Source organism: Opisthocomus hoazin, chromosome 9, assembly GCF_030867145.1.
Source record: "Opisthocomus hoazin isolate bOpiHoa1 chromosome 9, bOpiHoa1.hap1, whole genome shotgun sequence".
Taxonomy (NCBI): domain Eukaryota; kingdom Metazoa; phylum Chordata; class Aves; order Opisthocomiformes; family Opisthocomidae; genus Opisthocomus; species Opisthocomus hoazin.
In genome coordinates, this window is record NC_134422.1 from 21073020 (window position 1) to 21194915 (window position 121896).

The window sequence follows — 121896 nt, forward strand, 5'->3', positions numbered from 1 at the left end:
TAAAAGCATCTGACTTACCTAGAGCGCTCAGTAGACTGGAGCAAGGTGGAGATGCATTAATTAGCAGGAAGTTTTTGTTCCGGCCAAGAAGTTGCAGCATAGGATCCATTTGGACTTTGGGAGTAAACAGGATACCAGGTAGGATTATTCAGAAAGTTATTACTTCCACTTTAAAAAAAAAAATTAAAAACAAAAAACAGAGCTTAAAAATATGCATAGATCGAAATGGTTTAGTTCTCTTTTATACAATAAAAAACATTTATAATTCTGTGTACTGTGGAAAACCAATTAATAAATATAATATAATCTTCAATTTATATTAAAAATGGCATTCATATCTTTTGTTTCAATTTGAAATATTTAAATGAACTTCTCCATTAAAAGACAGAATTGTGAACTTCATATCTCAAGACAGCTTCGCGTATCAAGAGGAGCTAACACTTTTCAGTAAGTCTAGCAACATACATATTGTCTGTAATTTGGCATGGCTATGCATTTCAAAAGCATTTCATGTCAGAGACAGACCAGGTAGAGATATCTGACAGTGGTGGGGGAGGGGGGACTGCGTGTAAATTTTCTAAGACTGTATTTTCAGAAACCTCACTATCATAAAATCTGTTTGTGTTGAAACAAAACAGCAAGAAGGCACCCACACAGAAAGAGGAAAAAAGCCAGCCACCCCAAACTTACAACTTTAGAGAAAGAAAAATAGTTTTAATCCAGAATATATATTTATATATATTTTTTGAATCCTAGAATAAAAATGGTTGTTTTTTAAACTTCAAGTAAGGTTGAGAAACTGACTGCAGATCATGTATACAATGTAGGGTCAATGCTGTATTGAATTTCTAGACCATTTTCAGACTACCTTCTGGCAATGGAAGCATTTTGACCACTGACACTCCCTATGGGTATATCTGACTATCCTGGTACAATGCACCGTTCCCCATTATTGAATCTACAACAAACTGCTGTAGGTTATTCATTGATTGAGTGTTTAAGTGTATTCTTTGGGAGCAAATGGAGAACGAAATCTGTAAACAATCACACACACAAAATCAGCAGAATTCTTCACTCAGAGATGGTTTTCAGTTTCAGCACTTAATTATCTGTATTCTTTGATAACAACTCTGTCACTTTAAATAAAGATGCACAGGAATTTTGCTTTTAAAAGACAGACCAAGCCACAACGTGGAGCTGCACATTTTATCTCAAAGAAAAATTAAGCCATCATTGGCCAATATGACTACATAGGGACACAAGATTTAAGCACATCTGCCATACTTTATGCTAACATCTTTATCTAGATCAATTACAATATGCACTATCACTGTTAAACAACCAATATAGATGCAGACTGCAGCTCTGTAATATTCCTAATGGAGGTTAGAACAGATATTAAGAGCTACATTTTCATAAGCTCAAGCAGTAATTGTGTGTGCTTGTATGCTGTGCATATCTTCAATCAAGCTGTATTTTGATATCAGAGGAAATTGATCCTTTTTCCACTTTAACCAGTGCGAAAACCTCTTTCTTTCTCATATATACATAGTTCTAAGTTCATTTGTACAGTTTGTCTGCCGCTATGTATTTATAGCTATTGCCTGAATGAATGGTTCATACAGCACTAGGGAGCTAAAAAAAACACAAATAAGACATTTGAAGCCTACTTCATCATAATTTCCACCTTTTACGTAACAAAAAACAAGAAAACAGGCCATCCTGAGAATATATACAAATGATATGATTTCAGCTTGAGAAAACCTCATTTGTACCTATCACTGCAGTACAACAGTATAATAAAAAGTTTACATTTCTTAGAGTTAAATCTTTAACGTTCATTTTACCATAAATCTACAATGCAGCTTTATTGTTACTTCCCATTCTCACTGAAAAAGTGTAACTACAATATCATTACTTTCCATTTAAAATAGCACCTAAACCCCAGGGATATAGAAGCCTCAGCCATGTGGAGTTCTTTCCATATATGTAGCAAAGATTTCAATGTGCTCCAAAGAGCTTAAAACTGAGTAGCTTGGAGCAAAACACAAAACAATCTGTTGAAAATAATTTTTTTTTGCTCTATGAGCTGAACTCCAAACTACATTATGCTTCTGTTACACTAAAGCATTGAAGAAGGACAAGAACTACATGCTCTGTGCATAAAGACATTGAAATGTAAATTGAGCATAGACTAAGTTACAAAAATAAAGTGTCCGATCTGTCCGTAAACCTCCTAGGTATGCATATTCACAGACAAGAAAATATTCGGGTGCAGCACAGCAGGACTCCACAGGTATCGTAAGTCAAACATTTTAGCCGCACACATGGTGCAAAACAATGCTCCCCTCTGCCTGCTGGCACCCAGACACATGTGCGGCTGTGTTGAGACTGAAGGTTGAAGTGAGGTCTTTAGCAGGGTCCCCTTGTAAATTCTCTCTGAGGGGACCTCTGCATTCACAGTCAATCCAGAAGGATTCAGTTTAGACATTCAGGGAGTAAGACTGCAAGTTGCACCACGGAGAGCATCTGTTCTGCAACTCAGACACTCCCAATAGGCGGTTTTGAGCGGACACTCAAGTGTGTTATTAAATTGTGGTAAGGTATCAATTTCCTCTGCTGTCTGACAAGGTTCAAATCCATACCTCCTACCTCCCCAGAGGGCAGCTCAGCCATCTGCCAGTAACCCCAGCCTATGCTTTCCCTTCCACTTTAGTAGAATCATGCACACATACTTCATGGGCTAGTGTGGGACTAGGTAGATTCATGTTCGGAAATCCAGCAGTACCAGCTGCTTCCCTAATTCCACAGGTGTCCAAAGCTGTGCCCAGGAACAGGATTCAGTTGCATCTCATTACAAATACTTTTGTACGAACCCTAGAGTATTTTGTCTGGTCTGCAGCTGCCACTTCAGAAACATGGAGATTTTCCATAGTACATCTTCTGACCACATGCAGATAAGCTGAATCCTCCAAGACTGTCTGAACCAGCACAAAGCATCTACACTTTGACACAGCCGATACTTAAGCCAACAATAGCCCATAAGGTTCCCAGGGCAGCTCAGATACCAGAAGCAGTCTAACCATATTAGCTTTGCTGAGATGCGACGATTAGGACAGCCAGGGCAGCCACAGCTAAGATGGTTTCAATTTTTGGCCTATAGTTCAGGTATCTCTTTCACAACACTCACTGGACTATGTAGACTTACTCTCTTGTTCTGCTTCTAAATAGACTCAGACACATCTTATTCTTGAGCACTGAATAACTGTGTAGTCATATAGCCCATTGGCAAGCTGATTTTATGGATGAGATTTCATGAACTTGTATGAAACAGTTAATGGGTAAAACACAAACAGTCACTGGAGCAGGAAGCAGAGCACAGATTTGCTGTTCCTAGCAGAGTGCTCCAGCCAGGAGTCTTGCTTGTTCCCTTCAGGCCAACACATCTTTTCTACAAAGGAGGAGAAGAGCAACACAGATATAGCATAAGATAGTGAGGCATTTCACTAAAAAAGGAGATATGGGTTTGAACCTGATATACGTTCGAGTCTCCACCAGTTTGACCAGTACTCTTTCTGCTGAAGGCATCACACCAGTGGACAGAAACACCTTTCAGGAAAGGAATATCCTGTTTTGCTTTTTGTAAAGAATCAGCTCCAAGGATCAAACACAAAGAGATAACTTAAGGTTATAAATATCACATAGAGGTAGACGTTCAAGCTCTGAAAAAATAATGCAGTGCTTCAATACTGCTTGTAATCATGATTTCTTATTGACTAATTCAGATGGTTGCCTTAAAAGTGTCTTTGCATAAGACAGATCAGTAATTCTGATGGTTTATGCTATCAGCAAATCTCTACCAGTCAGAGAAGCCAAAGCAGAGGTTTAATGTTGCAAATGAGGCCCCTAAACATCAGGTATGGCTACATGCAGTGTCACAACTGGACTGTGACCCTTTAAGGGCATGCATACCTGCAGGTCCAAACACACAACTAACTGTGTAGGCTATACAGAGGACTTGAAAACACTTTAAACCTCACTTTGAATCTCTTGCGGCTGACTAACTTCATGTTAATTCTGTTATGTCACAGGGCTTCCTTTGGAAACCTTTAGAAATGAGGGCTTATGTCATCATGGGAATTTTCATAATGCTTCAAAGCAAAGCAATCATAAAAACAGATATAGCAACAAGTCAAGGGTTTTGTTTGGTTGGGTTTTTTATGATCAATAAAGTTCTATGGCACTGGTAACTATGCTTTCTTTGCAAACTTGTAAGGCTGGGTATATCTAATAACAGCAGTATTAAAAAAAAAAAAGTCGTCATTCTTTTATTTTAGCTGGTAGGTGAAGAAGAGAAAAAGGAATTTCTTCCTCTGCATACTAAACACATACAACAAAGCAAACTTTCTTCATAAAGAATTTTTCCTTTGGGACAGTTCTCTGCATATAGCTAGCTTTATATCAACACGGAAAAACTATGGCATTCAGCACCTTTCTGCACAAAAATCTATTATGTTATATTTCAAATCCAGAGGAACACATCAGGGCTGCATGTAATCACCTTGTCACTGTTCCAGTTTAAGTGTGGTCAGAATCATAGAACCATAGGTTGGAAAAGACCTCTAAGATCATCAAGTCCAACCACCCACCCAACACCACCATGCCTACTAAACCATGTCCTGAAGTGCCACATCTACACATTTTTTGAATACTTCCAGGGACGGGGACTCAACCACTTCCCTGGGCAGCCTGTTCCAATGCCTGACCACTCTTTCAGTAAATAAATTTTTCCTAATATCTACTCTAAACCTCCCCTGATGCAACTTGAGGCCATTTCCCCTTGTCCTATCACTTGTTACTTGTGAGAAGAGACCAACACCCACCTCACTACAACCTCCTTTCAGGTAGCTGCAGAGAGCAATAAGGTCCCCCCCTCAGCCTCCTCTTCTCCAGACTGAACAGCCCCAGTTCCCTCAGCCACTATTCATAAGACTTGTGCTCTAGACCCTTCACCAGCCTTGTCGCCCTGCTTTGAACATGTTCCAACAACTCAATGTCTTTCTTGTAGTGAGGGCCCCAAAACTGAATGCAGTATTCGAGGTGCGGCCTCACCAGTGCCGAGTACAGGGGCACGATCACTTCCCTACTCCTGCTGGCCACATTATTCCTGATACAAGCCAGGATGCCGTTGGCCTTCTTGGCCACCTGGGCACACTGCTACCTCATGTTCAGCCGGCTGTCCACCAACACCCCCAGGTCCTTTTCTGCTGGGCAGCTTTCCAGCCACTCCTCCCCAAACCTGTAGTGTTGCATGGGGTTGTGGTGACCCAAGTGCAGGACCTGGCATTTGGCCCTTTTGAACCTCATGCAGCTGGCCTCGACCCATCAATCCAGTCTGTCCAGATCCTTCCACAGAGCCTTCCTACCCTCAAGCAGACTGACACTCGCACCCAGCTCCCAAAAGTGGGGCTTAATCATTTGACAACAGACTTTTCACACCCCCGCAAGTCAAATTTGTAGATTTGTTGAAAGCAGCTGGCTCTGCTGAAATTTTCTTTGCAAAGTTGTTTTATTTTAAATGTAGGGATCATCTTATGTGTGATTACATCAAAAGGGCCGCGTGAAAGAAGCCTGAGCCCATTTGGGTGAGCAACTTGAAATCTGGCTGGGATGCAGCACTTGCCTTTAAAGCTGTGCTGGGAAGAACTCACAATTAGGAAGGACAAGGCTTGAGTCTGCACACACTGCATTAGCTCTGCTCCATGATGTGCACGTATTACAATGCAGTCTTCCTTTTTCAGTCATAATACATACTATCTATAGGTAAACGCACGTAGCATCCTACATTACATCTTCCAGGCAGAGAAAGTCTTCTAGAACATCCACAATACACTCGTATAGTAAGGAATACCATTCTAGAATATAGCAAACAAAGTGCGAACAACTGGTTTATGCTTTCATTTTGCCAAATGCCTAGTTATCTCTCCCACCTTTTTTGTCTCACCTAAGGAAGTCCTCACTGATGGCCAAAAAAAACACATTTGTACCGTGGCTGCTACTTAAGTACATAAGCTTGTCACGGAGCAGAAGAACTTAATCTCTATGGCGTACCACTGCCACAGCTGAGAACATGTTACTAGGATCATCCCAGGTTTTACCAAGCATGCGCTAGTGGGTACTGTTTTAGGAACTATGGAGTATAGGAAAAACAGATGAAGCTTGCGTTTCACAAATAGTCATAGTCAAGAGGAAGAACAATTATTATTTTGCTGTCCTTTTTTTCGGATGAAAAGTATGCATGATACGCAGAAAACTCTCTGAAGATTATTTAGGCAGGAGTCCAGCTTGACTTCCTAGTGCTGGGAAGTTATCCCCCACCTTCTCTTTCTCATCAAGGAAAGCTTTTTCAGTTCCGATTGTCATGACTTGAATTCTATCTATTCTGTAAAATTCTGTAGTACGAAAGGCTGAAGGAACAAATTTTTTTAATAAAGTTGCATTACTGCTTCTACTTAAGGGGGAATCGCAGAAGCAGGCTGGGCAACTCACAAGCACCCCGGTGAATCACAGAATCATTTAGGTTGGAAAAGACCCTTAAGATCATCAAGTCAAACTGTTAACCTAATACTGTCAAGTTCACCACTAAAAACAGTGATATATGAATAATCTGATTCTCTACCTAGACAACTATTGAAGTCTCACATTTGGGAGATAAGACCTGAGAATTAAGTAAAAGTAAGAATAACCTCAGAATCCTCTACCAGGAATCTGAAGAGCAGAACACATCAGAAACAGCCTTTTGAAAGGACTGAGCTCTGATTCACCCCAATAAAAACAATTTCCTTCTTTCTATCTGAAGAGAAAAAACTAACAGTTAAAAAGGGAAGACTTCTATATTTGTGAAACTTTATGACTTGCAATATGTAGATTTTCTGCGTACAAGATAGTCTCTTAATAATCTAAGACTCTTTTCTATGTTAAAGGTTTGTCGCTCTTGCACCTTGACAAATTCAAAAGGCCCAAAATAGAAGCAGTACAAGCATATATCATACATCTTTAAGTGTTATGTGATACTAAAAGAGAAAAGTAGTTTTAGAAGCTAGACTACGACACCTGAATGCAATTGAGTTCTGAAGGCGCTACATTTTGTTTGTATAGAGTGCATTTTTTTACATCATAGCTCAGAAAATAACTGTTGATCTAGAACAGCTGGAAAAAATTAGTTATTGACACATCAGTTTAGAAAAGACTTAATACAGAAGGACAAGAAAGGGTTGCATGTTTAACATTAGCATAACAGAGTGACACTTAGTGCAAATTTAATTACCTAATATGCATATTTGAAAGTTGTCTGAAAATAATCACTGATAACTTATTGCAGTTACTGAAAAATTAGCAGCTCCAACTGCTAAGGATTCTAGAGGCTGGCAGAGGCAGTGCTTGTTGCTGTCAGAATGAGGGGAGAAGCTGGTGGGAACACAGGCACATTTTAGTTAACTAAGGTAGGATTACTGCTAAGATGTCTGATGTAGTTGGTGGATAAATAGTTCTGAGGGTGGATGACAGCTAGTAATAGTATCTGTTAGACCCCGAAGAACTTTCTTTTCTTTCTTCTTATAATTTTGCTACTTCCAAGTTAGAAAGAAAAAGCCAAGTATGTCTAATGTGATGGGGAACACAGAAAGGAAATGTAAGGCCACCTGATGGTTGCTCACAAAATTGACCCTTTACCAACCTATGAGAAACTAGTCGAAATAAACAGACTTTGCCTGTAGCCAGCTGAATGCACGAGGTGAGCAGGGATGCCTATGACTGATAAAACAAACAACACTTGGAAGCCCCGGAGCAGTGAGACTAATCCATGAAACACAAACCTGAAGGGGGAGGGGCGGCGAAGCAAGCATCTCCCAGACCAGACTGCAAGCTCCTCCCAAGCATGAGAGCTGTAGAAATGTCCCGTGCCTTTTGATGAGAAATGGCTCTGATGACGTACCTACTTTCTTGTCACAGAGGTACCAGACAAATAAGCACTACCAGCCACCAAATTAACTTGGTCAAGGCCAAAAAGCAACGTAAAACTCAGCAAGAGTTATTGTAGTCTCCACAAAAATACTTGCGTACTTTTGTATTGATGTCAGATGAAAATCACTGAAAATAAAACATAAATGTGAAATTACACACAAGCTACTAAGCAACAGAAGCCAAGTTTAATTGTGTCTGGCTGCTGGGTTCAAATAGTGCTTCAAGACATCAGATAGCACAATTCAGAAACTGGGAAGTTTAGACTGCGATTATATTTACCCCTTGCAAATAGTTGCAAAGATTTCACTAGGACTATTTAAATGGAAGCATGATTGCTGTTACAATAATTCATTCTTACCTATTGCTTTCACTGTCTAAACAATCTGCAAATGCTGAGGCATAAGATGACACCCACAGTTATTAAACAGAGTTGTCTTGCCCTCCTTTCCATTGATTAGGATATGTATTTCTCCATATTAGTATTACAGAAATGAACAAGTGTTGCATGACACAATCTTACCTGGCCTTTTTTTTTTTTCCCCCCCCAACTGTGGCATAAATAAGGTCACGTCCTCAGTAACACAGGGTCTGAGCCTGGAGAAGAGCCCATTTAAGAGCTTTCCTGAACTCAGGAAATTAAATTGGGGCCCTTTCTATCCCACCACTCCTCAGCAAAATGGAGCCCAGAAGGGAAGAAGAATAGTAAATTCGCCAATCAGATTAAAAATGTGTTTGATTTCTTAGGGTTCTGAGCTAGACGTTGGCACTTAGAAGAAAAAAAATTGCTTATGAGTGATCTACTGCACAGCAGATCTTTGGTTGTGGTTACTTGCAACCTGCTCCCTGATAGCTACTCATCCATTCTGTGCTCAGTGAGTCTCAGAGCAGAAGGAAATGCTATCCTGAATGCTTGCTGCTAAAATTCAACTGCTTTTAACAAAACAAGCAGCTGTCAAGCATCCAGCCCCACTAAAACATGCAAGAGAATCACCTGGCTCCTTCAAGTGCTGTTTAGAGTATGCTGATTTCTGACCAACAGAAGATTGTTTTTCTTCATACAGGCACAACTGCAAAGGGAGCATTTCTTTGAAATTGATCTCTACAGCACAAGTTTTAATGTGTTGTTAAACTCAGCCATTTAAATCAGAACTAGTGAAATAAAACTCTGATGACTCTTAAAGAATTTAAGATTAATGCAGGAGGAAATTACCTTGCCTAGTCATGCTTACTTTTATTAGTACCCTGCAGTTGTGTTTCATTTTAGATGTGGCAAAAGTATGATTTGAAAGTCAAGAAGGCAACTTCTTGCATTTTGTATTTAATTATTGAACACGGAACAATGCTAAAGCTGCATTTCCAAAGTTTGTGGTGTTGTGTTTTTCAAGTTTTACTTAGCAAAACTGCAGTCATTGCAGTAAGAAATTATGTCTTCCCGTGATCGTGCTGAGAAATGGCATGTGTATTTTTGAATACATATGTCCAGTAATCATCATACCAGCATTGCAGAATTTAACAATTTGCTTTTTCTTTTTTTATTTTTAGATTGGGTTGTGGGGGTTTTTTTGTTGTTTTTTTGGGGAGTTGTTTGCTTTTTTAAGTACAGTGAAACAGATGCAGTCTTCAAACAGTTCAGCAGGTTCCACTGATTACACACACAAAGTACAAACTTTGAGATTATTTCTGGTGTATTACTTTCAATTTTTATTGTAGTATGTGGTTTTAAGGAGAGCTAGTTTCAGCTTATGGTGAAGTTGGTTTTATTTATAAGGCCACGGTGTACAGGGAATTCATTAGCAAAACGGCAAAACAAACTAGACCAACTAGGTTAGAGAAGTTCTAAAACATTTATCGAGTTCTTCAGATGAACTGTACTCCCCTTGGCATATGCCAGTACACCATGTGGACTTCCCCCCAACTCTCTGCGCATGAAAGCTACAGAGCTGCCCTCTTGTGCAAATGTTTCTGTGCCTAATCATTAACTACATATATTGAGCATCTTTTGAGCTATGCACTAATTTTAAATTAATACGATCTGCTGTTTACTTGGGCCTGCCTTTAACTGCAAAGCTGAACAGAATGAAGCAATTTTATCCCCTCCCTTACATTCTCATCCTTTCCCTAACCACAAAAATAAGCCTTCAGAAAATGCCTTATCAAAATACACATATATTAAATAGCAGCAGGCTGGTGGAAAGCAGTACACTGGTTGAGAAACACTGAAAAAAAAAAAAACAATTTTTATTTTAGCATACAAGAATGGAATTTGGCTGTTTGTGATTATATTTTGATGGTTGTTGATATGACCAAGAACTGGAGGAAACCAAGTAGCAGTATTAGATTTCTAAATATTTCCTAAATATTCTGTTCTTCCTTTTCTGTGTATAAAAAAAAAGGGAGAGAAACTTTTAAGAATGTTTACTACTCTTCTCTGTAAAGTAGTTTGAACTCTTCATAAAGAATCATGAGACAAATAGCAAAAGTCCTCTGAGGTATGAAATGTTTTCATCATGAAAACAGCCACTACATGCTGAGATTCAAACTTCAACTATGAATTATGAAGAACCCCATTTAGCTACTTGCATGCATGCGTTTAGCACAGGGTCAACAGCTCTATAGAGAGCTAAGCAAGTGGTAAACACCTGAGTCTATGCTTAAGCCTGTCTGGTCCACACAGGTCTTTGTAGCACTCAGCCAGCATCATGAGGCAGTATTTTGGGAAAGAAAATGAAGAATAGATTTTCCATTTGAAAACCGCAAAGAAATTTGTAGAAAGGGAGAACGTAATTACTGAGGCTGGAATTTGGCCAGGTCTTTGGCCTTAACTTTCCTCCTCTTGCAAAAAGAGAGTGCCATGAAGTCTTTAATGACCACAGGTGGTCAGGACCTTGAATTTGCATCTTGTCTGAAAGACCTGAAGTGTGTTATGCAACTTTACATGGAAAAAAGTCTTGACCTGTCAAAAGGGTAATTCTTCTAGTTACATGTAAATGTCAAGAAAGACTTAAAAATCTAACATAATCTGATCCCTAAACCCCTAAACTCAGTGAGCACTGTTCATTAAGTCACTAAAAGGACCAGACAACAAATTTTAGAAGATTTAATTTTATGTCCTGGAAATTTTAGAAGTCTTCACTGCAGATTGGACCTTTATTTGAGCAAAGGAAGCAAGAACACCAGCAATTTAGTAAATCCAGAGTCTTGGGGGCAGGGAAGAGGAAGAAAAAAAAGAAACAGACAGAATTAGAGAAAAAGAGAGAAAACACTACAACACTTGAGCATGCACTACAAGGGCCGAAGAGGAAGGCAGTTGATGTACTAACAATAACTTATTTTTGTGTTCCGAGCCATTTACATGGAGGCAGGGGGAGGGAGAAGCTGTGTAATTTTTCAGTTGTTTGGTTTAAAAAAATCACAACAAGATGTAACTAGCTATAAATCACATGCCATTGCAATGCTCAGTCAACCTCTAAACAATAAACAAATCCAGCTGACCAATGGGCACTTGGCTCAGGACAGGGAGAGGGGATCCAAACTCTTGAAAAAAAGACCTTGAAACAAGAGCAACACTGATCCTTCATCTTTTTTTCCTGCCTCACCTGGAAGACAGATTCATGGATATTCACCATTTTCTAGTACACCAGAGTCCTGAGCCCAAAAAGGCCATTAGATCAGTAACTAGCATTCATACTTTAGCAAGGGATCTGTCACATCAGAACTTCCTGAAAACAGCAGAGGTATCGAGTAGCTGGTCACCACAATCCACTCACATCCTATTTGTGCTGGAGAAGACAACAGTCAGCAATTCCAGGTCACTCCAGGACAGTCATCATCTCTTGTTCTGACCAAGAGAGGGAACTGAACATACACTGGAGTCTTCACCTCTAGAAGCAGTTGTCACACAGCAAAGCAATTTCTGCCCCCAAACTCTGGCAACAGCAGGGACAAGAAAGTTTTCTACCCCACACCTGCCTTTGGGATCAGCCCTTCCTCTCCCTTATAATAAGGGCCAGCACTTCCCATCTTCTCAGCCATGCAGCAAAGTGCCAGAGCTTGTGCTCACAAAGAGAATGTAGGAGTGGAGGTAAGCAGGTGTCTGGTGGAAAAATAATTAACACGCATTCTAAGGAAATGGTGAGGGATGGATTCAGATATCCTGGGAGGATGAAAGTAAAGAAAAAAGAAACCTGGTCCCCTAACAACTGTATCAATCTCAGGACCTCCCAGCTCTCCTCCTCCACTCTTCCTCAAAACCAGTTCCTACCACCTCCAAAATTATTTCAGTTCTGCTTATACCACAAAGAAGTCTATGGCAGCTGAATATCAGTAGCATCACTCTTCAGCAGGACTTAAAAATTGTGTATGATTAATTACACATGAAATTTCACCTTTATTGTGTAATACTTTCAGAAACATTTGCTCCAATTCTCCATTTGCCTGATTTCAGCCTTTTGCTGATACTGAAGATTCTTCTTCTTGCTGCTTGCTCATAAGCCCTTCTCAGGTCTAACGTGTCATCTGCCTAGCCAAACTATATGTGACTACAATAGATTGTTTTTTTCAACTCGCCTTCAAAAATCAGTTTCTCCCACACACATATCACTGACAAGAGTGGTTTGTTTGGGTTTTTTTTTTGATCCATACTCCTCTTGGTTTGTTACTGTAAATAACTAGGATTGGATGGCAAGAACGGCTAGGTTTTGTCACTACTTCGGCCTAGGTAATTAGATAGTTCCTAGGTTCTTGAAGTTAACTTCTTCACTTGTCTTTCTGAGGATTTCTGGTCATATTTTTTTTTTCTTAGCAGTCAGTCTTATTATACAGAACATAATCCCATCTCTTTGAACACAGTAGGAGGAAATCAGACAAGGAAAGTTTATTTCTTCGTAGTGGAAGACTTTCTAGTCACACCTAAAAAAAAATTTGTCCCTGTTTAGCTGACAGAAACAGGCTATACTGTTGCATCTGTAAGTTTGGGGGTTTTCCCCTCCTATATTTATACACTACTGCATATATCTGCAATTAAACTGAATTTGCACTGCTTACCTATGGCATAAGAAAACCTCTCTACACCACAGTTCACATGCAGTTCTGGACAGCAGCTGATTTACTTGGCCAATATTTACATCTCCATTCAGACATCATCAAACAAGGATTTAAACACTCATTCTTGCAGCCTGTCAAAAGGCAGCTTGCACAACCAATAACTCTGGGGAGATGATGTGATTGTACTGCCAAGGGTTGGGCAACGCTTATTGATGTGAAACTGTGCTAAACTTTGTGGTGTTTCTGCTTATCTGTGTGATAGCTAAGTATTTCTAGGGTTCCTGACATTACAACATGTAAGCCTATACTTAAAAGCTTCTCTCTGTACTCTGAAAAATAATGTTCACTCTACAATGAGCAGGAAACAGCCAAAAGCACTGAAAGCACAGCAGGACAGGGTTGGGGACATCAAAGGAGCAACAGTTGTGTCACCAGCCAGGTTAGCAGAGCCAGCAGGGAAGCTGCACAGAGGATAGAGGACATTAGATGTAATGAATTTCAAATTTTGAAAAGTGCTATGAAAATTCTAAATCAGACAGAAATAGTACAGTTTGAGCAAAACTAAAAAAAAACCCAAATATGTCACAGAGAGGAGGGACAAGTATTTCAGAAGAAGAAAATAGAGTTAAACAACAAACGTGGTGAACAAAGTAACAAAGAACAGCATGCAGCATTTCTCCAAGCATGCTAATGGTATCACAGTATTACCAGTTACAGTCAGGATGTCCAGAAGCAAGATTCCCCTGAGCTCACACACAAGACTAAACACTCAGGAGAAGATCCAAGTCTCCAAACATGCTTCTGCACCTCTGTTCACTAACAGTGGTGATGATGTACTCAATGTTCTACAGTTGAAAGTGGAAGAGATGACCCTTCCTTGGAAACTTAGCTTTAATCAAACTACATGAAATTGGATTTTTAATAACGATGAGAAGATAGACAAGTTTCCGAGCACAGAAACCCTTCTTCGGGTGTTTTGACTTGCTTGTAAATTGAGAACTATTGCACCAAGTTTCATTGGATTCATTTGGAATCAGAGATTAGCTATCCCTTTAACAGTTTCTCCTCAATAACAGTTTTAAAAAAAAAAAAAAAAAAAAAAAAATCAGTCTATCCAAGCTGCAAAAACATAAAAAACCTGCATACGTACTCCACAAAAGCCCCAGGCCTCCAAACACAACAAAAATTGCCAAAGGACAAAGAGAGGCTCTCAAACAGTACCTCACTTGCTCTTGGAACACCTTGAGCAACCCAAAGACACCTTGCAGATACTCCTTTAATCCAGACTCTTAGGACTTTCCTAACTCCTTTAGGAGACATGTGGCTCCTTCAAATACGTACTATATACATACTCAAGATAAAGAAGCACCCAATACATCTATATCCTAGATTGTCATCTACCAGCCTTCCCTGAAACCTCATTATGCCATTACAACTTATACTGGGAGAAGATCACACTTCAGAAGAAATTCACTCACAGTGGAAGATTCTGCTTTTAGTTTTCAGACCTTGTAAATTCTAAAGCAAAGTCCATCACCGGAATCAAATACCCCACAAGCCATCTTTTACCTAACGGAAGCAGGCAATCACAGATCAGTCAAGAAAAAAGATGGCCATTAACTGCCGTAACTACACCATCCTAAAGTTATTTATGCCTCTTACAAAGCTATCCATGGTTTCAGCCAACTAATTCTTAACAACCATTGTGAACCCAAATATGAACACAGAACTGATAAAAGAGACAGAAATAGTGATAATCAGTGCAGAATATTTTTCACAAAAGAACCGTTCCATATCCAACATCTGAGCCCTGAAGTAAGGGAGAGACAAAGAAACAAGTAAGAGACAAGACCAGCATGAACATCCATAGCTCCGCAGTGGCAACTGTAGTGACAAAATACAGTGACAATGTCCATTTGGAATATTACAGTTTATTCACCAACCTTCTATCCCCAAATACTGCGTTAATATTCCACAAATGACAATTATTTTTCTCTTTCTCTGTGTCACAGAGGTTAGTGACCTTGTCATCCCTCTCCTTGTTAATACTTCCCCTTTGCTTCACGGGTCCAACCACCTTTTCTTTCAAATTGCCTAATTGATGAATGTAATCAAGTTAAGCTCAGAGCAATTGTTCTCAACCTATATTTAGTTTTGAATGTTTTTACTTCTATTTCAGACACTAAAAATAGCTTTGTGCTCAAAAGCATGTTTGTCCCTCCCCTTCAACCCTGCAGGTATATCAGTTGTTTTCTTACCAAAGAGCTTGAGATAGGGAAAAAAAATCTGTTCAAACTAACCAAAAAGCTGAAAACCATACCATTATTACCTTACTTGAGCCTTCAGATACGTGGAAACTTTATACCTAAAGAGTCAATTTATATCTGTAACCTGAAATTCTGGAATAAGAAATAGGAGAGCACTACATAGTTGTCTGGAGTTTTTTTTCCTAGATCAATAAAAACACAAGCTAAGAACAAGATGTACCTAATGCAATGATAATAGCCCTAAGTCTGATGCAGAATCCCATGTTAAGACAATTCGCCCCCCCATCTATAAACCAAACTTATCATGGCTGCAGCAGCAGGCTTTATTGCCAACCAAAACACAGAATTTTCCAAGTGTCAGTGGTACACAACTATGGCTTTAAAGAAAAGAGGAGGGAACTGATACCAACCTATGTTAAGTGTCCCTCAACTGTATATTGTTCCTGTGTTGGGCATCAGACACCTAGGGACAGGATGATTCAGTGATGGGGTCCAAAGAATCAAGCTGAACTTTGGAAGTCCTAATACACACTACTGTCTGCTGGAAAGATGCACGTGCTCTGTAATATTAGTGACTCCTTGGTAATAAAAACACTGAAGCCTAACTATCATTTTGAAGTTAATCATTGCATCAGCTGCTCATTTTGGAGCTTTATTTTTTCCTCCAAACTGGCACTTATGTTTAAAGTCCTTTCCCCATACAAAGTGACTCAAGTTATAAATTTGTCATACTTTACCATTATGTACTTAAACCATATATATTTAATGGTTAGTCCAACATTAAGAACAAGCCACTCCACTTCTGCAGCTTTCAATTTCAAATGTCCTGGAAAGAAAACCAGCTATTTTACACCTGAGGCAAAACTAATATATTCCTTCCCCCCTTCCTCAATACTTTGGGGTTATTTTATTTCTGCTGGAAGCAACTATCGATTTATGTTTGTCAGCTTGCTTGTCACTGGATAGACATCCTCACATAAGTACACCAAGCTATCCGAGAGCTGTAGTATCCCTGCTTTCCAGCTCTCAATATGCTTATAATTGAAGCTGCCAATAGTACTGAAATTTATGGTTTTCGATGGCAGCTATACCAGCAGCAAGAAAGAAACTGTCAAATTCTGTTCAACATCTCCAATATCAATAAGATCTGAACTTGGGTCTCCTGAGGCAAAAGGAGAGTGTATCAAGCCCACCATGCCACCTAGCCCTCAGCATATTAAGATATTAATTAGTCACTTCCCTTATTATTCAGTCAAAATATGGTGGATTGAAACAAATTAGATTTTTAGCACATATTTCACACATTGGATCAAGTCTTGCAAGGGTTTTCTTTTATTATTTATAAGATCATGTGCTGTCTTCCTGCTGAAAATGAGATGGTCTGCATGAGCAAAAAGGTAGAAGAAAAGCAGAGAAATGAAAATCAGATATTCCCTAATGATATTTTAAAATAGAAATTTTGCTACTGTTACATACAGCATGTTCCATCTTTTGAGATTTAATGGCTCTCTTGTGGTTTAATGGAGAATTACTTTCAGTAATTGATTATTAAAATTTAAAATTGCTAACCATCTTCATTATTAGATGACCGAACATGTTATCCTTGTAATTAAAAAAGCTTGAGATTCACTTTCATCCTGTTGACAGAATGGCAGATAAGCTCAGCACTCCAGTGCGATGGTTTCAGGGTTCTTGTTTGACAAAAATAGCCAGCAAGTTATTTGATGATGAAAATACAGAACATCCACAGAGACTGAGCAGAAAATAATGAACAAAGATAAAATAATAATAAAAAGCCCTACAAACAAAAGTTTTCAGTCCAAACTATCATAGGCAGAATACATATTTTCCAATTAATTTCAGTTGAGTTTAGAAAAAATAAAATAAAAATATATGAATATTGTCTCTGTTATAAATATATCTTATGTGACACATTGGAATTTTTTTTCCAAGATGCAGAGCTATTTTCACCTCTTGGAATTCAGTGCTGGACTTCCTACCTGCAGTAATACAGAAACAGGTCTGGGATGAGTCCTCGGACTCATCCCATCTTCCCCCCTAAGAAAGCCTTACATCTGAATGGAGGTAGGTAGATGAACCTGGTACATTCAGTCATCCTAGATTGTAAGGAGGGAGAACCGATTTTAATATAACTTCCTAAGTACAATCCTGAGGGTTTGCACAATAAAAGAAATTACTTAGCCTTTCTGTTGAGATTACCAACAACATTTTAGGTCCTAATTTTAATATGATAGGCAGAATACAAGAAAATTTGAAAAAAGAAATATTAAACATATAATTGTAAAGTTAAAAAGCATACTACTTTTCTGGAGCTGTCTGCATTATACTGTCAGTTCCCACACTTGCAAAATTTTACAGAACCATCAAAAGTTAAAGACTGTTATACAGTAGTGGAGTTTTAACCAGCCTAAAAACCATCTTTTCATCCTATAGTTTTAATAGTAGTTTCTTTGACAAAGACATAGCTTGCATGAATCTATTGGTAGATTTTCTCCAGTTTCTTCAGTGAGATGAAAAAATGATCACCTACATCGCTTCACCTGAAAAGCGCAAAGAAGTTTCCAAAATACATGGCATAGATGTTGAAGAACAACTTTCCCATTATAATTAGAGTAGGAAATATGCTTTTTGCTATTATATTGTGTGATCTTTCCAACCAAATGGTAGTTTACAGAGATTTGACACTGATATTGCATCAGGAGCACAGCCCATAAGCCCTGCAGTATTTATAAACACATTTTCCTGGCTATTCCAGGTTCTGTTTTCTTCCACTCCATGCTTGCCCAAGACAGCTCTTTTCACCTCCTCCAAAAGCACAGGAATGCTACTTACTGTATGTATATGTCAGCATAGGTTGCACTGTCTCAGCACAACGCAACAGCAGACTGAGTGTAATTCAGGGCAGGCATTGACACATCGTTCACCAGTAACACCCTGGAACACAATGTCAATAATACTTTCAAAGTATGCCATGGAGGGAAATCCCAGATCCTTAGCGGAGTATGCTCCAATACATAACATATAAAGTAGTACCAGTTTTCCTCCATATACCTACCAGCAAATGAAGAACAGCAAGTACATTATCTGTAAAATATATGCTGTATTACTTTCCAGTGTTAAAAATGTGCGTGTCCATTACTGTATCTTGAGTGGCTTACCCAGAAACAGTCTTTCTAAGTACTATTGTTGCCTTTGTATTAGTGCTTAAAGGTGCACTATATCACCACATTCCCAGTTTAACGCTACAAGAATTATGCAAGAGGTGCATTAAACTATAGTTTGAATCACAGAGCAGGACCAAATAAACAAAACTAACTTCAGTGCATCTACAAATCTTTTAGCTAAAGTGTATCAGTAAAATACAAAATACAGAGCTGTCAATATCTGGTGACAGAGACCATGAGCAGAACAAGAGAAATGTGCTTTAAGGATCCATTCTTCTCCTTACATTATGCCAGTGAGATAAGAGACTTAAAAGAATTTTCCTATTTCAAAAGAAAAATGAGTATGGTTTTCCTATCTAACAGGATGCAAGATGCACATAGCCGTTCAAAAAAAAAAAAAACACCCCATGGTTTGTTTTTAAATACAGACAAGCTAGAGTTTAAAGTGTGATGGGTTATGATTTCATGTGGCTTGTTACATGTATAGCTCTAAAAATTACCTGCATTTTACACCGATCCGAGATTCTTTTCATCCTCCAAACTGCAAAAGTATTGCCATCAGAAATTAGAGTATCACAGAACAAATTAGAATGGATTGCACCAAAGGAAGAGTTCACTACTTCAAACTTTCCCATGTGAATCATTTGCCATTTTATGCATCCCTTACTGGAACACTAAACACCTTCAGACTCACTGGCAGATAAAAAAAATTCCCAAGTTAAATTATTTCCGAGTGTGAGCACTGCAGGGTTAGTATTAGGGAATTACAAACTGAGATGGTGGTAGGATTATTTACAGGGATAGAACCAGAACAACTGTCTATATTTAATTATAAAAATCAAGTTCTCTCTGTGGTTTCAAAAATTTTGTGAAAGTTGTTTGCACATACCTGTGTTAGTTCATGACATTAACAACCCCATTGTCCATTTTACTTCATTGTGCCTGCACTTCACACCAGGTATTTAATGCCTCAGTACTGCAAGGATAAGAACCAGGTTTCACCCTCTCTGGTCACAGGCAAATTCATGTCACAGAGGTATCCTAATGCTAAAAACACAGATGGGGTGGGAAAAATTGGAAAAAAAACAAAACCAAAACCACACCCATAACTGGAGAGCTCTGCTTACAGCTTCATCCTGTGAGGCAGAGACCGAGCAGAATACTGGCAGACATCAGCACAGTCTTAAGAGATACAGCTACTTTTGCTTACTCAAAACGTCAGCAGATTACCTGTTAGGCTTGGTTTACAGCTGAAATTAAAGAGAATGATGTGAAAAATTAGATTTGTTGATTCATTTGAGCTGGCTTTCATGGACAGCTGTAAGTATTTTGTAGACATTCAATGATTATGCTTCCTTTTGGTCCTATACTGTTCAGTTATGAAGGCTTGGAGAAATGGCTGTTAAATGGACTACACCTTACTGTGGTCTTTAGTACTTAAAGTGATGTTATAAGAAAGATGGGGACCAACTTCTTGGCAAGGCCTTTTGCAACAGAAAAAGGGGTAACGGTTTTAAACTAAAAGAGGGTAGATTTGGACTGGCTATAAGGAAGACTTTTTTTACAATGAGGGTGGTGAAACACTGCAACAGATTGCCCAGGGAGATGGTAGGTGCCCCATCCCTGAAAACATTCAAGGTCAGGTTGGACGGGGCTCCGAGAAACCTGATCTAGTTGAAGATGTCCCTGCTCATTGCAGGGGGGTTGGACTAGATGACCTTTAAAAGTCCCTTCCAACCCAAATTATTCTATGATTTGATAATCTCCAAATAGTTCCACAACTACAAGTACTTTGAGGGTAGGGGGTGGAGGGAAGCAGGAAAGGGCCAGATGAAAACAAGTCTCAAAAGTTTTATATAAATAGTAATCCCAGTATAGTCCACAGAAGCTACAAGATCAGTCAAAGATGATGGGGGAAGAAAAGGCAGTTTACATTTGCTGTAATCTGCCCTTTCCTTTAAGGGCACTGAATTCCTGGTAAGCAAACTCTACCGTAAGCAGTGCCAGCATGAAGCATCTTTTCAGACATCTACATGTAAAGGTAGCAACTCTAAGGTGCGTTTTGGAAGAAGATGGGGGGCAGGGGAGATGAGAACCATGCCAGGAGATGAATGGTCCAAAGAGGTACAAATATAGCTTGGCAAAAGAACCTCAAAACCCAACTACCCATGATATGCAATCACACAAAGCTAGTGCAAACATCCGTACAATCACACAACTATATACAGCACATGTAAAAATGAAAACCCTGCGCATGCTTGTGCTTTTCTTACGTAACTCATCATATTCTCCTGTATGAAAACACTAAATCCCTTGAACCTCACCAAAGGATCTATTTCTATAAGACACTTATTAAAATTACAGATTGCTCTAATTCAGTATGTCATTAACTAATGTTGTTGTGGCTGGATTACAAACCCATTGTCACCCCTACATGTGATATGCTGGATATCAGTTGGATGTTTGGCTCCGTGCCTGGTTACAGCATGGGAGACCCAAACCTTCAAAGCTGGCCTTGTGTCCTCCTTCCCTCCCAAGAGGGTTTTTCCTTGTCCTTACATGGCTCTGCTGTGCTATTATTACAGCAACAGAATACCAAAAACCTAGTGCAAAGACAAATAAATCTCTATCAGCAAGAACAGAGGAGAAATGTACTAATTGGGCAATATATTTTTTCCAGAAGTCTATTAAACTCGCATCTTGCGGCACTTACGTTATGTAAGGCACATGCATTGCTTATGCATGCAGGAAATGCTTTGTCCTCTCCTGATTTTGGTAACTGCAAGCTCAGTCTTGGGTCCAATACGCATCACCCTGCCCAAGCTGATTTCAATTCCACTAATAGTCTAAATGACTAGCTTATAGTAAGAAATTTCTTGGATTTTATAGTTTTACATACAATGAGAATGCAAAAAGAACTAATTGTTTTCCTTTTCAAGTGAACCAGCTGAAATTATGTGTAATTTAACATGGATGTTTCTTTAACCAAGATGCAGAGAAAAAAATTAGCTTCTTAAACTTACTTAGAAGGAGTATCAGAAGTCTACTTGTATTGGCTACAAAAAGTTGGGTTTATATTTTAAAAAACACTTTAAAAAACACAGTATAGAAGCATTTACAATGGAAAAATCCACCTTGATTCACAGAGAGAACGAAAAGTATAAAACCAGGAAACTTACTATGAGCTCTAATTAGAATCTCCGAGATCTGAGACAATACTCAAAAAACACCCACCGCACAAAAACACCCACAGATCATCTTTTTTGTTTCTTCTGGATGCAGAGGAAATGTGATGTCACACTTGTACTATTATTATACACTGTTAAATATTACCATTATATTTTTTCATTTGTATCTACATTAATTCAGGTAGTGAAAGAATCTATCACATGGCGATTAACACTTCATTTACAAATGGATGCACAAGTGCTTAGGTAGTACATTTGGAAGGGGCAATTTAAGAAATTAGTATGTTTTTCAATAGCTTAACCATCAAGACATCAAATTAACAACATTACAACTGAAATATCAGTTTGAATGTCATCCCAAAAAGATAAAGGGGAAAGGTGGAGTACCTTTGAAGACTTTTTCCAGACAGTGCCAGTGACACAGATATGATACAATCTTATTCTACTGACACCTTTCAAATTAGCCTGAAAAACAGCATTCAGATTGAATTGATAGTTTTGTTAAAACCTAATAAACTTCAGCTGATAATTACAAGCCACCACAGAACATTTTTCTCCCTATCAAGCTATAGTCTGTGCTCTAAATTTAGAGGCCTATGCCACAACCTGTGCAAGTACACTAAAGCAGAGTATCACCAACTGAAAATAAGACGTCATTAAAGACAGGCTTGCTTTAGTTTTATAATAAACAGCATAAAATATCAATCACTTATTAGTTATCTTCACCCAAAAAGTTTCTGATGGGCTTTTTCTTTCTGTTGTTGTAGCCATGACAATTGCTAATATAGGTATCCATTTAAAAATGTCTTTATTAACATAAACAGTATCAACTTCACTCAGATTTGATTGAGGAGATTGATAACTGTATCAGCTAACTAAATTTTCATGCCATAGCAAACCAAACAATTGGTTTACTGATGCATTCAGCGAACAGGATTTATGAAACTCCCCTCAGTCAGGGTTTTTCCCATTGCTTTAAATCTATACCCGCTCAACTTGTAGGATCTGCTTTAGCTTGCTAAACTCCTGCAAATCCAGTTCTGTAACAGTGCCAGAGGTATTTGTATGCAGTTTTGCTTTTATAAACCGCAGGCTGAAGACAAGCAATGTTTGACACCTCTGAGAAAGCAACCCAGTTTGGCACAGGAATGACCATGAATCAGAAGCAGGCAGATTTACTGACAGACACTGGGAGCCTTCTCAGGGTACACTGAGTTACAGTCAGTCACCAGCTCCCACCACCTCCAGGGAACTCAAAGCTCCACAACAGCAGTCCCACAGCACTCACATGCCCTGGAGCAGGGGACAAGTGAAGCCTCTGAACCCAAAGATCAGCTCTGGAAGCTCCTGACTTCCTGCTACCACTGCACAAGTGGCTCTGCTCAGCCCCACCAAGGGTATCTATGAGGATCAGGCCCTCTCCAAACCATTACTGAGCTGCAATTTTAGCTTGGTAGTTTTAGCAGAAGAAAGAAGTGGAAAATAAAAATAATAAAAAATAAATGCACACAGGTAAGTCCAGAAACAAAGAATATCAAGTACACTCATATCAATGCTTTGCTAATTAAGCAATAAATCCACCAACTGTACAGTAATTAACGGTAGCATCTAGCCCACAAGTTTTAAACAAGTTTTTGCCCTTAAAACAAACAGAAAACCTGACGCACATGGACACACAAAGTTTTCTAAGCTCTTTACAAAAATCATACAACGTACTATCAGAAAGTGTGCAAACGAGGACCAAGTTCTAGTTTGATAGCGTGCCCAAAGCATAGCATTTGCCTCCATGGGAAGCAAGGTGATGGGTGTACAGATGTGCAGAATCTGACTAACATAGCATAATATCAGATCTCAATTCAGGGGAGACACAGTGAAAGCAACAGTTTTTATTTGCACTCCCTGCTGAAATTTTTTTCCTCTCGCAGTATTTTACAAACTTTGTCACTATTCCTTTTCGCACAGAATCAATGAATGAGTTTTGTGTGTGGTTTGGGAATTTTGTTTTGTTTGTGCAGTTTTGGGAGGTTTTTGAGTTTTGGGGTTTTTTTTGTTTTTTGTTTTGGGTTTTTTTTTTAAACGTAAGAGTGATCATGTACATACATTGACTTACCACCTTGGAAGCTACATACCCTTCATTACAAAATGGTCTTGGACCAACAGAAGAACAGCATGGCAGCCCTCATTTAGAGACACAGGGAAGAGTAGTTAAACTATGGTTTTGTTAAATAAAAACACAGTGCATTGAAAATAATTCATTTTCTGTTGCTTATACAGTTTACATTTTTTCCACTCCATACATTTGCATAAGTTCTACGATTGCAACATCTGAACGGTTGTATACAGTTTAGCACTCAAAGCTTGTAATTTAAGGAGCATAACAAATCTTCAATATACACAGAATACCGAAAATATTAACCATCACTACAAAAAAGTCAGTACAATGATTATACTAGTATGTTGATTTTTGAACTTGTGTCTATTGTTTAGTCATGGACTGTACGAGCATTTTGTTGTTGCTTTATAACATTACCAAATAGTTTAGGTTACAAATACCTCGTTTCTCAGTCCCGCCTTTGCAAGCAGAGTGCTGAAAGCCTGTAGCCAGTCTCAGAGTGCAGACCAGCAGCAGCGTATGTTACAGTTCCCTGCTGTGCTCAACACACTGACATGAGAAGTGTAAGAGAACAAGGACACAGCTTTACCTCTCCAGCTCTAACAGTTCTGGAGTGCCCCATAAAGCAGCCAAGACAGCAGTGCTTTTATTTAGCTAGAACAACCTAGAACCTAGAGTACCAGCTGTCCAAAAAGAAAGAAGGACACCATCTCACATTAAATAAGAAAATGAATTGAACTATTATGTTTCATCGGGAGCCAAGCAGTACAGAAAAGCAATTCAGTGGCTGCCAGGGAGAAATAAGTACTGCTTCCAAAATTGATTAGGGAAAGAATTGCAATTTTAACAGTTGTCTTTTGAGGTGGGGGAGGAAACAGGCTGAGAGATATCTTAGCATTGTAAATGTGTGTCTTATTACACACACCCATGCTAAAAGCTGCCAGCTCAAACGGGATGTTTTCCCCTTTCTGAAAGATTTTGAAAGAGACACCATTTTGATTAAAACCCAGGGGAAAGTTGAAGCTGTAAGAGCAGAGGTAACAGCTCCTGCTCAGAACAGCAAAAACCAAAGATCCTGTTGTTCGTAACTGCTCTGATCCCAGGTCATGTTAGCTTTTTCAAGCAGCCATTGCTTAATGCCACAAAACTGTCTTTCTGCAGTCCAGGGGACAAAAACACAGCAGTGTAAATCGTTACTTTTCTGACAACGCTAAAAGACTTAGGGTACAGTTGAGCTGCTAATAAAGCCTGCAAAAGCCATTTTCTCACACCCCACATACTCTTCCGGTGTGTCTTCAAGGCACAGTTATTCCTTTTTAATCATACATTACTTGGTAGCAGCTCTTCGTCAGAAGATTCCCAGCCTCTCTTCCTTTGCTGTGTAGGAGGTAGCTATCACCCAGGCTTTTAGCTTTCTCCAATTCCTGCAGATAAAACCTCACCCTCTAATCCTTGAGTCGCAAGTGTCCCTCTCTGCTCAGGGACCATCATCACCTATCTTCTCTTGTCTGGTTGCCCAGAGTATTTGATTCTTTCTCTCTTGAGGTAGAACTGAGTGCAATCTTTTATGCCTGCCTCCTTAGGGCTTGCAGACACACTGCTCAGCCAACCAGAAAGGTTTCTAGGCTTCTCTTCTGCTTGGTGGAAAGGAAGTTGTTCCATAACACTTGCCTAAGTAAGCATTTCTAAAGCTTATGATCCTTTTGCATCTTCACATTGCTTTTACAGATTTTCATCAGTAAACCAAGTGCAGATCTGTGACCCTCCTCCAGTCTCTCCTGCACTGGAATTTCAAGCGCAATAATTGTCACATTTTGTTTCAATAGGATTTTTACTATTATTAAATTTAAACTAAGTAGGAGTTGCAAATTACTTCTAGCCTAGAGCAGACACATCTTACTCCAGGGCTTAATACTTTATTTGACCCTAGTTTGACTTCATATCAGGATCTACAAGACTAATCAGTTGGGTAGCTTCAAAGAAGCTTCAGGTATTAGCTTTTTAGGCTTTTTCCTTAGAAATTGTTCCTCTAGGAACACCACCACCACCACCAATAGTAGCCAATACAAGAACAACTGGGCAACTGTTTCCACAAGCTTTTACCTTTCTTCTAAATAGGAACGCAAGACTCAAGGACTCGCACATCCTCTATATACAAGTGATCTTATCTAAGCAGTGTTACACATAAGGCAGTAACAGGTAGTACAAGGTAGAATACCAATGTGCACAAGCAGCTTAATATGTGCAATACTCAATTTATCCTTTTCAGGAATTCTGATCTCCTACAGAGTCAAGAGCAAACACAGACTGCACCTATAATAAATATGCCTGTAAGAAGCAATAGTCATATTTTGCATTTACAGTAAACTCTCTAATGGATGCAGATAGCAGCCCTTAAAAGCTCTGAAAGCTTGGGATCTTCTTGCTCAGTTCATTGCTTAGCATTTGGAAGGGTGATAGGAAGTCTTTCCCCTACCCATTTTTGTCCCTTTTACCAAAATTCATATACTTAGTATCTTATGTACCATGATAGATGTAGCTGCTTTCTCACCTCTGTTTGCATGCCATCTCTAAAACTCATGACATTATTAACCTCTGTTTTGCAGCATCTAATAGATGTCACCAGAAAAACAGTTTTAATAAATGCATCCTGGAACATTCAGTTTGGAGCTAAGGTACCATATGTGAAGAGGAAAAATAATGATAAGTGAAAAATGGGATAAAGATTTTAGGGAAATTTTATTGTATTTAATTAATCTACCATTTTTACTAAGTTGCTTTCAAGTGAAATGGCTTTTTACCAACTCCTTTTGAAAAGGTTAGAAGGGTATTCCCTGAGCTACAATCATTAGCATATAGATGTCTCCAAGTGTTAATTTCTGTTTTCACTGAATAAATGTAATTTAAAATGAGGCCCTTTCAAATCAGTTAACTTCGGCCATTTGAGAAAGATAAGAAAAAACAGACTTCAGCATAAACCCTGGCAAAACCTGCTTCTTAAGGATAAATATACGTCACTATTTAAGAGTCTCCATTGCCACATGCTGCAAACGATAGATTTCAGGAAAATTATGGGAAAGGGTGGGTGCTGGGACGAAAATTCTACCACTAAGCGATAGAATCCATTAATAGGGTTAACAGTAACAAAAAAGAAGGGTTATTTTTATAGTTCATTTTTTAAGAGAGAGTTGAAAACCAGCCTAGAAATTACAGTTGTGGCAATTAGTTTTACACCTACAGCAAAACTCCTTGAATGTCTTATTTTTCAGTTTTATACAACAAAGGCAGAATAATTTAGGAGCTGATCCAGCTCCTAAATTAATGAATGATATACTAGCTATCATCTTCAGCTGGATTGGGTTCAGCAGTGTTTTGAAGTGTTCATTTTAAAATAACCTAACGCAGGTTCAGTGGTTTGTAGTATGAGCCTCTGACACAGCTGTTCATCCAGGCATACCACATTCCCCCCAAAAAGATGGTGTCTCTTCAGCAGGTCTCCAGCATATATACACTCTCTAACATACTTAATAAAGCCAGACAATACTTAGAATCATAGAATGGTAAGGAAGGGACCTTAAAGATCATCTGGTTCCAACCCCCATGCCAGGAGCAGGGACATCTTCCACTAGACCAGGTAGCTAAACACTTCTTATTCTCCATCATAAAATCATATCCTCACCAGATCATAACTTTCCTGAAATTACATTTTCCCTCAGAGCGATAATTTCTTGCTTGACTATCTTTTAACTCAGGGGAAGAAAAAAATAAAAAAGAACCAACCAACTTTTGTCTTGGAGAACATGTTTTCTCATGAGAAATACGAGATTTGGGAAAGCAAGTTGCCCTAACCCACACAGAAATTCCACCTGTCCTGGCAAAGCTGCAAGGCTTTTGATTATATTTAGTTTGCACATACTGAAATGATCATTACCATGTTTTGGCAGTCAAAGTCCTCAGAAAGTGTGTTTGCTCTGAACATGCCAGGATCTGATGCAGTCAGACCCAAGCCACACTGTTTTGTTGGCAGCAGGAAATCCCTAAGGTGTGGCAGGCACTAGAAAGGAAAGCAAGACCACCATTCTTTGTTTTTATCCATATAGGATATCATTATTTTAGGGAAGGGAACAGTGCAATTTATCAGAAAGTCAAAAACAAGAGGCAGTGAGAGACTAATGATTTATCGGCCAAAAGAGAAAGCTACAGCAGCCAGAAGACCGAGTCTGATATATGAAAGTTGAAAGGACAGAAAGTCAGACTACAAATATGTCACATATCAAAAATACGAATCAAAAAACCCCCAAAAACCCAAGTTCCACATTCTTGTTCATCAGAGATCCATAGTATTTTCCTTCTAAGTTACTTTTTGTCACTTTTACAAGTTGCTCCATTAAGTCAAGTGATGTAAAGATTCATACTGTAGGATATACTAGATGGATTGGCCAAGAAAGAAGTCAATATTGTTCCTTAAATACAAGTTTCCTCACGTTCCTTATTTTATAACCAAAATCAACTATGTAATGAAATAGCATTTAGGTTGCAAAGTCAACATTCAACAGGGAGGAAACACTACATTAAACAACCACTGACAATTACACATGTCCACGCTACTGTCTGAGTTTAAAAGAAGTTGTCCTTCTGAGAAAGATAGTGTCAGTGCAAGATTTCCCCTCTAAATACTCTCGTCAATGTGTCTCAACCATGCTCAAAAGTAGTTCTCTTGCCTCGGCCTCCCTCTCCTCTACCAACAGCCAAAAGGCAGGACAGCTGATGTCAGCTGTAGCATGGATGAAAGTGTATAGACCTGGACTAAGACCAGCAACGTGGTATATGAAATACATTGAACAGATGGTAAGAACATTTAGCTTTGATATTCTTTTTTACCCCAGTCACTTTTCTGCATCAGACTTGCTTGAAATATACTGATTATGCAAACCTTGAATACAAGATTTATACTCTTCAAATATACATACATTATCCAATCTAAAATCGTAGCAGCAAATATTTAAACAGACCAATCTCTAGCTGGTGTTGCTATGAACCCTTGCTAATAAAGTCACCTTGTTTAAACAAGTCATGCAATGGTTCTGCAAGTACTCCAGTCTCTGCTCTTGGATAGGAATTTGTCACAGAGGTAGGGATTTCCCACCCACTGAATTCTCCACAAGATTTTACACTGTGTGAACATTATCTGCACTGCATACTGGCTTCAACAGCCCTGTTTTATGTATAAGCAGCATTTAGGTGTAAAAGGCTGAGTAGAAGTTATGAAATCACCTTCCACAGTTCTGAGCATATCTATGCCAGCCTTTGTACAGTGCTTTAAACAATTTCTAAACTAGACTTTTATTTTTGTTTCCATTCTGGGAGATATTCAGGAAAAGCATGACATACTTTTGACCCTTACTTAAATCCCTGAGATTCTACTTTGCTTTTTAAGTTTTTCTACATATAGTTCCCATACAATTTCAAGAAAGTTCAGTAGCTAAATTTCTTCACGTTATCTCATCCACAACAAAAACACCAGCATGTTTTTAGCAGAGCTGCAAATAAAAAATGCCATCATATTCTGTATTTTTGCAAGTCTCTTCATGTAACCAGAATCCTTGTGCTCTGTTCTTAGCGTATATGAAATGTGCAGAGTCTTTAGAAATACAGATAATCAAAAAAAGAGCCACTAGGGAAACAAAGTAATAACATTAGCTAATGCCACACAGTAATGTTTATTTAACAAATCTGTGTTGCATGCCTGACATTTCCCCTGGCATCAATTTATTTTGTTTTGCTTTTCTTTGATAGCAGCACAAATGCATTTAAAATGTAAACTTATTTTACACCTACCAAAGTGTATACACAATATAATAAAAACATATACATCTTTTTTAATATCTTATGGGAATATATACTGGAGATGTACAGAAAGCCCAACAGCCTAAGTAAATGATCTAGATTATGGAAAATGTTCATTTTTAGCTTTCCCAATAGCTACTAAAACTGCAATTGTCAGTGCACTGTACATCACTGCATTATGTTATTTACAAAAAGTGCCACAATGTGACAAAATGATGCTATCCATCAGGATCCAATCTTAACTGAAAGTGGCAGGAGAAGTGGAGTGGATGGAAAGATATCTTCTCAGTCCATTTAAACTGGCAGTTTGGAATAGTTACAAATGGCAATTTCCTGAAGTTTAATTTACTGGTCATTTGTAGAAGTGTACACAAACGATTCTATGAACCAAATTAGAAGAAAAGTTTCTTCTTTCAAACTTGTCTGTAACCAAGCTATCTTGCTCCACTTTCTTTCCAGCCAAATATCATACCATTTCATTCTTGCCACTCTTGCTTTCTTCATTAGAGTCCTAGATTTGCCAGCCTTTCTTTTAAGAATCAGTACCTTTCTTCACTTAGAAAGCCGGCCTAGCCAGTTTTCTCCAAGAAATCTTCCTTAATTTCTCTTTTCTTTGTTGTCCAGCAGTCTCTTATCTTTGCTGCCTCACTGGACTTTTTCAGAACACTGAAATCCCAAATTTTATGTCTTCTTTTTAAAATATTCAAGTCATGTCAGACAAGACCAAGGTCAACATCAAACAACACACCAGGCAGGATGACATCATCTCTCACATATATCCACATGCTATTTTCACAATGACTAATTTTTTTTTTAAATAGAAAAACTGAAAAGCATCATTACATTCAAAGTAATGGGAAAGAAAAACCCTAAGCACGCACATGCAATTATTTGCCACAAGTTAGATACTACCACTCCAAAAACATCATTTTGATGTTCAGCAGAGGTCAGAAAAATAAACAGAGTATTAAAAATCATAAAGAAGGAAAAACAAGTACAATCCAAAAAAAACACACCAAAAAATTAAAACATTATGTGACTTTGTAAACATAAATACACACAAATCTTTCACTGTAAGTGCAGCTCTGATAACCTCATTAAAGGAAAGCAGAGAGTTCAGAAAAGCACAAGAATTATTATCAGGAATACAGAAAACGTCCAAAAGGGAGAGAGTTCAACTCTTCAAGTGGTCTCTTTCCCAGCAAAGGAGAGTTTACATCCATATCCATGAAGTAACAAACGGTGAGGTAAAGGTGATGACAAGTCACCTGCTCACTACTTGTCGCTTACAAATACCTGGTAAGCATATCAAACAACATGTTTAAAAACCCTCAGAGAACTTCCTCCACGTAACGAGAAGTGCAACTCTTTGCCCAAGAGGTGGTGGAATCCAAGAGTAAAAACGGGACCAAACAGAGCTGAAAATAGTTCATGGTCCAGTAATGACTAATTAAGAACAGAGAAGATGCAGCCTACTCTAAAGAAGTTCTCAAATGACAGACTGGTTGCAGAAGGATGCACCAAAGGGAGGGTCCCTCCATATAACTCCTGACCACTGGTAGAAAGAGACTATTGAGTCCATTTGACTTCAGATTAATTTGAAGACATTACCAAAAATGATGACAAACACTTCTCCACCCCACCCAGCATTTTGGGGACACTCTCGAAGCAGCTGTTCCTAGACACAAAGGGTACTCCTCTTTTCAAATTGTTTAATCTCATTTCTTCAATGCTCCATTTTGTTTCTCCACCTCTCATATAGAACCAGCCAGTCTGCATTTCCACCTCTGGTAATCATTAGCAGTTTTCCAGGTGCAGAACTTTGAGGCAAAAGGTTTCATAGGCAAGAGGATACATCAAAATTATTCCTGGACCCAAAGAAAACTACAGCCTTCAACGATATCTGCTTGGGCCCGTATCCCCTTTTACAAGCCAGAGGATTCAGGAATTGAAGAATGAAACTCAGCTGACTGGAAAAGGAGGTTTCACAAGAAGCTGTACACACGTAGGTAGTTTTGACTAGACTATGAAATTAATACTGCAAGGTTTATGTTTTGTTAAACTATCTTTAAGAAAAAAGCCTGGATATAGAAGATATTTTATAACATGGTAGTCTTACTAGGATATGCTGCCATATGATCATATTTGCTCAGTTGCCCAGCTCCATCTATTTTCTTCTCCAACACCAGAACAGCTTGTGTTGTGCAAAAAAAAAAACAACACCCCACTAAACGAAAAGGTATTCTTCTAGGTATAATGCATCATTTAAAAATCTGTTAGCCCAGATATAAATATCACTGTTTACTTATTTGACTGGTAACTCCTTTACCTGGCATAAAACCACAACATGAATGCTTAGCCAAAGACAAAATATTTTTTGAATTACAAAAATAAAAAATTAGAAGTTTGTATGCAATAATAGTCATGGCTGAATGCCATTAAATGTACTAATAGCACATTGATATATTTGGTACGTTGCTATTCACTGTTACTATGTACACAGTACATAGGTTATACTTAAGAATATTTCCTGCTAGGTACCAGTCACATAACACCTGAATAAGTTCCATGCAATTATTTTGAGTCTGCCATCTTAAAAAAAGTTTAGCCAGTGTTTGCTAAAAAAGCAAACAACCAAAAGCACACCTCCTCATCTGACCCCAGTGTATCACACCAGCACAATTCTTTTCCGTCTATCACAAGGATTAACACTGAGTAAATTGGCAGGTATCTCAACTACAAAGTGGAAGACACCTTCAGTGTCAGGCACCTAGTTCTTTGCTACTCTCTTCCACAGTTTCATGTACTCTTGCTCTCTATTACCTCTGCAGAAAACTCTACTTGTTCAGTCAGCAGAGGAAAACTGAAAATCTTACACAAGCAAGAATTTCAGTCACTATATTTATTCCCCATTCAGCAGCTTGATATAATGAGCCTTTATCATTCTTCCTTCCAAAGATGTTATTTCCAGCACAAACACTGGGCAACATGGAAGTGTTTGTCAGACTAATGTGTTACTGGCTGTAGTCTACATTGCTTTCTTTCTCTTCTTCACTGCCAGTGTTGTTTATCCTCATACAGCACCACTCTTGTCCCTTCTCCAAAACAACTGTTTTTTCTAAACCATTAGTTGCCCTTGTCTGGATCTGTTATTGGCCCTATCCCAAGTTCAAAAACTTTGAAAAGTTACAGGCAAGATTACCAATTTGAAGTCCATGGTGTAATCAATACATGATTTTTGGAAGCGTCAGCTGTAGAGAGAATGTGCCAAAGCCACTACTCCTTGAAGCCTCACTTTTTTTTTCAGGTTTCTACTATGTAAAGCATCTCCCACGCATATACGAATCCTTTGGTTTGAATGCATAAGGTGATTTTTTTAATATTATTCATCACCTAAAAAGAGTTTTTTATTTTTATACACTCATATTAGGGATTGTTTCCCTGCCTATGCCAAAGATACCAGAATGTGTTACAAAACGTAAAACTGAGGAAGGAGCCTAATTCACACACAGGAAAGTAGTAATGCCCTGGGACCAACAGAGAAGTGCTGCTGACACACTTGATTCAGGAAAGAAATTTACTCTTCCCACAAATAACATACACGCATATTATCAGAGAGATGAAATCTGTTTGAGATCACTAATTAGAAATAAAGAAGTACTTTGCACAAACAGATTCTCCTTTACCAGATGGTTTCCAATAACATTCACTAATAAAAAGCCTGCTTGAGGAGCTTACGCTCAGTTAGATTGGAAGAGGCCAGAAACAGCACAACTATGTCAGCAGTTAATTTCATTAGAACTGTGTCAGTTCTGTCCAGGAACTCTGTAGCTTTTACAGCTTCCTTTACTTGGTGCAGATTTCATTTCTGCAGTGCAACATACCTGACAATCTTTCTGTAACAAAACTATATTTTTTGGCTGTTAAGACAGAGTCTTAAATGGAATCTTATCAATATTTGAATATGCATGTATTAAATGTGAACCCCTAGAGATTCACCTCTTATTTCTACCTCAGTCTTCCATTTATTAGCAAAGTAAACATACTAGCTACCTATAAAAAAATTTTGAACCACTATACTATGGCAGTTCAGTTCACACCTCAGTCTTTATCGCAAATATTGTTTCTACTGGTAAGGTACTGATTTGTCTCAAGGGTCATCAAATGCTTTTCAGCAACAGTTCTTTGTCTCTCCTGTTCCTTATTACATCACCACTCCAACAGGAAGTCGGAGGAAGATATTTTCTATGAAAAAATATTTGACTTCAAGTAGTAGGGAAAACACCACAGGACTGGCCATTTGACAGAAGATCTAAGGTAAACATACACATTTAAGCATAAAAGGCAATCCCTTCCCAAGCAAACGAAGTATCATAACGTAAAACCTAGAAGCTATTTGCTAAATATGAAAAAATACAAGTAATCAGACTGTACACACACACATTTTGGATATAAACAGTAGCCACAAAAATCCCTACCTATTAAAAAAAGAGACACCCTCCCCCTCCGCCCCCCCAAAAAAAGTAAAATCACCCTGTGTTTCTTAATGTCCAAGAACCATTCCAACCCAAGGTCTCACCCCTTACTCCATTCCTCTCAGTCACTTGGCAACTTTTTGCCATCTTCCCATTCTCTTTCAGGTGGGATTTCTCATTACTGACCTTCATTTGAAATTATTCTAGCTTCCAAATACCATCTTATATCTACCCACACAGATCAGACCAAGTGAATCGTTCCTCCTCCTTCCTCCCACACAGATGAGAAAACAAACCTGAGGTCACAACTGGTTGTTTCTTGCTCCTCAGAGTCTGCATCCACAGGCAGAATACTCAAGTCTCTCTGCACCAATTACACTTCCCCAAACTGGGTTAATGTTAAGTCCCTGCTTTACTGAAACCTACTTAAACATGCTTTACCTTGAACGCACTCTGAGAAAAAAGTACTGAAAGACAAGATTGTCCAAGACCATCTTGTGCTCACTGTGAAGACTTCATTATGTGTCCAGATACAGTACGAATAAGACAACTTCTTTACCAAGACTAGTGCTGGAGCCAAGAGATTTAAGCTCACATCACTACTCCCAGGAAACAGGGGCTCTTTGCAAGAGTACTGCACTGAGGTACAGTCTATGGACAGGTCATTTTGTTTCTTTCAAAAGGAAAAGAATGGTATTGTTGAGTTTACTTGACACTTCAAGTCATTATTTTTAAAAATGCACACATTATGTAATTATCTGCATTATGAAGTTTGTGACATCATGAAAGATTCTTTAAAGTACTTCTTAAACTGTCCCAGTTCTATATGTGAAAAGAAACTATAAAAGTCAGAATGAAAGAACAATTCTTAAATTAGTACAAGGGCAGAGCAACAGCTTTTTTCAGAAATGGCTTTTATGCTGAACATGTTTGCAGTTTTCAGATTTATGGGTGTAGCTGTCAACATGTATATTCACTTTTAGAATATCATCCTGGCTTAATGAGGTCTCCTGGAATGATTTATTTAATAAAAGTAAACATGCTTACATATCTGGTTTCCACCTTTCTTTTTAAAAAAAAAAAAAAAAAAATCTACACTACTCTTCAGCAGAGAGATCACAGCAGAGTTTACTTTACAGTGCATTAAACCACTTCAAAGTCAGGCAGCTTCCAATGCAACTTTCAAGTAGCAATTGTGATTGCTAACCCTCAACAAGTAGATCCATATCTTCAGCATCAGAGGCCCAAGCCAGAAAAAAGGCCCAAGACAACTGCATTTTAGTTACAACTACATGTCACTGGCAAATGGTGCCACATTACTAAATAGAAGTAAGACTTTTCACCAGTCTCTCAATTTTTGCCCAGGCCTCATTGTGGCACATACCATGCATCTACCTCACTCCTCTCCATCTCACCATCTCTCCACCTGTCTTCAGTTTATGCTGTTGTTTCTGTTAGGCAGAGCCTAAGAAGATCAGATTCAGAAAATAAAACACACACACACCCCTCCGAACAAAAACTTCCCCTGCAAAATCAGGCTGCTGAGTGACGAGTTCAGAGTAGTTCACTAAAAATACTGGTGTTTCACTAGCTGAGAATTGCTCCGTGAGACTCCACAGGTGACTGACAGAGCTGGTGACAATTTTCAAACTCATACACATCCCTGCAAGAACACCTTATAATCATGGGTCAAACAGATTAAGACTCCTCCCCCAGCCCAAGCAGCTGAAGTAGTTGTTCTCTAACTTCTTCCCTTCCATTTCATCTTCTCATTCAGCCTTCCACTCTTTAATGTTTTTCAGGGTTGAAATTACCACAGCCTACTTGGCAAAACTGCCATAGCTCTCCAGCTTTCATTTGGAGCTTGTTTCCTCCAACCTCTCCATCATCACAGTTCTCTTCTTCAGTAGCTCTCCGTTTTGTTTTTCTTCTCTTGAGCTACCCACAACCAGTCTGATACACTATAAAGGCAAACCACTCCACTAGAAAGATGTTCGATTACCTCAAGCCTGATTTTTTCCATTTGTACAACCTAGTAAAGCAGAATTTCTCCACCATCACAGTTCTTTGTGAGGAGTCTATATAACATCAAATACATTTTTCTCCTACTGTTACAACTTTGAAAGAATCCTGAACAGTACATGTGCATTAATCCATGCAGTATCACGCTTTCAGCACTAGATTCAGCAATTGTAGATACAGAACCAATGCTGCTTCCAGATTACATCAAAAGCTTATTAAAAGAGCCACAAACCAACAATGCTTTTCATATAGCAAAAAGGCTATTTTCCTCTTCCACAGAATAAATTCCAGGAGGACAAACAACTGACCAGAAAATATTTCAAAGATAAAGAGATGAATTTCTGCAAGTAACAAAAATATAACCTAGGAAAAATTATATAGAGAGAAGAAAAGTTGAAAGCCTAGAAGAATGTCAATAGTTAACGCTCTTGCAGCTCCTTGGATCAACACAATGGCAAAAGCATATTCATTCTTCCCTGTGTTTCTAAATTCAAGCTGAGTGATACAGCTTTATTTCAAGTGGAAGCAGGAGCAGAAGTGGAACACACATTCCTGCATACAAAGAAGCATTTCACTTCATCACAGAACAACCTAGAATTCATTTGTTGCAAACCCCCATTATCTTAAGCAAAGGGGTAATACAGTTCAGCTGTACTTCCTTGCCATGGGGAGGCCCTTATAAGGGCTACCTGTACTGCTGATACTCTTTGAATTAGTGTGTTAGTATTCTTTCTAGCAAAGAAATACAAACAATTAGATCATTCCCGTAATGCCTTTTAGTTCCTAACTCTGCAGTGCTGAGGAATAAGGAACAACTTCTTCAAAAGTATCATACATCTTACACTTTCACAAGGCCAAAACCACTTCAAATAAAGGTTCCTACTGTAAATCCTTTCTTGTAAAGGAGGCTTTGGGTTGTGGTTTTTTTTTTTTGCGTGTATGTTTTCTTGAACACACAATACAGGATAATAAGTGCAAATAGCCTTATCAACGTACAAGTACTAAAGAGGAAAAACATTCTTAATTTTTAGTTCAACTTCATATACTACTCTTCATTTACCTCAGAAACAGATTGATATTGTTCAGTCACAGTGAACCCAGTGACCACAGTCCATCATTAAATATAATATCAGCTACAATTTCTACTTCAGCACCAATTGAAGTATCACCTTATTACACTTTGTGAATTTCCACAAGCCCTCCAAGTTATTTCTGACTTCTTTGACTCTGATCCTACCAATACTTACACACATTATCCTAAGCTTACCAAAATCCATAGCATTATGCACAGCACACAAATAAGCACATGCATCATTTCAGAACTGAGGAATTCATTAATTGTTCAGTACAGAAGCAAACCCTTTCAGATGTGATGTGTACAGATTAGGAAAAAAATCACTCAAGTAGCATATCTATTGTTGTGCTAAGTGTTCATATCTCTTAAAATTCCTTCCTTACACTTCCACCCTCCTACACATATCACCTCCTTTACATTCTCCTTAAATGCCTAAAAATAACTAACTATGCATATGGTCTGAGCACCACAGCCCTATACCATGTAACTCAGGAGAAAGTATTTTAGTTTGAATAGCTGACCTCACACCCATCATCAGCAGACATTTTTCCATGAATTATTTCCCAGAGCTTCAACATTTAGCATAAGCTGTAGATATGGCAATTGAAGAGTTCTGCACAATTTAACAGAGTAAGGTTTTTTTTTGTTAAAAAATACCACAACAAACCACAAATAAACAAATGAAAAACCCAACCTGTGAAAACTTCATGTTTTTTTTTCTCCCATCTGCATCCTCTTGCATTGTAAAAAGATTTGTAATTATGTATTTCTCTTCCCTCAGTTTAAGGATTTCTCTTCACATTAGAAAGTTTTTGCTGACATTAAGAACGAAACTAAAATTACGGTCCTACTTGGGATCACATCAGCCTACTCCATATTCAGGAACTCAAGACTAAGGACTCACTTTTCTGCTCAGCCATGAGAAGGAAAGCAGGGAGCACCTCATTCAATGTCCTCTCAGTTTTTCCTACCAACTTGCTTACCCTAGTTAAAGGTCTTTCCTCTGCTCCTTCTCTTTCCCCAAGCAGGTAGCTGGAATAATAGAAGGGGAAGCCGAAATACACTTGTGAAAAGTATTGTTTTGACTTGGCTCAGAACAAGAAGAAAGCAAGAAAATAAGTTTGTACATCTAAGTCAATGCACCCTCCAAAGAATTAGAGAAATGTTTCCAGGACTACACTCTAATGAAGTTCTAGGTCACAGTCTAATTTCACACTACCAGAGAGGCACACCTGTTATTTTGGATAAAGAACAAACATTTTTACTTATATTTATCCTCCACAGCAAGATTCTAGCCATGCAAGTTCAGTAGTGATGGCAATACAAACACCTTCCTCAGGTCTCACTCTGGATCAGGCTGTGCTCCGGTTCTGCTGCCAGCTACAGCCAGGGCTAGAAACATACACCATGCATCATATAACCAACCTAAAGAATACTACACAGAGCTTAGCATTTGAAAATAAAGCCATTCTAATTTACAAACAGAACAGGATAAAAAAGGGCAACACAACAGACACATAACAACCTAACATCATACTTTCTCCCCTCCCTGCATTAAACCCCCAATCTTAAAAAAAAAACAATTTCATTCACTATTCGTGCTGACCTCCACTTAATACACAACATACCTCCTCCAAGCACACAACTGCTAGACAAGCCCAGAGCCCAGGTGTTTACTAAAGGCAACTCTTCTGATGATCTCCAGCTGGTGGGCTCACCAGCCTCACCTGAGGGGCACTGCTCCATTTCCAGGAGACAAAGGGCTCACCAGGGGCTCCTGGGCTGCTCGCAGCCCCCTCTGCACAGGGCCCCAGGAGAAGCTGGAGCAGGCCCCAACCTTCCTCCGAGATCCATCCACTCCCACGGAGTGCCTCGGGCCATTGGCCATGGTCTTCAGTGGCACTGCACCAGGCAGGCCTGAGGCAGAGCTTGAAGGAGGGGGGAGGGAAATGTGAGCTCCGGCCCCAGAGCCGCCTCTCTGCTCCACCTACTCCCTTAACGGGCAATAAAGTAATTCATTTTGTCACCCCACGGGAGGGGAGGACAGGCCCATCTCCTCCACAGCCAGCCCTGCAGGTTCATCAACACCAGGCTGCTCCTGCTCTCCCCTTGGCCATTTCTCCTCAGCCCGGGCTCTGGAGGGTCCCACCTGCCCGCACCCCCAGATGTGCCCGACTGCTCCTGGGACATAGCTGTGAGGACGCGAGCTCTTCTCACCACACCACCTCGGAAAGCTGGCGTGGGGGACAGCCCCTCTTTCGGAAACTTTGTCTGGCATTTGCCATACGGTCCGGCCGTTCTCTGGTGGCATTCATGTCCCTGAGCGGATCCCCGGAAACCCTGGGATTACTCGCACACCTAAAATTCAGCACATGCTTAAATGTTGTTGAAACCCCATCTTCATATGATTTAGCTTTTAACCATAAAGTTTAGGGGAATCATCTGTATTATCAGCTTTAATCACATAAAGCTCTGTTTTGAAAATATGACTCACTAGTGGGTAGAATTTTCCCAAATTGCTTAAAAGATTAATAAAATAATCAACTTAGCAGTGGGGAGAAAAACCACAAACTGTTCCTGCAAGGAAAACACTTTATTGCCTATACGTGTGAATGAGCTGTTTTAATACTCAGGTTCACTGCCTCCTCTGCATTTATCTTTTCTCTTTTATGTCGTACTCCTGATTATTTTTTTTTAAAGACTTTCAGGCTTTTTTAAAATTAATTATACAAATCATTAGTATTGAAAAGGTAATATAATGGTTTCAAGAACAAGCTTCACAGACTATCTGCATATTTAATCATCTCTGCTAATAAATTTTTAATCACTCATTGAGTTCAGGTTCTTGTCTTGAAGCTTAACTTGATAACAAACCTAGCAACTGGTAGAACTAATTGGTACAGAATAAGTGAATAATTTATAAGAGGAAAAGCACTGGGTGTTCTGGAGGTGTGCAGAGACTGCAAGTCACAGATATTTCTAGGAGGAAGCAGGAAAACAGCGGCTGATTACAGAAATTTCGTGATACGCTGCTGACATCCAGAGGCCAACAGTCAATACTGTTCACATATGTGAACCAGGCTATAAAGCACTGTAAAGCCAGATTCATTAAGTTTTAAATATTCATGCATTTCATTAAAGTTAACATTAATTGCACTACTATACACATTGATTATGCATAGACCATAAGTGTTTAACCTATGAAAGCGTGCAAGTATATTCAAGTAATGGGGTACGTCCCATCTTCAATGATTTCAGTGAAAGCTTCAGTGACAAAATTGAAATTAGAAATGGAAGGCATTACAGTGCTAAGGAAGAGCAGCTTGAAATATTAGAACAGTAATAAAAATAATTATTTTACTAACCAAACAGAAATGCTGATGTAAGCTGTAAGTTGCTTTGTATTTTTCTGAAGTAAAGTAATAAAGGTAACAAAAATTATGTATAAGATTTCTTACTGACAAATGCTAGACTGATTTGCAAGCTACATCTATTACACAAGTTTAAACAGTTAAAATAAATTAATTGGTGGCTTCCATTTAGATGAAGGTGACTAGCTTTAAACAATCTAACAACAAAAAAAGGCTATTCTCTTGAAATAAACTGATTTATGTCCTAAAATTAGACAATCAAACTCACTTAGACTACAGAATCATTCTACCCCCAGGGAAGCACAAAACGTTACAATTCTTAAACCAGGATGTAACAGACAACATTTGACAGAAATTCAATTATCCTTGAAAGATACCACTTGTAGTTAGTTACATATGTAATCCTTTTTTATTTAATGGGTTAAAGCTCTCTTTCAAAACATTTAGTTTCTTGAAGACTTGCTACATGTCAAAAAATTCATTAAGTGACTTAATAAGATTGTTAAGTAAAAACACTCAGAAGTTAAAAAATGTCATTTAATGCTGCCCATGCAACCTTAATGCTGGCCGTGTATGTATATGCATTATGAAACACCAGTGAATTAACTTTTAATCTCCTTTGAGCCAAAAAGATTTTAAGATTGTAGACTAAGGCACAAAGGGCATGCCAACAAATACAACGCTGAGCTTCAGAGCAATCTCTGAACTAGCTCACAGCTTGCAGAGCATACCCCTGCCAGGCTAATTACCCCAGACAGAAAGATGGGCTTGTACAGCTCCACAGCTTCTGGTACCTCTGCATAGCAGGCTTAGCGCTCTGCTCCTGGCACTGCACTGCACTACACAGATACACTCACAGAAGCGTAAAATTTTAAATCTGAAGAATGTATGAAGCGTTTTTCAAATACCGTGCTTCAAACCTAGGTGCTTTGACACCAATTTTCCATCAAGAAGTTTAAGACGTCAATTCTGACCTCTTCAAGTAAAGACATATCACTTCCTTATGTATTAAAAAAAAAACCCTCTGCAAACAATACTAATTTCAGTATTTTTTTTAAAAAAAGTCAGTCCTTAAATCCTCTATGAGGGAGATATAAAATTGTCCACATTTTGTACAGAAGGAAACCATTGGAGACAGATAGACTGGTTTGCCTAAAATAGTACTGATCTCTCCTTCAGCTGTTACCAACTCCTGATTAGCCAATTTTCATTGTGAAGGTGGGCACCAAAGAAGTGTAGTATTTCTAATTAGAAGCCACAGTTAACACACTGAAATTCTGTTTAAACAGCATTGTCTAAACCCTCAGAGATCTTTATGGTCAGACACATCCTGGGTGGTATCATGAAAAATCTCACCATTTTTCTGATAAGAAAATACTGGTTGCTAGCCAGGATCTCGCAAGTCATATATCAACCACCTGTACCATTTAGCATGTTTTAAAGTAGTCTGGGATATCAAATAGTTGTGTTTTGTTTGTTTTGGGGTTTTTGTTTGGTTAGTTTTTTTTGGTTTTGCACCTGAAGACTACCTCCTTCATGCTTCTTCCTTCAGTAATCTTTAAACAAGGAGGTACCCTGTTAAGTCATTTAAACACCAAAATAGATTTTATTAGTTTTGCTGGTTTGGTTGTTATGGCATAGTCACGAACAACCATACAGTCCACAAAAGGTATGCACATTTGTAAAGAAAATATTTTGTATTCTCTGCAAGATTTCAGTTTAGATTTTAATAGAGCGAGCTGTCAAACTGCAGGAGTCAACTTTACAGCGTAGCAATGCTTTGAATACTTGCCAGTTAGAAACTTTCAAATGTCCCAAACCCATTCTCATTAAGCAATACTTTGTTTTACTTCAGGTTTTTTGATGCTGGTTTTGTTTTTTTTTCAATTTCACTTGTGAAAAAAAACTTGAAAAAGCAGGCAAAGATGCTTGATCATTGATGTCTCTCCACCACACAATATAATCCCCACATTCTCTTTTCTTTTTCGGTAGGCCCAAAGGTGACAGGTACTCACCCACTGAGCATTTAGCTTCTCTACTAAGCATAGTAGCAAATACACAAATACAAACAAAAATTATTGCAAAGCTTTCACGTGTCCAGGTAGAAATGGACTATAGTAGACAATTCGTTGTTTGTCAGATGACGATCAAAAAACTAGGGATGCAGAGGAGAATGCTTCTCCTTATTCTGTACCAATCTCTGAAATAATACTAGGCCTGAGAAGTATCACATTATTAAACTAAATCTGAAGAGGTTTTAATTAAAACTATATTTTTGTAATTACAATTTGAAATTATATTTGAGGTTTAAGAGTTAAATTTATTAGACTGTGAAGAGTTATACAAGGCATTCCTAATGTAATGAGCTTAGGCACCACGTATGTTGCATCTTTGGTACACGTTATGAAGAGTTGCTTTTTTAATGAGCTTTAAAAACTGTATTTGCATACCAGAGGAAAAGGGTCAGTGATGTGTGGATCCAGTCAGTAAATTAAGTATCACAGTATTATGTTATTACAATTGCCTTCCACAGACACACAATAACAAAATGACAGGCTATAGTTATCATGCTATCCTAATGCTCCCACCCACACGACCTTGTTGGCTTATGCACACTGGCACTGCTGCATCCCCCGTCCCATCTTACTCCGTCCCTTGCCCAGGCCTCCTACACCTTCTCTCCCCACCAGCTCCTACAGCAGAACAGCTGGTATGTCGGACAGTCAGAGAATCAAAGCAAGCAAGGGAAGGAGGGGCCGATTCAGCGTGATAGACCATGTCCAAGCGCTACCTTGCACTCCAGCCTTTACCCCAAGTAAAGATACCCAGGGCCAGATCCTGCACCCTCTTAACAAGACCAAACCTACTGGACAGCAAAGCATCAGGACAGGGATGCCTCTTTCAATCCAAGCCGCTTTCCACTGGAGCTTTTGTTCAAGGATGCAGCAGTATCATCTCTCTTCCAAAACACAGACAGCAAAAGTGTTTCTAACAGTATGGTCCAAAATTTGACTCAGTCTACCAGAATAGTTCTTTGTAGTTGGAATGTTTGGTGTTTGGTAATCTCTACAGACTGGCGGACTGGTAGCTATATTGAAATTTTTATTCTGTGACAAATAATAAAATAAACTAGGAACTGACTGAAAATACTCCTACCAGGTTTTCAGCAAAGAGTGAAGTTCACTGGATTTATCTTTTTTTAAATATTGTAAATATTTGTAAATATTGCAAATTTGTGCATATTATAACATTACCTTTATTTTTTAAGGGCAACTGAAGTTGATTCCCTCCCCAGCTCTGCTGGTCTCTCTCTTCCTCTCTCTGTGTTAGAGACTAAACCACATTATGCACTACATGATACTTTATGCATTTTTATACATATCACAGCCAAGTAAGTGATATGCCAGCTCTGTATAAAGATGTAGATTTAGTCATTAGAGAAAAAAATCCTTTAAAATATTACAACAGTAATAGCACAACTAAATACAACTGATCATTTATAAGTAGTTTTAATGATTTTTCACTTTTTGCATATGATAATCCCCAAAGTAGCATTCAAAAATATAGTGCAAAATATTTATTCATTTTATTTACAAATAAAATGTGCAGTTCAGCTTCTTATCCTCAGCAAATGTTATTCTTCTATGTGATGGAGATTATGAGAAACATTTGAAGAAACAAAAAGCTCATTTTAAACCTAAGAACAAAGATCTTTCTTTCAGTTGAGTTTTTGTTGAAGTTAATTAGTATTAGTTTTTTAAAAATTGTTTTCAGCTGAAAAAAACCCGAAGTCCAAGACAACATTGAAGAATTACAGAGGAAAGAATGTTTTTTTAAAACCATAAAGTTAATTTTGCTGTGACAATCATAATGTAAAGTTCTTGTCTATATAGAATAAGATTTCTTTTTGCAGCTAAAACAAAGAATCTTTACAATGTAATGCTTTTTCCCTTCTTACTCTACAAATTGCCTTTAGGGGAAAAAGCATTCTCGCATCTTCCTTTCCCTCTGATGAAACAACAGATGCTTTGGTTAAAGAGCAATTCCTGTGCAACAGTGTTTTAACTTGCAAGGCAGTACTCCTTTATTAAGTTGGTAGAATTCCACTAGCTGGATGAGATCAGTAAATCTGGTATGACCATCATCAAGGGTATAGAATAGCTTCCCATCATCTTCCAACTGTAAAAATGGAAAAACAAGATAGAGTAAAATCCTCTTTTGCTTTCGTATTTCTTCCCAGTTGAATACTTGTTTCAGAAGTCTTCTTGTAGACCAAGATATTCATAATCTTATGACTACTGAGAGAAGGAAAAATGCAGTGGTCATTCATAGCAAGATCAAAAATAAACAACAGAAAAATAATGCATTCTTTAACTTCCCCTTTAAGTTAGGTTCATGCCTAAAAGGAAAGAACAGTTAAGTAAGTACAGGAATATTCTTTCTACACTAACAATATTACTTTATGCCTTTGCTGTGGAATGATAGCTGGAGTTAACATGAACATTGAGTTTTTACAGAGTGACAAGAAACAAACAAGTTTCAACTTACTCATAGATTTCCACCTTTGCTCCCTTCATGGTCTGTGTAACTGCTACATTTTATATCACTTATTTTGGAAGGTGCAATGAGGCTATACACTAGTGCATCGGTGTACTGGATAATATTTGCTATACAAGAAACTGCCCATCACAAAAGTAACATGCTTGATGTAATAATGTGTTCTTTGTTGTAGGAGAAAGAACTGCTGCAGCTCCAAACGCATGTATGAGCATAGATACAGGAGAGAAAGTAGAAACTACAAAACATACCTTGAAAGATTACTTTTGACTTTTAGATGCTTAAAATTCTACAATCAGTATTTCCCTACTGTAGGCTACTGAACATTAGCTCTTGCATAATTTGTCTTGCATTAGTGACTACATACTGTCTCAATTTGTTTCCTCTACTGCTCATATGTCTAAGATCAAGAAGCCTCAGTGCAATAGTGACTAATCAGTATTAATGTAAATAGAGGGTAAAAAAAGCTATTTAAACTACTTTAAAAAGAAAAGGGAAAAAAGATACCTTACAAGATGAGACAGTAGTGAACAGAAGATCCTGAAGTAGGGCTAGAGCAGAGTAGCATATGGTGTGCTAGGGAAAGATGCAACTATCCTACTTGAGTACAGGGGAAGGGAGAAGGTCTAATTAGCTCTCTTACCTGTAATTAATTTTTCTAATCTGAAGCAGCTGTTAAACTGCTTATGACTCCTGGTTATTCTACCCCTTTCTACTATGTCTGGAAGTAGTTTGTAAATTCTCTATTCTCAGACTTTGGTCAGTCCAGGTCAAACACTGCTAGTTAAGGAATTAACACGTGTGTGCATGTGTAAACTCCTGCGCTCCAGCCAAGAACCTGAAAATGAATTATCATCCATCAGACTTTCTTCATGCCAACACACTGAAGACAAGGAAGAGTGGACAATTCAGATGTCTGTTGACCAGAATTTCATTTTTCTTATTTTTCCCCCTCCAAGTTAATCCCAAACCTTGAAGTGAATACCAGACACATTGCTAATTCTAAAACAATCAATATTTTGCAAAGTAAAAACTCGCATCAAAGTTACATTGCCCAGGAATCTAACCACTTCTGCAAGCTAAGAAGGCTGTTATGAGAGAACATTTACTGGAAAAAGACAGTCCTAGAAATGTGTATCAATTCTTCCTCTTCGCAGGGACTACAGAACAGCAAGTTTCAGGACAGACTACACTGAAGTCAACTTGTATCACCTCAGAGTAGTAAGGGTGAAAAAATACATTTAAGTTATCAAGTTCTCCAGTTTTCACAGTACGGGATCCCAAACGTATCCCAAAGGTTTTCTTTTCAACTTTTTACAATCAATTCCCTGCCAGCCACCTGCTAAACCTGTTGCACATGTTACCACTGTTAACATGATGCAGCTGTCAATGTGCAGGAAGCTTGAACTGGCAGGTTGCATGCCCTTTCTGAAAGGATACATTTTTAAATGCAGTATAACCTGAAGCAACCTAAAAAGTAAGAGAAACATAATTCATTTGGAAACTGAATGATTTTTAACTTGTAAAAAGACCTTCTAAATGCCATTTATTTATTTACATTTAATAGGACAGTTTATCTTCTCTTCCCAATGACTGGAAAAAGTCAATACTTCAGAAGAACAGGAAGATTTGAAGTTCAAGAAAGGTAACCTTGATCTCCAACTAATAAGCTACCAATTTACTGCAGTAATACAAAATGCCATGTTTCTTAGAAAATGATAACTTCATTTAGAAGATCAGCAGCAACTGGAAGAAAAACCTTTTTCCCCTCAGAAAAATACTTTTCTGAACTCCTTTAAGAGTATTGTTCTAGCAAAAACAGAGCATGCAGTAAGTTGGGGTACTCAGAATGGCATGAGGGGTACTGAACTTTTGGACAAGTTTATATTCTCTTATAGGAAAGATGGGGACAATCTTTTTAGTAGAGACAGCAGTGACAGGATGAGGGGTAATGGTTTTAAACTAAAACAGGGTAGGCTTAGGCTGGATATAAGGAAGAAATTCTTTACAATGAGGGTGGTGAAACATTGGAACGGGTTGCCCAGAGAGGTAGTGGAGGCCCCATCCCTGGAAACATTCAAGACCAGGTTGGACAGGGCTCTGAGCAACCTGATCTAGTTAGTGGTGTCCCCGCTCACTGCGGGGGGGTCGGACTAGATGACCTCCAGGGGTCCCTTCCGACCCAAAACTTTCTATGATTCTATGATTCTATGAACTTGACTGGAAATTAAATGACAGAAAGGAATTGAAATATGCCTATGTTTGGGGAACTAACACTTCCCATATTCTCTCTCTGGATTAAGTTGTTCTCGTTACAGATTTATTTTTTCTGGTAACTAGCACAGGATAAAATGCTTTATTTTAAAAATAATCCACAAAATTTTCCTTCAAGGAAGACAGGTTTTGCACTCAAGTGGTACAGGTCTTCCAGACCATCAGCATGGAAAAACTGACCCAAGTCTGTAGACAATCTATGTCAAAATAAAGAATTGCTGGTTCCTCCGAAGATCCTACAACAGGAGAGCAAGGTTTTAGCATGCATGTATATGATTAATTCCTCAAATGCACTGCTTACATCTGCAGAAGAACTTTAGAATTGATTGGATAATTTTTTTGAAGGGAAGAGGAGAATCATCCAGCTCAGAGGAAACTGAAGATAACTGCAGCTTCCTGCTACATCTGCTCTTAGAGAAGAGAGGGGCTGTTTCCTGATAGGGAAAGAAAAATCAGTCTCTTAAATTTGAGAGTTAAATGACATCCCAACGAAGTAGAATCATACAGTATTTGTACGGAGTTCAGAAGGTTTTCTAAACCACACAAAAGTTATCCCAAAGTAAATACTAGAAGCAACCAGTCAACAGGATGACAGAGATCTTACACCTGGGATTCTGATCACAGAGCATATGCTGATGTTCGCATGGGATCCAGAGCACAGCTATCACTTTTGGATGAAGGACTCCTCCGTTGTTTGTACCTAACAGAAAAATCCTGGACAATTCTTTTAACAAACACCGATTCACTCCTTTCCTCTTCCCCAATAATACTTCAGTTTTATTCTATAGGAACTTCTTTAGGAGAGGATATCAGCTACCAGCCCTAGGTAAGGTGAACGATTATAGAGGACCACCAGATCACGAACAATGCCACTACGCTCCTTTCTACTAAGAAACAGCAGAATCTCCTAGAAACTTCAGCAGGAAGAAATATGGAAGCTGAAGTGTTATGTGGTCTGGAAGACATGCTCTTATGAAAAGAGAAGAAAAATCTATAGCGAAGAAAAGGCTGACTGACATGCTCAGTTATGTCAAGCATATGTGCTTAAAACACATAATGCTAAAGTGTTTCTTATCTCAACAGAAGCAGCCTGTAAAGAAACCGGTATAAACCGCCTCTGGAGGGAGTGGAAGTGATGGAGAAAGCTGCCATTCTGGCAGGTGAATTGGATGATAACTTCAATGAAAACTGATGGAAATAGGATTTCAATTTAGAAAATTTCAGCTTACCTATAAGTAGCTGGACTAAATAAGGATACCAATTTTTTGCTAAAATTGTCTCCCTGAAGAAGACCTGGAGATGAATATACCACAATAACATGAATCAAGAAGAGAGGTCAGCAGGAAATGTTTGACTCCAAATATCAAGAGAAACTATCCTGAACAGATGAGTTGGTGAGATAAACACACGCACGTCATAGGCAGTCCACCTAAACAGATAACTAAAGAGAAATTGTGCACATACTGAAAAATGAAAAGGCAATATGACCTTTATCAACACACGACTTTCATGCCATCAGGGTTACTTCTGTTCCAGTTGAAATACATTTGTCTATTTTTTGAGACACTTTTTAGGATATCATAATTCTAGTCAAGCTTTGTAACAAATCAAACAGCAAAACTCAAAAATGTTCAGCTCTGCTCAAGAATACTAATTATTTTTAGTGATACAGGCATTACATTTACATCTTCCATATAACAGCAAAAGAACAAAAAATCCAGCAATATTCTATCACAAATATTCGTTTTGTTTTACAACTGTAGAAATAAACTGAAAAAATTACTTACTGGTACAATTTGAAAATGCTTTATTTTTAATCCGTGACTCAATGACAATACAAATGTTTTGGGGTTACTTTGGCTGTCGCGTACCAGGAATACCCTAAAAGAGATTGAAAATTTTCACAGTAAGATCACTCTGGAAAGCCTTTTGTAAACATCCAGTTAGAACTGTTGTAAAATCATTACAGAAGTATTAGTGAAAAGCAAAAATAATATTAATTACATAACTCATGCTTTTAATCAGTATTTCTTTGCAAATGTGTCAACAGAAATACTTTTTCTTAAATTCTTCTTCACCTTGTGTATTATGTGAAAAATATGCATTCTCAGAATGAATGACACTGCAGGTGTTAGTTTTTACACTGCATAGAATTACAATGCATCTCTTTAGACAGAAAAGCACCCTCCACGTTTGTGCTTTGAAGAAAATTTTTCTTTGGAATTTGACAGTTACCTAAATCACAAGCGCTATAGGGAAAATTCGAAAGGTAGTTCAACAGGAAGCTTACAGAAAAGGTAATGCAAGACACAGCAGAATGATTTTCACATCTGGCCAATATTCATAAATGCACACTCACTTCCACACACCAGCAAAACTCCCACTGAGACAAAGCTACACTCTTCTCACTTTATGGCATCATCATTCAAATCACAGCACACTAAATGGCCAACAGTGTCACTGCAACTAGTTCACTAATAACTTATTCCAGCCAGGTTATGGACAGACATAATTTTGCCGTAATCCTGGCAGAATAATCTGGTACAGGCAAAGGACGATTACCAATAAGAGATGGCTTTCATTGAATCCCTGGATTTGGGATATTGGCAGAGAACAGTCTGGAGGACAGAGGGAAAAACCTGATTCACGGCTCTGTAGCAGAGAGAGTCTGAACTGTTTGTACTGTGCAGGTGTGGAACAGATACAGCTAACCAATGTACCAACGCAGGGAAATGACAGGACAGCCAGTGCAAGCACGCTCCTCTTCTAGGACACAAAGGGAACGTGCAAAATGGACTTGCAGGTACCAACCAAGTGAGCACTAGGGGCCACCCACTGCTGCCCAACCACATACCAGGAATTAGAGCACAATTATTCTATGAAATTAAAGGATTTCAGGAGAAGAAAGCAGACAAAGGCTTACAGTGGATTTTCACTAACTAACGGCATGGATGCAAACTACTAATTTCATCCTCAAAGTTTTTAAGAGTTCTATTTTTACAAAGTAAGAGGATACCTGGAATAAAGAAATTTGGAGTCCATAATCATTAACAATTCTATCAAAATCCCCATCCATACCAATTCATTTATTAAAGAGGGACAAGTGCGAACTCGGCATACGGCTCGGAAGAGCACATGGCAAGCGTGAGAACAAGTGAGGCTTCTCCACAGACCCAGGCTCTCCCTGCAAGCTCTCTCTCCCCACCTAGTGGCCTTCCACCCGCTCCAAGACATCAACCACATTTTTCAGAGCAGTTAGATCCTTTGCATAAACTTAAAGCTTTTATATGTTTGTCATTAAGGACTGGCATTTTATTTCATTCAGAAAAATGAGACTATAAGAATGTGCTGCTTTGCAGATATTCAAAATGGGGTCTCTACACCCAAATACTGGGATCCACATTAACTAATACACAAAGTAATCATGTTGGGTAGCAAAGAAAATACAGGTTGCTTAGGATTTACGTTCCCATTCATCAGTTCTTTTAGAGTCCATTTTCTTAATTTTTTCTTGTTTTAACAGCAGAGATAACCAACACTTGTCCTCCTTTACATAAAAAGATCTTTACTCTTTTCTAACCTTCACGCAATAGACCTACTTTAGTTGTTAAAGAACCTTTAAAAAGATCACTTTATGGTGAAGAAAGGGTTGCAGTTCACAGAATCTTATACATGCTGGTTGGAAGGGAGCTTTTTAGGCATGCTGGATGACTCCAAACCACCACTCCTTCATAAACTCCTAAGGAATTCTCTGAATGACCAGTTGCATCGTCATGGGCCTTTTGGTAATGCTGTTATCCCATTCATCAGTCAGATGCTGATCAGTTTGCAATCCTATCAACGATTTATCACTGAAAAGTCTTCAAATGTCCTTTAGGGAGTAAAGTATGAAATCTACAATATCGCCACATAAACTTCTCTAAGAAAGTTGGTTTTACACCAGAACAGCAGATCCAAAAACCTTACTCCTTTACAGCACACCTTAAGATCATTGCTGTGCCTAATCCTGTTATTGGGTTATTCCAATACTGACACTACTTCAGATCCTTTATATAGTAGTCCCATAAGCTATTCTGAGCAGTGTATTTGTTGGTGCATACAGTATTACAGAGGTCCTACCACCTCTGTCATTACATGTATGCAGGAGATCTCCCTGCTTGGGATGCAACTTGAAACGCTTAACATGGGTTATTTTCTCTGCCTCACCTCTCCCCTGCCCCCAGAAACTAAATTCTTATTATTCCCACAAAAAACTTCTGTATTTTTGGTGATAATTCATTCTTTCAGCCTGTCAAAAAGCACAACGTTTGTCACATGCTGTAATGTATTCATGACTTCACTGGAACTCCTGAATATGTTATCTGACAGCATGTAACCACTCACACTACCACTTTCTAATCAATTCTAGACAGCCCACACAAAAGTATCATCCTCACCAAAACCACAACGCATATCTATGCATACATCCAAGAATATAAAAAAAAAACCACACTATACCTAACTACTGTTAGCAAGGCACTCACTTTGTCATCTCAAACACCGTTGCTATTTACTTGTCGAATCTACTGGGTTTCATTTAGCAGTATGTGTGTGTACCCACAGAAACACACTGGAAGATTCATCAGCCCTAAAATGACATACTGCTCTGAAATACATGTTGGCTCACCCTCATGTCCCATCCCTCTCATGTAACAAATGCAAAAGTGAATGCAGAATACAAAAGCAGTTTCAGGATGATTAGCTGGGCTTAAAAACCGGGCCCTTGAAATTAGAAAATAGAAGAAAAAACACAACAGGGGAAGGCCAGTTAGCCATCCCTGCTGAGTATGACTACTTGTGTCTCCCCTTCCTTCCCGTCTCTTTTTTTGTTTTCCAAGAGCCCTTTCTGCATATGTAGAAAACAGTATTACAACAGATTGAAGCTAAAACTGAAGGTATTTAACCAGTAATCTGATATTACAGGTACCTGATTGGAAACAGACTCAGAAAAACTTAGGAGTTTTATGGAATTACTCGTTGAATGAAGGACGCCTAAGTTTACATTTAATACAGACGTAAGGATAAAAATACGGAAATGAAAACCAGGAGGATTTGAACATAAAACATCTACTTGCTTTGTCATTTTTTTAAATTAATACTTAAATGAGAGAAAACCAAACGTGAACAGTCTTATCCTAATGTTTATTGTTTACCATTAGGGATAATACAATTTTTAGTCATTTCATGAGGAAAAGCATACTTTTTTTCCAATGGCTGACTCTGCACAGTTCATCTTAGAATAAGGTTACTCAATGTTTTCCAGCTTTCTTTCGTTCTTTCATCACTAATAAGAGATACAAACGACACTGGTGCCAAAGTTGACAGTTCCCAGAGAATATTGTGCAAATACAGAGCTCAAGTGCTTGGCTCTAAGCAGACATAAGTAATCTGTCAGTGACAGAATCAAAGTGTTAGATCACCACTTTATTGCTTCCAAAAGATATAAAACAGAAACCAACTGATCCCCAGATACCCCTATATAAAAGAATTTTTATTTCTATTAGGTAAGTGCAAAATCGTCCTTCCTCCATCCCCCACCAATAAGTACATGAAAATAGCAGTTGTTAACTAGAAACGTGTCTCAGAAGAGTTATGTAAAGAATTAACTTACCCATCTACCAGTCCATGCTGCAAAATAAGTCTCTGAGCCTCTTGCCTAGAGATTTTATGATGAAACCACGACTGAGATCTGTGTATAGCTGTAGAAATAAAGATCTTTAAAAAACATTTTGCCTTTATTGAAAGAATGCGCTATTGCATTTCTCTGGAAGTGAATTAACTCACACATACCAATGTTAGACATGGCAATAGGACTACCATGTGAGTTGAGTCGCAGACACCCTCTCCTCTGCATGAGAGAGAAATAAAAACATGAATGCAAAGCTTTTTTGTTTTAAAGCAGAAAAATTAGAAAATACTATTCTGATAAAGCAAACGTGTTTATACCCGCCATGCTAATCCTTCTTCAACTGCAACTGAAAGGGCTTCTGTTGGATTTTCTATAACTCTGCTCCTGTGTCCCGAGAAATCCATTGCTACTAAAGAATTCTCTGAAATGCTTCTCTGCAACAAAGAAAAATAAATTTAGTTTGTTCATTTTTTAAAAGATCCATCATTTAAAAGTGAGCGCCTGAGAACACATGACGTTTTCTAAGTGGTGTTTCATGTATCTGCAGTGTTTCCCATCAGAGGCAAACTCATTTTACCCTAGGGAGTATTTGTAATTCCAGTATGCTGCTGCAAAGCTCAATTTTACAGTCTGGCAGGACAGGTTGTCTTTTTGCATTACTTCAATGGATGATAAATACATCGCTTTACCATAAACTCCATTTATATTTTTAACTATAACTAGCCCTTTGCATGTCAAAACAAGTCAGGAAACTAAGTTGTCCAAGAAGCACAAAAAACCACAAAATTCTTTTATATAACGAACAAATTAATAAAGATTTGAAGTATTTTGCTATAAAAGTCAAATTTATATCTTTTGTATATAAACTTTCACTCAAAGTTTATGAGATTTAAGCATTGAAAACAGTCATTTCTATGGAGTCTAACTTCTGTTGTAATGCATCTCTTCTAACTCTTATCACAGACTCAACAACTGTAGGATTCGTTATAAAAACGCTTGGGTTTCTTCTTCCAGTGAAGATGAAGTTTGTAACAATAGAATAAAAAGCACTGAAGATTGACAAAACAGTCTTAAAAATCACCAAAATACATCTCAGAAACCAAGGTTTACAAAATGAAGTTTAATGTGGATTGTAATGGCTCAGATGTTGGCAAGCACTGGAATATCAAATAACTAAAAGAACATTTTAGCATTCTATAAGTTAAAGTAACATCTGGAACACAAGAGGCCCAGATTTCTGTAGGGTTAGCAAAGCTTCCCAGTCCTAAACCAAAGCAGGTCTGTTTTGCTCCTGTTTGGTTACAAGCGTGAATATAACTAGAAACACAAGACAGCAATTCTGTAATTCTTGACACTGTAGTCTAAGGACTGCCTGAGTAACTGCAACCTGTAAAGACCTTTGCAAAAGCAAAAAAAAAACCAAGGGAAAAATAAGAGAAAATATTTGCCTCTAGAAGAGTGGAGGGAACTTCTAGTAGCTGACATGGTTGTGAGTCATTGAGGAATGTGCAACACAAGTGGTTCGTCTATGAAGTACGTTCATTAGCTTGTGCGCTTAATTCCCAAGTTTATCCAATTTGCTGCTTAATTCATGAATTATACACAAGTAGAAAAACAGTGCCATGCTTCATACCGGTTATAGATTCTGCCTGTGTTAGAAGCTACATGAGCTAAAATGCGCACAACAGCGTAAGAGGAGTGAGAATTGGTAACGGCTCCCAGATCCGCTATAAAACCAGCAGCTGGCTATTGTAACAGCTTCACATAACAGCAAGCAAAGACACGGCCAGAGTATTAAGCATAATTTTGAAGCCATGCTTATTAGCAATATCTCTGAAAACTATTTTGGTGGATACCTATAATAGCAAATGCGTATTTTAGGCATTTTAACCGCAAGAACTATAGTAAAAGCTAAAATAATCCATCATAAAATCATTTTCACAAGTCCCAGCAACAAGTAATTTTTTTTCCTTTTTAGCCAACCAAAAACACAAGTGATATAAATCATCCATGAAAAAGTTTGAATTCAAATGACTCATAAAGAACTGGGATAACGTAAGATATTTAAGAAAAGGACAACCTGATCCAATCCCAACTATCTGACTGAGGAGATGGACACAGCATCTGATACAGGCTGTTGCTCCTCCAATATCGAGTTCTGCCAAATTATTGTGTTTCTCTGAAGTCTAGTCAGTATTACACCAGCTGAAATTAATCTTAAGTACTTAATATTTTACATTTAGAAAAAGAGAAAGTATTACTGTATACCAAAAAGGTTTTGTTATAGTTTTCTCACCCATCATTTACAGCATGTGTAACCTTAAACACTTTGCTTCTTTTTTAATGCATTTACAGTTCTGCTGCTCTGTTTTCAAAATCCTCTTTCTGTTCTTTTTGACAGTGATAACAAGCCAATGAACTCCCAAAATACTGGAGACTTGACAAAGGGAAAGAGCCTGTTCACCAGTCTGAACTACCCAATTTTTATTAAGCAAGTAAATTAATTAATTAGTTTTTCAGTCAACCCTGACAGCCCAAAAGTTTTTGGCAAGCATTCGCACATGCAAAGATTTGCAGGATCAAGTCAGTAGTGTAACTGACACAAGTTACTTAAAAATAGCATGATGACAGAAACAACGTATTAATTCATGACGCTACTGTGGGACATACCATAGGTGTTATATTCAAAGGGCTGCAGCCACTTCTACCTTGATATGGTTGCATGTAATTCTGATACAGCTGCATCCCGTACTAAAACCAGAAAATAACATGGTTAGCATTTTAAATTATAAACCTAAGCCAAGTAAATTTTTTTCCAGATGTAAAAGATAAAACATGCTTTTCTTTACCATTAAAAACCAGGGACAAATGCTGTCAGGATAAGGAAATGCACAACATCGTCATTGTTGCTGCTGCCTTTATAAATTTACACTCTGCATTAAATACAATCCATTTAATAGACCAGCTGACCTATTCCTATTTTGTCACAGACACATTTAAAAAACATAATAAAGTTCCCTTCCCATGTATTCTTGTAGCTTTTTTCAACATTACTCGGCAATCTCACTGAATTCAACCTGGTTATGTATAAGCATATATTATGTATAAGTATTTGCAGGACTGAGGCTTCAAGACATCATCCCACCCCCTACAATGACTCCAGTAATTCGGTCTCTCTCTCTTTGTTGGGATGAAAAAAATAAGCTTTCAGAGTACAAAACAGATATTGCTACTGCACGGGAACCTAGAATTACGTTACTTCTCCACCACACAGTATCAAAATTTCACACAGTAAACTTAAGCAAGACGTTAACTCCACACAGAAAAATTACCTTCAGCAACCTAATTGCTGTCATCCAACAGGTCCTACTTTGCTCATCCTCTGCACAGAGCTGTTTCAGGTCTCTGGTTCCTCCTGATTTGCTAGGCTAGAAGGCCACAGCACATTTTTTTAGCATTAATGCATATCTTCAAGATAATACCTGTTGAAATAAAAGCCACTAATTCTCCTATTTCATAATAGACAGCTGAACATTGTTTTCAAAAACGTTAAAGAAATTTAAGCTTACCTAAAAACTGTGGCCTGCTTTAATATGTATCAGAATAATAAGCTTGTACCTTAAAGCAGAATCCATAGTTTGTTGGTGCTCCAGAAATCTTTTTGCCTGTCAAAGACATGTACATATCACTATTGCTGAATTCACAGAAAAACTGCAGATGCCTTGGCTCCTAAAAAGAAGAGCAATGTAATACAGTTAGACTATTTTTAGCCAGCATCTCCAGATAAGAAACTCAGAAGAGTATAGTAGCTATCCTGTTCCAAAATACAGTCTTACATACTGCAGTTTTAACTGTGACATCATGAAATCTAGAAGGAGATAACTCAACATGAATTTTATAATGCAGAGAAAAAACCACCTCAAACTAGCCAAAGAGTTCATTCTTCTAGAGGAGAAAAAACAAAGTACAAGTGATATCATTTCTGGGAAAACATTCACTAAATCCAAGCCACAATAACATTAGAATAGGAGTAAAGTTTTGAGAGCACAATCAAGTTTAAAGTACTGCCATCAAAAAGCTGAACTAGTCAAACAAAAAACTCTCCAGTGACAAAAATTTGAGAACACTCAAAATCTTCCTGTAAAATCTTCTTATATGCAGGTTTTTGTTTATTTTAGATAATGAAGTATTATGCCCACCTTTCAGAGCATCTACTCATACTTCAGAATTTTAACTACAATCTGAAAAATCATTTTGAAAGAGCACTCCGTTAACTGAGTGGAAAAATATAAGCCAGAATGAAGCAAAGTTACCAGATGAAAAGAAACTACTGTTTCTAAGACCATACTTTCCAAATTTTCTCTCTCAGTATCTCTCTAGATTTTATCTATAATAAATAGATTTTTTTTTCCTTTTTATCACAAGTTGAAATTCAAATTTTGGTTATTATTACAACAAATGATAAATACATACATATTTGCTCCAACTTCATAGTTGTCTTTTATTTTTTTTTAAATTGCTTACCTTAGATGTACCTTTAGTGGAAAAATAAAGGCCAGATCTTCTCAAAAGAAAGTACAATTTTTTCCACGATTTTTTTCCCTGCTCCTTTGCATGCAAATAACCATGAATCTCAGGATATGTGCTGGAACTTAGGAACATCTGAAAGAAAATACCAGGCATGCATTTTTCTTTTCATCTGAAACCAGCTTTCTGCTTCATAACATATTCAGACAGGACTAAGGGGAATAAACCCCTAAATTCACTATCACATCACAGTAATTCAGTTATGACTGCATCTAATCCCACTAGGAGTACCTCTGCTTTAATGCGTGTAGAATGCTACACAACTCCAAGGTATGCTAAGCAAGTCACACACTTCTATGGAACATATGGTTTGAAATGAGAGTATTAGTTATGCAATATTGACTTCAGCAACAAAACCAGTGTAAGAAGTTCTGATCCCATGCCTCAGACCCTATTTACATAAAACTACAAATCAATGCTTCCAAAAGCAGGAGAAAAAAAAGCCACCCCTCCCCAGCCCTGTGCTACAACCCAGATAAGGGAACTGATCTGAGTTAAAATTAATTCAGTAAACAAATCACAAAATCTGAATTACAAAACCAAGTAGGTCAGCCAGATATTACCATTTTCAACAGCAGGGAACAAAGGTCTTGGGACCTGAAGTGGTGCCTAAGTAGGAGTTTTAGTTGAAGCAAAACCAGGAGAGGCTGGGCCCGTCACCAAGACAGCTCCTGCCTATGCCCTACAGAGACCACTGAAAAAGCTGCATCAGGAGGAAGGAAAGAGGACTGAGAAGTCTGGGAGAACAGCCATTTCGCTTCCAGAACTGCAAAGAAGAGGTATGCGCTCTCACAAGCCATAGAAAAGGCCGAAAGATATGGATAGACAGAGAAGTTAACTAACACAATGAGAGAAGCTGACGTGCTGCCTCTACTCAAAATATTCAGTGGCTTCTCTTTAGCCATTTCAACCAGACATTGCCAGAGAGCACGACAGCTCTGATCTTGCTAAGACCAAGTACATACTTTTACTCACTTTGCAAAAGTACCCACTAAAAGCTGGCAACCGTGTTAACTTTGTTCTAATTTCATGTAATGCATTCATTTTTATTACTCTTCTTCCAATAAAACTACTCAGAACTATGACTCACATCTAAACAGACTAACCTAGAATTCTTCAATCTCCATATGTGCAAAGGAATCTGTGTTGCTACTAAGCTCTTCAGGGAACCTTGCCCCTGATGGGCCTGCAGAATGATAAATACTATCTAGGCTTATATATAGGTAGGGAACAAGGGATTTTGTGGTGGATATTTGCAGCTTTCATTGCTGCATTTTCCTCCTGTCCACTGCCACTTCCAGAAAGTCTGATTTGAGGACACGAAGCAACAGGTTACCAGGCAAGAGCCAGACTGGCCAGTACTGGACTGCAGAAAAATGATGAAGTGAATGTAATTTTGGAAGTACACCAAGTTCTCTGGCCACTAAATAATGCAGTCCAACCAAGATACACATGGTTTCCTTCTCTTTTATTGTTCTCCTAGCCTTCAGCCAGATGCATGACTGTACCACCTGTGGAGCAAGCTCAGTGAATTAAATTCAGCTGCTGTGAATGCAGCAACATGGGCAGGCTTCACTGGACAGGGGAGTGCCCTAGCCCACAACTAGGAACGTATTATGAATAGTTTCACTGCTATTGACCTAACAGTTAAATTACAGTATGACTAGGTACATCTATCTACCTGTGCTGCTGGCACACAGCTGTGTGTGAATGCAGTTTAAGCTTTTTCAGCCACACTGAAGCAGCGGTGTGGGTCCTGCTAGGTGTTCCAGCCTGTTAATCTTCCCATTTGCCACATGTTAACAGGTTCACTGATCGTGAGTAGTAAGACTGAAGTGAAAAAGGATTTTAACTCCATAAACAAAGTCATATGGAAGCTTTAAGAAAATCTAAAAGAGTCAAATTATGTAAAAACAAAGGAGCATCTTTTTAGGCTTTAGTATCTCTGCTGAAGATGAAAGGAATGGTTGGCTCCCAGCCTGCACAAGTGTCTTCCCCAGGATTTCTGCCATGGGAGTTTCAAACCAGAAGCGCCATCATGAAATGCACTTCTTACTCAGCAGACCAAAGTGGAGGAGCAATACTAAGCTCAGCTTCAGTGGTCGCTATTGTACCCATGCTATCAACTAAAATAAAGTAGCAATAACGCTAGGAAAAAGGCAATCTTAGATCCATCTTTTTCTAAGACAGCTGAGGACTGTGTGAGAAAATATAACACAAGCAAACTGTAGTCAAAACCATTAGCTGTCAGAAGGAATGAGCAGTAAAAATATTTCAGAGTGAGAACTGAATGTCTGTAATAAACACCTAAAACTAAAGATAGTAGAAAAGATAACTTCCTTGGGGTTTTTTTTGTTTTGTTTTGGGTTGGTTTTGGTTGGGTTTTTTGTCGTTGGTTTGGTTTGTTGTTTTTTTTTTTTAATGGAGGTATATGCAAGTTTATTATAGGGGGAATGGATCTCTGTTTATGCAGATAAGAGGTAATCAAAATAGGACAAAAATAAGAAAAAATAATAAAAGTCCTTAATATAGGAAGAAGAACTGGGGAGAGTTAAATAATGGTATGCTGCAGACAGAGATTACTGGTCACATAATATACAGAACTAAGATTGCACCCTCTCCCTATTGCAGTGAAATAGATAACATGATGTGCAGGGTGGTGTCATATGTCACCATGTCTTTCAGATAGAAATATATCACAACTTGATTAGCTATAAACCCAACCAATTTAAAATGAATCTGAACAAAAACCAAAGCATACAAATGTCTTTTGGGGGGGGAGGGGGGCAGAAATCAAATCAATCAACACACAAAAAACCACCAGAACAGGAAAAACATTGCACTGTCTCAGATGAATATAATAAAAAATGCATAAATATTTGATGTCACTGAATGCAATAGAGATTGAACGCTGCACTCCTAACTACACAACTTGTCCGCACCTTCAACATTTTCAGTGAATAAATGGTTGCGGTAGCAGAGAAAACAACAACAACATTTGCTAAGGTGGATACTTCTTGAGCACTTACACACTGTTGTAGAGAGTTAGAGAAGCCATAATTTTCCTAAGACTCTGTGAATCAAGTTTGAACTTGATGACTGAATTCTTCAAAGATGTGATGACAGCCGGCCATGATCCAGTCCAATGCTACTGAGAATGAGCAGGATTTTCCCCTGAACCTGCTGATAGATTCTGGGGGCACCAAGTAAGCCCAGTGAAGAACTGATACTGATTCCCAATATTGTCTTCTGTAGACTTCAGTCAATCTGAGGGGTTTAGACTGGAAAAAAGGCCAGCAAAACCTAGGGTGGAAGATGGGGAAAAGCAACAGGCAGACTAGAACATGTCTAGGAGACTGACAAGAGACTGAAATTCAGTCCATGGCTATTTCAGCCTGAAGACTGGAACAGAACAAGATTAGAAACTGGTCAGTGAAAGGCGGACTTGCTATGGCAAAGAGATTAAAGAAATGAAAGCTTGAATCTTAAATCTGTGAAGGCAGAGAATGGGGACAACTAAGAACATGGGGAAAGAGATGGCAATAGGGAAAGGGTAAAAGGGAAAGGCACTCTCAGCATCTCAGTCTTTCACAAAATTATGTGTGTTTATCTCAGTAATCCTGTTCTGTCTTTACCTTAATTTTTTGCATATATAGCATTATTTTTTTATGTTTATTTAGGAAGTATATATGGTGCAAGGTTTTTTTCATTGCTCTGGAAAATGGCTTGGACATGCGCTATCTACAATAGCTTTTTTTTAATGTATTCACATTATACGTAAAAAGCTATTATAAAGAAGCAGACAAATTGGTCAAGGCTTGAACTCTGAACTTCAAGTCTACCTACAGAATCTGAATATCAATTGCATCTATTAAACAATATGGAAATGGGGGGGAACAGGTCTATTCTTAAAGCGAAACCAGAAAAAAGTGTAGTTACCCAAGTAATTTCAACCTTCTATTTTGAAGATGTCACTGTTAAAACACTGAATGACATATTGCATAGTGAAAAAAATTCTCCTACAAGTGCAATTAAAGATTAAAAACCCAGAATTATATAATTGGGGAAATGTTATTTGCAGACAAAAAGAAAATGAAAGAAACCTAGGATAAAATTTTGACCCTTCCAAGTAATTTAAAAAATAAAATTATTGACTTCAGTGAGGCAAGGATTTCACCTGCTAACTCAGAAGGACTCAATTCTGCCAATACTGTCTATGCTGTGCAGCCTATTCACTGGAAATGAATAAGAATAATAAAGCATCTAGTACGTACATGAATTCGCCTAAAATAAGAGTTGCTCCAATAAGTAGATGATGTTTTGAACAAGTCACAAGCCCCACTGAAAATTACATTCAACAACAGTTTCACATCTAATTAGACCAAGTGAACCAATTTGTTACCCACCTATGAAAGTTGCTAATTCTCAAAACACAAACTACCAACCCACCCCAAATTCTGAAAGTAATAGAATATTTCATTACTATGGGGAGAGGCCTCAGATTAAAGTCTTCCTACTACATTCATTTTTGACATGTTTTAAAGCATCCGATTTGCAAACATAACCTAAAGCGAGTTCCAAATGATCCATACTGCCTACCACTAGACATGCGCATACGGTGTTATGTCTCAGAGCAGCCATACTCCAACCAATATAGTGACACACTTTTTTTTTTCAGACTAAAGATCCTCAATGTAGAGGTTAAACCTCCCTCGTTGGTATACACAGACATTCGGTGTATGTCTGACCTAGCAATTTTACTTAGCACATGTTAAATGGATAGAAGACAGGCAAATTTTTTTTGTTTGTTTGTTTTGAGGCTATTTAGATGCTCTGACTTAAAGTCATCAGCCAAAATACTCATTCTTTCACTTTTAATACAAGTCAAGAAAAACATACTTGAAAAACATTTTACTTGCTTACAGCTCAGTCCACAAAAAGCTGTAAAAGTATCAGAAGTTATCTTTTTAATCACTTGTAAGCACTGAGTGGTTAAAACTAATGTCTCTCCTGATACTTGACCAAGCACATCATGAATAATAACACAAGCCCATTAACTTGTCTTAATGAAAGTTTCCAAGGAAATAGCAACTCACTGTAAACAATTTACCCAACAGCTTCTGCTGAAATGTGCATAATGGCTGCACAATCCACAAAGGTTTTCTTTACTTTGTGCCTAGTAAATTCTAGACTACACTTTATCTTAGCCAAAAGGCCGAGAAGCGAGAAGTTACTTCTCCCAAGTAACTAGCGATAGGACGAGAGACAATGGCCTCAAGTTGCATCAGGGGAGATTCAGATTGGATATTAGGAAAAATTTCTTTACTGAAAGAGTTGTGAAGCATTGGAACAGGCTGCCCAGGGAAGTGGTGGAGTCACCATCCCTGGAGGGGTTCAAAAACCATGTAGATGTGGCACTTTGGGACATGGTTTAGAAGGCATGGCAATGATGGGTTGACGGTTGGACTTGATGATCTTAGAGGTCTTTTCCAATCTTAATGATTATATGATTCTATTTGATGAAATACAGTTAAACAGACCATACAACATAAAATAGCAACAGAAGAGAGTTCATAAATTTTTCAAGCTATCAAAATGTTATGCAACTGTATATATTTAGAATGATTCTTAATCTTACTCACAAGCTCTGCACATGTTCTACATATCACAACACGGGCTTAAAGAGGTTCTGTGCAAGAGTAGATAGCAAACAGTTCCATTATAAAAGTCTATTATTTTTTTCAAACTACCAAATTACATTTGTGAGCAAAAAATATTAAGTTCTGTTAACACAGGGGACAAGATTTTCTAAATTAAATGTTTATGTTAGACTGCAAAAATCTATTTGCTACTTAGGCAGCAAAAGTGAACCAATTTTTATTAGATATGCAGCATCTTTTGAAATCACAAATTTTTTCTTTAGGTTTATAAAAATGGATTTACAGAATCTAGTATATGTCATTTAAATTTAATTTGAAATATTTTTTACTATATTTGCGATAATAACCTCCTGACTAACATCCAGTTCTACAAGGATGTAAGTGTTTAATACAGAAGAATGCTTTGAGGATTAATTCTTTAATGTTTTTCATTTACTGGTGGATGCTAAGGTAGAATTTATTACATAGATTTAAAAAATATATAATATCTGTATTTCTTTTAGTTCTACCTTAAATATCTTGTGTTATTATGTTGTATTTCCAATCATTCTTTATCCCTAAAACTCACACATAGGGTTGTTGTCTTCAGACCAGAGAATTATTAATTAAGTTTTTCTAATGACAAGCAAATAAGAGTGATGTGTATGTTTCCACCTTTATTACTCGTTTTTCCCCTCTTTGAGAAGTAAGATGATGATCCCTGATATGGTCATTCTGTGAAATTATTCCCACTGTAAATTAAAACCTCGTGTCCGCTTAAAAGATGACTAACACTGAGTGACCTACCATATTTCTTTTCCTAAGGCCACAGTAGCCTTCAAGCTAACAAATCATACTAGTCAGTCTAAATTTTCTACTCATTAAGTTTAACCATTTAACTCTTTCTCTATATTCACTTGTATCACACTACCAGTTCCTCAGTATTCTGCCAAGGCCCACTGGTAACTACTTGCTGAGTACTGCAGCACTCCACCAGTTTAAGAAAGCAGGGTCTTTCACTGGAAAACCCCAATGAAGGTATTCACCATTTTTACTGCATTTTGTCTACTTTGGTGCTCCTTGATCCCGAAAGAAAGTCCAAGTTTCCAAGTGTGGTCATATAATGACTGTCTGGAAGGGACACTTCATATCTCATAAGGAAAAAAAATTATTAACCATGTTTCGAGTTACTCAAAACCTTGCAACAGATCCAACAGTGACAAAGAGCTATGCTCACACAGCAAAGACCATGGGAAATTCTGAGCTACACTGGTTCATCTTCATTCAAAGATTACATACCTGTAACATCCCAGAGTGGCTTACAGCTGCATTGGTCTCACTTGGAAAAGATATCAGATGATCTGGAAAAAAGCTCTGTAACAACAACAATTTGTATCAAAGTTCTGTAAAAATAAATACTAAACTTCCGATCTCTTTTGGACATAAAATTAAAGTTCTGAACGCAGTGCAAGACATTGCAGATTCTCTGATCCAATAATCTAAGTTTACCGTAATATAATTCCTAAATTTGTGACATCCTATATATTATTTGATGAAAAATTATATTATTTGAATAAAACATCTATGGTCTCTGGAAGCAAGAGACACCAGTGCAATCCATACTGCAGTATTTGGCCCTGAGTGTTGTTTTTCTAGTAGTAATTTCTGTTGCTTGCCTGAGGATTCAATATGCTACAAAGTAGGGAGGATATACACCAACATCCTGAAAAATATATTGTTTGCTATTGTTTTCATTACACTAGAAACCCACTAAAATACAACTGGGAATAACTTCCATTAATTGAAAACAAGTCCTCTCAGTTGGTTTTTTTTTTTAATTGTCCATTTTTATGATATGAATACAATTTAACATCAAAATCTGACTACATCAATACGGTGTGGTTAAAAAGTCCACATTTAAAGCGCCAATTTCACTATCAAGGAAAGACTGAGGGGGAATTTATGGGACAGACCTGTAGCTGGGGAGTTCAACAGAGTCATGCAGATATGAACCAGCCAAAAGTTTGACCATTACTAATAAATGTTTCTCAAGCCTTGGACAAGTTTGAAGCTAACAGTCTCTTGACCTTCCAACGTCCACTGACTGTCATTTTTAATAAAACTGAACTACTGCTAGTGTTAATTCTTATCAACTCATTTCTGATAAAGCATTCTTGCTACACCTGGGACCACAGTAGCCAGAAGAATGACCCAACAGGAACAATAAGGACCGTGATTAGCCACAGCTGCTGATGCTAGTCACAGCTGCATGTCTGCTACACTCCACAGCTGGTTCCACGCACTGGCTCACCAATACACAAACATATTTACTCTTTGGAAGCTTCTCTACTAACTGTAAACCATCTCAAGCTTAGAACTTTTCACTAGTGCAGTGATATCTCCATTTCAGGCGAGTACATGATTTGCCCAGAGAAATACAGGTGGAACAGGAAAAAAACCTTCACATCTCTTATATCTTTTGGTATCTTAATATTTACCTTTTCATCCTTTTCACAGGTAGATAATTTGAGTTCCCTTCCACTTTTCACCTTTCAAGTCCTCATACATTTCTGCTATTCCTCCCTTTGACATCTGAAACAAGCTGGCTTTATAAGAGACAGCATTAGGAGTGACCCAAACGCACCATGTATTTGAGCAATCAGATCATGAGTTTCTCCCGCAGAGCCAGGACTGCTTCCATGGCCTCTGCCATCAGCCAAGGTCTGAATCAGCAGCATTAACCTCTGGCAATATCCCTGAGTTACGAGTTGCCTCTGCTCTCTTTCCACTCCTTACATACACTAACTTTGGCTTCACTGTCACTTACTCCTAATAGGTTATGGCTGCTCATGGCCTTTTGTGTCAGTTGTCTTTAGCTGCAGCTGTAAAAAGCTGCCATTGGCCAGTGCTAGGCCATAACATTTGATTTTCACTTTAACAATAAAACCATCTTTGCTACAGATGCCCGTCGTCACACTTGCTTCATTTTATATGTTGTTGTCACTTGATGGAAACTTCACTCAATTTCAAAATCTTTATTTTGTCGCAGATCCATGTGCAAACTTCAATAAAGTTAAACCCATGTCTGCCCCTCTCACCCGAAAAAGAAAAAAAAAAAGTACAAACATGGATGTTTTACAATTGCAACAAAGGTACCGGCCAACAGTTACATGTACTACAATATATTCCTATATCCCACATATTCCCTGCCAAATATTCCTTTTGACTCATGTTACACTAACAGCTTTACACTCTGCCTATCTGTGTGTAACAGAAAAGACTATTTTGCAGCAACAGCAACTGCACCACTTCACAGATGTAATGTCAGAACTTACCAGTGGATTTTTAAAAAACTCATACTTGGCATAATTTTTTCTAAAATACAGTTTGTTTTCTTCTTCCATTACCCAGTTTGACTGGACTTCCATCACTAATTCATGGTCCTCTACAGCTCTTCCTGTAAAAAAAACAAAAAAAAATTTTAAAAACACAACACATAACCTGCACCTAAAAGCCTAAGAGTAAAACGTGAAAACAAAAAGGTCAGACAATAAAAAGATTATTAAATACATTTAAATTAATATAAAACATGAAACAAGCAATCTGAACACAGTCCATTAACCAGGTCCATGTTACACCAAGTTACTGTTCTACCTCAGTAGGGCCCAGCTTTGGAGGTAGGTCACGCTGGGGTGTTTTGTTTGTGTTTTGCTGTTGTTTTCTTTTACAGGGCAGCTGAGGGCTTTATTTCATTGCACTGCCAAATCCCTGTCCTCCCTGCCAGGCAGTTCCTGCTGTGTGATGCACAGGGCAGCAGGCAGCAGACCACTTCACCCATCCACTCAGCCTGTCTGGGGTGTCAGGAACGTCTTTCTAATGCTCCTTTCCCTAATGCATCATTCATAAAGTGGAACTTATCTGCAACACGGAATAGCATTAATTTGTTGTCTTCTCCCCAGGCCCCTACTATGTCCTGAAGCATTCCTAATACTGCAAATGAACTTAGGGCATTTCAATATTTTAATGTTTTTGCATAAACCAGGGGTACTGAGAATTTTAGCAGCCACAGAACTAGCATATGTAAAAGGAATGGTAAAAGCAAGCCATGAAAAAAAATAATAAAGAAAACAAAATAAAAAAATAACCTACAAAGTGAATCCTGATTTGTAGTTGGCTTCGCAGTGTGATGGGGGGAAGAAAAGGCAAAGAATGTAGTTATTTGTACCGCAGCACTGGTGTTCAGAATCAGTATTCTCACTGCTTCAAACTGCTTCTGCCGCTCAGATTGTTGTGTAAATTTTTCCGTTTTACAGCAGTATGAAATGCACTTATTGGAAAGATAGAGAATTTAAGAACTTTCCTGTAGATGTGTTGTGCATGTTTACATGTTGCATACTCTGAGTAATGTAATGGGACTGCTCATAGTGCAGGAAGTTAAGCACAAATCCTGAAAGACTATGGACAATTTCTGTACAATATTATTTATACTGTATTTAAAAAAAAAATAAAAATCAGCAGTTTATAAAATCATCCTACAAAAAAAGGATGAACACGCTTTCAAAAGAGTATACAGTTTTTGTGGCCACTTGTACCTTGTTGTGGACTCAAACTAATAAGAACAAGATGGAGTTGAGCAAAGTTGTAGATTTTATTGAAATGATCATTGGCACTTCCAGATTTAAATTACACTCCAATAATGAGTTACAGGTTAAGAACAGGTTTGAGATCTAAACTTACATCTCCCTGCCAATTACGAGATTTTTAACAACCAATTCTTATCATGGTTTCAAAGGGAAAAGACAGTTAAAAATATATTATAAAAACCACATAACTCACAATTTTCTGATCACATTTTCTACACCTCATTGCATTATCATAAGGGATCTCACAATATACTTTAAACTAATGTTGATGCTCTCATATAACTGGCTTTTGTCATAAACTCTTTAAAAAATCATAATAGATAAAGGAGTAGTATAATTTTTTTAAAAAACTTAGGCATAACATTAAATAAATGGTAAATTTTTGCAAGTGGTCCTGGCTATACAGAGCCTAACTTTCATAAAGTATGGCACGCATAACCTTCTAAGAGATAAAAATCAAACCTCAAATCTGAAATCATTAAAGCCTCTTCAGAACTACAGCATCTTTTTACTGATCTTCTCTTGCCACCTCCTTCGCCAGTCACTGCTTCCGCACTGTTCAGTCTGGTGTGTAACAGCCTTACCAGGGCCTCCAAATCTATAAGCTTCTTCAGCAAGTTTCCAGCTAGCAAATTTAGAGACAATACACTCATACAGCTAAATTTCACCTCAGCAGGAAAACCTCAAGCTCATGACTAGCAGAAGACAAAGCACTCTCATGCTCTACAGATCAAGTAGGGAAAAGTTAAACTTCCATTGAATTTAACTCATTCTTGAGGCCATGAAGACAGAGATTAAGGAAGCTACAAGAAAGTCATATTTTGTAACCAGATCAAATGAAGCAAATAAAAACATAAAGCAATTCAGAAAACAAAAAATACCCTAAAAATACTGAAAGAAAAGTGTGCATTTTAAAATCTTGTACTGGCTGCTCTACTCCAGAACACATTCTTCAGATGCAGGGGTAAAGAGACACTAAAGAACTGAAGTTCTTACTCAAAACCAGTGTATCTTCCTTTCAGTTTCATAGAGAGAAAGTGCTCCACTGGGATGACATTTAAAACTCTTAAATGCTTGGCATTGTGACATTTAAGAAAATACCATTTCCTCAAGACTTACTTCTTGGTATAAGACATCCTGCATCAGCCTAATCGATGGGTAAGGATGCTGGTATTTCTTTATTTTTAAGGTGTCACATCACAGAATATTTTACCATTGATTCAACTTTCTTGAAGGAACTGAAACACTGAGTTAGTGCCCTCCAAAACAGAGCCCTGTAACCAAATCCCTAAATGCTGCCATGAAAAAGCTGCACTTTGGTTTAGTTAGATCATTTTTTTAATTCCAGCTAGACTGGAGAGTTTCTACCTTCCTCTCTACCACTTCTTTATTACTACTGTCTCTAACATGACGAGCATCTGGTACAGTCCAAAACAAAGTCTATTTAACTATAGAAAGCAACTAAAGCACATGAAAAAAGATTTCATATTGATATGCATAATAGAACACATTTCAAATAGCCTCCTCTCTAGCCATCCAGTGGGGCAAAAAGATTTAAACTAAATAAAAAAACAGAAAAGCCATTGCACAGTATTATTGCACAGATGGTGCCTTGTGAGCCGTCCCACAGGCTACCTAAAAGAATGCAGATAATTAAATCAAAATGAGAGACTGAAACACAACGATGATGTGTCTGGCCAAGGCACTATCGCCTACTCAAAGAGGAACCCTAGAACACAAGTCTATTGAGCTGCACAAGCAAACGGAAAACTGTTTACAGTCAACACAAAAGTTTCTCACTAGAAAAGGAAAAATACTGGGATGAAGACAGTACTTTCCTTGAAAAGGAGAATAGCTATGAAAAACTGATCTGTTTTCACAGCCTGCCCTGCAGAATTGCAGTGAAAGCATGGGAATCGAACACCAAGGTACCCAGTGGTAGAGATGACATGGCATCATACAAATCCAGGCATAGCTCAGCTGCCTTCAACAATCTTAGACAAGGTGAAAAACATCCAAGAATTTATTCAAATTCCATAACTTGGGACAAAAAGGACCCATATCAGAAACACACAGTTCTGAAATACATTGCGATTTATGGTGCTGTCATAATTTTCGTACTTCAGCTATTTGAAACCAAGCCCAGGCTACTGCAAAACTTCGGAGGTGGGTGGCCAGGCTGGGCATCCTGGGTGGGTGGCAGCAGACTCTGCGCAGCGTGGGTGCCCCATGGCAGGCAGACAGGGTGCCCTGGCCAGCGCCCCGGGGAAGCGGCACAGGTGGAGGAACCATCTCACCAGAGCGGTCACTCAGAGCCAACACCACCTCGTCAGCACCTGACATGCAATGCAGTGAGGACACAACCATGCTTAATGTCCAACAGTACAGCTCCATGCTAAAGGGCATATAGGTTTGTGGAAACAGGAATACACAGATCGTGGTTTTATGTTTTCTTTTGGGTGGGATTTTTTTTTATTTTTTCTTTTTTAACCTTCACATGCAGATACCTCTACACAGCAATAAAGGCACACTCTGGTCATGTAATTAATGTCTGTCTTGATTAAAAGCAGAACACTGTGCTCAGCTGAATAAGATTCATGCAATCATATCTAATTCAAGAGTATTCAGACAGCTGTTAGATATTAAAGAAAATGTTCACTAATTGGTGAATGAATTATTAATCCCCATCATACTGGAATTTACACAGATGGACACACTCACTCACAGTACTTCTCCTTTCTCTATCCATTCATTTAACTTGGGAACAGCAAGGCTGTCCAAATTTCCATGGGTGAAACATACAATAAGAATAATATATAGCAAACAGTCCAAAATTAAATCATTATTTGAAAAATACTTGTTCACACTACTCCTCCAGTGCTTAAGCATATACTCAACGCAAGTCAAGATCAGTATGTTAAACCTTTCAAACATAACCAGATCTAACAGTACTATAAAAATAAATTCATTATTATTCAGTATTTAGAAAAAAAAAAAATCTCAAGTTATTGCTTTCCTTGTCTAGTAATGTTGAACTGCCACCCTCATCAACTAGGAAATAATTTTATTTTAAAAACGAACAATTCACCTTTTTCTAAAATTATGCCAAAAGCAATCAGAAGACTGTGTAGTGAATGCAGGTCTTCAGACCTGCACCCAGCAATTTGGAAAATTTCAGAGTCTTAGGAAAAAACAACTTCACTAATGATTTGATACTGAAATCTTCCAAGAAATCCTTCAGATTGAAGCAAACACACTATTTGACGAAAAGTGTATAGTGCAAATAAATAAACCTGGAGAAACAATGCCATTATTGTTCTGGCATGGCTTGTCCAAAGTGTCTTCCTCAATAGTTACTACACTACTTAAACACCAGCCACACTATAAAACACAGAAAATGCTTCCACTATTTATATAGTAGTGTTGTCTAAAGCCATTTTTATACCTCTTCTTCTGTAGCGGTCAGTCATTTACAGCCTTGACCCAGATTTAACTCTGACCTTACTCTGAGCTGGAAGCATCTTACAACTGAAGCATTCAGAGCAAAAGGTTATAAATATCTTTGAAATGTTACAAAGCAAGAAAAAAAAAAATCTGAAAAACATTTGTGGCTGCCTTCATAGGATAAAGTAGCAGAAAAGGGCAGAAAACAGTTTTAGCTTTTATAGTTCATCTTTAAAATATGGCTGTTAAACATAATATATTCAGAGATGCACAGTCAAGTTTATTTTACACAAATGTACAAGTAGTCCAGATTCCCTGGATACATACACAGAAAGGGAGTTTAACAATAGCTTTTAGCCGTATATAAATATCCATGGGGGGCGGGGGGTGTGTGTGTGTTTGTTTTTTTGGTGGTGGTGTGAGTTTCTTTTAAAATCAACAGTACTGGAGTTACGAACTACCAGCACAGTATTTCTGAGAATTAAAGACTACATGGAGTTTTCTACATATTTTAGAATGCAAGAAGGCCCCCAAAATATCCTCTTTCTTTGCCACACCTTGTACTAGCAGCTGGAACTGCCCTTGACGTTGCAGAAAAAGTACTACCTTTGGTAACCCTAATACAGTGCCAAAGTTCAAGAATAATATGGAAACGTTGAGTGACATGAAATTAAAACCAGGTTTTTTTATGGCATTTGGCTTCTAATAGATTTTTCTCTTACAACTCCCTATCAAAACCAAACACAATACAGTACTGAAACATAGTGTTGTAAAAGGAAGATTGTCTGACCAGAGTATCAGTTCAATACCACACCCTAGCAGTGAGCTTCTAAACTCTTTTGCTGAGTGAAGTCTTTCCTATGCTCTGCATTTTTCACATCTCTGCAAACATCCCCTTTCTCCCCATATTTGTCTTAATGTGTTTTTATACTGCAAAATTATCCCTATACATTACAAAAAGGAGCAGAGACCAGAAGTTAAAATTATAGTTGTAACCAGAAACCACAGATTACACCTTTTAAACTGTATAATAGAAAAAGAGGTTTTTTTACTACACTAGAGGAACACTGATGATGTGGAAGAATTTCAGAGAGTTTAGTTTCCAGCAATTTAAAATACTAAGCATAAAGTCACTTCAACACACTTCATTGTCCCATAACTGGAAGTTTAGAAGAACGATTTTGGTTTGCTTTTTAGGCAGTCTTATCCCAGAGTTCACAATAAATCTAGCCACGCTGACTGTACTGAAGGGAAAAACCAATAGCCTACTCTGATGTTGTTTCTGAAGACTGAGTCCTATTGTCCAAAGAGAACAGCACTGTGTAACTGTCTTCTGTCGTTAATGTCAGAGATTTCACTCAGGTGTGTTATTTATGCACTTTATAGCTATGCTTTCAAAAAAAAGAGAAACACAAGCAACAACCCCCTAAAAAAGAACAAACTCACATAATTCTCCCATCATTTTGCTTCCAAGTCTTTCTATCACAATTGTACATCTATGTGAAAATGAAAACCAAACATCTTATTTACTGCCATATCATTGCATAGTTTTAGTCTTACCTAAGCCTGTGTGGGTAAGTTGTTCAAACAGAGTCCAGCTGTGGTCATCAATATAGTGGTTCTTCAATATCAACAGCTGACATACATCCCTGGCTGTTGTATCACTTGGTACTTCCAAAGCTCTGCTAGTATCATCTTCGCTATACACTTTAATTACCTGCAATAAAAAAAAAAAGCTAACATATCCATAAATTTAATCTTTTATTAAGTTAGGCCAAATATGTTCCTCTCTCAGCTTCATGATTGAGACAAGAACCTTTACACACAGGATGCAACACTAAAGACAGCCATTTCTCTAGTGCAATGCCATAACTGAAAACAAAACAGCTGAGCAAAGCATATCCTACTTCTAAATTTGGCTCCTGGACATCCCTTGCCACAGGACACTGGACAGATTGGTGCATTCACTTTAAAAAAAAAATTGTAACGGATAGGTAAATAAACCCAGTGAAACTGTAATGCAAAGAAGAAACCACAGAGGATAAACAGTAAAACTGAAGAACTCCATGACTGCAGAACTGTAGAAAGACTTGATAGAGTTAGTCCAGAGAATAGCAACCATATTCGAGATGCTCACAATTCCATAGACACTAAAATATAAGATGCTACAGAGCTACTTCAAATTTTGACAAGCAAGAACTGGAACTATGAGTAAAAAAAAAAAACAAACCACATATAAATACAGAATCAAAAAATGTCATACATGGAAAAGAATCATCATCACATGAGGAACAAGAAAGTAAACATGCTTTAGAAGACGTACATGCAAAAAACCTCACAAAGTAGACAATTTTTATCATATTTTATCTCAGTACTTTTCCAAGTTTCTTTATTTCATTAAATATGTTGAGGGGTGAAGGAGGAAGGCAATATAAACTCTCATGACTTACAGTTGTCAGTTTTACTTTTAAATTTCAGTAAAAATTCGTATTTTTCAATATTGGTTCACATTTTAGTGTCCTGAAGAATGGGTGTCTGTTAAGTTCTTGAAGAGGTGAAGCTTGAACTAAACCTGCTTATGCTTAGTTTCAAATGAAGAGGCTGAGGAAGTCTTACTGCATATTGACTGTTTGAAATAAGGCATGACCATTTAGATCTGGTTTTCTGTATTTTCTCTCTCTGAAGGAGAACGAATCAGTGAATCAGATGAATCAGCAGCTTGGATGGAATTGATGCAAATCATTAGTGCCCTGTCTTTGTAAGCTCAGTACAGTAACTAATCCCATTAAAAGTCAACACTGAAGATATAAAATAATTTCATATTCCTCACGGCAGCCAAGAAACTCAATACTCTGTTAGACTTCCTCTATTTCTCTTTTTTTTTAAAGTAGACAAAACACAAAAAGTGCAAAATATTGAGGCTGCTGACAGTAGGATCAACTCTTATCTATGGTATGCTGTAATAGTGCCATGGTCCCTAAAATAAAACAGATGTTTGAGATCTTATAATAAACACAAACAGGCAGGGAAACATGAGCAATAGGTATAGAAGATTTGATTCAACATTAAACATGCCATAAAAGTCTCCCAGGTACTCAGAAACACACTAAGTGATCAAGTCTGGAATCCATCCTTTTCACTCTTTGCATTTTCAAACAAATATTTTCACCCAAAGGCGACTCAACATCATGAGACTGGAAGCGAATACACGAATTCATCTTTAAGAATGGGATTTGTTCCCCAATATTTACATTTTCCAGTAGTGCAAAGTAACACTGTAACATTATTCCCTCTCTACCAAAACAGGAGGAGTGTGACTGTCCATCCCCAGCGCAGTGCCTGCTGTGCACTGTGCCTAAGGGAACACTAAGCAGCTCACTCACCAGTGACTGCCTGGTCACAACAGCAAGGAACTCAGCACAGGTTTAGCCACCCTGCCCACCCTGTCTATGGCAAAGCACAGACATCCCCAAGACGTTTTTTATTTATCTCAAAAATCCTGCTCTCATTTTATTCAACTTATCCATATTCATTAGAACACACGACACACCTCATCTGAACTTTATGCACAAAACCTGAGTACCATTGTAAACCCTTCATTAAATGTCAAGACACAAGTTCTTACTTTGAAGACAAACAAGCATGTTATTGTCAGTCAATCCTTAATTGCTACCTTACTAAACACTTGCTTATTTCAAGCACCTAATGAACAATCAGCATTGTATTGCTGCCCGAACTTGTTACCGCAGCTCCTTCTCTGGTTTGTGCCAAAGTTGGTAGGAAAGTAAGCAAGGAGCTGCAACGCTATTGCCTGCCACCTGCTTCTCTCCCAATAACGGCAACAATAAAAAAATTTAAAAAAAAAATCAGGTCAGTTCACCCATGCTTTTCAAACATCAGAACAAGGAAAAAGGATTCCATTTGAAAACCATATAGAGACTAAAGCACACTCCTCTCCAAAATCTGCCTTTCTCTATGGAGCTACATATACAGCAATTCTATTACAAACTTTGGTCCTACATATTAAATCAGCATAAAGCCCATGATGATTTGCTTTAATATTTCAGCTAATACATTATGACAGCTCAAGAGTTCCACACGAGGATCAGCCACCCCTGCCATGATACCAATCTCCAGGATCCAGCAAACATTAAAATCACGCTTCCAAATTGGTGCAAATCCTCTCTACTCACGACTCAACCACCTCAAAGCAGAGTCTTCCACGGAAAACAGGCAGACCATGGAGAAAGTCAGTCCAAAGTTTCCACAGGCCTAAGCTACAGTCTGGTACTTACATTTAACACAAAAGGCAAAAAGACCACATTAATACTGAATTCCATGATCAATACTGCCAAAGCAGCCGTGGTTGATGGCTATGGCTGGTTTTGTAAGATACCTGTGCTTTGGCAGCATTCCCACTGCTAAGCAAGCGAGATGGGTAACAAAGCAGCCTGCTTACAGCAGGGTCTTGCTCCACACACACACCTTAAACTCCTACTCCAGTCACACAGAAATTATGCTCTGCAGTTCAGAAAATGAATTCTTTAAATTCCTGCAGTATTTACAAGGATTCAAAGATGAAATTAAAAGAGGTGTCTGGCAGGGTGCACTACGAATGGGATGGAGGGCTGTACAGGTGAGTAGACCAAACAGCATCCCATCATCTTAAAGCATGTCCTGCTCTGGGCAGCACGGGAGGTCAGGGACAGCCTCATCAGCCTCTCCAGGACGTCTGTGCCAGGCTGAATCAAAAAGGTTTTACAGGCTGAAAACCATACAGAAGGGGAAAGGAAGCGAGAGAACCAAACTGACTTCCCTAGTACTGGATGAGATGATTGTTGTAGGTCCCTTCCAACTGAAATATTCCATTTCTGAATATTCTCGCACTAAAGCCAGGGTGAGAATCCATGCCAGCACCCTGGCTAGGGACCCTGCCAGCACGTACCAGCAACTACAGTTTTCTCCAGGTACTCATTAATTTAGGTGGTGTGTTTGTTTTACAGCAAGAGCACGTACAGCCCATGCTGAGGCCGGACGATTTTTACAGAAATTCTTTTTAAAAGGATTAAGAGTCACAGTGCAGATGACTACACTCTTATTGCTGAAGAAATAGCAACAGACTTTTTAAAATGCTGAAGACAGCAGCACGAGTCATGATAATGAGCTGCCTGCGGCCATTCAACTTGAGGAGTGGGAAGCCTTGGACGTGGCCTTGGACTACAGGAGCACAGCTAAAACAAAACAAAAAAACCACAACAAAAAAACAATTGAAAAAAAAACCCCAGAGTTTGTATTCTCTGTGAGTATTCTCACTTGGCTTTCTCAGTATAGGGAAACAAATCCTGCACAAGTCTAGGACAATAGATCACTCCAGCTCACATCTACGACAAGCGGTACCTTACAAAACACAAATGCAGTGCCCTTTTCTTTTCCTTGCAAGGGATTCAAATACAGCAGGAGACAACAGACAGCCAGTCACCTAACAGACCCTTCTGAACTCCTGTTACAGTTTTAGTTTAATGAATTAAATGCGATGGTGTAAATCTCATCAGAATGACCTTTGAGGGGTTTCTTAATTAGAAAAAGATGCTCAGCCTGCGCTTTCTGCTGTGTTTGAAGCAAAGTCTCTTGTAGGATTTGCTGGGAATGTATTTGTTCCAAGGGGAGTGGATCACGTGAAAAAGGATCAATTCAAAATCCTCTTTTTCCTTGCAAATATGTTGCAATAAATACTTCTCTTCCCAGAAGATGAGGATGCTCCAAGAATTAAAGGGTGGCAGGATTATGCTAAAGATGCTGTTATGCTGACCTCCTAGAGAGATGAGGATGCTTGAGTGACCACTTCTTTATTTTTATTAGCAGTTATCACCAAGCATTAGGCTGGCCAATCATCCCCACTCTCTTCCATTTTTTTCCCCTGAAAATTTGTCTGAGAATTAGCACAGAAGAAAAGAGCTGCTAACTGAGAATAAGCTGTCATTACAGTTTTTGTTACCATACACTCTTAAGCTTTGTTCTAAAGCAAGCTATTTAACTTCCCTTGACTACACCTATTAGTAGACAGTTTGAAAAAGTTGCCTCGGTAATGCTCACATCTTCTTTCCTGTCTAGCTTATAAATACAAGGAAATTTTAGTTCTTCCCAAGGTCAGGAAAAGAAACATCTCAATAGCTTTCATTTAAGCTACTGGAAGTAAGAAATTAGCAGCTCCGAGATCTTCTTATAAGGGGAAAGTACCAAGCTGCACATGACAAATTTTAATCATTTTAATTGTCTATGGGAGCAGCCAAGGAGGTACAGATTTCCTACACATCCTTTTTCCATTTTTCAATATATTAAAAATCAGCCAAGATCCCAGAAGTATGTGCAATGCATCTATATCCCTCCAAAAACTACTTCACTAAGAAACATTGCTTCAAAATAAAATACATTATTGTCCATATTTCACTAATCATCTGAACTCAGAACGGACAATCTATGTTGACAAATATAGCCTAGTGTTTAACACAGAAAGGGAAAAAGGACACTCTAACTTTTATACTAAAAAATAATCAGAAGGAGCAAAAAAATCAGAATCTGTTTAAAAGAAGTAGTAAGAGAGCACATAAGGTAATCAGTGTGGGAGGAGGGAGGAGCAAGAGAAGGCTGGACTCCTCCGAGTTTTCTTCCACACTCAGCCGTCATCTCCACTACAATAATTAAATAATGTGTTTCATAGACTTTTAAGGGAGGGTGTCCAAGTCTGATTCTTCAGAATCTTCAAGCCATCTGTTTTGGAAGTTCCAATCTGCAGAAACTACACAAACATATGGAAAGACCATGCCCTGCACTGAGGAGTTTCAAATTTCAAACTAAGTCCTGACGCTTGAAAAAAGCCAGGTAGATCCAACAGAAAAAGAACTGCTCAGCAAATGGAGCCCATATTTACATGCCTATCTCAAAATGACCTGACATTTACATGATTCTTAATGCTCCCCTATAGCCATGAAGACAGCGAATGGTCAGCACCTTTAAAAAAAATCAGGCCACTTTTATTTGTAATGATACAAGTATCTAACTTTAGGTTATAATTTCTACAATTATTTTTCCCCCATGAATAAAACATCACACATTTGGTACTTACATTACAATTTCAGTCACATTTATGTTAAGTGCACAGTTATTGTATGCAAAACCAGGCCTTATAAGTCTTACACTCCAGGGTGCCACACTTCCCCTGAGATGCTGCCCGGTACTGTGCTAACCTCTGTCTTTAATGTTAACTAACAGGCGATTTGCCTGGAGCATTTCTTCTCCAACTTCCAACCTTGCCCCCTGCTAGACAAAGTTTTTTGCTTATTGATATTGGCAGAGGGCAGGGGAATTTGGAGTGTATTTGAACTACAATGGAAGGACTTAGAAATTTCTAGCATTTTGAACTATTTTATGAGTTCTAGCAATAGCTTGTCTTGGTTTTAGAGAGAATCAGCAAAATTCCACATTCATAAAAATATTTAAGGACAGGTTAACTCACGACTAATTAAAAAAAAAAATGTTAATAAAGTTTACTATCTTCATTATCAGGTGTGAATGCAAGACTTTCCCTTTAAATATGCCAGCTTCCAATATTTCCTCCAAAGGGAAGATCTCCAGGCCAAAAGAATTCTCACAGTTTGTCTGTCGGGGGCGGGGGGGGAAGTGTGCGCAATGATAAACTGTAGCTGCTCATTGTAAAGCCACTATTTTCGCAATCGCCACAACAATTTCCAAAATTTGTCCTGTACACGTCCTTGTGAGGAACAAACGCAGAAAACCAAAGCACAGACACCAAACAACAGAGGATTCGTTAATAGTTTAGGCACCTAAATCCAAAGTGGCGGTCATTAAGCCTGTGGCCCTCTCTTCTGAGGAGGGTTCACAAGGCACCATGTGATTTCTGCACAGACTTGTCAACGTGTATAATTGGGCAGGTAGGAACTGTCACCCAGCAATTAGGGACAACGACCTGGAAGCCTGTCCATAGGAAAAAGGCCAAATCTGAGTTCCAGCCTGTAATCCAAAAAAACAAATTTATGTAAAATACAGGTCCCCCGTGAATCCCAAGTTCTCATCTGTAACACAGTATAGGTTCAAGAGACAGAAGGAACACTACTCCCATGCAGAAAAATATACGGCATATACGTACAGTAGCTTAGGTGACATGAGCATTAGACTCAGTGTCTCTGTCATGCGCAGACTCCCTGTATTCCCAGCAACTTCAGGAAGGGAAATTTTAAGACCCTGTTGCCAGCGACATCTTCTATTCTATGGCTCCAATGTTCTAGAATATCTTGCTTGCTTCTCAAGGTACAAACCAGAAAATTTATAAAACCAGCCAAAATAGGCACACTGGACACTTTAGAAGCGACACAAAATGAAAAACTAAATGAAAAACGAAACTGTCATCTTCCTCAATAGGACTACCAAGGCTATTAAGGAAAAGTTAAGCGTCTTGTACAGCTTGTGAAGCCATATATTGAAGACCTTGGAGATCAATTTAAAGAAACTGAAGGTAAGCCAAGTCACAAGGACAGCAAACATCAAAGAATGAAGTGGCTGCCCGAGGAGAAGCTGTTCTTCCAAGTGATCAAACACAAACTTTGCGTACACTTATCTGTTATTGATACATTGAGGTATGGTCCCACAAACACTAAAAGATATAAACCCACTAATAATCAACTATGTCTGTCTTGCAACGAAACCAAAGTGCCAAAAAAGGAAGAGTAAAGTCTAGAAAAATTGTCTACTTTTCTGAGAACCCCTAGGTTTTTTCTAAAAAACTCATTGCTTCTAAAATCTAACCATGTTAAAAATGACATTTCAAAGAGCAAAAATAGTCAATTTCCAGTCTTCATTCAGATCTAAGACCACTGACAAGCTCAGTGTCTCTAGCACTTCATGAGTTTGTTGCCTCAAAACGTAATGAATTTTTTTAGACCTAAATATTCTGTTAGAAGGCATTAAAAAAAATGTTTAATTTCACAGTAACAGTATGCACACATTATCAACTAAAACAATTTCTATTTATTTTCTGTAGTAGTCTTCTGATCATTTGCTATGGTAACTGTCTATATTATATAGCCCACTCAGTCACTCCCCTTCCCCAGACTCTTAGTATGGCCCTACCTAATCCAGCACAAGATTGACCATCCCATGAATGGAAAAATCGCACCAAAAAAAGGAACTAAAGAGAAATGTGAAGAAGTAACAAAAAATATTTGAGATTACCTATAGGCAAAAAAGGTCCAGTTCTTAGTTTTAAAATATATATTTGCCATCTGACTTTGGGCAAGTCAGTATTCGTCCCTCAGTTTCCTTTTTGTAAAAGGGGGCAGGGAAATTCAAATCTGTTTCTATACAGTAGGGTAACAGAGTGAACTTGTTAAGATTTGTGAAGCACTTAGACTTCCTCATACGACTACTGCTTTGGATGTGTAAATATGTTGTATTATGAAAAGGGAGGTTAAATTATGCAGATCTCCAAATTACAATAAGCTATGTGCAAAAATACATCAGCAAAGTTCTTTCAGATGAAGGTTATGACAATCACATGATGTTAGAAAAAATGGCAGAATGAGGACAATGCTGACATGCAATCACCTCAAAGACAAATGTCAGTAAAACAGAAGAGAAACAAGGTTTGAAAGACAACAGGAAAGTTGAAATATAAATACCATTATTTAATCCTGAATTTGATACATTCACTTTTTCAATATTGGTGAACAGAAGCAAAATATAGTTATAAACAGTAATAAAATAGTTACTAGAATATTTCATTTCTCTGTATAAAACTGAACAATAGGCAAGGTCTAGAGAAAGCAACTTCCATGCTTTGGACAATTAACTCCTAGCACAACTAGTTTCAGAGAAGAAAGTGAGATTATTGTTAACTATATGATAACTATAAGATACTTTGCTCAAAAAGTTACTGTAACTGTAGAATTAAATAACAACAGCTACACTGTCAAGTTCGATTGCAAGAAAGCATCACAGTAACAAATAAGAAGTAGATTAAACATAGAAAGTGAAAGATTTATCACCATCAACAGCCATTATCACAAGAAAGGATCAAATCAGGAGTAAGAAATGCAATGGGATCTACAGAAGTAAAAACCACAATAAAGTTCTTAACAAGAACACACATTATTTACAAGGAAGGACGGGGATGGACAGAACAATTTACTTCAATAGAGAGTCTGTCCTGGGTTTGGCCAGGACAGGGTTAATTTTCACCGGACTCCAGGAAGGGGCACAGCCGGGGGGTGGGGGCTGACCCCACCTGGCCAAACAGAGCCCGGTATTCCATACCATGTGACGTCACGCTGGGTTCCGGTGGGGGGGGAGCGGCGCGGCGGGAACGCACTCGCGGCTTGGGCGGGTGCAGCGCCGGTCCGGTTTCGGGAGAGCGGCTGTTGTACGGTTCGTGGTTGTGTTTTCTCCTTATTTGTATCGTTGTTGTTCCTGTTCTCCCTCTGTTTGCTGTTCTGTTAAACTGCCCTTATCCCGACCCACCAGTTTCTGCCTCTTTCTTTCCATTCTCCTCCGCACGCCAGCGGGGGGAGGGGCGGCCGCGTGGCGCTTTTGTTGCCGGCGGCAGCCGAAACCAAAACATTTAATTGGCGCCCAAGCGTGGGGCAGGGATAACGGCAGGGCTGAGCAGCGGGTGTTAAAACTGTTTTCTTAGATTTGCTTAAATTTTGTTATACGCATTTTTCTGTGTTAAGTAGTCGCCGGTAAAAAAGGAAAAAAAAATGTTTCTGACTTTGATCAAGTGGCTCTGCTATGTAAATCCGTACTTGCACTATGTGTTCATTGCCATGCTGTTCATCATCACTGGAAAAAGGATTAAGATGATGATTTTGCTGTACTGTACGATATCGACTTATGATAACATCACTGTGCATGAAATTAGTCTTGTATTTGCATGCGGCACTGCGGTCATTTCCGTACCTCGGATCCTATGTCTTAGATTTTGTTAATAATCAAACCCAGTCTGTGGGGAAAACCGAAGGGGATACCTTCCCCCACTCTTTCGCCCCCCCTCTCTTCCTCAGGCTGGTCCTAACTGCTTTTGAGAATTTCGAGTACCCGTGGGAGGCTCAGGGCAGCACTCTCCTTTTGTTATGCCTCCTGAACGGGTTCTGGGTTTTGTTAAGCAAGTCGTTAAGAACATCCTGCAGAGACCTGCCCCGGGGCTGGATAGCTGTGAGTGGCTGGGTGTGTGGGACAGCATGGGCAGATGTCTAGAGCAGTGGGCACCTGCGGTGTGTTTTAAACTCACCCCTGAACAAATACAGAATCCGGACAAACTAGTAAAATATCTGCAAAAAGTGTGCTGCCACCCTGGGAACTCCAGAGAGACACAGATCACAGCAACGTGCTGGGGTCTGGCCCATGCCTACCGAGCCATGTTCAACACTGTTCAGTGCCTTAAAGGGGAAAGGGGGGGGAAGCGAAGCGGCAGGCGCTGCAACTGGCGCTGCCCCCCCAGCCGGCCCTGCAGCCCCTCCAGCCCAGCAGGCAGTCATAGCCCCCCCGGCTGGCACCGCCGCTGCCACAGCTGCAGGGTCTGCCTCGGTTTCCCTGGCAGGCACAGCAGCTGCTCCAGCCCCAGCTCCAGCTGCAGGCAGCGTGGCTGAGCCCAATGACCAACCTGTGCCAGTAGCAGTCGCCCCTGTAAAACTAAAGAAAGACGCAAAGAGAGCAGATCGCTCCGGGAGGGATGACGATGAGCCAGGGTCATCACGGGAGATAGAGACAGAGATCATCACCCGGTCCCTGTCCCTGGGGGAGCTGCGAGACATGCGGAAAGATTTCAGCCGCCACCCAGGCGAGCACATTGCCACCTGGCTGCTGCAGTGCTGGGATAATGGGGCCAGCAGCTTGGAGTTAGAGGGCAAGGAAGCCAAGCAGCTGGGATCCCTGGCCAGGGATGGGGGGCATTGACAAGGCTATTGGGAAAAAGGAACAAATCCTCAGCCTCTGGAGGAGACTTCTGTCAGGTGTGAGGGAGAGATACCCCTTCAGTGAAGATTTTGTATGCTATCCTGGCAAGTGGACCAATATGGAAAGGGGTATTCAGTACTTGAGGGAATTAGCTGTGCGGGAGCTGGTTTACTGTGACACAGACGATGAGCAGGTACCCACAGACCCAGATGAACTCCAGTGCTCACAATCCATGTGGAGGAAGTTTGTGCGGAGCGCACCATCCTCGCATGCCAACTCACTGGCAGTTGTAAACTGGAAAGGTAAAGACGCACCAACAGTGGACGAGGTGGCTGTCAGACTCCGCCAATATGAGGAAAGTCTCTCTTCCTCCCTTGTCTCAGCTGTGGAGAAACTGGCCCGGGAGGTGCGGCAAATCAAAGAGAACATGTCCTACTCCCCACCTGTACGGGCCAGTGTCTCAGCTATTAGGGGCAAGCGTTTCCCTGCTCAGGAGAGGGAATACAGAGGCTACACACCCTGGGGCACCCTGTGGTTTTACCTGCGTGACCACGGAGAGGACATGAGGAAGTGGGATGGAAAACCCACCTCAAGTCTAGAGGCACGAGTACGTGAGTTGCGAGGTAAAACAATCACAAAAGGGGACTCTGTTAGGAAAAATGCCGCTCCAGTTTCCAAAAGCCAGCTCTCCAGACCAGGTAGACAGTTTGATCTTGATTCCGATCCTCTGGAGGGGACCTCCAAGTCATTTTTACAGCAGGTGAGCAGCAATTTCTCTGACGAGGATTAGAGGGGCCCTGCCTCCAGCCAGGTGGAGGAAAGGGACAACCGTGTCTATTGGACGGTGTGGATTCGGTGGCCTGGCACGTCAGATCCACAAGAGTATAAAGCTCTAGTGGACACTGGTGCACAGTGTACTTTAATGCCATCAGAGTTCAAAGGGTCAGAGTCCATTTGCATTTCGGGAGTGACAGGGGGGTCCCAAGAGCTGAGTGTACTGGAGCCTGAAGTGAGCCTCACTGGGCAGGACTGGCAGAAGCACCCCATTGTAACTGGCCCCGAGGCTCCGTGCATCCTTGGGATAGACTATCTTAGGAGAGGCTATTTCAAGGACCCAAAGGGGTATCGGTGGGCTTTTGGCATAGCTGCTGTGGAGACGGAAGAAATTAAACAGCTGTCCATCTTGCCTGGTCTCTCGGAGGATCCTTCTGTTGTGGGGTTGCTGAGGGTTGAAGAACAACAGGTGCCAATTGCGACCACAACGGTGCACCGGCGACAGTATCGTACCAACCAAGACTCCCTTCTCCCCATTCATCAGCTGATCCACCAGCTGGAGAGTCAAGGAGTGATCACCAAAACTCGCTCACCCTTTAATAGTCCCATATGGCCAGTGAGAAAGTCTACTGGAGAGTGGAGACTGAGAATAGACTACCGTGGCCTGAATGAAGTCACACCACCGCTGAGTGCTGCTGTGCCAGACATGCTAGAACTTCAATATCAGCTGGAGTCAAAGGCAGCCAAGTGGTATGCTACAATTGACATCGCCAATGCATTCTTCTCCATCCCTTTGGCAGCAGAGTGCAGGCCACAGTTTGCTTTCACCTGGAGGGGCATCCAGTACACCTGGAATCGACTGCCCCAGGGGTGGAAACACAGTCCCACCATTTGCCATGGACTAATCCAGACTGCACGGGAAAAGGGTGAAGCCCCAGAACATCTGCAGTACATCGATGACATCATTATATGGGGCAACACAGCGGAGGAAGTTTTTGAGAAAGGGGAGAAAATAGTTCAGATCCTTCTGAAAGCCGGTTTCGCCATTAAGCGAAGTAAAGTCAAGGGACCTGCTCAAGAGATCCAGTTTTTGGGAATAAAATGGAAGGATGGGCGCCGTCAAATCCCAATGGATGTCATCAACAAAATAGCAGCTATGTCTCCACCAACCAGCAAAAAGGAAGCACAGGCCTTCCTGGGTGTTGTGGGTTTTTGGAGGATGCACATCCCAAATTACAGCCAAATTGTGAGTCCTCTGTACCACGTGACCCGGAAGAAGAATGATTTTGAATGGGGCCCTGAGCAACGACAGGCATTTGAACAAATTAAACAGGAGATAGTTCATGCCGTAGCCCTTGGTCCAGTCCGGTCAGGGCAAGATGTTAAAAACGTGCTCTACACCGCAGCCGGGGAGAATGGCCCAACCTGGAGTCTCTGGCAGAAAGCACCAGGGGAGACTCGAGGTCGACCCCTGGGGTTCTGGAGCCGGGGATACAAAGGATCCGAGGCCCGCTATACTCCCACTGAAAAAGAGATTCTGGCAGCATATGAAGGCATTCGAGCTGCTTCAGAAGTGGTCGGCACTGAAGCACAGCTTCTCCTGGCTCCACGATTGCCGGTCCTGGGCTGGATGTTCAAAGAGAGGGTCCCCTCTACGCATCATGCCACCGATGCTACGTGGAGTAAGTGGGTCACTCTGATCACCCAGCGCGCCCGAATGGGAAACCCCAGTCGCCCAGGAATTCTGGAGGTCATCATAGACTGGCCAGAAGGCAAAGATTTTGGAGCATCGCCAGAGGAGGAGGTGACACGTGCTGAAGAGGCCCCACTGTATAACCAGCTGCCAGAAGATAAGAAACAGTATGCCCTGTTCACGGATGGGTCCTGTCGCATTGTGGGGAAGCAGCGGAGGTGGAAGGCTGCTGTATGGAGCCCTACACGACAAGTCGCGGAAACTGCCGAGGGAGAAGGTGAGTCCAGCCAGTTTGCAGAGGTGAAAGCCATCCAGCTGGCTTTAGACATTGCCAGTCGAGAGAAGTGGCCAGTGCTCTATCTTTACACTGACTCTTGGATGGTGGCCAATGCCTTGTGGGGGTGGCTGCAGCAATGGAAGAAGAACAACTGGCAGCGCAGAGGCAAACCTATCTGGGCTGCCCCATTGTGGCAAGATATTGCTGCCCGGCTGGAGCAGTTGGCTGTAAAAGTCCGTCACGTGGACGCCCACGTCCCTAAGAGTCGGGCCACTGAAGAACATCAAAACAACCACCAGGTAGATCAGGCTGCTAAGATTGAAGTGGCTCAGGTGGATCTGGACTGGCAACATAAGGGTGAACTGTTTATAGCTCCGTGGGCCCATGACACCTCGGGCCACCAAGGAAGAGACGCGACATACAGATGGGCTCGTGACCGAGGGGTGGACTTGACCATGGACACTATCGCACAGGTTATCCATGAATGTGAAACACACGCTGCAATCAAGCAAGCCAAGCGGGTAAAGCCTCAGTGGTATGGAGGACGATGGCTAAAATATAAATATGGGGAGGCTTGGCAGATTGACTACATCACACTGCCACAAACCCGCCAAGGCAAGCGCTATGTGCTCACAATGGTGGAGGCCACCACCGGATGGCTGGAAACCTACCCTGTGCCCCATGCCACTGCCCCGAATACCATCCTGGGCCTGGAAAAACAAGTCCTGTGGCGACATGGCACTCCCGAAAGAATCGAGTCGGACAATGGGACTCACTTTCACAACAGCCTCATAGACACCTGGGCCAAAGAACACGGTATTGAGTGGGTGTATCACATCCCCTACCATGCACCAGCCTCTGGAAAGATCGAATGTTACAATGGGCTGCTAAAAACCACTTTGAGGGCAATGGGGGGTGGGACTTTCAAAAATTGGGATACCCATTTAGCAAAGGCCACCTGGTTGGTTAACACCAGAGGGTCCACCAACCGGGCTGGTCCTGCCCAGTCAAAACCTCAGCACCCCGTAGAAGGGGATAAAGTCCCTGTAGTGCACATGCGGAACATGTTAGGGAAGACGGTTTGGGTTAGTCCTGCCTCAGGCAAAGGCAAGCCCGTCCGCGGGATTGCTTTTGCTCAAGGACCTGGGTGTACCTGGTGGGTAATGCGGAAGGATGGGGAAGTCCGATGTGTACCTCATGGGGATTTAATTTTGGGCGAGAATAGTCCATAAATAAGTTGTATAAAGTTAGTTGTTAAATAACCCTGTCACTGTCTGTTATCACTGTTATAATTGTTATATTTTATACCAGTAGTAGCATAGTAAGAATTGTCCAGATTAAAGAAGGATGGACTTTTTCGATGAAAACCTAGCAGAGCACAGCGATGATAGAAGTGGACCTGGTTTTCAACAACTGGCATCCAGCAACTTCATCAAGATCAACGTCTCCTGCAGACTGTGGGCACGGGCTGCACCAGATACATCAGCCGTGAGCTCCGGATGCGGCAAGTGACCGCCCACCACCACACATCACCTCTCCTGCCACGGAAGACCATTACGACAGATGGAGCCTGAAGTCATGGATTAAATGAACTCAACGGACACTTTAGAGTGATGATCCATAGACTAAGGGAATGATATCTGGAGACAGGAGAAGTGGTGGTGATCAACTGGACAATGGGGGACCTGGGCATGACGTAGATGGTATGGAATAAGGGGTGGATAATGTCCTGGGTTTGGCCAGGACAGGGTTAATTTTCACCGGACTCCAGGAAGGGGCACAGCCGGGGGGTGGGGGCTGACCCCACCTGGCCAAACAGAGCCCGGTATTCCATACCATGTGACGTCACGCTGGGTTCCGGTAGGGGGGGGGGGGGTGGCGCGGCAGGAACGCACTCGCGGCTTGGGCGGGCGCAGCGCCGGTCCGGTTTCGGGAGAGCGGCTGTTGTACGGTTCGTGGTTGTGTTTTCTCCTTATTTGTATCGTTGTTGTTCCTGTTTTCCCTCTGTTTGCTGTTCTGTTAAACTGCCCTTATCCCGACCCACCAGTTTCTGCCTCTTTCTTTCCATTCTCCTCCGCACGCCGGTGGGGGGAGGGGCGGCCGCGTGGCGCTTTTGTTGCCGGCGGCAGCCGAAACCAAAACAGAGTCTCAAATTATTCTGCCTTACCAGAGATTTTTTTCAGACTACGGAGATTCCAAACAAAAGCAGCTAAAGAGGCATTTCAAGTACAACTGGTAAGATGTGTATAAATAACTAGAAAGCTGTGAGGAAATTTAAACATCATTAGCAAAAATTTAAAATAATACAATCCATGGGATAGCAGAAATGAAAGAAAATTAGCAGGTTTGCTAGATGATTAAGCAGTCAAAGTTTCACTTATACAAGACAAACACACTGCAGAGCAGCTGAATGATTTATTTGTATTAGTAATTCACAACGGATATAGAAGAATACGTTCCCAGATCTACACTTCACAGGTGAAATAAAATTTTCAGTTTAAAAAGAGGGGACACTGGAAATGAAAAGGCAAAACCAAGATAGTTAACGGAAGGTTAGACAGTCTAAAATTTAAAGAAACTTAAATGGCAAATCTCAGTCTATCCTAAGACCAACAGAAATGGAGGCTTAGGCTCGATCTGTTACTTCATCTGATGTGCACTGGGTATAAGCTTCTGTTCAGTCCTGAGAAAGAAACAAAGCCCAAGGGCTATTGCGGCAGATTAGTTTTGTTGCATTGTGAATTTGTGAGCCATCATTGTCAGGCAGATAGGAAAGAATCCTCTAAGATAACCTGAATCTGCCTCTTCCTAGAAAATCCACTCTTAAATTTATGAAAACTTTTCACTATCTTGTTCATAGCAGTTACTAGAATGGTTTAGAGTAATCATCATACTTCTGAAAAATCTCAGTGGGTTAATGCAGTTCACACTGACTGATATCAATAACTTTTCCTAAGTCCTTCAAAGGAAGAGCTATTATGAAGATTAAACAGTCATGGAGTAAGAAACTGCAAAATAAAGATAAACTTGGAATGAATGGTTCATTTTTAAAACATGGGTGTAGCCAAGTAATTTCAGACTCATACTAACCTTTGAATCAGAGTGGAGAACCCATGTCTTACAAGCCATGACAAAAATAAGTCTTAGTTATTTTTTATTACATTATTGAGTAATGGTAAGTTTTTACAGTGAAATTGTAAAACTCAGTTGAGAATCCAGCATAATCCAACTTCTGAACAAGTACATCTGTACGCAGGCTACTTCCCCTTCTAGCCATGCATCACCACCTCTCAGTGTCAGAATCACCATGCTCTTTCATACAGTTCAGTATATCCAACCAATACAGCTCACAGTACAAAGCTTAAGTTATTTAGCCTAAACATACATGCCTTACAACCCATTATCTTCACTTGGAGCTACCTTAATGATTCTCACAAAATCCATAGAAAATTGCTAAAATAACTAGTGAGGTACAAAACTCATCTTGGTAATGGCTGAGTTTCATATTTTGCCCCCAAACCCCAAACCAAGTTCTTTATGGTAAAAGTTCAAAAGCCTTATTGTTCGATATACAGAGATCAATACTCAGATTACACTTGATTATTGCATTAAGGTTAAAAAGAGTGTACTTTCACATGAACTTTTCTTCATTAAAAGTTAATTTAGGGGAGGTGAAAAAGGTTCCCAGTGCAGCGGTGTTCTTTACCCCCCAAACTAGAAATATGATAGAAATTATGCACATACTAATCTACTTTTCAAAGAAGTCGTGTATGATCGGGGGAGAAAGAAATTTAAATATAAAGCCACTAAAAGACATTTCTGGTTTTTGTTTCCTGTGCACACTAAAGTTAAGGGCAGAATGTTATCAGCCTCATGTTTGAATAGCTTGTCCCTATTTATGTCAAAGCACTAACATTATTTAAATTAGGCTTTCTGTATTTAATAGTGCAGTTTGTCCAACTTATCCTTTGCTTGTCAGAGATAAATAGAATGCTGTGTTCCAGCACAACAGAAAGCAAATCTGTTACCGCCACGTTCTGGCTGCACTCTGTGTTTCTGAAGAGATAGCAGCTATAAAAAGAAGTACCTATTGTTTCTACCAGGTTTTTCACTCTATTTTGCTGGTTTCTCAGTAGAGCAGATCTCTTGCTGAAGTTAAGAAAGACCAAGTCTCTGAATAACACCATTAAAGACTAGTTAGTTTCCCATTTCCTTTGCAGCAGTCCTGAAATAAATTTTTAAAATTAAAAAAAGAAAGTATTTTTTCTTAAAACGTTCTTTCACTTTTATGATTTTATACAGAAGTTCTGGATTGAACTACCACACAGCTTCAGAGCGAAGAACGCCTTTGCCCTCACTGTTATCACCTATGTATTCCCATGGAGGTCACTAGATGAGAAAAGAGTGTAGACTGTAAGACTAAGCAAAGTTTTTCATTTTAGCTAAAGAAGCTACAGCTTGGAAATGGTCTCAGAATTTCTGGAGTGGTACAAGGAACGTCCAGAGCAAATATGACAACGGCTATGTAGGTTAACCCACTGAAATAAATAGTTTAGAATGCTGAAGCACTTTGTCATTTGGTGTAAGACCAAAAAATCTGCTTTTCTGAGTCAGACTGCAACATCCTTCCAGCTCAGCACTGTCTCTGGGTATCTGTCTCTAGTCACTGGTGGTATGTACCAGCAAGGTTTAACTGCTGTAGCATAGCTATTCTGACAGAACATTTTATCCCTCAGCACTTTTCAACTTGTCTTTCATTTTATTCACACAGAATTGTTCCCTCTGGCCACAGCATAAAATCCAAAAAAAGAGTAAATCCTGCAATAAAGCTAGTAAGTCTATTCTAACTATGTAAAACCTTCAACTATACGCTGTCGTGTTATTACAGTTTTGTCAGAAAATTTTGCCAACAAATCCAAACCACTACAGGAACAGAAAAAAATACCAGGAGTACCAGGGCATGGAAATTAGGCCCTGGTATTGTCAGCAAAACTGTAATAGTCATCTAATGCAGGAGACACTCACTAAAGCAAATGAACAAAGTGGAACAAAAAGAGAAGTGGATGACGTAGTAATAAGGAGAGACTAATAATTTCAGAAATTCAGTGTATTTTGAAAATATATACCTTTCACAGTATTTTACCTCTAATCATTTGTTCTAAAACAAAAATGAGGTATGTAGACTGAACAGCCTTCAGTTATACAGGAAAATGGCACAGGCAGTAGCTCATTTCTCATCTCCACATGTGCTGTGATACCCTACATTCAGAGGTCTTCTGGGCTGTCTAGCTGCTGCTTCTCTTCCCCACACACAACCCACATTCATATCGTGATAAATGCATGTATTTTATCTGTGTTACGTTCATCCTAAAAGTCTGGTCAAACAGGATACCCCAAAGGATGGTGACAGACATCAATCCAACAAGTTACAAACAAGAGGACCAAAGGAAAAATGACAACAGTGAGGGCTTGCATACGTAGCTGGTAGATAATTCAATGAGCTAGTGAAGTCTGGCTGTCAAGCTAACACAAGACAAGTAGAGGGCTCCAATTCCTACTCAGTCTAGATACCATTTAATTGCTAACCTCTTGAAGAAGGGAATTAACTGGTTCAGAAAAGCAGTCTAAGTGGTCTAAGAAAAAAGAACGATGTTATGTTAGGGCAAAAGTCAGAGGCAGAAATGATACAATATGCAACAAGGGCGATCAAAAAGACTGAAGAAATTAGAATATGCTGAAGAATAGTGAAAAAAAGAGGATTCTAGTAGGAAATAAAGGAGAAGCATTAAACGTGTCAGCTGAACATTTCCTCCCATGTCTCAGTCGTTCCTAAGAATTTTATTGGTGCCAAACAGAAAAGGTATCAGCAAAGTCACAAACAGCAAGAAGTTGTAACCTCAGGGATGTGCAAGACACGGGAAAGACAGAAACCAACGATGTCTCTCCAAGTTAACATTTTTGATGCCCAAGCACATGCATTGATAGGGATACAAGTCAGCAGTCCAAAACAGCCATTAGGACCTGCCAGAGAGAGGAGATGAAACATGTTATGAGAAATGTGATGAAACGTGAGAAATATGACAAAACCCTATCAACTCTGGCTCACAAGGCTAGATATATATTCTTGGAAAGTGTGACTTGGGAAGTTTGACTTACCTTGCTTTGTACTGTTCCCTAGACACCCAGTATGTGCTGTACTGTGCCAGAATAAATCTGTCCTCATATAACTACTTTGAACTATGAAAAAAAAAGGTTGCCTTGAAATAATGTAATCATAAAAGGGCTGTCCATAAGGGCAACTTCAAAAAAAGAAACTTTAGAAAGTCACTACCTAGTGTAAGAGACTAAAGATGGACTGGAATCAGTGTAAAATTTCCAGTGTTAGAATAGAAATATATTGTTCAGAAGTTTTCATCATACAGTCATAACTTCTTTTTTAGGCCCTTAAGGTAGCTGTTGTTTTGCTGGGTTGGTCCTGCCTCTGCTCCTGGCCCACAGGCAGAAAAACAAGGAGTGAGGGAGCATGGGGCATGGCCAGTACCCATAGCAACAGCATGAAAATGAGGAAGAAAGAGAGCTTAAATATGAATAATTCCTTGGTGCAGGGTGATGAACTTTCTTTGTACACATTAGTATATCTTTAATTTATCAAAAGTAAATAAAATCTTCTACTTATTTCCAGTACTTGCTTATGTATTGTAGCATGTTGAAAGTAACTCACAGAAGACATATAAGTAAGGGAAATCTGATTTTTTGCATAGGATTGATGCCAACACCTTGTGTGCAGTTTGTTGCATTTCTCCCTTCATATACAGCAATGCAGCATAATCAGTACTACCAGCAGAAATAACAATTCAGCAATAGCTCTTGATATACTTCAAGGCTAGATAACACAGTCTGAAGGTCAAGTTCTGACTTCTTCAAGCCTAATGTATTCAAGAGGAGACTAAAGTACTCGAGCTAGAAAATGGCCAAGCACTTTCCTCAATTGATGAAAAAGCTGTTTTTTTCCAAAGGATTTCTGCCAACAGAAAAGGATTATGAGCAGAGCAGGGCACTAAACACTGCCAATTTCCTTGGTTACTGTATGAAGAATGTTAGATGTTCAAAGAAGGCAAGAAGAAACTGAAAAACATATCAAAGATTTGTTCAAGAACTGAGGACAGAGAGGAGACAGAGTGCAACATTAATTGTGCCTCTAAACCTTGTCAAACTATACAAGGGACAAGTAATGACCAAATGTATTAAATTATTGAGATTTTAAAAGACTTTTCAAAAAGCTCTGTGCACTTATTACTCACTCTCCCATACACCCCCCGCCCCCCCATCTACCTTTCATGGCAACTATGGAGCATAGTGCTACATATTTTAAATTCCAAGATTGATGACAATTTTGTGTACAAAATATTCTGTTAAAATTAGATTGTGTGCAGAAACTGGAATGTCACAGGATAGAAAAAAAACCTCTGTCTCCACCCCAGCAGCTGAACCATAGGGACTGCTAAAGTTAGTCCCATTTTGATTTCATTTATACATGTGGGAACATTTTTATACACATCAAAAATGGTAGGAAGCTTAACTGGTTTCATGTTTTTCAAAGTAGAAAATATGACTGGTCAACTGGCGTACGACTGCTATACCAGAATCCATTTCTATGGGCCTGCTTGAGAATAAAGAGTACACATTCAAGGAAAAAATTGGTTCCAGAACCCTTATCAAGCATAATATCAGACCTAGATTTATTTGACCAACATCATTAGGGAGGGGAAAGGTCTTGCAATACCTTTCCCTGAGGAGGCCCTGTCAATAACTCTCTCCTAAACAGTCCCTGGACCTAACCAGATGTCTTCCACAATAAGAGAAAAAGGAGGGTGGCAGACCAGCATTTTCTGTTATCACCCACAAACTGAAGCTCTAGCATCACATCAGGCTCTCTCACAAGTAGGTAACTTAGTATCTGCAAGTACAGTACAACAGATGACTGAATTCTAGGCAGCTCATAAATCCTTTCATAGCTAACATGAAAAGTAGCGTACTCCTTCTAACAAGTATCTGAGGGAGATACTTGTAAAACTAGTTTCACAAAGTTTGTATGGATTACCAAAAGGAAGCCAGAATTGTGGCATCTCCCCAAACAAAATGCACCTGTCTTAGCACACGTTAAATACACAAAGACGGCAAGAACCTTCTTTGAGCCTACATAGTTGCTTGGCTTTCTAGCAATTTTAAACATAAACTTCTTTCAAAAACCACACTACCCATCTCCTTAACCCAGTATGAGTCTCAGTTCATTCCCATATATATTCCTCCTCCTCAACTCTTGTTCTAGCTCAAAACCCTTACTACTTGTATCAAACTCTGCAGATCCAGTAGCAGCATATCCTGATGCTTTATCCTAGTAATTCATCTCTAATTTTATACTGAATTTCCAGTCAGGCCCATCTTACTGCTTTACCTGTGGTTATCCACATTATCTTCTCACACATCCCCCAATAAGTCATGAAACAAAACATGCCATTAAGAATCAGACCTTAGAGCGATTCAAATACTTCACCTCAAACACCACAGGTTTTCTGACCACTGTTCCTTAAGTCTTTAAAGCACATCCAACTCCATCTCCCACTTAAACCTCGCATCTGTCTTCAAACTTTTGTGGGATGTTACCCTTCCTTTTATTTTATTATTGTATTACATTATTTATTATTGTATTTCTTTTATTTTTATTACTGTACAAAAGACACAAGGGCACTGGTGTTGTTTATGCATCTTTAAATTACTATTTTCAAACTGTCCTTACACAGAGATGTTTCACTCATGAATGCTTTGTCTGCCTCCAGTTATTTTATAAAAGGTATCCATTTAATAGCACCATTATCACGTCACTTAAAGTGCCTTATGTAAAATTCCTGGATTAGAACATTGGCCTTTCATCTCAGGGAACCCAAATGCAAAACTGAAAAATTACTTTCATGCTCTTAGCCTTGCAGACAGACATCACTAATTCTCAGTACAATTTGGTTTAAGTGACCATTTTTCCTTGGGGAAGGGGTTAGTGTTGATTAAAGCAGCATGCATTTTCAGGCCAGAAAAATGGATGGAATCAAGATGCAAGAGAATCTTGAAATTTGCATGCTTATACCAGTCCTAGATTTAAGGAATCTAAACCATATCCTCATTTTCTAATCAATATTCCTTCCATTTAAAAGACACTATGCAATCTCTTCAAGAATCACTGGAAATTGTTCAGATGCAGCACATCCCGCCTGTGTACACAAGGCTTTTTAACATCGCGTGACTTAGTATGCTATAAAGTTCCCAGCTGCTATGGAAAAAACAACAACTCTCATTGTTGATACACCTTGCATCCAACATCAGGTGCCTAAGTGCTCTTCTATTTATCACATAACAAGTTTCATAGACTTGTGGGTGTTTCTCTTGAATAAATGAATGGTCTTTGACTGTAAAACAATATTTCGAATGCATTATGACCTTTTAAATCTAATTTCTTAAAAACATTTTTAGAGAAGTACAAAGTTATTCATACAAAAGATAAAGACGACATTTACTCTAACTGTGTGGGATTAATTATATGCCTAGTCTATATACACACTATAAATCTGGTTTTAATAGTATTCAGTATGCATAATTCCCCATGCTTATTAAGCAAGTCATTTTTCTGCCTGTGCTAAAAGACCCCTTGGAATCTAAACGAGGCCCTGTAGCTTTAGTTAAAAATATATTACTTAAGAATAAAACATATCAACTGTGATAAGTACTTCATAGCAGAATTTAAAACAGAAAGAAGTACGAAATAACTTTGGACAAAGTATATTAGATATTTGGAATCAAAATGAGAAAAAACCCATGTATTCAAGAAACTGGCAGAACAGCCAGATGAGCACACTGGTAACACAAAATTTTACCTTTTGTGAGGGAGGAAAAAAAAAAATGTTTAAAAAAAAAAAAAAAGACTTGCCACTTTTGCAATACCACAATTAAACTAGACTTCTCCAATTATCCATTCCATGAATTTAAGAAATAATGATTGAGGTTAGCCTAAAATACTACTTTATGAGCTAATGGTTAAGTTTCTCTTGACTATGCAGTGCTAATATAACATTTTTACATTTCCAAGTCGTTCTTACATTGCATAAAATAGAAGTTGCACTATTTTAAGTCAAAGGTGATGTCTAACGTTCTAATGTCCATAAGAAACAAGTTCACACATGCATATGCATGCACAAATGATACCCCTGACAAGCAAGGCTCTGTCTTGTCTGCCTTCCAGTCTTCCCTCCCTGCAGTATTCCAGTTCCAGAAATTAGGGTATTGTTACAGAAATAACAAAAGCACCTTCTGAATAGAGAGTTCAGGAGGAATTCTGCATGCATAAATACAAACATCACAAGCATAAACAGGACTATTAAATTTGGCATATAGTGAGACCTTGGTGAGGACACATGCTCTGGAGGATTTTTACAACTGTGTAACCCAATACCTACCTACCTAAGGCAACATCCTGTGCTGCTTCCTCCTCCTACTTCCACTATTTTTATTTTGGGCTTACAAAGTGCACAGATAAAGAGAAGTAAAGCCAATAATTGTTGACAGCTAATTTGATAGTAGTGTGAAAATATTTGTATTTTAAAATAGGAGAGAGTGCATAGAAAACAATCGTACCGAGCATTTGTCAAAAGAGAAAAAACCTTGTTTCCTGAGAGAATGCTGCCTACCTCTCAACAGCAAAAAAAAAAAAAAAAAAAGAAATCCATTAAAATATACAGTACAGTTAAAACTGAGTTTCCTAGCCTTCTGAATGCTAAATTGAGCAAAGTTACACGTCTGCCCTCCCACATAGCACCAACTACTACTGTGTGTGTACCAGAGGAGCCCAACAGAACTACATACTGCAAGAACAAAGACCTTCATCTCCTAACATACAAATAACCAAAGAACAGCCAAAAATAAAATAACTATGACAACTGAAGATTTGAGATCGGATGGGGTGTTGGGGAGAAGGAGAGAGGAAGGGGAGGGAACCACAGGATTGAGAGGGTGTAACAGAGATATACCAAATTGTTAGGATAAAACTGTGTAAGAGCACATCTTGTACACATCTAAATCTGAAAAGGAAGTTACTATACTAGAAAAGTAGTATGTGATCATGTTATTGAGACAGTAGTATAATCTAATCTGTACCAATCAATCATACTAAAATTGTATGTTCACCGGCTTCCTCTCCAACTCAAACAATTAAGTAATGTGAATGAATATCATACATCCCATATCAGTAAGAGCTATGTGTTCATATACTACTTTAGACCCACTGGATCTCTGCCATAAGATGTATATGCTCTGTCCTACATAAATTGCTTATAAGAACCATTTAATACTGTAGCAATATTTCAGTGAAATTTCATTCTTCACACTGCTGGTATATTACAAGCCTCTGAGGAACAGAAGAGTCTATTAACAGTGATTCAGGTACATTATGCAGCAATGAATATCTGAAAAATATCTACACATTTACAAAATAAATCGAACCAATGAATTATTTACAGTTTGAACTAACGCCTTAGAAGTTAATACAGCTGGCTTAGCAGAGAGTCATATTTCCATACTTCACTTCCACGTGTCTTTTTAACTTCATAGATACCCCCAATGCATAGAGTTACACTAATCAATCCCAGTGCACACAGCCGTAACAATTTTGCATTGCTTCCACATTTTAGCGCAATAACAAAAAAAGGCAAGCTACAGTGGCTGCAGAGAAACACTGTACCTTGCCACTCTGATTCCCAGGATACATGATGGACCATCCACTATTAAGGTGTTAGCCAGAGAGGGTGAGGAAAAAGTACATTGTGTTTAACGCTGATCCAAAGCCTGTGGAAGAAGACTCCAATAATCCTCCTCTAGGAACAGTACTATAGCCTTCTACAGAGGCGTATTTTAATATTCTGAAATGCAAATATGACACTTTACATTTAAAAACTACATTAATCTGTAAGGAAAATCAGTTTCTTGCAGAAGGTACAGAATTATACTAACCAAGAAAAAAGCACAGTAACAAATATTCAATTATGTACACATATGTATTTATGTATATTATGTAAACATATATTCTGCATAATGACATAAAAAATCTACATTTCTCAGAAAAGAAATATTCTTATTACACTAGAGAAATAAAAAAAAATACATGAAAAATTAAATACAGCCCTGTTTATTTTAAACATTGTTTATTTACACTAAGCAAATGTATTACCAACTCATACTAAAGTCAGAATTACAAGACTGATTTAAATGCCATACCCATTTCTGCAGAGTTATAGGCATAACTGCAGGCAATGTTACTCTCCGTGAAGACAAACTCATGTCTGCTTTTCACAGAACTCGCCAGCCTTCATCCAGATGTTAACATGAAGCAAAACCAAGTAGTTAGTAATATACCTTGAAGCCTAACTTCTCATAACCCAAATATTGGAGAGTCTGCACAAAGAAAAGACTAAGGATATAGTAAACGTCACTCTCTTTATGCGAAAGCAGTCCTACTCAAAGCTAATTACAGAAAACACTGGGGTAGGACTAACTAGAAATCAACCAACCAAGGAGCTAGAAAACTCATCTTCTGTTCTTGGAGAGGCTCACACCGATATCTCTGGCTATAAAAATAAGCAGAAAAACATGCATTTCTATGACTTGGAACCCTGTCTTCAATGTCAAAACCAAACCAAAAACCAAATCATTGAAGACTGTATACTAGCACATTTCATGGAGTGGTTACAGTGTTGTTGGGGCTTTTTTCCTGGCTTTTTCCAGCAAACAAAATATACTTCAGTGCTTCTGATCTTAGGGCTTCGCAAAAGTAAATGAGCAGAAGCCTAGACGCACTGAATTCATGGAGCTCAGTTCCATGATTCTCAACTAACTTTACAGAATCACAGAATCACAGAATAGTAGGGGTTGGAAGGGACCTCTGTGGGTCATCTAGTCCAACCCCCCCGCCGAAGCAGGGTCACCTACAGCAGGCTGCACAGGACCTTGTCCAGTCGGGTCTTGAATATCTCCAGAGAAGGAGACTCCACAACCTCCCTGGGCAGCCTGTTCCAGTGCTCCGTCACCCTCAGAGAGAAGAAGTTCCTCCTCATGTTCAGACGGAACTTCCTGTGCCTCAGTTTGTGCCCATTACCCCTTGTCCTGTCACTGGGCACCACTGAAAAGAGCTTGGCCCCATCCTCCTGACACCCACCCTTCAGATATTTGTAGGCATTTATAAGGTCCCCTCGCAGCCTTCTCTTCTTCAGGCTGAACAAGCCCAGTTCCCTCAACCTCTCCTCGTAGTGGAGATGCTCCAGTCCCCTCACCATCCTTGTAGCCCTCCGCTGGACTCTCTCCAGTAGCTCTTCATCCTTCTTGAACTGGGGAGCCCAGAACTGGACACAGTACTCCAGATGAGGCCTCACCAGGGTAGTGTAGAGGGGAAGGAGAACCTCCCTTGTCCTGCTGGCCACACTCTTCTTGATGCACCCCAGGATCCCATTGGCCTTCTTGGCAGCCAGGGCACACTGCTGGCTCATAGTTAACCTGTCGTCCACCAGGACACCCAGGTCCCTCTCCGCAGAGCTGCTCTCCAGCAGCTCCACCCCAAGCCTGTACTGGTGCATGAGGTTGTTCCTCCCCAGGTGCAGGACCCTGCACTTGCCCTTGTTGAACCTCATCAGGTTCCTCTCTGCCCAGCTCTCCAGCCTATCCAGGTCACGCTGAATGGCAGCACAGCCTTCCGGTGTATCTACCACACCTCCCAGTTTGGTGTCGTCAGCAAACTTGCTGAGGGTACATTCTAACTCTTCATCCAGGTCGTTGATGAAGAAGTTAAACAAGACTGGGCCCAGTACTGACCCCTGAGGGACACCACTTGTCACCAGCCTCCAACTAGACTCAGCGCCCCTGATGACAACCCTCTGAGTTCTGCCATTCAGCCAGTTCTCTATCCACTTCACCGACCACTCATCCAGCCCACACTTCCTCAGCTTCCCCAGGAGGATATCATGGGAGACTGTGTCGAAAGCCTTGCTGAAGTCAAGGTAGATAACATCCACAGCTCTCCCTTCGTCTACCCAGCCAGTCATGTCATCGTAGAAAGCTATCAGATTGGTCAGGCATGATTTCCCCTTGGTGAATCCATGCTGACTACTCCTGATAACCTTCTTTTCTTCCACTTGCTTGATGATGGCCTCCAGGATAAGCTGCTCCATCACCTTTCCCGGGATGGAGGTGAGGCTGACCGGCCTGTAGTTCCCTGGGTCCTCCTTCTTGCCCTTTTTGAAGATTGGAGTGACATTGGCCTTTCTCCAGTCCTCGGGCACCTCTCCAGTCCTCCAGGACCTCTCAAAGATGATGGAGAGTGGCTCAGCAATGACATCCGCCAGCTCCCTCAGCACTTGTGGGTGCATTCCGTCGGGGCCCATGGATTTGTGGACATCCAGATCGCTTAAGCGATCCCTCACACAGTCCTCCTCGACCAAGGGAAAGTCGTCCTCTCTGTAGGCTTCTTCTCTTACCTCCGGGGCCTGGGATTCCTGAGGGCCAGTCTTAGCACTGAAGACTGAAGCAAAGAAGGCATTCAGTAGCTCTGCCTTCTCCGCATCCTCCGTCACCAGGACACCCGCCTCATTCAGCAGCGGCCCCACGTTGTCCCTAGCCTTCCTTTTGCTGCTGATGTAGTTGAAGAAGCCCTTCTTGTTGTTTTTGACATCCCTTGCCAGCTTCAATTCCAGGTGAGCCTTGGCCTTCCTCGTCGCATCCCTGCATGCTCTCAGTATGTTTCTGTACTCTTCCCAAGTGGCCTGTCCCTCTTTCCACATGCCATGCACCTTTCTCTTCTGCCTGATCTCCGCTAGAAGCTCCTTGTTTAACCATGCAGGTCTCCTGCCTCCTTTGCTAAATTTCTTTCTCAGGGGGATGCATTGCTCCTGTGCATGGAAGAAGTGTTGTTTAAAAAGCGACCAGCACTCATGGACCCCCCTGCCTTCGAGAGCCCTGGCCCACGGGATTCCTCCCAGTAGCTCCTTGAAGAGGGCAAAGTCAGCCCTCCTGAGGTCCAGGGTTTTGATCCTGCTTATCGCCCTGCTTCCTCCATGCAGGATCCTGAACTCGACCATTTCATGGTCACTGCAGCCGAGTCTACCTCCAACCTTCACGTCCTCCACCAGTCCCTCCTTGTTTGTTAATACAAGGTCCAGCAGAGCGCCTTTCCTTGTTGGTTCCTCCACCACTTGCATCAGAAAGTTATCATCGATGCTCTGTAGGAACCTCCTGGATTGCGCCTGCCTAGCTGTATGGTCTTCCCAGCTGATGTCAGGGTGGTTGAAGTCCCCCATGAGAACCAGAGCCTGTGACTGTGAGGCTGCTTGCAGCTGCCTGTAGAAGGCTTCATCAACCTCCTCCTCCTGGTCAGGTGGCCTGTAGTATACACCCACCGTAATGTCACCCGTGTGAGCCTGTCCCTTAATTCTAACCCACAAGCTTTCAACTCCTTCTTCACTTGCCCCCAGGCCAAGCTCAATGCATTCCAGTTGCTCCCTCACATATAGAGCAACTCCCCCACCTCTCCTTGTTGACCTGTCTTTCCTAAAGAGTCTGTAGCCATCTATGACAGCATGCCAGTCATGCGAGTTGTCCCACCACGTTTCTGTGATGGCGACCAAGTCGTAGCCGTCCTGCTGTATAATGGCTTCCAGCTCCTCCTGTTTATTGGCCATACTACGTGCATTGGTGTAAACACACTTGAGCTGGGCTGTCAATCTCACCCCTGGCCTTGGCACTCCAAGCCTAGGCTCATCCCTAGTGAGCTGGGCAATATCCCCTTCCCCCTTCGAACCTAGTTTAAAGCCCTCTCAATGAGCCCCGCCAGCTCGTGGCCAAGAATTCTTTTCCCCCTTTGTGATAGCTGAGCTCCACTTGTTGCCAGCAGGCCCGGTGCTGTGTACACCTCCCCATGATCAAAAAAGCCAAAATTTGACCGATGGCACCAGTCCCTGAGCCACCTGTTAACCAGGTGAGTTTTCCTGCCCCTTTCAGTGCTGTCCCCTGCCACTGATGGGATGGAGGAAAACACCACCTGCGCCCCTGATCCCTCAACCAGTCGCCCTAGTGCCCTGAAGTCCCTTTTGATGGCCTTGGGACTTCTTTGTGCTACCTCGTCCCCGCCAACCTGCATTACCAAGAGGGGGTAGTAATCAGAAGGCCGCACCAGACCAGGGAGTTTCTTCGCAACATCCCTAACCCGGGCCCCAGGGAGGCAGCAGACTTCCCTGTGGGATGGGTCCGGTCGGCAGATCGGGCCCTCTGTTCCCCTCAGAAGGGAATCGCCTATGACAATGACCCTTCTTTTTTTCTTAGTTGAGGCAGTTGTAATACGTAGGGCTGTCTGACTCGTTCTAGGCAACCCCCTGGATGGAGCCTCACCTTCACCCACATCCTCTGTGGCCAGTCCCTCACATTCCAGAGCCCCATACCTGTTGCTTAAGGGCAACCGGGCAGGTGAGGGAGGTCGGGGGGAAATTCGCTTGCCCACCCGAGCAGGGACCTGTTTCCATTCCCCCCCATCTCTTAGGCCCCCTCTTTCTGCTCGGTGGCAAGAGGGTAGGGGGTTCTCTGCTTTCTGTGGAGCCGCCTCCTGCTGCCTCGGCCTCAGGGAGGGCAGGGTGCGGCTCCACCAGTCAATCTCCCTCTCACACTCCCGGATGCTCCTCAGCCTCTCCACTTCCTCCTTCAGTTCTGCCACCAGGCTGAGCAGGTCATTCACCTGCTCGCACCGAACACAGCCGTTGTCTCTGCTGTCCTCCGGTACGAGCGCCAGGCTCAGGCACTCCCTGCAGCCAGAGACCTGGACACCCGCGTTCTTGCGTGGGGCCTCCGTCTGGGTCCCCACACTCCTTCGAGCCACAGCTTTACCACGGGTGTTAACCATGGCTAGAGTATCTCCTGGAAGAGCGATGCCCACTACTTGAGTTGCCAGAAGGGGTGGCTGTACCCTGCCAGTCGCCTTCCCCGCTCGCCCTGCCCGCGCAAACTGCTGCGCCGCTCCCGGGCTGCTGCGCCGCCTCTGTTTGCCGGCTCTGTTCGCCCGCGCTCCTGGTCGCTCGCGCTCCCTGGGGGCTGCTCTTATCCCTGAGGGGGTTTGGCCGCTGTCACACTCGACTCCGCCCCCGCTGAGTCAGAGCTGCTGCTCGTTGGCACTTCCCGCTTTCCCGCTGAGGGGGGGGGGGGCTGGGGTCTCCTCTCTCTCTCGGCGCTTTTTGGCGCCTCGCCGCTGCGGTTTTGCCACCGGAGAAAGGGTCCCTCTTCCCTCTTCCCCCTGGTTATAGCCATGATGTAACTGAGTCAAACTGACCCTTAAACTTTATTCAAAGCAGCAACAAAACTCCCTTTTTACTTAAACACAACTTCTACCTTTGCAATGCAACAAAAGCCTAAAAATGTGGCATGTTACAAGTAAGTGAAATTTAAGACTGTTTTATGAATCACAGAATCACAGAATCACAGAATAGTAGGGGTTGGAAGGGACCTCTGTGGGTCATCTAGTCCAACCCCCCCGCCGAAGCAGGGTCACCTACAGCAGGCTGCACAGGACCTTGTCCAGGCGGGTCTTGAATATCTCCAGAGAAGGAGACTCCACAACCTCCCTGGGCAGCCTGTTCCAGTGCTCCGTCACCCTCAGAGGGAAGAAGTTCCTCCTCATGTTCAGACGGAACTTCCTGTGCTTCAGTTTGTGCCCATTGCCCCTTGTCCTGTCACTGGGCACCACTGAAAAGAGCTTGGCCCCATCCTCCTGACACCCACCCTTCAGATATTTGTAGGCATTTATAAGGTCCCCTCGCAGCCTTCTCTTCTTCAGGCTGAACAAGCCCAGTTCCCTCAACCTCTCCTCGTAGGGGAGATGCTCCAGTCCCCTCACCATCCTTGTAGCCCTTGAACTCGAGTTGTTGATCACTCCCACTCACATATTTACTTTATGTATCAAATATCTGCACAACAAGTCTGGTTTCATTAACATGGTTCTGCTAAGGAAGACACGGATTCTCTTTCCTCCTTTGTCAAAAAGGGTAAGATTTCACATCGCTTATACGATAAGGCAAGCTATAATCTTTTTTTAAGGTCTCGTAATGTGTTTAATAGCATAAAAACAGTTTTCTGTTCTTATGCAGTATGAGTAAGCAATAATCCTGTTGTAAAATAAATTATTAAACAGATGTTAGAACTGTGATATTGGATATTCCTTTTATAACTCCTGAACGAGCAGTTCACATCAGAAACATTGCTCACCACAGGTGAAGACTGCAGACATTGTGCAAAAATTATGTTTGATGTATTTGTAACATCTCAAACAATAATGTATCAGATATACAGACTACGGTAGTTTCACAGAAAGTTACTGCAAGTATATTCTTTAGCACACATCTGATACACATGTCCTAGCAAATATTGGCAAATATTATAATAATCCATGCTAAAATTCACTAGAACATACTGACAGTGGTCTTTCCCCTCAGGAACTGAAGATGAGCACACTCTGTAGCAATCCCAAAATGTCTCGGAAAAAAAATCTCATCTCCAGGACATAAGAAGCTAGATACTGGCAAGTTAGAGATAAACAATGTGATTTCATGTAATTTTCTGTTTTGAAAGTTTTGTAAGTAGCAAAATCTACATAACAAGTCACCGGCACCAGTAAAATACTTCAGAATCCACAGATTCAAAGCATCTATTTTCATGCTAAACTACTTTCCAGGAATCCTAAAATCAGTTGGGCTTTGGTAAATTCTACTGATGAACAAGAACACCACCACAAACAGAAAAAAAAGAGTACAGCTCCCTCCCAAAAAATAAAACCTAGAACACACTGGCATTTTACCTGCAGCTGTCAAATAGTAATAAAATACTGCCAAGGAATAGGAAGTAAAGACAAATAACTTTCAAAACCTGTTGTCCTTGACTGAGACATGCAAGGTGGAAAAAAACTGCTAGGAAACTGATGCCAGCTCACAAAGAGAACTTGTTTGGAGGCAGACATTTGATCCTTGTTCAGTTAGCTTTAAAACAAGAGCTTTTAATAAAGCCATAAAACCAGCTAAAATACAGCAGATAAAGCCACTTCCTTGCCTCAATAATAAACGTTCAGTTTTAACTTTGACTCATTTTACACTGAGTCTATAGCACCAGCAGATGCATAGAAACTAATCTTCTAGCTTTAAGGAATTGTATTTATCTACTGTTATTTTTCTCACTTAAGCTCCAGTCCAAAATCCTTATGACTGTTTTGAGAAATCAGAAGAATAAAAAATGATGCTAGAGATCAAGTTTAAAGTGTTAATTCTGTAACATTTTGAATGAACATCTTTTTCTACCAGAGATAGCTATGATAAATGTCAAGAGTTTCCAATTAGGTTTTTACCTTTCAGGCACAAAGTTTTTATTTCCTATGGGAGCATGTTCTGAAAAATTCTATCATATAGCTTCAAAATTTTGCTGTAAGATTCAGAAAACAACTTGTGGTGCCAGAGGCTGCTCCTGTAGGCATTTTACTCCCAGGAATATTAGACATGCGTATGTGTGCAGCACCAGAACAAAAAACTCCCTCTACGATATTTTTTCCTTGGGTCTTACAGAAAAATGTTTGGGAAACAGTAACTGTAAATCTTGGTGCATTGCATTAGTGGCTTTACTGGGAAAGAAACAAAAATAACCCAAGCCATTTTTCCTTACCCCTGGGTACTGAAGGTCCTTGGCTCTTAAAAAGCACATGTAGCTTTTTGTTCTGTGAATAACACTGACCTATTTGTCTGCAAGGTGAAGCAGAGGATTATTTTTCTCAGTGAGACTATCTGTATTTTATCTTCTCCAGTCAGATATACAGACCAGACGTATTTACAAAGTAAGCAAACACTTAAGTGTTATGTTTGACTTGCTAATACAAATCCAATATTCAGATCTGATTTGATTTTAAACAAAAATAATACAGTAATTTACTTATACTAATGAAAGTACACACCAGTTGCACCCAAGAGTACTAAAAATGGCACTGAGGAATACCTTCATCTCTTAAATTTCACAAACACAAATAAAATAAAACAAAATAAAATACATTTCAACTTCTAAGTGCAAGCCTTGCAGAATCATTTCACTATCTGCAAGGCAAGAGGAGTTCTGTTGATAAATGTGAGAAAGGCTTTGAAAGCCAACTATGCCTCCAGGGGAACATACATAATCACTTTTTTTTTCTACAGGTAAAAGATTTGACTTGTCCATGGCAGGTTGGCAAAGAATTTTGCTGGTGTTGGTGGCCAGGAAAGAAATCAGATCCAGCTCACCTGCTTGAGAGCTCTGTAAAATGAATACGTTTGTGCAGCGTTTCACTCCTATTTTTGTCACTAAGCTACCAGATACAGTTCTGAAAACACTGTGCAGATACTTTTTAGATACTTCAAAATATAAACCACTTCTACTTAGTGCCACTAAAGAAAGCATGACTAACTTGAGTGGGCAAGAATTGAAAAGCTCTTAGTAAGAGTTAGTAGCTTCAAGTAAGGGTTTTATAACAACATATGGAATAGAGATATTCTGCTAGTAGAGGAAGGTCAGTCATGTACTTAAGGCACTGGATATGGAGTCACAACAGCTGATCTATTCCTGGCTCTGCCAGACATAACCTATAAATGCCCACATTTCTGCGTAACAAGAGCAAATCAGACCCAGTTTTTGCTTCTGTAGATAAAAAAAATTCTAGAGAATATAAATTCATTAAGGTTTATAAAAAACCTTGATGCTATTTTTTGTATTTGTTTTTTCTTTAAGCTCAGGCAGAAGATTATTACACCAGACCAACACAAAGTCAGGTAAGTCGTTTGTGGTACTATCTGCGCTTCTTGAGAGAGTGCTCCTGTCTGCTCGGCACAGACAGTCACTTTGTCTCTTTACTAGCAGAAGAGTCAGTTAATACCATCAATGTGATTGTGTAAACACATACAGGGTATTTTTTGCATAGGTACATTTGCACACATTTGGCAAGTAACTATTTTCTTTCAAACCACCCCACAAAAGAAAGGTTTCAAAGTGATTGAGTGAGTTTTCTACTCCTATAGTCTCTTATACAAAGAAATGAAACAAGGTCTTATTCCTCAAACAGAACATACAGTACATCCTCTTAGAGAACTGAAACAGTTGCACTAAGACTGTATTACCTGTAAAGCAACATACATATTGTAACATACCTAGGAACTTCACAGTGAAGTCTGAGCCATCATGATCTCTCCTGTTTCTTCATACAATTATCCACCTATTAAATGCTTCTATTTTCAGAAACGAACGCACCACAAAAAAGAACCACCACAATTCATACTTTCAGCCCTTCCTCTTCTAGCCTTTCCATGGATGAGTCAGGCATTACAAACAACACACCATGTCAGAGCAGTATAAGGGCAAAGCAAGATAACCCTAGATCCCAAACCCTGCATTGAAATGGTTTCCAGCAGATTGCTGTCCTCTTGCTGGCCAAGAAACACATACCACATGAACTCTGAACTCCTCCTTTTTAATGCTACCCTTGAATTACTAGCCCATGTGTAAGCTTCCTTCTTCCCCCTGGTTATAGCCATGATGTAACTGAGTCAAACTGACCCTTAAACACACTTAAAACAAGATTTTTGGATAAAAATTCTCAGCAACTGTACTTTCTGACAGTGAAGATTACAGGTTGGTTGTATTAGAAAATAATTTGTTATCAAGTGTTAGTTTTCCACAGAAAAATGTGTTTAATAATACACATAGAACCAAGGCAAAGAGAAACACAGGTTGCAAGAAGAAAGTGAGTGAACAAAGACACATAGGGCAGCTTCTTGGCACCACAGCTGAGTCACAGGATTCAGTTTTACTGTCTCCATAAGTTTGTCTTCTGAAGGAGTTGTTTCATTTGAGAAGGAGAAGCCTTTCTCATGTTAGTGTTTCTGTTGCACAGAAATTAACAAAAAAAAGCAGTCAGTCAAGCAAGTACCAGAGCTCTACAAACCAGGTACCTTCCTCACTGTACACTGAGACTGCTTGGACTGAACCAGTAATGCGTTTTATCTCAGTCACAACAGCATATATTCTCTTAAATCGTATCTAGAGGAGTCTATACAAATAATTTCCTAGGTCATGATTTTTGTACTTCGGTAAGTACACTCCCTACTTCAAAACTATAATGCTGCTGGAATAGTTTAGGAAGAGATTTAAGAGATTTATAAAAGGTTTGTACCAATGTATAAGCCCCAAATACAAAGACTGGGGGTATTTTTTCACCACTTCTCCACAAGACCTCTACAGAAAAAGCCTAGACCTACTCAGTCCTCACCTCTACAGTTACCCTACAAATGCCCTTCTTTTGGGCCTGAAAACTTGAGTAGTTTCTGTTTCATAAACTCATCCAGGATTTGGGAAGTTTCCATCCCAAAAGAAACATAACACCCAACCACGATAAGTTCAACATTCAGCTGTTACAAAAACCTCTTACTTTAAAATATCTTACATCTTCTGTATGGCTTGGTTGACATAGCAGTTACATATTCCAATTTTCCATAAAGTCTGTTCCTTATGTAAGCTTTTCCCAGCGAACAACGAAGTGTTACCAGGAATACCACCAGACAGACATCATTTTTCATACCTATAAGTCTTCTGTTTGCCCACTATCTGCTAAAAAATGAAAAAGTTGCAAAACTCCTACTGGATAGTTAACTTACTTCAAAAATGTATTAATGCTTAATCTTCAATGTTATTTAATAAGGTCATTGTCTCATGGGCAGAAGTATAAAGGACGAAGTACAAACTAAGTAGTAACTTAAGAGGAACCCTTTTCCTTTCAACTCACTTCTGATCTTACATTAAGGAAAAAAAAAACCAAATCCCACAGCATATCTTTTTCATGGTTGCTCCTCCCTTCCATGAATGAGATGGATATTATCCTAAGATAATATTAATGGGTAGTTATGTGGACACTTGGGTAAAAATGGATCTCATTGCCCAGTGAGCTGCCCAGAGGAGACAGCACGCAGACTTCCTTTGAAAGCTCCATGTTCTGAAGTTACCTGAACACAATAAACTCAAAGGAATCTACTACTCATGGAGTAGAGCCTATCAGAGTACTGCAAATTAAAACCTTTAGCTGTGAAATATCTCTTTTTACAGAATTACTACGGAGAGCCAGCTTTGCTCAATTTAGGGCAACGACTTGCTATCCAGATCATTTCAAAATGAGGAAAGGATTTAAACCTTCAGTATCACAAGCAGGACCCTTAATGTTCAACTCTGCAAATCACTTCTTTTTCCCTATTTGAGTGCTGTCTCCCAGGTCTATCCTAATTGAGCAATTCATATTTTACCCAGAAAATTAACATCTTACCACAAATCTTAACGCAACACTACAGAAGTATTAAAACAACTTTCCAGGACAATCTGAAATTAGATATCTATTATCTCCTGAACAAGTCACACACACCTTCCCCCATACTTTGAGCAAATTTCAAAGAAGAATATCACTTTAAAATATAACTTAATAAGAACAATCAGATGTAAATATTAAGTGCAACCATTCAAAAATTATAGATACAGGAGCCAAGCTAAATATGAAAATCAGGATACAGACACTTTTCTTTTAGCCCTAATGAGTAATTATTGTACTAGACAGAAACTGGGCAGATCTGCTTACCAAAATGGAAGAGACTATTCCTGTATCCTAATGCTACAACGCGCTAATCAGAGAGGGGCTGACATTAGAGAAAAGCCTAATCATGAAAAGCATACCAGCCTGGAAAAAAATACTCTCTTATAAGATTACCCATCTTCCCTCAGATGATTATGGAAGGGCTCACATTGCAAGAACAATGGCAAAAAGCTGAACACTGCTCTTTAATGCGGCCCTAAATTTACCAGTATCAATGCAGTCTTCCATCCTTGCCAATTCTCCTCAAACTTGTGGGAACTTCAAGCCTTGTTACACACAATCCTTGCAAAGCTTTTCAGCTGCCTATATTCGGAACCAATAGGTTCAAGCCTGACTGCAAAGCATACTGATAACAAAGTGCCATCAATTGAGTTATAAGAAAACCCTCATATTGCATGGGCTTCCCTTTCACTACAGAGCAGTAAGTTCTCGTGATTATAAGAAGAAATTCTTGCAAACTTCCAGCCTGTTTCTCAACATTTGACCCCATTTCTGTGTAATTATCAAGTGCTTGCAGCTGTTCATAAACTCCAGGTCTTAATGTAATCAGTAACATGAGTTACCATAACATAACTAACCTAAAAAGGCTATATATAGCCTAAGAATGCACTCATTGAAAAATCCAATTCTCTTCGCAAGGCAATCTAAAGTATCTTGTTTTCCTGTGGATATAATATCAAATTAAGAAGCAAACAGACAGACATACTAGTATGCAGTACATGCATATGTACCAGAAATAGACAGGATCCATCAGTATCCTAATTAGAAGCACAGACACACCTCTAAGATAACCAATATACATTTCTCTCTCTCGACTTAAGTATATATTTAATGTACACTGTTGGGCCAAAATATGAGCTGATTAGCTGCAAATGAATGTTCTGTGATGGAAACAGGACAAAAGTTCACGCTGCTACTAGAGCAGGGAGGTCTAATTTCTTCTCCCTCTTAACTCCTCCTCTCACAACTGCCCTGCTTGAAAAATTTTCTTTGGCCTGATTAGCCTTCTTTTTAATCTTCCCATCTGCGGTGACTCCCAACAGGACTCTAACATGAGACACACACTCACGTATGCTGTCTTGAAGGTTTTCCTTTATCTTTATTCCCAAATTAAAGGCAGTCACCAAGGCGTGAATTCCCTCAGAAGCAACAGCTTTAAACATCTTGAAGACAAACAAGGAGAATATGGCCAGTGGTCAACAGTCATCTCCCACTTACACTGCAGGATTTCACCACTTGCTAGAGACATATCCAGTCTTCTAACAGAAATATCAGCCACTAGAAAAGTCTGGAATCCCTGAGCCCCAAAATCCCCGACGGGAAGCTGTATCAGTTCTTGCACACACACACACACACACACACGAGATCAACATCAATTGTCAATAACAGGATTCTGATGCCCTTCCACTGCCTGGCCATCGTCATTCCTGCTACACAAGTACCAAAGAGAAGACTACTCTTATCCAAAAGATACTCATCTAAGTAATCCACAGATGTTCAGAGATGGATATCGGTTGTCCGCTACTATATTGTCTGAAATAGCATAGTGAGAAGGGTGAGAGATCTCAGGTCTACTGTCAGTTTCTGTACTTTTTCTTACGCAAGGGAAACTTGGTCCTGAAAGCAAAGGCAAGCAAAGCATGGAAGAGATCTAAGGAGGCAACCTGAAAAATAAGGGGTCCTTTTGCTATCCTAATAGTCCCATAACCCAGTTGGTACAATTCCCATTACAATTCTAGCTAGATGTCTTAAATACATTGCCACAGCATAAAGATTACCACTGCAAAGAGTTAGAAAGATCATGAAGCAAAAATTGGGGGAACCTTCCCCCCTCTATACTGTATTAGTGGCTCTGGAATTATATGAAAGAACAAGTAAGTCCTCACCTATCTGTTGTAAGTAACTTACAAGACACACATGTATAATGAACATAAAATTGTTTTACCAGTCACAAATATTTAAGACTATTCTATATCCATGATAAAGTTAATTCCACCTGGTGACAACTAACCAGGTTTAATGTTGATGTTTATGCAGAGGTATCTTTTGTTTATTTTTCTTGCAGCAACATTTACACACAGAAGTAGGATAGAGATATTCCTCTGCTTGTTTCTATAGTTCTCAAGGTCTTATTTGAATAGGTAATAACTCTCAGAACATCAGAAACGCAACAATCCAAGGATATGCTGAAAACTGAATGAAAACTCCTAACAGAAATCGATCCAAGTCTGAGCTCCATTCTTCAGTTTATGCCCCACCACTGTTATCCCCACCAGGATAACAAAGTTTTACTATGATAAAATCATAAAATTTCTGATCATCTTGTGTTAAGTCCTGTAAAATGTATGGTAAACTACTTGGTATTTTCTCCATCTGTTGCACAGCTTTTAATTCAAAGGAGGTGAAAGTTGTAAACCTTCAACAAGAAACATCTAAGTTGCCAGCTTTACCAAACCCAGAGCATTTCAGGTAATTTAACTATCTATCGTTGATTACTCTCACCTCATCCAATACTATGCAATTATTAAATTGTTTATGTTATAAAAATAGCAGAACATGAAACAAAGGAGGTGTTTACAAAACTGGTCAACGAGATGACAAAAGCAGACCAGATCAGGACCACAGAGGTTTTGTAAGACCAGAAGAGTTATGCACACAAAATACAAAAAAACATAAGGCTTGGTCTAATTTTTATCTGGTTGAAAATGAACACTGCTGTGGCAACAAAAAAAGAAAATGATCTATGGAGCTCTCACACACATGCAGACATGAACTTTAATTATAAATGTACATGCTTAAAAACACTGTCATTTAAGTCTTCTAAGATTGTAAAAACCAATTCTTTGGGGAATAGGAAAGCTCTCAATAATTTGGGAGCAGTAGTGCTTCAAAAAGTAACAGAATTCAGGTCTTCTAGCTTCAAAATGCCTTTAAACAGCAATCCACACAATTTCTGCAATATGAATCATAATATTAATCTAGAATAAATTATACAAATTATCAATGTTACTAAACACTAATTGTGACTAACCTAGATTGTGTGTCCCTGGAAGTCAGATGGGAATGTTTATGTGTTTTGATCAAACAACAGTTCAGACAGTGGTCTGTACAGGGAAGATGGCAACAGCATTCTGTTGTTACAATACTGCCGTTTGGCATCCCCCACTTACCACAGTATCACTTACTGACAATGCCACCAATGAGAAGCCACCTGGAAAAAGATCTGTCAGTAAAATATTTAATATTTATTTTATTTAATCATGGATCTGTCTATGGCAGGTATGGAGCTGCTATAAAATGACCTAAACTTCTCAGTCCTCCAGTCTAACCCAAAAAAATGCATGCATCCCTGGGAACAATTACGAATCAGCAGTGTTAGTATCTATCACATCTCATTGCCTTCTGAAAATTATGATGATTCAGTGTTTAATCAGAGTTTAATCTTGTAAAGCTTCATCAGAGTTTAATCTTGTAAAGCTAAACTCAATAAAACTGAGCTATCAAAAGTGACTTAGCAGCATTAAAGCAGAAGTTCCCTGCAGTTTCAGCTGGCTTTAATTCTCAAGTCTCTTGTATATCCAAAGAAATTGAGACTGTTTTTACCACTGTCTGCTCTAGTCACCTTGCAATTACATAGTCCTATAGAGGTGTCATGGGACTAAAATGCCAGGTGGTCAACTCAGAATTCAAGAGATGAATATTAAGAAATCATTTTGGAGAATTAAGGTTTCCAAATTTACAGAGAAGGCTTTCTACACAAAGAATGAGATCTACTGCGATGTACCAGAGGTTTCTTGTTCCAAATATAACTTCCCAAATGGCACAGAAGAGGCAGTTTCTTGTATTGAAAAACAGTCCTAATGGAAAAGATAAGACACGTCAGTTTTGACTTTCTGCCTGAAGAAGCCCAAAACAATAAAAATCAAAAGGATGATTAAAATCATTCCAATTTGACAAACATTGGCAAAATGTCTACTAGAATCTTTGACAGTAATGATGATTCTTTTATTTTATATAGCTACAAATAGTAAAAATTTAAGCCTAAACATTTGCCTGATTTAAGTGAATTAAACAACGAGCTTGCAGAGGCAATATCTTAGTAAGCAGAAAAGTTAGAGTGACCTTGTTTTCTTGTTCATGCTATTTTTGTGAAGTTAGAACGTTTAGAGTCTTTGATTGGGTTGTTTTTGGACAGTAACAAAATTCAAGGTTAATTTGTAATAACATTGACTGTTGATGTCAAGTTTGACAGAAAGCAACTTCTTTTCTCTGTAAGAAAGATACACTAATGAATGAACCAATGTAAAGAAGATAAAGTAAAATACAGAAAGAATGAGACACAAACAGGTGATTATTCTGAAGTGTCCCCAGGTTGATGTATCAGACAGCTTGTGCTAGGCCACCTCAGTATAAACCAGACAATAATCCTTACTGCTAAAATGGGAAATTGCTCAAATCTGCCTCCTGATTTTTACCTATATAGACCTACGACTTTCTGCTGCAGTATTCAGGTGACTGGTTAAAGCACAAGGTACATGCATTCAAATAACAAGTCTTAATAGGGCTCTAAATAATTTTCATCTAATGTAATAACAATAAATCTTTCCTTGGTGGGAGGGTACAGTCATTTAAATAAAGAACAGAGCATGGAAACTGGAGCAGAAGACCACCAGATGAGACACCACACAAAGGGGTCCAACTAAATCAAGCCTTATATTAGAGACGTCACGTAAAAGCCTTGAGCTCTTTATGTTGGTTCTGCATAGGATGTTTTTTCTGTCAATCTGTAAACTAGTTGGAAAGACTTTTTTCCTTCCCTTCTGCTTTTCAAACTGTAAGTCTCCTTTGTGTAATTTAAGACTAAGATATGGGAATAACAAGTATATGTTTAGGAGCTGGAAGGAAAAAAGATTGAGAACTGATAAAGGAGGATATGTGCAAAGTTCTCCAACTTGGGAAGAAATCTGGCAAGAAACAGACAGACTGGAATTACAGAGTAAATTTAACTAAAGCAACTTTTCATTGGAAAAGATATTTCAACTCTCGGAAACTGCTTACAAATTCATGAGTTATTACATTTCCATAAAAAATCCTTTCACTTTTGCATTGTTTAAAAGTCAAGAGAAAACATGTATTTCAGCCAAAAAATCTGTCATTAAAAAGTCTAAGTACCAGATACTTAGCCATTTAGTCTGTTAATAGAATTACATGCCAAATTTTGAAAAATGAGGTTTCATGCATGTATGCTAGAAGACCCTGAACTATAGCTGTATAAAAAAATAAATGGTACTCCAGTCAATGATCAATATTATTCATAAACTTAGAATAGCGCACATTTAAAGACACATCTGCTCTCTGTCATAAAGTTCCTCTCAGTTCTTCGTTGTCAAAGAGCTTTACATTAAAATCTTTGTTAATGCATAAAGAGAAGTGACGTTCCACTGCAATTAAAAGCGTATGTCAGGTCTCTTCACACAATTGGTTTCCTGGAAAGAACATTGTGGGAGTATATTTGGATTCTGAATGATAAAAATATCTACTTGTTTAGAACATCAAGAAAGACAAAAGAGGCAAGATAAAATTCCAAAGATTCGAGTGTTCTTCACCTTGAGATTTACTTGAGTTTTATTTTTGCAGTTCTAATTTAATTTAAAGAAACAAGGCTCTGATTACCTTGAACTACTTTTGTGATGAAACACTTTTTGGCTTATCCTTGAGCAGGGCAAGAAGTGTCACTCCAGTGCAAATTATTGAGGTTTTGTTTTCAGAAAGACTTAAAAACTAAGCTTTCATAAAACTACAGTAACCTCTTTTTAGTTCATTTGGCCAAAAACCCCAAAAGTATACTAAAGAACAAAACACGTTTTCTTACAGTTCACACTTTTCCCTACTAATACCCATTTTGATTGTAATTAGAGATAAAAGTACAAGTGTTTTATATTTTCAGTTCCTTGTCACTTCTTAGAGAACACAGACTCCAAGACACAACTAGATTTTCCATGCGAGTTCACATATTCCACCTAATAACAGCCAGTGATCAATTCTTCAGAGGAAGGCAACATTTCCCACCATGAAACTAGCTGGACATGCTGTGTCAGACATGAGGGGAAAGCTGCTTTTTTTGGCCTTTTCAGATAAGTGTCTTCCACCCTGAAGCACAAAATCCAGTTTATCTGAACATATATTATTCATGCCAAAAGCACACAACTCCCTCCTACACTTCTTTGAAGGATAGCACATTGGATGACTTCTTCCAGAATGGATTAGGCAGTCCACAAAGTTGTCTTGCCATTCGTATGTTCAGCCATTGATTTCATCCCCATATTATTCCCTTGAGAACGTTAAACTCATAATCCCACTCCCACTGGTGAAACGTCTCAAAGTTCCACCTTCCCAAACACGGGTGTGATACCATAACATCAGCTCCACAGGGTCACTCCATGAAATGCTCCACTGAGAATAGGTCATCTGAGGCACAACTTGTGCATGTTCTCAGCAGCTCACTGCAGGCCCTTTCTTTCCATCCTCCCAGCTCCCATTCCTTCCTCTCAGGTAATAAAATTTCTCACTACACTGACTCTGTATTTTTACTCCTTACTTTGATCCCCACCATTCCCCCTCCCATCAATTTTTAAATTAAAAGAGAAAAAAATAGTCAAGGTTGCCTCTTAAAGCAAGTTTGTTCTAATTACCATTAACGTGTGACGATTATGAGTCTGTGAGGATATAACACAGAAGTCTTCCAAACTGTAAGGGGGAAAAGGAGATGGAGAGCTGAGTTGATGAGGCAGACTGAATAATGTTCAGACACACAGCTCTTACTTTCCAAGCACAGAGGCAACTCACTATTCTGCTACATGGATTTTACCAATTTGCTTTTATAAACTTATTTCCAGTAAGTCAACCCCACAAACACACAAGCTGCTCAAGCGGCATGTGCAATGTTTTGAGAGGCTTTTGATAAAAGATCATCAGAAGACACTAAGAACTTCAGCTTAGAAAAACAAGAATTCAAAATAATGTTAATAAACTATTCAGAAGAAGAAAGATTTCAGATGTCACAGGTGCTATGAATAAGAGAGCAGATATTTGTGACAACTGCTTTTTTCCCTGGAAGTAGAAAATCTTTTCTGGAGAGAAAAACAAAACAGAAGAGGCATAACTTCTTTCTTCTTTTAGAAACACCTGTTTTGATAATAGTTATCTACTAGACATAAGTAGAAATTCACTCTGTAATTTTTCTTTATCATGCCCGAAACTTAAAACACAGAAGAAACTAAATCAGAAAGAAAGCAATCTAAAAGAAGAATCACTGAAAACATATGCAGATCATCAGAGAGGCAACAGAAAAAATTCTGGCAGCTATCAACACTATACAAAAAAAAAGTGCTTAAGTGTAATTGGTTTCTCTTAGGAGTTAGGAAACTATCAAACTGTAACGGTAATATTCATGACCTTGGAAGCTATATTCAATGAAATCTTTGTATATGGATTAGGTATTTGCAGACAGAGCTGTTACAAAGTTGATAAAGTAAGAACACAGGGTAGAAACACCACATTTCCAAGCACAGCCTCCACAGCCAACTGTGGGCAAAGTCACAGCCAGTTCACTTCTCTTTGCACACCCATTTAGAATTCCCTCTCTCTCCTTTTTAAACCTAAGTAATTTCATAAATGTATTAGAAGACTTCAGCCTAAATTTCAAAGATAAAAGTTTAACTCAACAGATACCATTTGGCCTTAACCTTTAATAACTTCAGATGAAGAGCAACAGAACAGCCATGCTGAGTCTGACAAAAGGTCTACATAGCCCAGCATTGCTTCTCCTGCAGTGGCCACAAATGGATACCTAGGTGAAAGCCTTTTTGACAGAAACCATGGTCTTGTTAAAATGCCTCCAGTAAGTCACAGGAAGACTCCTCCCAATTTTTCTGGTAACTGGAAAATGGATCAGGCCCTCCATAGACACTATTATTATTTTAGCTCACTTCCATCAGTAAACCAGTTGTTCTCGATCGTGCTTTTATCAGAGCGCACTACACTCTTACGTGGAAAACCAGGAGAAATGGAAGGACTGTGAGCAGAAATTGTCACAAAAGGTATGACAAGAGCCTTTACAAAGAAACACAAGTGAAATGAGTGAAGCCATGAACTTCAGCTTCTGAGACACTGAAGCTAACAATTAGTTGCCTTAACTGATCAAGCCGGTCAGTAATTTTAAACATGACAGGCCACAAAAGCACATAGTTGACCTTTGTATGTGAAATCATGCTTGGGAAATCTACTTTCCAGTTGCAAGCACAAAGATTACCACAGTGAGCACAATTTAAGCCAGCAACATGAGTAATTTAAACTAATTTTTATAAAGGTGACTTCTAGTCCTTATGTTCTGAAAGATAATGTTACCAATTTGGTGTTTTTCCTGCCTCTGCAGAGACAGTCAATGCTTCTACCTTGCCCAAGCACAAAACTACCACAATCCTACCCCACTGCTTTAACAACGTTTAGATACACGCTGACCAGAAATGCTTCAGATTAGTATTGCTGCTGTAGGAAAGAACTAAAAGCTATAGAAGTAGCCCAGACAGACACCATAGCTATTTTTAGAGAACATGCAAAATACTGCAAGATAGAATCCATGCAGTTTTGCAGACACATACACATTTTTCACTGGAGAAGTGGCGAGAAGGTTTCTCCTAAAGGTGCCAGCCAAGACTTTGCACAGAAACAGCCATGGCTAGTCAGCTTCAGGAAAGTTAATAGAACTACAAGAAACTTCATCATTCAATTTCTTAATGCAAATCTAAAAACCAAATAAGCAGCAGCAGTGTAAGTTCTTACACCTCCAATATCACCCCTAGAACTGTTAAGACTGGGATGTCACAGACCACCAAAAAAAGAGAACACGAAGGAGGTAGTACCCCTGATCCCACAGGTGTTTCTTGTCAGAACTCTTTCCAGCCTCAAGAAAAGATAAGAGAAATGACACAGGTAAGCTTTCAAAGAGCACAACCGATCTTCAACACCCATAATATCCACTAATTAAAAACTCTCCCTCTTTAACCTCCACCCCTGCTCAGGATAATGAATACACTGTGTGTGAATAGTACTAAGAGCACTGCCAGGTCTGTCTACCCACTCAGAACTTCCCTTGGCCTACAGTTTTAGGTATTTATGGAAACGTACTAACATCAGCCACGCACAGATAAACAAAAATGCATCTAAAATACAGCCACGTACACAGCATTTGCTCCTTCCCCATCAATTTTGGTTTTATTTGATTATCCTAAAAAAATTAGCCTTTCAGACAAAAGCAGCTGCTCACTGACTGTTAAAACCCTCCATGCTATAGCACTAATGACATTAACTGGAGGTAAGGAGGAAGGGAAGAAAGAAATTAACTTCTCATTTAAGGACAGAAAGTACTGCCTGCCTGCCCCTCGTTCTGTTTTACCCGAAAAATTTGCACAGTCACATGTAGACTCCGTGAAAGAACAGTCAAGTCTTAAGCCACAGGTTCTGAAACCTCATTTTCTACAATCATCGATGACCTACAGAGAAAATTTTAACACATTACAGAAATATGGAACACCTTTATTAGAAAAAATAACTTAATAGGTAACTGGGCTTTTCCTCAAGTTTTCATGAAACCAATTTAGAATTTGTCAAATAATAATTTATAAATCTTACCTGCTTTTTTCTTGAAGTTGCCTTGGGCAACAGACCAGCTGACAAAACTGATGCGAACGGAGAGCAACACAGCTCAGGAAAAGGATTTGGAATTGATGGGATCTCCAAAATATTGTCATCATTCTCATCTTTCTTTTTTCTCCTATTTCAACAAAATACATAGTATCAAGCAATAATTGCAACAACTGCTGTTAAAATTGCAATATCCAAACACAATGCATGAAATACTAGAGCACTAATACTCACCATGATACTTGCTGGTTACAGCAATTAGCTTTTTTGTGCCGTTATTTTTTTTAATCAGTAGGCTGAATATATTAACATACAGTGCTCAGCACTACTGGAAAGCAATCCAAGTGTTCAGATCCGAACATAAAGTTGTTTGAATATGTGTAAGTCTTTGCAGGGTAAGAGCACAGATATATTTATATTGGCTCCTAAAGACATCAGTAAATATTTTGTTGTCCCTGTGCTCATGCCATTCCCTATGTACACATCTTACAACAGCGGATGCATGTAACTTCTTAGCAACACTTCCCCAGTACATCACAGCTGTATTTTAAACAAATGGAAACTTTTTTCCCTAGAATCAGGAGTCAAAGTGACAGGCACGACAAAACAATGCAAAGCAATACACTCTTTTCTGTTTTCAGTTACTTTTGTATTTGAATCTCCATAGCTTCATCATAGAATAAATGTCTCAGTAGTTTCTGGCTACTCAAACCTGCTTGTGTCACAAGCATCACCAAGCAGCATTTGCAAGAGTAGTCAAGACCATCACTACGGCACTTGCTGAAGGGCTCAGTTACACACTGGTGTAGAGCATGGCATTAACAACGGGGTTGTTTAGACTGCTGTGCACATCACAGCACGTGGTTTTCCCACATAAAATATTTTGTCTACTTGATTTCATGTGGAGAGCAGTACACCAAGCACCCCAAGTACCTGAGTCTGCCAGCACGTCAGATTTTTCTACATGTGCCAGCTGATGGCTCAAAGATTAATATTTAACTTTATTACCTTCATTATTATCATTCCAGTTTTCACGTGCTAACCGGTACAAAGTGTGGAAAACCATCGTAGTAAGGTAACAATGCAAAACGAAGATGCTTTACTTTCTGGGGAACCTTACCAAACATTCATTTGGAGTGACAATTAACATGAAGGAGTGAAAAATCCTGTATGCAGTCTCTTAAGACTTAATTTTTCCAAACTTCAGCCTACCAAAACTGGTCAGACCCTTCATGGAAACCCAGCTCAGAGTCTCCTTTACCAGGAACGGCGACCGGGCGCCAGGGGCGGCAGACACCGGGGGCCGCGGCAGCAGCGCGGCCGGGGGAGCGGTTCACCCCACGAACGCTGCCAGAGAGACAGCGCGACGGGAAAGCAGCGGCTCGGCCCGGCGTAACGCGGCGGGCTCGGCCGCGCAGTCCCTTTCCACCTCACACCGGGAAAGCCCAGAGAAAAAAGAAAAAAAGGGGGGGGGGGGGGGGGGGGGGGGGGGACACGGGACGGGACACGGATCCGCCGCGGAGGGAAGCGTCTGCGTGGCCGGGAAACAACTTCGGAGCTCCAGGCAGAGGCGGGCCCAGTCCCGGGCCGGGCCGCCTCGCTCCTGCCGCCTCGCCCCCTTCCCGCGCCGCCGCCACCCGGCCGCCGCGCCCCGCGCTCCCGCCCGCCGGGCGCCGGCCAGCCCCCAGACGGCGGCGGGCGGGCCCTCGAGGGAGGGGGCAGGGCTGGCGCCGCCCGCCGGGGCTCCGGCCTTACCTGTCGGGGGGCGAGGGCGGCGGGTGCTCCCCGGCGGGCCGGGGGAGCGGGCGGGGGGAGCCCGCCGCGCCGCGGGGGCCGCTTCCCTCGGGCTCGGCCGGCCGCCCTGCCCCGGGCGGCACACCGGGCAGCGGGGCGGCCATCGGCGGCGGCGACGTCCTGGCCGGTCGGCCGCCCGGGCGGGAGGCACGTCGGCGAGCGGCCCCGGCGCTGCCGGGCGTGTCGGGCGGAGGCTGCTCCCCGCTGCCGCTGCGGAGGAGGGGGGAGGCGGCGGGGAGGAGGGGGGAGGCGCCGCCCGGGCGGCGAGCGGAACCGAGCGTCTTCCCGGCACACGTGCGCGGGCGGCGGGGGCGGGCGGCCGCCGGCTCTGCGCTGCGACGGGGAGGTGGCGGGGGACGAGCCGTGCCCTCCCGGTTGCCTCTGCCACGCTGGGGCCCGGGGGGTGGGCCCTTGGTCCGGTAGGGCGAGGCGAGCGGCGGCAGGTGCGCGGGGCCGGGGCCGCGGCGTTACGCGTCCTGCTCGGGGCTTCGGCCGGGGTCTGACGGGGGGTTGG

The 121896-nt window shown here is 39.8% G+C and overlaps 1 protein-coding gene across 1 annotated transcript; it reads right to left on the reverse strand.

The window, feature by feature from the left end:
• Positions 1-44143: 44143 nt before the first annotated feature.
• GRB14 (growth factor receptor bound protein 14) lies at positions 44144-121501 on the reverse strand. The gene is made up of 14 exons (XM_075430650.1): positions 121344-121501; positions 119577-119718; positions 72981-73137; positions 66669-66790; positions 64633-64707; positions 57632-57769; positions 56726-56836; positions 56440-56535; positions 55778-55858; positions 53425-53541; positions 53269-53326; positions 53090-53177; positions 49227-49320; positions 44144-44787 (listed from the first exon to the last, which is right to left on the reverse strand). Exons 1-14 carry the CDS (start codon positions 121484-121486, stop codon positions 44641-44643), a joined length of 1569 nt encoding a protein of 522 aa, XP_075286765.1. The 5' UTR covers positions 121487-121501; the 3' UTR covers positions 44144-44640.
• Between the last annotated feature and the right edge of the window lie 395 nt (positions 121502-121896).

Bases quoted from the DNA above. Each gene is read 5' to 3' on its own strand.
- GRB14 (XM_075430650.1), bottom strand. From the start codon at position 121,486: ATGGCCGCCCCGCTGCCCGGTGTGCCGCCCGGGGCAGGGCGGCCGGCC. The intron at 73,138-119,576 runs GTAAGATTTATA...TTTTTATTGCAG, and splicing joins CAACTTCAAGAAAAAAGCAG to GTAATTAAAGTGTATAGCGA. The intron at 53,542-55,777 runs GTATGTCCCACA...TCTTTGTTGCAG, and splicing joins CTTTGAATATAACACCTATG to AGAAGCATTTCAGAGAATTC.